The 104,443-nt window shown below is 45.8% G+C and overlaps 5 protein-coding genes across 5 annotated transcripts; 3 read left to right on the forward strand and 2 right to left on the reverse strand.

Moving 5' to 3' along the window:
• The first annotated feature begins 1,659 nt into the window (after nt 1–1,659).
• ESPL1 (extra spindle pole bodies like 1, separase) lies at nt 1,660–23,348 on the forward strand. Its single transcript, XM_081310602.1, has 31 exons — nt 1,660–1,873; nt 2,466–2,557; nt 2,737–3,795; nt 4,066–4,170; nt 4,335–4,455; nt 6,462–6,598; nt 7,976–8,169; nt 9,460–9,699; nt 9,921–10,065; nt 10,164–10,302; nt 10,536–10,675; nt 11,247–11,381; nt 13,452–13,571; nt 14,972–15,143; nt 15,527–15,655; nt 15,781–15,937; nt 16,463–16,572; nt 16,907–17,898; nt 18,238–18,610; nt 18,808–18,969; nt 19,493–19,706; nt 19,805–19,995; nt 20,505–20,632; nt 20,741–20,863; nt 21,310–21,465; nt 21,578–21,748; nt 21,860–21,964; nt 22,109–22,224; nt 22,399–22,482; nt 22,623–22,787; nt 23,063–23,348. The coding sequence occupies exons 2-31, from the start codon at nt 2,477–2,479 to the stop codon at nt 23,262–23,264; spliced, it is 6,366 nt and encodes a 2,121-aa protein (XP_081166728.1). The 5' UTR covers nt 1,660–1,873; nt 2,466–2,476; the 3' UTR covers nt 23,265–23,348.
• Nucleotides 23,349–26,867: 3,519 nt separating this feature from the next.
• On the forward strand, nt 26,868–31,302 carry PFDN5 (prefoldin subunit 5). The gene is made up of 6 exons (XM_081310434.1): nt 26,868–26,991; nt 27,191–27,293; nt 27,554–27,585; nt 29,161–29,235; nt 29,352–29,457; nt 31,100–31,302. Exons 1-6 carry the CDS (start codon nt 26,920–26,922, stop codon nt 31,174–31,176), a joined length of 465 nt encoding a protein of 154 aa, XP_081166560.1. The 5' UTR covers nt 26,868–26,919; the 3' UTR covers nt 31,177–31,302.
• A 122-nt stretch (nt 31,303–31,424) lies between these two features.
• Nucleotides 31,425–37,263, forward strand: MYG1 (MYG1 exonuclease). The gene is made up of 7 exons (XM_081310433.1): nt 31,425–31,764; nt 31,937–32,049; nt 34,079–34,238; nt 36,032–36,184; nt 36,517–36,639; nt 36,716–36,897; nt 37,048–37,263. Exons 1-7 carry the CDS (start codon nt 31,552–31,554, stop codon nt 37,244–37,246), a joined length of 1,143 nt encoding a protein of 380 aa, XP_081166559.1. The 5' UTR covers nt 31,425–31,551; the 3' UTR covers nt 37,247–37,263.
• Nucleotides 37,264–37,457: 194 nt separating this feature from the next.
• On the reverse strand, nt 37,458–53,585 carry AAAS (aladin WD repeat nucleoporin). The gene is made up of 16 exons (XM_081310432.1): nt 53,303–53,585; nt 52,580–52,707; nt 47,221–47,276; nt 46,806–46,897; nt 46,427–46,473; nt 46,085–46,183; nt 45,523–45,666; nt 39,877–39,997; nt 39,322–39,446; nt 39,119–39,179; nt 38,880–38,970; nt 38,592–38,685; nt 38,438–38,505; nt 38,125–38,206; nt 37,925–38,009; nt 37,458–37,791 (listed from the first exon to the last, which is right to left on the reverse strand). The coding sequence occupies exons 1-16, from the start codon at nt 53,423–53,425 to the stop codon at nt 37,570–37,572; spliced, it is 1,638 nt and encodes a 545-aa protein (XP_081166558.1). The 5' UTR covers nt 53,426–53,585; the 3' UTR covers nt 37,458–37,569.
• A 6,565-nt stretch (nt 53,586–60,150) lies between these two features.
• SP7 (Sp7 transcription factor) lies at nt 60,151–69,985 on the reverse strand. The gene is made up of 3 exons (XM_081309583.1): nt 69,877–69,985; nt 69,364–69,391; nt 60,151–62,973 (listed from the first exon to the last, which is right to left on the reverse strand). The coding sequence occupies exons 2-3, from the start codon at nt 69,382–69,384 to the stop codon at nt 61,708–61,710; spliced, it is 1,287 nt and encodes a 428-aa protein (XP_081165709.1). The 5' UTR covers nt 69,385–69,391; nt 69,877–69,985; the 3' UTR covers nt 60,151–61,707.
• Nucleotides 69,986–104,443: the final 34,458 nt, after the last annotated feature.

The raw sequence follows: 104,443 nt of genomic DNA on the forward strand, positions 1-104,443 counted from the left end.
AGTTCAAAGCCAGCCTCAGCAACTTAATAAGGCCCTAGGTAACTTAGCAAGATCTGTCTCAAAAAGAAAAAAAATAATAAAAAACTGCTGAGGATGTGGCTTAGGGATTGAGCACCCCTGGGTTCAATCCCTTGTACCAAAAAACAAAAACCAACACAAAACAGAGCAGCCAAGACTAAAGGTGCACACCATCCTGCCCATAACTTGAATTTAAAATCAAATAGGTATAATAAGCACATCAGAAAAAGAGACCTAGAACACTCAATAAAGAATATGTAAAGCTGGGCATGGTGGCACATGCCTGTAGAACAGTTCAGGAGGCTGAGGCAGGAAGATCTGAGTTCAAAGCCAGTGAGGTGCTTAGCAACTCAGTGAGACCCTGTCTCTAAATAAAATACAAAATAGGGCTGGGGCCTGGCTCAGTGGTTAAAAAATATGTAAATGAGAATGATGTATTGAGAAAAATACTGTATTCATTGGTCAAAAAATTTATAAACAATAAAACAAAATTTATGAACACTTCCTCCCTTCTGGGTCCCTTGCACTACAGGATATATACCTGAAATGTTTGTAATGCACATTTAGCACCTGCATAAATAGTACATTACAATACTGAGTTATTGTTCTTTTAAAAAGTCTTCCTTGCCAGATTCTCAGTTCCATAATGATAGAGAAGGATGATTTATCCAGCAGAGTACATCAAGGAAAAGCTAACTGGAAGGCTTGGAGGAAGTAGGAGAGAGAAGCAGCTCCTGCTCAATCTGTATATTTGGGGAATGGTTAGTACTATTAAAGACTATGAAAGAGCTGAAAGCAGTGGTGCATGCCAGCTTCTCGGAAGGCTGAGGCAGGAGGATGGCAAGTTACAGTCTGCAAAATTTAATGAGACCCTGTCTTGAAATAAAGGGCAGCGCTGGGGGTTGGGGTGTGGGAGGTGTGGGGAGTGGTGACATAGGTTAGTGGTGGAATACCACTGGGTACAATTCCAAATACAAGGAAAAACAAAACAACTGGGATGAAAGATTCCGGTGAATGAACTGTCCTAGTTCTTCACCTCAATCACAACCTCTTCCCAACCCTACTCTTTATCCCATATCAAAGAGCACTAGATCCTATATTCCTCATTCAATCAACAGAAGTAATAAGGCTGGAAGGCAGCGAGAATGGGCACTAGCGCTGGAGGTCGTTATAGTACTCATTTCTTTGACCCCGTAATACCGTATTTATAAAGGATTTCGTAGAAGGTTACACCCCCTTGTTTTCCTAGTAACCAAATAGCGTGAATTTCTAAACAAGTTTTTTGTTGTAATCTAATCTAATTCCCTTCTCTTAACATTCAAACACCTGCCGCAGCTCAGAACTAAAGCGAGAAAGTGGCGAAGATCTGGCCTTCCCTATAGCGACGAAGAGGGCAATAACTGAGGAACTTGGGCTGGGGATGTGGCTCAAGCGGTAGTGCGCTCGCCTGGCATGCGTGCGGCCCGGGTTCGATCCTCAGCACCACATACCAACAAAGATGTTGTGTCCGCCGAGAACTAAAAAATAAATATTAAAAATTCTCTTCTCTCTCTCTCTCCTCTCTCACTCTCTCTTTAAAAAAAAAAAAAAAAAAAACTGAGGAACTCAGCCCTGACTGGGAAAAAAGGGGTGACACGCGCCCCCAAGAGGCCTTCCTTCTCAAAGATGCAGTCCACGACGCCGGCTGGAGTCACGTGACGGGCCGCGGGGCGGGTAAACTACAACTCCCAGAACGCCGCGCGGCCCGTCGGCGTTAGGCGCTCTTGCTGATTGGCCGCTGGAGATATTTGAAAGGAGGGGCTGGCGCGGAAAGCGAAGATTATTTTGGAGATCCTTGTGGAGCACGGATCTGGAGGTGAGTCCTAGAAGGAGAGTTATTTTGGGTGCGGTAAGGCTTGGAGGGGCTCGTGAACGTGTATTCGCGCCAAGTTGTATGGGTTTCCCAGCCCTGACTTTGGGGAGAGGCGCCGGCAGCTCTTCGAAAGTTTGGGACGTCCTGATGGGCGCCATAGAATTTGGTGGAGGCCTAAAGCGTCGAATGGCGGAGTAGTGAAGACGCGGATCGGCCTGAAGAAAGAGAGAGAGGAAGCTTGGCGTCCTGGCATCGTTTTTTCCGGAAAGGATTTTTTTTCTTTTACTACTGGGGATTGAGCCCAGGGCCTCGTGCATACTAGGCAAGCACCCTACCACTGAGCTACACCCCCAGCTCTTTTTATTTTATTTGAGACAGGGTGTCACTAAATTGTGCAGGCTGGCCCTGAACTTGCAAATCTCCTGCCTCAGCTTCCCGAGTAGCTGGGATTACAGGGGTGTGCCACCAAGCCCAGCTTTCCGGCTAGGATTTCGTATGGAACCTTTGCCTAATATCTGCCACTGCCTTCAAGTCCTCTTTGTTAGCTCCATTCCAAATCTTTTCTGCCATTTCTAATCTGTTTTCTTTTCCGTAGCTTTCCGCACCATGAGGAACTTAAAAGGAGTCAACTTTGGGACTCTGCTGAGCAACCAGAAGAAGGCTGAAGAGTTGCTGCCTGACTTGAAGGTGGGGGTGTTGTCTAGCTCAGGACACACCTGGCTTCCCAAGCTCAGCTGTTTTGTGTTTTGCCTTATTTTGAAGAGATGGATAAGTAGAGGACCTTCTCTGGAGCAAACTCATTCTTAGTTCTTTTCCCTACTTATTTCTCATCTTTCCTAGCCTCATGCATCTTTCTTTTCTCCTAGGAGTTCCTGTCCAAGCCACTAGCTGGTCTTCCTAGCAACCGATCTGATGCTGAGAAGAGACAGATTTGTGATGCCATCCTGAGGGCTTGCAACCAGCAGTTGACTGCCAAGCTAGCTTGCTCTGGGCACCTGGAGAGCCTGCTAGAGCTGGCAAAGCTGGCCTGTGATGGCTACTTGATGTCCACCCCCCAGCGTCCTCCCCTCTACCTGGAACGCATTCTCTTCATCTTACTGCGGAATGTTGCTTCTCAGAGAAGCCCAGAGGCTATGCTTTACCTTGCCCAGCCTCTCCATGCTTGCTTGGTGCAGTGCTCTCGACAAGCTGCACCCCAGGATTATGAGGCCGTAACTCGGGGCAGCTTTTCTCTGCTTTGGAAAGGAGCAGAATCACTGTTAGAGCGGCGAGCTGCATTCTCGGCTCGACTGAAGGCCTTGAGCTTCTTAGTACTCTTGGAAGATGAAAGTACTCCCTGTGAGGTTCCTCACTTTGCCTCTCCAACAGCTTGTCGAGTGGTTGCTGCCCATCAGCTATTTGATGCTAGTGGGCATGGTCTAGATGAAGCAGATGCTGATTTTTTAGATGACATGCTCTCCAGACATGTGATTGGAGTCTTGGTCAATCAAGAAAGTGGCTCTCATGGCCCTCTTTCGCCCCAGAGGGCCCTCTGCCTTTTGGAGCTCACCTTGGAACACTGCCGTCGCCTCTGCTGGAGCCACCACCATGGAAAGGCCGCTGGTGCAGTGGAGAAGGCTCATGAATACCTAAGGAATACCAATCTAGCCCCCAGCCTCCAGCTATGCCAGTTGGGTGTTGAACTGCTGCAAATTGGAGAGGAAGAATCTCGGGCAGTGGCCCCGCTTCTGATAAAGGCATCAGCTGTCCTGAACCACGGTATGGGGATGCCATCACCTCCTCTCCGGGCATTGTATGACACCTGCCAGTTCTTCCTTTCAGGCCTGGAGCGAAGCATCAAGAAGCGCTGTGGACTGGATGCTATTCTGAGCCTCTTTGATTTTCTTGGAGGGTATTGCTCTCTTATCCGGCAACTGCGGGATGGGGTGAGTTAAGGACCTGGAGGTAGGGCGGGATGTGGATCTGTGAACTTAATACAAGTCTAGAGTCTGGCAAGATCTGGTTCCTCTTCGTTAAACTGCTCTCTGGATTATGCCTGGCATGCAGCCTAATCTATCCTAAGAGGTTTATGGCCCCTCCCAATGTCCTTCCTCCTCCCTGAGAGCTGTGTCAACTCTCTAGAACTCTGGGGAGTCTTCAGCTTGAAACTTACTTCATCTCTGCTCCTAAAACCCACCTTCCCCTTCTTTCCTTAGGTCCATGGGGACTGTACCAAGCAGCAGCAGTCTTTGCTTCAGATGCACTTTCAGGGTATTCACCTCTTCACTGTGATGGTTTATGACTTTGCTCAAGGCTGTCAGGTACCATCTGGGAATGAAGGAATCTGAACAGGGGCTTATGGTCTTGGGTTGCTCTTCGGGAGAGCTCTGGGGTGGTGTTTTGGCTTTGAGTGTGGAGTGGGGTGAAAGTCACCTTGGACCTGGCATGACTCTTCTCACCCTCAAGCCCCTTCTTGTCACTTTAGGTAGCTGATTTGGCTGATCTGGCCCATCTAGTGGAGAGTTGCAAATCTACTGTTGTCTGGATGCTGGAGGCCTTAGAAGGTCTGTCAGGCCGAGAGCTGACTGACTACCTGGGGATGACTGGTTAGTGCCCTGGGCCCAGATACAGGGTTCTTGGGAGGGTCATCACTCCTTAGGCAGATGAATAGTACTTGATGGATCATTCTGGCCACTGAGGGGGCTCTTTGTGTCTTAAGGAGGCAGTAAAAGAGGTGTTTATAAGGATCAGTTGCTTTTTATACTAGTGAGGAGGCTAAAGAACAGGCATTAATTTTTTTTTCCTCCCCTCATTGACTTCGAAATTTGATTTGGTGTTTATTTTGGGAAAAATATGCTGAGGCTGAGACAGGAGGATTGCAAATTCAAAGCCAGCCTCTGCAACTTAGTAAGACCCAGTCTTAAAATTAAAAATAAAAATGACTGGGAATATTGCTCAGTGGTTAATCACTCCTGGGTTCCATCCCTGGTACCAAAAAAAAGAAAAGTTTGTATGTGCCATGCAACTTTATGACCTTTGTATTTAAATTTTTTTTTTTAAAAGAGAGAGTGAGAGAGGAGAGAGAGTGAGAGAAAGAGAGAGAGAATTTTTAATATTTATTTTTTAGTTCTCGGCGGACACAACATCTTTGTTGGTATGTGGTGCTGAGGATCGAACCCGGGCCGCACGCATGCCAGGCGAGCGCGCTACCGCTTGAGCCACATCCCCAGCCCTGTATTTAAATTTTAAAGAACATTTCTAACTGTTGATAGTGACTCACACCTGGAAACCCAGCAACTCTGGAGGCTAAGGCAGGAGATTGCAAGTTCAAGGCCAGCCTCAGCAATTTGGCAAAACTCCCATTTCAAAATTAAAAATAAAAAGAGCTGGGGGTGTATCTCAGTGGTAGAGTGCCACTGGGTTTAATTCCCCTGTAGCAACAAACAAAAAATAAATAAATAAAAAGAATTGAGGATGTAGTCCAGTAGTAAAGTGCTCCTAGGTTTAATTCCCAGTAACAAAAATAATAATAATTGAATTATCAATATGTTAGAATGTAATAAAAAATATAGGAGGAGGGATAACTGGGTGCAATGGTACATGCCTGTATCCCAGCTACTTGGAAAGCTGAAGCAGGAGGATTGTGAGTTCAAGACCAGCTCAGCAATATAACAAGGCTCTAAGTAACTTAGGGAGATCCTGTCTGAAAATTTAAAATAAATAAATAAATAAAAAGGGCTGGGGATATAGCTCAGTGGTAAAGTACCCCTGAGTTCAATCCATAGTACCTGCTCCCCTCACCCCCAGAAAAATATCCCAGCTACTTGGGACAATGAAATAGAAGGCTCACAAGCTTAAGCCTACCTTGGGCAACTTAATGAGATCCTTTCTCAAAATATTTTTTAAAAGGGGCTAGAGATGTAGCTTAGTGGAAAAACACTTGTCTAGCATGCATGAGAATCTGAACTCAATCCCCAGTACTTCATTAAAAAAAAAAAAAAAGGCGTGGTGTGGGGGAAGTAAAGCAGGATTAGAAAGGGATTTAGGAGTTCATGAGTGAGGGGGCAAGTTACCATCTGAAGTCAGAGATTCTGGGCAGGTCTCATACAAAGAGCCATGTGAGCAAAGACTTGGAAGAAGGAAGGGAGCTAGCCATGTTGATAGCTGGGAAAGAACATCTCTGCCAAAGGAAGCAGAGCCAAGTCCCTGAGGCAGAAGGGGTGTATTTGAAGAATATCAAGGAAGTTTGTGTGGCTTTGGTGGAGTGAGAGAAGGAGAAGGTGAGAGACAGACCAGAATGTTTCCCCTTAAATGCTGATCTTGGAGCATGGAGTGAGACTGGCATGTGAGGAGAGATTGGTCTTCTGTGGAAATGAGGACTCAGCCCTAGTTAAACAAGAATGAAAGGGTGTGGGTTCACTTAATTGGAATGGAGGGCAGAGGGTGACTTGGAGTAGGTTGGGGGCCTGCCCCTCTCTCATTCCCTAGAGATAGGGGTGCCTGTCTGATCTGGAAGCTGCAATGCTGACACCAGGTTGAACTTCTCTTTACCTCTCCAGCAAGACAGGGCAGTGGGAATCATTCCTGTGGTTAACTTTCTTTTCTCCTGCAGCCTCCTACACCAGTAACTTGGCCTATAGCTTCTATAGTCACAAGCTGTATGCTGAGGCCTGTGTTGTCTCTGAACCATTCTGTCAGCAGCTGGGCTTGGCAAAGCCAGGCACGTATCCTGAGGTGCCTCCTGAGAAGGTAAGAGGGAATAAGAAGGGCAGGAAGGGAGGTTATGTAGTAGGGGCTTGAGTAATGTCAAAGGGTGGGATGGGACCCTGCCTTGAAGTAGGGGGTTTAGGAGCTACATGTTTGTAGCATGGGGCAGTACTTCCCAAATCTCACTTGTTCCGTTACTTCATTTTTTTCTTTAGGTTAATTGACTTTTTATATTTAGTCTTGTCTTAAGCTGGTGGTTCATAACCTGGCTGCATTAAATCACCTCAGTGAATTTTTTTTTTTTCTTTTTGGTGATACTGAGGAGTGAACCCAAGAGTGTTCTACTGCTGAGCTACATCCCCAGCCCTTTTTATTTTTTAAGACATGATCTTGCTAAGTTGCCAAGGTTTGTCCTCAAACTTGTGATCTCGTGCCTCAACCTCCCAAGTCACTAGGATTATGGGTGTGCACCAGTGTGCTCAACTCTGAGTGAACTTTAAAAATTTCTCATTCCTGCTGGGCAAGATGGTGTGTGCCTGTAATCCCAGTGACTCAGGAGGCTGAGGAAAGAGGATCATAAGTTTGAGGCCAGCCTTGGCAACTTAGGCCCAGTCTCAAAAAATAGGGGAGGGGCTAAAGATGTAACTCAGTGGTAGAGTACCCCTGGGTTCAATTTTCAATCTTAAAAAGAATAAATAAATCCTGCCCCAAGTTAATTGCATCAAAATTTCTAGCACTGGACCATAGGCATCTACATATTTTAAAAGCTTTCTCCAAGATGGTCCTTTGCACCAATGTCTTAAACAAGAATACCTGTGAAATGGTAGGTGGGTTGGATAGGCAAGTGTGGTAAAGGACTTTGGGTTTCATGTCAAGTGAGGCAATGAGTGTCTAAAGGATTTAAGTGGAGGCCCTACATTAGATTCTCATTTAAGTTGCTCTGGCATCCCTGTGGCAAAACTGGGTAATCAGGCTGCTATTGCAACCTAGGCAGGAAAGGGTGGCTTGAGCTGAACCAGCTGTGCAAGGGATGAAAAGAAGCAGATGGGTATAAAAAGTTAAGGTTTAACCTGATAAGTGACTGGCTGGGAAGGAGAAAAGAGAAGGAAGAGCTAGGACGGCCTTGCATTTCTGACTCAGCACAAGGCAGTTCCAGTTGCTGAGGGAGGATTACAGGAGGAAAAACAGGTCTTCAAGGATGTGGGTGATGACTATAGGGAAGGTTGGGATGGAAACCTATCAGTCTGAGATCACCAAGGTGTTTAATTCTCAGATATCTTCTGATGAGGGTGGGAGTGGAGCAGGAGGACCACCTGCCAATCCCCCATCACGGGGTGCATGTGATTATAAACATATCCTCCCACTGCACACATTCACCTGTTCCTCCCTCCAGCTTGGTCTATCCCTGTCTCCTGTCAGTTGCATAGGTGCTTCCTGCTGCACGTAGAGAGTTTGAAGAAAATGGGCAAACAGGCCCAGGGCTGCAAGATGGTGACCTTATGGCTGGCAGCTTTGCAGTCCTACAGCCTAGAACACATGACTGAGCCAGTCACTTTCTGGGTTCGAGTCAAGATGGATGCTGCCAAGGCTGGAGACAAGGAATTACAACTAAAGTGAGTTGCTCCATGGATCGGGTGGCTTTTTGTACTCATGGTTGTGTCCCTTAATCCTTATATCTGAGAAAGGCAGTGATTCCTTTATTAGTTATGCATTGAGTGCCTACTGTGTGTCAGCCACTATCTTACATACTTGGGGTATAGTGGTATATTTGTGGAGTTTATATTCTCCTTGCAGAAATATAAAAAGCAAGTATATTTCATATGTTTCATGAAGACAAACTGATTTGCTAAAAGAGGAAGCAACTTTTTTTTTGTTTTCTATTGGGGGATTGAACCCAGGTGTGTTTAACCACTGGGCCACATCGCCAGCCCTTTATTCTTTTATTTTGAGGCAGGGTCTTGCTAAGTCACTGAGGTTGGCCTTGAACTTGCAATCTTTCTGCCTCAGCCTCCCAAATCTCTGGGATTAGAGGCATACTCTTCCATGCCTGGCAAGGGAACAACTGTAGATGAGCCTTTTTGAAGAAGTGATAAATGAGACCTGAGGATGTGGAGGAATCTACTATTTAAAGATTTCAGGCTGGGGTTGTGGCTCAGCGGTAGCGCACTCACCTAGAGCGTGAGAGGCCCTGGGTTCAATCTTCAGCACCACATAAAAATAAATAAATAAATAAAAACAGAGGTATTTGTGTACAACTAAAATAAATAAGTATATATATTTAAAAAAAAGATCTCAGGCCGGGTACAGTAGTAGCATAGGTCTGTAATCCTAGTACCTCAGAAGACTGAGGCAGGAAGATCACACGTTTGAGACCAGCCTCAGCAACTTAGCAAGGTCCTTAGCAATTTAGCAAGACCCTTTCTCAAAAATAATAAATAAAAGGAGCTGGGGATGTGGCTCAGTGGTTAAGCACCCCTGGGTTCAATTACTGGTAACAAAAAAAAAAAGAAAAAAGAAATCTCGGAAGAGAATTCCTTTTAGAGAAAGTAGTAAATACAAAGGCTCCAAGGTGAGAACAAGCTTGGGAACAGCTTGAGAAAGCCAGCATGTTGGAAGATTGTGGCATGGGGTATAGGGTAGGAACCATATGGAATGAGGTGGTCAAGGTGGGCAAAGGCAGAAACACATAGGGCTTTATAGGTCATGGGTAAAGATTTGGATGTGATTTTTAGTGGCAGCCCACTGCAGTATATTAAATAAAGGAGAAATGCTATCTGATTTAGAGTTTTAAAGTCACAAATAAGCTTAGAGAAGTCTAAGCCAAAACTGGGACTCCTTGCTATTGGTGCAGAGTTTTCATGCTTTCCAGAATCTTCTCTAGTGCTAAACCTGCCCTTTCTCAGGACTCTGCGAGACAGCCTAAATGGCTGGGACCCAGAGACCCTGGCCCTCCTGCTGAAGGAAGAGCTGCAGGCCTATAAGGCAATACGGGCTGATACTGGACAGGAACGCTTCAATGTCATCTGTGACCTGCTGGAGCTGAGTCCTGAGGAGACACCGGCTGGGGCATGGGCACGAGCCACTCACCTGGTGGAACTGGCTCAGGTGCTATGTTACCATGACTTTGCCCAGCAGACTGACTGGTGAGAAGGAATAACTGGTGAAGCCACTCTTGCTCCTTGTCTTGATCCTCTTATTCTCTTTAGGGTCCGTTTTCCTCTCTGTGTTGCTTAGTGTCCTCTCATTTTGTGGGCATGGAAGCTCATTCAAATGATTCCAGCTATTGCTGTTGTAGAACAGGCCCTTTCCAGGGTGCTGTGGTCAGTACCTATTGTGGGCTCAGCCTAAGTACATCTTCTTACAGCTCTGCCCTAGATGCTATCCAGGAAGCCCTGCAGCTCCTAGAGTCTGTGAAGCCCAAGGTGCATGCCAAAGATCAACTTCTGGATGATAAAGCACAGGCCTTGCTGTGGTTCTACATCTGTACCTTGGAGGCCAAAATGCGGGAAGTGAGTGAAGTTGAACAGAATTGTGTGTGGGAATCATTTGCCCTGGGCTCCCAGTAAGCTGGTACCAGCCCTGTTTTTACCTTGATCTACCCATCCAGGGTATTGAGCGGGATCGAAGAGCCCAGGCTCCCAGTAATCTGGAAGAATTTGAAGTCAATGATCTGAACTATGAAGATAAACTCCAGGAAAATCGTTTCCTGTACAGTAACATTGCCTTCAACCTGGCTGCAGATGCAGGTGAGGGCAGTAAACACAGTGTGGCATGGACATCTTCTTTTTGGTTTCTTTAAAGCAGAATAAGGACTCACTAGTATGGGAGATGCTGGCCTTGTTGTGGGGAGGTGGGTGGTAAGGTAGGGAGGCAGAGGTTTAAGGGTAGAGAGAAATAAGGGCAGAGGATGTTATGAAGAAAGCCATATTCTCTGAGATGGCCCATGCACTGAAGGTGGTCACTTTCTTCTGAATTATAGCTCAGTCCAAATGCCTGGACCAAGCCCTGGCCTTGTGGAAGGAGTTGCTTACACAGGGGCAGGCCCCAGCTGTGCGATGTCTCCAACAGACAGCAGCCTCACTGCAGATCTTAGTGGCCCTCTATCAGCTAGTGGCAAAGGTAATGAATGGGACAGGGCATTAATGGAAGCACTTGAAACAAGGGTAAGTCAGAAACTGAGCTTCTTGGGCCTATGAACCTGCTAAGAATCACTGCACATAAAAGAGCTTTGTTAACTAAGAGCTTTCAGCCATTTTTAGCACAGGGAAGGGTAACTCAGCCCTAAATTTGAATCTGGGCTCTACCACATATCTGTTAGGTGTGTTAACTTAGACAAGCAACTTAATCTATGTGAGTCTTAGTTTCCTGTGCTGTAACATTGGGTTTAGAAGTTGCTATGAAGATTGAATGAGTCAATGCATGTAAACATCTTGGTACGGGTGCCTGGCACATAATAAGCACTCAGTAAGTCCTGGCTATTGCTGGTGATTGGAACGTAGGCTTTAAATCAAAAGAAGTAGGGTGGTTTGCAGGATTCCCAAGGATGACTGATGGTTCTCTATGTGTAGCCACATTCTATCCAGGCCCCAAAGTCAGATTGCTGCCCAAGGTCCCAGTGGGTCAGGGAATGGAGGGTAGAAATGGAAGCTTGCATGGCAGCAGAGTCAACTTGGTATTTCTGGTTGCCCAGCCTCTACAGGCTCTGGAGGCTCTCCTGCTTCTTCGGATTGTTTCTGAGAGACTAGAGGACCATACAAAGGCAGCTGGCTCCTCCTGCCACCTCGCCCAGCTCCTTCTGAGCCTCGGCTGTCCCAGCTATGCCCAGGTGAGTACCAGTCATTCCAAGTCTAGAGGCTATAGGTGACACATGGCTTTGCAAGCCCATCTTTTCCCTGAGAAGATAGGATACTGAAGGAGCAGCTTCTCCCCCTTGTACCCCATTGTTGGACTGCTGTAGACTGTGGAGTGTTGAGAGGTGACTATGGGGAGAAGCAGTTTTTTTACTTCTTAGTAAAAGGACTGATTGATCATAGGTCTTAACTATGGCTCCAGGAAGCTGCCCATCCTGCATTTCCCAAATTGTTTCCTTTGCCCTAGTTGGTGCTTCATCCATCCTGGTTAGCTGTCACAATGTCTCCTAGTTGGTCTTTCTTTCTTTCTTTCTTTCTTTCTTTTTTTTTAGAGAGAGAGAGAGAGAGAGAGAATTTTAATATTTATTTTTTAGTTTTTTCGGTGGACACAACATCTTCGTTTGTATGTGGTGCTGAGGATCGAACCCGGGCCGCACGCATGCCAGGCGAGCGCACTACCACTTGAGCCACATCCCCAGCCCTCCTAGTTGGTCTTTCTTGTCTTCAGTTTCTCTCTTTATTTATTTTTTCTTATTTATTTATTTATTTATGTATTTATGTATTTATTTATTTATGTATTTATTGTGCTAGGGATGGAACCCAGGGCCTTGCACATGGCTAGGCAAGAGCTCTGCCATTGAGCTACATCCCTAGCCATTTCTCCTTTTGCAACTTGATCTTCTACCACTAGTAGGAATTGGTCTTATCTTACGTCTTTCTTGCTGAAAAGATTTTCATGGCTTTTCTGCTACCTAAAGAATACTATCCAGACTCTACTGCAGATCTTTTTTTTGGGAACGGAGTACTGGGGATTGAACTCGGTGCTCTACCACCATGCTACTCCCAGCCCTTATTTTTTTGAGACAGAATCTCACTAAGTTGTTGAGGTTGTTACTAAGTTGGCCTTGAACTTGTTATCCTATCTCAGCCTTCTGAATAACTGATTACAGGTACCACACCCAGCTCTATTGTAGTTTTTTCTGTTCTAGTTCATGCTTTTTCTTCCACCTCCTCCCATGAATCTTTTGCCAATACTTACTGGTTACTTTATGTTTATTGTTTGTCCCTCTGTCTTCAGTTATATTGATTTCTCCACCTGAAATGGACCTCTTTCCTCAACCTTCCTTTTAGGAATTGAACCCAGGGTGCTTTATCACTGAACCATATCTCCCACCTTTCTTGTATTTTATATTGAAACAGGATTTCCCAAAGTTGCTGAGGCTGGTCACAAACTTATAATCCTCTTGCCTCAACCCCCAACTACAGATAAAGCATTTTATACATCTACTTCTTAAAGGACAGAATCAATCATTTTCCTGGGTCTTCCTGCCATTGAATAGCACTCATGGCATTTTTTCAAGATTATATACATATGCCTGTTTCCCCACTCCTTTTGAGCTATTAGATGACGAGAAAAGTTATTAAGAAGGTTCTGTACATTTTTTCCATCTAATAGGAGGAAACATAAACTTGTATTTATTTGCTTCTTTCCTTTATTTATTTTTTTTATTTTTTTATTTAAAAAAAATTTTTGTTTTTATTTTTTAGTATTTGGCGGACACAACATCTTCATTTGTATGTGGTGCTGAGGATCGAACCCGGGCCGCACGCATGCCAGGCGAGCGCGCTACCGCTTGAGCCACATCCCCAGCCCTGCTTCTTTCCTTTAAAAAGAATTTTCTAGCATGGTAATCAACTGTTAGATGAAAATTTCAATGAGCAAACAATTTTTAAGAAGACTGTAACAGGGTTGTGGTTGTGACTCAGAGGCAGAGCACTCACCACGTGCGGGGCCCTGAGTTCAATCCTCAGCACCACATAAAAATGAATAAATAAAATAAAGGTATTGTATCCAACTACAATTAAAAAACAAATTTTAAAAAAAGAAGACTATAACATGTGAAATAATGTAATATTCAATTGGCTTTGTAAACAAACATTTTCTTGTGAATGCTTTACTTCACTTTAGTTTGAAGAACCTAGCTTCTTCAAAGAACCTAGTTTCCTCACTAGCATGTTCACATACCCTCTGACTGCTTCTTTAGGTGTACCTGGAAGAGGTGGAATCAAATCTGAAGCTTCTTGATCAGACCACTGACACATACATGCTCCTTTCCCTCACCTGTGATCTACTTCAAAGTCACCTCTACTGGACTCACCAGAAGGTATATTTTCTTTTTTCTGGTGGTGCGGATTAAAACCAGGGCCTTGCACATGCTAGGCAAGCAGTCTACTCCTAAACAACACCCCCAGCCCCATATCTCACTTTCTTAAAAGCCCCAGAGGTCCTGAGTATTACAAGGATTTTAGGATTTTCAGGATATTTGGGTTCTGAGATTTCCCTGGAGCTAGGCAATATGCTGCTGACCTGGAGAAGCAGTAGAAGTTTCCTAGCCTTGCCCTTGTTTGTCTTTTCTAGTTAAAATATTATCTTTTTCATTGGTTTGCAGTTTTTAGAGTGATGAGGGGGATTAGAAACTGGGAAAAGAGTGGTCCTGGGAAGGTACCAAAGCCCTATACTAGAAAGCCAGTGGAATCCAAAACACCTGAGTTTTCTCCCAAACTAGCTGTGTGTTTGTCAAGTCTTGTACCCTCTCAGGCTTTAGTTTTTGTTGTTGTTGTTGTTGTTTCTGGTGTGTGTGTGTGTCGGGGGGTACCTGGGATTGAACTCAGGGACACTACCACTGATCCACATCCCCAGCCCTGTTTTGTTTTTTTATTTAGAGACAGGGTCTCATTGAATTGCTTAGCACCTTGCTGTTGCTGAGGCCTAGTTTTTCTTTATCTTTTTTTTTTTTTTTTTTTTTTTGTGATGCTTGGGATTGAACCCAGGACCTTGTGCATGCAAGGCAAACACTCTACCAACTGAGCTATATCCCCAGCCTCTATTTTTCTTTTTTTTTTTTTCCATTTTTATTTTATTTATTTATTTTTTTATTTTTAAAGAGAGAGGGGAGAGAGAGAGAGAGAGAGAGAGAGAGAGAGAGAGAATTTTTAATATTTATTTTTTAGTTCTCGGCGGACACAACATCCCTGCTGGTATGTGGTGCTGAGGATCAAACCCGGGCCGCACGCATGCCAGGCGAGCGCACTACCGCTTGAGCCACATCCCCAGCCCCTTTTTTTCCATTTTTAAATTGAGAGGATTGGCTTGGCATGGTGGCACAGTCATATAATCCCAGCAACTTGGGAGGTTAAGACAGAAGGATTGCAAGTTCAAGGCCAGCTTTAGCAACTTCGCAAGACCCTCTCTCATAATAAAAAATGAAAAGGACTATGGGTTGGGGCTGGGGCTCAGTGGTAGCACACTTGCCTGGCAAGTGTGAGGCACTGGGTTAGATTCTCAGCACCACATATAAATAAATAAAATAAAGGTCTGTCAACAACTAAAAAAGAAAGAAAAGGACTAGGGATGTAACTTAGTGGTAGAGTGTCCCAGGTTCAATCTCTAGTACCAAAGGGGGGTGGGAGGGAAGCAGGGAATTGGGCCACATGACCTGCAAAGGGATCCCAAGCTCCAAAATCCATATCTGACTGCTCTCCTTTGGCCCTTTGTCTCACTCAGGTGGATGAGGGCGTCTCTCTATTGCTTTCTGTCCTTCGGAATCCTGCCCTCCAGAAGTCATCCAAGGCTTGGTACTTGCTGCGCGTCCAAGCCCTGCAACTGCTGGCTCTTTACCTTAGCCTCTCATCGAACAGCCTCTCAGATGCCCTGCGGGAGCAGCTCTGGGCACAAGGTGAAATAGTAGAGCAGATGGCCCTTCTTGGATAGGCATAGTTTGTCTATTGTCAGCTTTTTTCAGCCCTTGTTCCCTCTGCTGTCCAACCATATGCAGCAGCCTACCTTGGATCTACACAGAATAGACCTGGAATAGCAAATAAGTTTTGCTTCACCTGGTGCCTCTTATTTATTAAGTAGGGACTATTTGGAATACTAAACTAGAGAGAATTCTGTGATTCCATGGGATCTTAGAGGGACAGAATTCTATGATTAACTAGCTCTGTCTTCCTTGGGTGAAGAAGGAAAAAGAGCAGTAGCATGCTTTGCTATCTTACTGGTTGAATGTGGCAGAGTGCTGGACACAATACTTTCCTCCGTTTTCCACCCTACCCACCACAGGCTGGCAGACACCTGAGACAGCACTCATAGACTCACATAAGCTCCTTCGAAGCATCATCATCCTGCTTCTGGGTAGTGATGTACTCTCTATTCAAAAAACACCCGTGGAGACATCGTTTCTGGACTATGGTGAGTGAGGAAGAGAGCAGGGTCCTGTGGAAATAGATGGGCCAGACAGTGGGGCTGGCAGTTTTGTCTCCTTAGGATCCAGATTGTGGCTGAGTATTAAGGTCTTGACTCTTCCTTTACTACAGGTGAAAATCTGGTACAAAAATGGCAGGTTCTTACAGAGGTGCTGAGCTGCTCGGAGAAACTGGTCTGTCGCCTGGGCCACCTTGAGAGTGTGAGCGAAGCCAAGGCCTTTTGTTTGGAGGCTCTGAAACTTACAACAAAGCTGCAGCTGCCTCGCCAGTGAGTGGGGGGCCTAAGAAGATGCAAATTCTGCCCCTTAGTGCCATGCATTCCTGACCATGAATTCCCAAACTACTCTAAAAATTACATGATACATTTAGAGGGGTTAGTGAAAGAAGGCATTCTATGGCTAAGTGGGAAATGCTGAGTTAATCATAGCTGGATGTTTTATTCCCTACAAGACTCTGCATCTTATTTAGGATGCTAATATGCCTTATAAATCTCCAAAGGAAGTCTGATATGTTGCCTTCCCTAAGTTTAGTTGCCTATGGTATTTTTTTTTTTTTTTTTTTTTTTTTTTTTTTAGGAATACAGTTGAGAAATCCTGTCCTAATGCACAAGGATGAGTTGGGATGAGATAGAAATATAGAGGGGTTTTCCCCAGGGAGTGTAGAAGTCAGCTTTAGGGAGTGTAGAAGGCCTCCTAGAGGCAGGGAAAGACAATGATGGCTCTGCTTTGGAAAAGAGCAAGATTCCAGGAAACTAAGGCTTCCAGTCATGGGTTCTATCTCCTCTCCCAACAAGGTGTGCCCTGTTTCTGGTGCTGAAGGGTGAGCTGGAGCTGGCCCGCAGTGACATCGACCTCTGTCAGTCTGACCTGCAGCAGGTTCTGTTCCTGCTTGAGTCTTGCACAGGTGAGCAGTTGTGTGGTCTGCCTGTAGATGGTGGGTAGCACACAAGCTGTAACATGTCACCATGTAAAAAGGTTTAGTTCCCCCCAACATCTTTTTTTTTTTTTTTTTTGTACTGGGAATTGAACCAGGGGTGCTTTACCACTGAGCTAAGTCCCCAGCCCTTTTTTAAACAGGGTCTTGTTAAATTGTTGAAGGTCTCATTAAAGTGCTGAGGCTGGCTTTGAACCTGAGATCCTCCTGCCACAGCCTCCTGAGTCACTGGGATTACAAGCATGTGCTATTGCACCTGGCTTTTTTCCCTAGTTTTGTAATTCTTCTTCTGTTCTCTCCCTAGAGTTTGGTGGGGTGGCCCAGCATCCAGACTCTGTGAAGAAGGTCCACCTGCAGAAGGGGAAACAACAGGCCCAGGTCCCACATCCCTCACAGCTCCCAGAGGAGGAACCCTTCCTCAAAGGCCCTGCTCTGGAGCTTGTGGCCACTGTGACTAAGGAGCCTGGCCCCAATGTACCTTCTACAAATTCCTCCCCAGTCCTGAAAACCAAGCCCCAGCCCAGCCCTGGCTTCCTGTCCCACTCACCCACCTGTGATTGTTCACTGTGTGCCAGCCCTGTCCTCTCTGTGGTCTGTCTGCGCTGGGTGTTGGTCACAGCGGGGCTGAAGCTGGCCATGGGCCATCAGGCCCAGGGTCTGGATCTGCTGCATTTTGTGCTGAAGGGTTGCCCTGCAGCTGCTAAGCGTCTCAATCAAGCTCTCCAAGCTTTCCTGAGTCACAAAGTTCCCCCTACTTCCATCCCAAGCCTCTTGGATGAGATCTTGGCTCAGACATACACACAGCTGGCACTAGAGGGCTTGAGCCAACCATCAAACAAGAGCCTGAGGAAGGTCGTAGAGTTGGGGCTGAAGTTCATGACAGCGCGAATACATCATTTGGAGCCTTGGAAAGCAAACCTGCTCTTGATTCAGGCCCTTTCGAACCTGGGTAGCCCCAGCTGCTGCACTACTCAACTTTTTGCAAGTTCTTGGGGATGGCAGCCACCATTAATAAAAAGTCCTCCAGGCCCAGAGCCCTCAAAGACTCGGAGCCAAAAGTGTTCAGGACGAGGGCGCCAGAAGATATCCTGTGCTCCCCTTTCCCTCCATAATACCTCTCAGAAAGGTCTGGAAGGTGGAGGACCACCCTGTACACCTAAGCCTGCAGGCCACATCAGGCCAGCTGGCCCTCGTGTTCCTGTTCCCTTCACTGTATTTGAAGAAGTCTGCCCTACAAAGAAGCCTGAGGTTCCCCAGGCACCCAGGGTACATCACAGGGTCCAGACACGCCTCAAGGTGAAGTGGGACTGTGATTAGGTGGTTTTTGGGGGGAGCAGTCCTGGAAGAGAGGGTTTTGCAAAGCAGTGTTCCTATAGAATAGCTCCCCAGGACCTAGCAGGACCCTTCCATTTTTCATTATGCTTCCTTCCCTTTCTCATCCTTCCTCCTCGTCTTCTGTCCGCCCAGTTCCACCTTGGACCTTAGAAGTCATTGCCTGGATTAGGAGAGGCAGGTGTAATATGGGAAGTCTTCCAAAGGCCTGGGTGATGGTGCCTCCTGGCATTCCACAGTGCCACCTGCTGTTAAAAGATGTTATTGAAAGCCCCTTGGCCTTTCTCCCTTTCCCTGATCCAGGTAAACTTCAGTGATGACAGTGACTTGGAAGACCCTGTTTCAACTGAAGCAAGGCTTGTGGAGGAACCTAAAAGACGGGGCACTGCTTCCCGGGGCCGAGGCCGGGCTAGGAAGGGCCCAAGCTTGAAGACAGATGCAGTGGTTGCCTCAAATAGTGTTCCTGGAAACCCTGGTCTGAACAGTAGGAGTCGGAGGGCCAAGAAGATAGCATCAAGACATTGTGAAGAACAGGATCCCCAGATGGCCCTTTATGACCAGGCCAGGCAAGGTCCTGAGGTCATGAGGGCCATCCCTGAGGAGGAGCTGGATGACAATAGGATGGAAATGAGCTTTGAGACTCTTAGAGGCTCAGATGGGGAAGACTCTGCCCCAGGTAAGATGGCAAGGCATGAGAGGTAGAGGGTGTGTGGGATTTTTGTTTTTGTTTTGGGCAGGGGGAGATGTCCCTGGGGCCAAAGCAGTCTAGGAAGAAAAATTATTTTGTTGGCTCTCGGGCAAGACTGTAGCTCCAGGGAACAAAGAGGATGACAGGAGAAGGGACTCCATAAAAAAGGCATCCTCTCTTCCCAGGTGGGAAGGCACCAGCTCCTGGCTCTGATGCAGCCGTAGGAGAATGTGAGGTGTTGAGACGAGATTCTAACAAGGAGGAGTTGCCCATGCCAGGCCCAAAGAAAGGGAACAACAGGGACTTCAGTCCTTGGCCCCAGCTCCCCTCAGAACCTGTAGCCATTGGTGAGTATACCAACCATTGAAGTTTGGTTACTTGGAGAGAGCTGAGCTTCTTGGTCCTTTGTTCCCTATGTCTTTCTATTCTGTCTCGTTTTGGCTTTGGATTCCCCCCTGCACCCAGTTGAATCTCACCATTCTGTGTAGTAACTTAACCTCTCTGAACATCTATTTCCTTCCCTGTCCAATGGGTCATAGGGAGGACTGAATGAGTTGATGCCTGCTAATTGCATAGCACCCCACTTGGAACATCACCCTTCATGAATGATAGCTGCTCTTTTTTTTTTTTTTTTTTTCCAGTTGTAGATGAATGCAACATCTTTATTTTATTTTATTCTTTTGCGGTGCTAAGGATTAAATCCAGTGCCTCACTCATACTAGACAAGCGCTCCACCACTGAGTCCCAGCCCCAGCCGGATAGCTGCTTTTTTCCATGTGGGAGATTATGTAGGAACTCCTCCTTGGAAGTTTTCTTTCTCTTTCTGAAATAGGGAATTCATCTTTAACAAGAGTATCAACCTTCCTCTAGGTCTTTCAACCTTGGATTCCATTTGTGACTCACTGACTGTTGCTTTCCGTGGGGTCAGTCACTGCCCTCCTAGTGGACTCTATGCCCACCTCTGCCGCTTCCTAGCCTTGTGCCTGGGCCACCGGGATCCTTATGCTACCGCTTTCCTTGTTGCGGAGTCTGTCTCCATCACCTGTCGCCACCAGATGCTCACTCACCTTCATAGACAGCTCAGGTGAGTGCTCACCATCACTGAGGCTCATGCTGGGCAAACTGCAGAGAGGGCTGAGACTTTGAAGGAGAGGAGCTCACTCCAACTTGTGTTGTCTGCAGCAAGGCCCAGAAGCACCATGGATCACTCGAACTGGCAGACCAGCTGCAGGGGCTGAGCCTCCAGGAAAAACCTGGAGATGTCCCCCTGGCCAGCATCCAGCGTCTCTTTTCCTTCAGGACTTCAGAATCTCACCAATTCCTCAAGCCTGAGAAGGAGAGTTTCCAGGAGCTCCTGGGTCTGATCCCCAGTGGTACGGTGGTAGGGGAGCTGTTTTGTCCTCTTCCATATCTTCTTACTGAGTTGGGTGGAGGAGTTTAAAGCATTGGTCAGTTTATATAGATTTGCATTCCTTATGTCATACCTTTTATCTGTTAGCCATTTGTTTCTGTCATCAAACAAACATCCCCTGAATCAGGAAGTCTTGTTTTTAACCTCAACTTTGGTTTACCAGAAAATTCAGTGTCATTTTTCAGATCTGAGTTCAGTTGTCTGGGGTCTTCCTATACTTACATAAAACACCCAGACAGGTGATTTGAGTGCTTTACTCTGTGTAGGAACTTTGTTGTGGGGGACACAAAGAAGTACAAGTTCCCTGTCCCTAGGGAAATGTTAGGGCAGGAAAAAGTACCTGAACATCCAGTAATCAGGAAAGACTTCTTGGAATTGTCTTGAGAGATGGATAGGAGTATTGCATACAGAAGATAGGGACAGGAATTCTCATAACCATTGACATGATTTTGAGTGTGTCCTGTGTATCAGGGGTGACTGTCTGTGTGTTGGCTCTGGCTACCCTCCAGCCTGGAACCGTCGGTAACATCCTCCTGTTGACCCGACTGGAAAAGGACAATCCCCCAGTCACTGTGCAGATCCCCACTGCCCAGAGCAAGGTAGGGTTCCCTGTGGCCTCTGATCAAGCCATTCATATCTTGTGGTTGGGGGATAGAGAAATGGTGATCCCTAGGTGAGCCAAGATCTTGCAACCCCATCACCCACAGTTCCCACTGAGTTTGGCCCTGAGAGAGTTTGATGCCATCCAGAAGGACCAGAAAGAGAATAGCAGCTGTACTGACAAGCGAGCATGGTGGACAGGGCGGCTTGCACTGGACCGCAGGATGGAGGTGTGTACTGGGAGGAGGGCACTCAGGCCTGCCTCAGAAATGACCCAAGGGTTGCCAGTACCTTCCCTGGCAGAGGTCCTGGGTCAATGCTGAGCTACTTCAAGTTCTTTCTGAAAGTGTAGGCCTCAATAAAAATTATCACTTGGGGAGGGTTTTAAATAATAAAAATTCCAGACTTGAAGGGGATATGACAATTGTGTGTTTAAAGATACACAGAAGAAAAAAAAAAAGCTTCCTGGCTTTAGCTTTCATTGCCCACCTGTTCATATCTGTCATATTGTTGTAGTGATCTATAAGGATCTAGACTTTTAACCTTTTATGACTGGTAGGAAGGTAAGTAAGACAAATAAACATATTAGAAAACCCCTTTCCTCAAGTCCAGAATGTTGATGCCTATGGGGAAAGAAATCCAACTTCTTTAACTGAAGTCTCTATCGCACTCCTAGGATCTCATCACTTCCCTAGAGAAGCACGTGTTGGGTTGCTGGAGGGGGCTGCTGCTGCCATCCAGTGAGGAGCCTGGCCCTGCCCAGGAGGCCTCCCGCCTACAAGAGTTGCTGCAGGAATGTGGCTGGAAATATCCTGACCCCAATCTGCTGAAAGTGAGTTCAGGAAGCAGAGAGGGAAGCCATTGTACTTGGTTCTTTCACCCCAGCCCCAGTGAGTGAAGACGGATGGCAGCTAAGGCACCCATTAACTGCTGCTCCCCTACAGGTTGTTCTCAGTGGTGCCAGTATCCTCACTGCCCAGGACATTCAGGCTCTTGCCTTCGGGCTGTGCCCCACTCAGCCAGAGCGAGCCCAGAAGCTCCTGAGTGAGGTAGTAGGGCGTTTACAGGGCCAGATGGCACCAAGCAATAGGCACCTCGTCTTGGTGCTAGACAAGGTAAGGAGTAGGACAGAGGGGTGGTGTCTAGTGGGTAATGGTTATCAGCTAACCCCAGGCTCCTGCTTATACCTGGCTCAGGACAGTAACCTCAGAGTGCTTTTTATCCAGGACCTGCAGAAGCTGCCATGGGAAAGCATGCCCAGCCTCCGTGTACTGCCTGTAACCCGGCTGCCCTCCTTCCGCTTCCTGCTCAGCTACTCCATCATCAAAGAGGTGGGGTTTGGAGAATAGGGGTCTGGGGACGATTGGCAGAAAGAGCAAAGAGTCTTAGTAATGGATCAAACAGGAAGAAGGGCTTACAGTTTACTGGAGGTCAGGTCTTCTGCTGGGTCCTAATCACCAGTATCTCTTCCTTAGGGTGGGGCTTCGGCAGTGCTGAGCCAAGGGGTGGATCCGCGAAGTACCTTCTATGTCCTGAACCCTCACAATAACCTGTCAAGCACAGAGGAGCAATTTCGAGCCAATTTTAGCAGGTCAGGGGGGTAAAGGCAAAGGGCGTATGGGGAATGGTAGAGATTAAATACAGGGACAAAGTGCCTTTTCTCCAGAATCGGAGGTTGTGGCCGACCTGCTGTCTACTGTTTCTTTGTTTGCCACGTGACCCCTGCTGTATAGTTCCTATTCTGACTCCTACTTTTTCCTTGCAGGGAAGCTGGCTGGAGAGGGGTGGTCGGGGAAGTGCCAAGCCATGAACAAGTGCAAGCAGCCCTGACAGAGCATGACTTATATATGTGAGTGCTTAGGGCATGGAGGTGGAGAGGGGCAGTCCCAAGGATGGTATCACCATGGGTTGCTTTGTTACTTTAGAGCCTCTGGAACCATAGGCAGAAGCCTGTAGGTCAATACTTACCTCACTTCCTTTCTGCCGTAGCTATGCAGGGCATGGGGCTGGTGCCCGCTTCCTTGATGGGCAGGCCGTCCTGCGGCTGAACTGCCGGGCAGTGGCTCTGCTATTTGGCTGCAGCAGTGCAGCCTTGGCTGTCCATGGAAACCTGGAGGGAGCTGGCATTGTGCTCAAGTACATCATGTCTGGCTGGTGAGGCCTCAGGGGTGAAACCTGTCCCAAGTCATTAAGACTCCTGCCCCCCCACCCAGGTTCTTTCCCACTGAATCCCTCTGCTTTTATGCCCCACCTGCCTACCAAACTATTTCCCTGGCATGCCTTAGCCCTCTTCTATCCTTCTAGAATGATGGGCCAAGGAGCTCTTCATTGGCACAATCTCTTTCTCTGCACCCATCACCATCAATCATACTTCCAAGTATATTCTGTTATAGAACCTTTACTTTGTATTATTTCTTCTCTTTTCCCAGCCCATTATATCTAGGTAATCTCTGGGATGTGACTGACCGAGACATTGACCGCTACACAGAGGCTCTGCTACAGGGCTGGCTTAGAGCAGGCCCAGGAGCCCCTCTTCTCTACTACATCAACCAGGCCCGCCAGGCTCCCCGACTCAAGTATCTTATTGGGGCTGCACCTGTAACCTATGGCTTACCTGTCTTTCTGCGGTAACACCTTGGTAGAAGCCATGTGATTGTTTTACCAATCTTAAATTTAACACTTAGTGATTTTCCCCAGGATTTTATATAAAATATTTCCTTTTAATTTAATAAAGATATATCATTTAAACCCCATTTTGTGTAGTGTGTCTGAGAACCATCTAAAGACAAGACAGCTTCTTCCCTTCCACTGTGTGGTAGGTACCATAACTAGACAAAAATAGCTTGCAGGAGTTCAAGGGTTTTGCTTTTTGTGGTACTGAGCATTAAACCCAGTGCCTTGGGCATGATGGGCAAGCACTCTACCGCTGAGCTACATTCCCTACCCTTTTTTAATTTTTATTTTGGGGCAGGGTTTTGCTAAATTGCCTGAGCTTGGCTTGAATTTGTGATCCTCTGGCTTCACCTTTCTAAGCAGCTGGGATAATGGGTGTGCAATGCAGCACTGACTTTTTTTTTTTTTTTTTTTTTTTTTTTTTTTTTTAAGAGAGAGTGAGAGACAGAAAGAGAATTTTTTTTAATATTTATTTTCGGCGGACACAACATCTTTGTTGGTATGTGGTGCTGAGGATCGAACCCGGGTCGCACGCATGCCAGGCGAGCGCGCTACCGCTTGAGCCACATCCCCAGCCCAGCACTGACTTTTAAGAGTTCAAGTTTGAGAGCTTTGGGGGGAAAAAAAAAGAAAAAACAAAGCCACAGGACAAAGCTGGGCCTGGCTGTGCCTCAGCTGGAGGAGAGAGCAATGAAAATATTGCAAGTGCATTTTGGAAGGACAGTGATGGGCCCATTGAGAGGCTCAATGTTTCAGTTGCTCTGCCTTCCTCCTACATGATGTTAGGGGCGGTTCCTCGCTTTTCCCTATAGCTGCTACACTTATCAGTACCAGTACTTTAGTAACAGATTCTGTGGGGTTCTACTACTAATGTGGCTTTTGTCTTCCATCTAAACTATTAAATTCCTGGAAAATACATTTTACACTCTCATGTGTCCCTCCTAGCAAGCATATAGTAACACATTTTTTAAAACACACATATGTGTCTGTGTGTGTGTGTGTGTGTGTGTGTGTATACACACATAGTTTTCTTTTTAGTTGTCAATGGAGCTATATTTTTTAGTTGTAGATGGACATAACACCATTTATTTTATTATTTTTTATTCTAATTTGTTATATATGACAGCAGAATGCATTATAATTCATATTATACATATAGAGCACAATTTTTGTTACCTCTGGCTGTATACAAATTAGAGTCACACTATTCATGTCTTTATACATGTACTTAGGGTAATGATGTCCATTTCATTCCACCATCTTTCCTACCCCCATGCCCCCTCCCACTCCCTCCCTCCCCTTTGCTCTATCTAGAGTTTGTCTAATTGTCCTGTGCCCCCCCTCCCCCCGCAACCTCATGATGAATCAGCATACTTATATCAGAGAAAACATTCGGCATTTGTTTTTTTGGGATTGTCTAACTTCATTTCGCATTATATTCTCCAACTCCATCCATTTACCTACAAATACCAAGATTTTATTCTCTTTTAATGCTGAATAGTATTCCATTGTGTATATATACTGCATTTTCTTTATCCAGTTATCAACTGAAGGGCATCTAGATTGGTTCCACAGTTTAGCTATTGTGAATTGTGCTGCTATAAACATTGATGTGGCAGTACCTCTGTCGTATGCTGTTTTTAAGTCCTTTGGGTATAGACCAAGGAGTGGTATAGCTGGGTCAAATGGTGGTTCCATTCCCAGCTTTCCAAGGAATCTCCATACTCCTTTCCATATTGGCTGCACCAATTTGCAGTCCCACCAGCAATGTATGAGTGTGCCTTTTTCCCCACATCCTTACCAACACTTATTGTTGTTTATTCTTTTTAAAAAATATTTTTTAGTTGTAGATGTACACAGTAGCTTTATTTATTTGTCTTTATTTTTATGTGGTGCCAGAGATCGAACCCAGTGCTTCACACAAGCACCCCAGCCCCTGTTGGTATTCTTAATAGCTGCCATTCTGACTGAGATGAGAGAGTAGTTGTGATTTGCATTTTAATTACTAAAGATGTTGAACAGGGCTGGGGATGTGGCTCAAGTGGTAGCGCGCTTGCCTGGCATGCGTACGTCCCGGGTTCGATCCTCAGCACCACATACAAACAAAGATGTTGTGCCCGCCGAAAACTAAAAAATAAAGATTAAAAAATTCTCTCTCTCATTCTCTAAAAAAAAAAAAAAAAAGATGTATTTTTTCATGTTTGTTGATTGTATATCCACTTCTGAGAAGTGTCTGTTCAGTTCCTTGACCCATTTATTGATTGGATTATTTGGGGTTTTTTGGTGCTAAGATTTTTTAGTTCTTTAGATACTCTAGAGATTGGTACTCTGTCTGATGTGCTTGTAGTAAAAATTTGCTTCCCCAGATGTAGGCTCTCTGTTCACCTCACAGATTGTTTCTTTTGCTGAGAAGATTTTAGTTTGAATCCATCCCATTTATTAATTATTGATTTTAACTCTTGCACTATAGGAGTCTTATTAAGGAAGCAGGGGCCTATTCTGATATGATGGAGATTGAAGCCTACTTTTTCTTCTATTAGATGCAGGATCTCTGATTTAATTCCTAGGTCGTTGATCCACTTTGAGTTGAGTTTTGTGGGAGTTTTTTTGGGAGAGAGAAGGGTTTAATTTCATTTTGTTGCATGTGGATTTCCAGTTTTCCCAGCATTATTTGTTGAAGAAACTAATCTCTAATGTATACTTTTGGTGCCTTTGTCTAATATAACTGTAGTTATGTGGGTTTGTCTCTGTGTCCTTTATTCTGTACCATTGGTTATTTATTTTTTATGTGGTGCTGAGGATTGAACCCAGTGCCTCATATATGCCAGGCAAGCATCACTGAGCCACAACCCCAGTCCCATATTTTATTTACTTATATGTGGTGCTAGGCAAGTGCTCTACCACTGAGTTATAACCCCAGCCCTAGTAACACATTTTATTAATAAATCTGAAAGAACTTCAAAAGTGAAAGACTTCCTCCCGCCCAGCAGTCACCAGGCTGGATGAATAGCACCCTCATGTGGGAATAGCACACACTACTTTGCAATATTGTGGTTTTAAGCAGTACTAGAATTGAGAGCCCAGCTCTACACAGAGCTAGATCTACAGTTTTTTTTTTTTTTTTTTTTTTTTTTTTTTTGTGCTGGGGATTGTACCCAGGGCCTTGTGCTCGCGAGACAAGCACTCTACCAACTGAGCTATACCCCCAGCCCCACTTTTTAAAAATATTTGAGACAGGATCTTGCTCAATTGCTGAGGCTGGCCTCTAATTTTGATCTTCCTCCTGCCTCACCCTCTGGGGTCACTGGAATTAAAGGCCTACACCACCGCGTTCAGCTGTGCCCTGAGTTCTTTTTAAGATTTTAAGTTCCTTGATGGCAGAAGTACTATCTGCTACAACTTTACTGGGCTAGGCTTAGGATATTTTGTGGAAAGAATAGGCCCACTTCCACCCTAATGAGGTTCGTTCGCTCCCTCCCTCCCTCACCGGACCGAGAGTCATAGAGATGTCTGGCGCAGAGAGGCCTCCTAGCGCAACCATAGAGAGGCTCAGAGGAAGGCTAGAGCGCTGTTCGCCCAGCCGGCTTCCTTGTCCGTAGTCCTCCTTTCCAACATGGCGCAGTCAATTAACATCACGGAGCTGAATCTGCCACAGCTAGAAATGCTCAAGAACCAGCTGGACCAGGTGGGGACGGGCCCCAGACACATCTTTCTCCCGCTTCACATCCCCGCTGCCCGCGTACTCCCTGGCCCCCAACTCCTTCCCAGTTTTAGGAGGCTTCCTTTTCCAGGCGAAAGCCCTATCAGGTCCCAGGACCCGCCCCCTCTCTGGCTGCCCCTCTTCCCCCACCCTCCACACTGACCCTCTTTCCCGTCCTGTATAGGAAGTGGAGTTCTTGTCCACGTCCATTGCCCAGCTCAAGGTGGTACAGACTAAATATGTGGAAGCCAAGGACTGTCTGAACGTGCTGAACAAGAGCAACGAGGGTATGGGGTAGGCGGGAGAGGGCAACTGGGCATGTGGCGAGTCCGCTCCTCTAGACCCACTTCCTAATCCAGTTTTTCTTAGAGAAAAAAAAAAATCCATTACTCCGTCACGAGCCCTTTGCATGTTGTCCGCGGAGAGTTGAAATTACAGGACATTTTTCTCTTGTGGCCTCTTTTTCTGTTCTTTCACACGAACTGTGGGCGCTGTGCCCTGTTGGAGCTGCCAACCTTCCCCCAGGTGTTTGTGTTTGTTTTCACAGGGAAAGAATTACTTGTTCCACTGACGAGTTCTGTATCCTTTCCATAGGAAATGCTACCATATCTTCTTCTTCTTCTTCTTCTTCTCTCTCTCTCTCTCTCTCTCTCTCTCTCTCTCTCTCTCTCTCGGGGTTAGGGGTAGTTTAGATTATAGTTACCCCATGATTTTGAAAATACTCTTACTATACACACTTCATAGCTCTTCTGTCTAACCTTATTTCAATATCCAGGTAATGTCAGTACCAAAGAGTATGAAGAGTTTGAGTGATGGGGCTGGGGTTGTAGTTCAGTGGTAGAGCTCTTGCCTCACATGCATGAGGCACTGGGTTTGATCCTCAGTACCACATAAAAATAAATAAAGATATTGTATCCATCTACAACTAAAAAAAGTATTTAAAAAAGAGTTGAAGTGATAGTTCCCTTTCTTGTATGACAATATTAATTTAATACTTATGCTAATAACTTAGAAGATATAGCAATAGAAGAGTGGGAAGATATAGAAACAGGTTGGCTCTGTTTTTTAATCGTCAATTTCAGCTTAATTGTCGTGCATTCCTAAAATACTTTAAGAAACCTGGATTGTGGGGGCTAGGGATATAGCTCAGCTGATAGCATACTTGCCTTGCATGCACAAGGCCCTGGGTTTGATCCCCAGCACCAAAAGAAAGAAAAAGAAATCTGGTTTGTGGCCATCTGTTTTTTTTTTTGTTTGTTTGTTAAAGAGAGTGAGAGAGGAGAGAGAGAGAGAGAGAGAATTTTTTAATATTTATTTTTTAGTTCTCAGCGGACACAACATCGTTGTTGGTATGTGATGCTGAGGATCGAACCCGGGCCGCACGCATCCCAGGCAAGCGCGCTACCGCTTGAGCCACATCCCCAGCCCTGTGGCCATCTGTTTTAACATGAGTGAGCAAGTTATGGCAATAGGGCACCTACAATCTGTAGTCTGAGAACTGACAGGTTAAAAGAGAAGTACAGGCCCAGCCCAGTATCACATCTGTAATTCCAGTTGCTCTGGAAGCTACAGCGCTAGGATCATAAGTTCATAGGTCATCCTGGGCAACTTAGGGAGACCCTGTATCAAATAAATTTAAAGTGTTGGGGTTGTAGCTCAGTAATAGAGCATTTGCCTCTATTACTGTGAAAGGCCCTGGGTTAGATCTCTAGTACTGAAAAATAAGACAAGAAACCACACAGAAATCACAGTATAGAGGGGAGTGGTTAAATAGTAGAGATTAAATCCATCAGGAGTTAGCTACTTCATGGTTGAGAGTGTTGAGGGGAAATGAAGCTAGCCTTTGACCTGTACTAGAGCTTTAGGAAAACACTGTATTTGGTATTTGTGGAGGGGTTAATGGGAAGAATTACAATAAGTGCCTGCAGAGCAAAAGATGGGATCAGCACAAGAGTGTCCCAGCATATATAATTTTCTGCATACGGAACCAACCTGTCTCTCCCTCTTTGAAGTTACAAGTATAGTTCTAAGGCTTCCAGCAATCTTCATGCTTTATAGCTTTTTAGAAAAGGAAGGTCTTAGATCTGTCAGACTGCTTAACAAGGAATCATGGCTCATGCGGAGCTAGTCTTTCCCTTAATCCTGGCTTATCAGATGTATGTCCCTGGGAAGCTACACGATGTAGAACATGTGCTCATCGATGTGGGAACTGGCTACTATGTGGAGAAGGTGAGTAGGGGGAAGCATGTGGATGTCCCTTTAAATAGAGAAGGGGAGTTTAAGGGAAAATCTACAGTGTAGAATAGGGTCTCCTTTTACCCCTTCATTCACCTCTGATCTTGCAGACAGCTGAGGATGCCAAGGATTTCTTCAAAAGGAAGATAGACTTCCTCACCAAGCAGATGGAGAAAATCCAGCCAGCTCTGCAGGAGAAGCATGCCATGAAACAAGGTGAGTGCTGCCTAGAGCACCTCTTGACCTTTTCTTTCTGCATAGTAAAAGTACATAGAGAGCTGGGCATGGTGGCACATGCCTGTAATCCCAGCTACTCTGGACGTTGAGACAGGAGGATCACAAGTTTGAGGCCAGCCTGGTCAACTTAGTGAGATCCTATCTCAAAAAATAAAAAAGGGCTGGGAATATGACTGAGTGGTTAAACACCCCTGGGTTCAATCCCCAGTACAAAAAAAAAAAAAAAAAAAAAAAAATAGCCTGGGCCCACTCCAGATCAACTATTAAATCAATCTGAAAGTTGGGGGAGGCATAGTTGTCCCTAAAAAGCTACTGGGTGGGGCTGGGGTGGGGCTCAGGTAGAGTGCTGGCCTAGCATGTGTGAGGCACTGGGTTCAATCCTCAGCACCACATAAATATAAAGATATTGTGTCCATCTATAACTAAAAAATAAATATAAAAAAAGTCTCATCTGAAAATATTTTTAAAAGAAAATTAAAAAATAAAAAGCTACTAGGTGACTATGTTAGGGAGGATTGAGGACCACTATTGTAAAGGCAAAAATGTATATATATATTTCTCAGTGGTGGGGTCTAATCTAGGGCCCCACCCATACTAGGCATGTGTTCTACCACTGAGCTATGCTCTCAGTCCTCAAAAGACTTCCATATTACAGTTTTCTGGATGTGTCAGACTAATACAGTACTGTGTTTTGTCTCAATGTTTAGCATATTGACTGACACATGGTAGACTCTAAATTCATGTTAGTGTGTGTCCCCTACAGTAGATTGCTTATTAAAAGTTTTAAACAGGGGCTAGGGTTGTAGCTCAGCGGTAGAGCTCTCACCTAGCACAAGCGAGGCCCTGGGTTCCATCCTCAGCACCACTCTACCACGCGGCCTGCGCAGTGGTTTCATTAATGAGGTTCTAGGCATAAAGTTAGTTAGAAGAGATCGAAATAAAACACACAGACCAGTTACCTTATTTATATTGCTAGGTCCGAGACGGCTCACCTCTCCAGTTCCCACCTCTAGCCGCCCAGCAGGGCAGCGAGGATTACTCAGGGCTAGCAGGAGAGAGAGAGAGCGAACACGCCTGGGAGTAGCCCTTTATTGGGGAACAAGAGATTCAGGGGAGAATTCCATCCAATGAAGGTTGAGGGGGGGCTGCACTCCAAGGTCAGGGTCAGTGATTGGGTCCACGGGGTCAGTGGTCAGGCACACCCCCACACGAATGGGCTCTCTTGTAGGGAAAGCTTTGACAGAGCCAAAGCGCCTCAGGCCCTTAACGGGAGTCACCCAATCACGTGTTAGAATGGCTTCCCACACACCACATATAAATAAATAAATAAAATTATTGTGTCCAACTACAACTAAAACATATTTTTTTTAAAGTTTTATACAAACTGATTTGGGAGGCTGAAGCAGAGGATGGCAAGTTTGAGGGTAGCCTCAGCAATTTAGTAAGGCCCTAAACAAGGTGATGAGACGTTGTCTCAAAATAAAAAGGGCTGGGGATGTAGCTCAGTGATAAAGTGCCTCTGGGTCAGTTTCCAGTACAAAACAACTGTAGTTGGTCGTTCACCTGTTTCTTTTCCTTTAGCTCCTGACAAGGATGTGACTCTTCCTTTTTTCCCCTGTAGCTGTCATGGAAATGATGAGCCAGAAGATTCAGCAGCTCACAGCTCTAGGGGCAGCTCAGGCTACAGCCAAGGCCTGAGAGTATGTTGCAGAAATGGAGCAGAGGGACCCTGCTTCAGGGGATTGGGACTTTGTGGGAGTGACCTCCTGGTGTCCGGGGAGGGGAAGGATCTTGTGTTTAATGCTAATAAATGTGCCAGCTGGGTAGAGTGTTGGTCTGTTCTTGCATTAAGCAAGGGCCTGGTGATTAGATGGGAGAGGGTGATCGAGAGGGTGACCCCCTTCCCTGAGTTTGATAAACAAAGGTAATGAGAGCTGCAGAGAAACTGCTAAATTGAGTGCTCCGTGTGAAGGCCGGTTGCCATAGGAACAGTACGCAAGCGGAAGTGGAGCTGCGTGGGCGCTTCCCCTTCCGGGTCGGACCTTCCGACTCCCGCCGGAGTAGGGGAGCCACATGGGACGCAGGTTCTTGCACTGTTTCTTAACGCTGTTGCTGCCGAGATCAACCCTCCAAACCCGGCGCTGTATGCTAAGCCCAGAGTCCGGCCCGCCCCCAAAAAGGTCCCGTGGCAATATGGTACCACCACGAATCGGGACACACAACGGCACCTTCCACTGCGACGAGGCGCTGGCATGCGCGTTACTTCGCCTGCTGCCGGAATACCGGGTACGGTCTGCGAAAACTGACCCGGGGACTGCTTGCGGACCCGACGGGGTCCCTCTGATGGCTCAAACAGCCCGAGCACTGCCCTAGGCCTGATTCCCTGGAAACCCTTCATTAATCCTATACCCGCACGACCGCGTCCTGATAGCCTCTTCGCCTGCTGTGTCCCCTGTAGGATGCAGAAATTGTGCGGACTCGGGACCCCGAGAAACTGGCTTCGTGTGACATCGTGGTGGATGTGGGTGGAGAGTACGATCCTCAGAGACATCGATATGACCATCATCAGAGGTGAGTCCTCAGATACCACTTGGTTTTTGTTTTTTTGTTGTTTTTGGCGGTGCTGGGAGTAGAACCCTGGACTTGCTCATGCAAATGAGCGCTTTACTACTGAGCTACACCCTCAGTCCTAACTTACTTAACTTTCTCCTGTGCTCCATTTCAACCTTTCACTGCTCAAGTCCATGTTAGGGAATAGTTCGACTGGAATCGAACTTGCAAGGCTTTTTGGAACTATACAGCCTTCCATCCCTCCTGTTCTCTGCCTGCCGTGTACCCATCTCCCTGGCCTTGGACCTCCCTTGGCTCCTAATAACTCCCTCCAGCTCCTCCTAACTCGACTTGTTTGGCTTAGTTAGGCTTTTATTCACCATTGCTGTCATCAGCCCAGCCAATACCCCATCTGGGATTAATGTGGCCTGTGCCCTTGGTGCCCCACCTCTGACTACTGGGCTTACTTGATTTTGGCAGTTAATTACAGTTCAAATATGTGTAGTGTTTATTTCGTTTATACTCTTCCACTGGGAAATCCTCTTGTTCAAGGGTAATCCATTATCCACAGTACCATTCCGGTCCTTTTCCCTCACCTCAAACCCCTGTTCACATCTCTGTGGGCTCTTCCAGCGAGCATTTCCTCAGTTTTCAACCTGGAAACATCCTCAACTCCTTCTATCAGTAGAGGAAATATTGTTTCCTTCTATTGGGAGGTTATTTCTCTGTCCTATTCCAGTCTGTAACTTTCTCTTTTGGGACTTCACATAACAATTCTGCCACCAACCTTTCTATTTTTCCTTCATTAAAGCCAAAACTCTGGGCTGGGGATGTGGCTCAAGCGGTAGCGCGCTCGCCTGGCATGCGTGCAGCCCGGGTTCGATCCTCAGCACCACATACCAACAAAGATGTTGTGTCCGTGGAGAACTAAAAAATAAATATTAAAAATTCTCTCTCTCGCTCTCTCTCACTCTCTCTTAAAAAAAAAAAAAAAAAGATAAAGCCAAAACTCTGCTCAAGCATTTTCCATCTTGAAAACAAAGAAAGGAAGAAAAACAAAACTCTATCAGTGATACTGTAATATAAAAGTAGTTATTGCTGAGGTATTTTAAAGATGTTTGGGGGTTGCTGAGGATGGAACCTAGGACCTTGAGCATGCTAAGGTAGTGTTCTACCTCTAAAATTTTTAAAAGACTTTAAAACCATCTGTATCAAACATGTAAAGAATTTTTTTTCTTTATTCCCTAAACAATACAGTATAACATATTTACATAGCATTTACATTGTATTGGGTATTATAGGTAACATAGAGGTGATTTAAGGTACACAGGACAAAATGTTTATTTAAATAAGGTACTGATGATCTGAGGTTTGGCTCAGGGGTAGAAAGCTCACCTAGCATGCGTGAGGCACTGGGTTCGATCCTCAGCACCACATAAAGTAAAATAAAGACATTGTGTTCACCTATAATTAAAAAAATATATATTAAAAATAAATAAATAAGGGCTGGGATTGTGGCTCAGTGGTAGAGTGCTCGCTTAGCACGGGCGGGACCCGGGTTCGATCCTCAGCACCACATGAAAATAAAGGCATTGTGTTGTGTCCATCTACACCTAAAAAATAAATATATTTTAAATAAATAAATAAGATATTTGAGCATCAGTGGAATTTGTTATCCAGGGGTGTCCTGGAGCCAGTCTTGCACAGATTCTGAAGGACAGTTGTACTTGTTTGGTTGCTTGTATTTGTCTTCCTGCAGCAAATAAATTTGAAAAGCAAAGATATTTTTTCTTGAATGTCTAATAAAACACAAAACCCGAGATATGGTAAACGTTGAGTTTTAGTCATTGTTCAGTGAATGCATGAATGGAGACTCTAAGCTGAGGTCTATGTTAATCTCTGAGGAAAAGCCAAGCCCTTCCCGGCTGGGCTTTCTCCTCCCAACTCCTGCAGTGGCCCCCACCCTCCCATGTCTGCACAGGTGAGCACTCACACAGTATTCACTGGGGCTGGCTTCTTCACCTCGGCCCTACCTCCCTATGCTCCTCAGGTCTTTCACAGATACCATGAGCTCCCTATGCCCTGGGAAGCCATGGAAGACCAAGCTGAGCAGTGCTGGACTCATCTATCTTCACTTCGGGCACAAATTGCTGGCCCAGTTGCTGGGCACTAGTGAAGAAGACAGCATGGTGGACACCCTTTATGACAAGGTGGGGATCTGAGGACAGAAATGTCCCACATATGCGTCTCTACCAGGCCTTCTAGGCATGTTACCATGCAGCACTCCGGGCTGGGCCTCAGGGTTCCTGGACTATTTACCACTACCCCATACCCCACCCCATCCCCATCTGTCTCATTTCACAAAGGGATGATCTCTCTCCATCTGCATCCTGGGGTGTCTGTGAGAAGTGGATGACATACTACATGGAAAGGGCTTTGGTGTTTTTATTCTATGGTGATTTTGTTTTTCAGTCTGATCTCACTATGTTGCCCATCCTGGGCTCAAACCACCTTCCTGAGTAACTAGGACTAAAGGTGTATGCCACCATACCTATTATCGCAGAGCAGCATTTCCCAGTCCTGGTAAAATAATTACTCAGAACTTGAGTACATAGAGGAAGCTGCTTATATTTGGAAGCATCAAGCTCAGAGGTTCTCCCTGCCCTGAAGTTTGAGGAGGACATGTCTCATCACCACTCTAATTCACTTGTAACACGGGAGTTGGGAAGGGACTAATTTTGAAAATATCTTCAAGTTCCACCAGGTTCCCTACAAGCAGCTTTCTGCTCTTGGGGAAGGAATAGGACTCACAGCCCTGGGTTCATCAGATCAAACATATTTTATTTTAGTGTCAGAGATTGAACCCAGGGGTGCTTAATGACTAAATCATATCCCTAGCCTTTTTTATTTTTATTTGGAGACAGGGTTTCACTAAATTGCTAACTAAGGCTGGCTTTAAACTTGGCAATCCTCCTCCCTCTGCCTTCTGAGTTGTGGGATTACAGGCATGTGCTATGCCCAGCAGATAGCAGCTTTTTAGACTGCCAGGGTCCATTTTAATTTCCATTGCTGAGAGGTTACTAAGCAGCTTACTAATTTAAATGTTTGTTTGTTTCTTTTTGTAATGGCATTTGAACCCAGAGGTGTGGCTTTACCACTAAAATACATTCCCACCCAGCCCCTTTTATTTTTTTGACATAGGGTCTTGCTACATTGCTTAAGGCCTAAGTTGTGGAGGCTGGCCTCAAACTTATGATCCTACTGCCTCCCCAAGTTGTTTGGATTACAGTCATGCACTGTGCTAGGCCAAACCTGTGTTGGGGATCCAAGCATCAAATTAGGGTCCGTAACCAAGTGGTGCTGGGTCTAGATGAGTTACTTGTCCAACACTTTTTGTACATGCCACAGATATGATAAAGGAGGCCTATTTTGTATGCAAATCACATTGATTCTGCCCCCAAACTCTTGAGGCATTGTTTTACCATTTCTTCAAGCTCAGGAAATGGGATTCCCTGGCACCCAAACCTCACATCCTAGCTCTTGATGTCTAGTCTAGGTCTCACTCTTCCCTACTCAATTTATGTGCTTACAGACCTTCTTATAACTCATTAACTGCCACTGAATAGACTCTATAGCCCACCTGGAGCTCTACCCTCCACCAGTGATAGGAATCTACTCCCATAGTCCCCTTTAGGAACTGAGATCCTTCTTATTCAAAAGCCAGCAGTGCCCTCCCCACACATGCTGGCCATGGCTTGGGCTTGGTACAGTGAGCAAGCCCTGGGTTAGAGGTCAGGTAATTTGAAACCCCGTCCCAGCATTATTAGCGCTCTGATCTTTGGGCAAACCCGGTTCCCCCCTTCTTCATCCAGTGAGTGGTAAGATCCTTACAGAGTATTGTGATGATTAAGTGAAATAGTATATATGGACATACTTTGAAACCTATGTGACTTTGCACAAATGGTAGGTATCCTCAAGAGCATTTCCCATGCTGCTGCCATAGATGTATGAGAACTTCGTGGAGGAGGTGGACGCAGTGGACAATGGGATCTCCCAGTGGGAGGAGGGGGAGCCTCGATATGCACTGACCACTACTCTGAGTGCCCGGGTTTCTCGACTTAATCCCACCTGGAACCATCCTAACCAAGACACGGAGGTAAGAGACCCTGAGATGTAAAAACCTCAGAGGAAGTTGGAACATTTACTCCTCTTTTTTTCTTTTGCACCAGGGATTGAACTCAGGCACTAAATCACTGAGCCACATCCCAGCCCTATTTTGTATTTTATTTAGAGACAGCGTCTCACTGAGTTGCTTAGTACCTCATTTTTGCTGAAGCTGGCTTTGAATTTGCAATCCTCCTTCCCCAGCCTCCCAAACCTCTGGGATTACAGGCATGCACCACCACACCCAGCTACATTTGCTTCTCTTAAACTCTAGCAAAGTAAAGTTTGGGCCAGCACCACGGTTCCAATTCCTACCATTCCCAGGCAGGGTTCAGGCGTGCAATGGATCTGGTTCGAGAAGAGTTTTTGCAGAGACTTGACTTCTACCAACATAGCTGGCTACCAGCTCGGGTCTTGGTGGAAGAAGCCCTGGCCCGACGATTCCAGGTACAAGCCTAGGAGAAGGCATTGGGGGATCAGTGGTGGCTGGCAGGCTGCTATTCTAGCGTTACTTCTCTTTCAGGTGGACCCAAGTGGGAAGATAGTAGAACTGGCAAAAGGTGGATGCCCCTGGAAGGAACATCTCTATCACCTGGAATCTGGGCTGTCCCCCACTGTGGCCATCATGTTTGTTATCTTCACTGACCAGGCTGGACAGTGGCGAGTTCAGTGTGTGCCCAAGGAGCCCCACTCATTCCAAAACCGGTGAGGCACCAGGGAATGACCCTGCACACCTTCAGGCCTGTTTTAGCCCTATTAGGGAATGCTGCCAACCTTGGCCTCTGATCTTCTCCCCTTTCCCAGTTTCTCAGGTCTGTTTGCTCCCACAAACTCCCTTTTTCTCTTCATTTGTAGGCTTCCTCTGCCAGAGCCGTGGCGGGGTCTTCGGGATGAGGCCCTGGACCAGGTCAGTGGGATTCCTGGCTGCATCTTTGTACATGCCAGTGGTTTCATTGGTGGGCACCACACTCGAGAGGGTGCCTTGAGCATGGCCCGTGCCACTCTGGCCCAGCACTTAACACCTATGCATTCCTCAGATCCCCCAGTCCAATAAAACAACTTACTCTTATGGATCCAGTCCTTTATTCATTATTACCCTACATTATCCTGGGAACTTGCTCAAACCTGGCAAAAGCAAAACATCTAATATGTGCAAGTCCTTATGCTACAAGTTTTCCTCAACACTAACTTCTTGGTTTTGATTTTCCAGTCATTTTTTAAAAGAATCTAGTTCCTAGGGTTAAATAACTGAAGAATTCAAAAGTAGCAGATAAAAAGCAACAAAGCAGGAACTTATTCCCAAATCCTTGCCCCCTGCCCCACTGCAATTCCCCTAGAAAAGATAGTCCAATAACTGAATGGAAAACAAACCTTTAATTAGAGGTGGGGATGAGGAGAGTGGGGCTGAAGAGTTGGTGGCCCTGGGAGAGGGTCCCAAGGGGCAGAGCTTGGGGATGTCTCAGTAAATAGTGGCAGATCATGAACAGAGCCTCCACCAGCTGGGGGCTCTTGGCTCCGGCCAAGCACTGGACTAAAATGTGGAAACTGGGCATTGACAAAGTACAAAGGGATGTGGGCGATCCGGCCTGTGGACCAGCACTGCAGGACAATAAGAGGGAAAAAAATTAAATCCTGGGTCCCAAGGCAGCCTCATGGTAGAGCCACACAGCAGTCAAGGGCCCTCAGCTTCTCTACCCCAGTCCCCAAAATCCCAGCAGCCTGGCCTACTCACCACACTTAGCAGGGCCCCTTTATTGAAGGAAGGATGGAAAGTGATGAGCTGGGCCTGGGCTCCTGGCTCACCCTGGATAATGCCACTAGGGGAAGCATAGGAATAAGTGAGAGGCAACAGGAGGTTGTACCTGTAGTGGCTTGTGGGTTTAGTGTGAGAGTGGCCAGGAACCCAGACCTAAATGCCTGCCCAGCACTTACCAAGGAAGCAGCTCAAACACAGGGCTGTTTCGAGTGCGAAAAAGGAGGATGACTGGTTTCCCATCCTGTACCCGTGGGTTTCCTAGAAGAAATAGGTCCAGTGCTAGGGGTGTTGTTCAGTGGCAGGGCACTTGTCTAGCATGCATGAAGCCCTGGATTTGTTTCCCAGGACCACAAAAAAAGAAATGGGTCCACTGACAGAGGGAACTCGAGTAGCAGTGGAGTTCCAGAGCAGGGGCAGAAAACTAGAGGCGTGGACACACTTGATTAATAGGGAAAACTGACCTAAGCAAAGCCCTACCCTCTGTCTCACCTTTCATAAGCACAGCCAGACGCTCCCCACTGGGGTCCCAGACCATGGAGTGGGCCTCTCCCCCGAGCCTATAGGCCAGGACAAGAAGTGTTCAGTGTGGCCCTTGCCACCTTTCTTTTTCACACTCCCTCCTTTCCTCCCACACTCAGCTCACCTCTCCTCACCATCTGGTGTCTGTATTGTTGTTTCAGACAGATCTGCCACAATCGTCGCTGACTTTGCACCTCCAACGCGCCCTTTCCCCTCACCTGTAGATAATGGGAAAGGTTCTGAGAAGTACAGAAAACACCCTTCCTATTGATCCCCAGTCAGCTCATCAATATTTCTGAAGTCTCCTAAGCTTCTGTACTTCCCTTTACCCATCACGTTACCATCCTACAGGTTGCTGCCTCCCTCCGATTGTCCCAGACATTCTACATTCTGAAGTATTGCCCTAACTCACCACAACGTTCTGGGAATAACAAGGAGTAAATCAGTGGTTCCCCCAATACAGTGAACAGCAGTCGTTTTCCATCTGGGCTCCAGCAGCCAGTCTGGGGTCAGGAGGCAAAAGGCAGGGGAAGGGAAGTCTATAGGGTGATGCAGAAAGGAACTAATATAGGAGGTAGGGAGCTAGGCTTGGGGAATTTAGAGTCTACTGGACATACCACCTCCCCAGCTTCTGTGAATCAGTCTCCTTACCTGACAGCGCCCTGACAGAGTAGGCCATCTCTCACAAGTCCACATCTGGGCCTCCCAGACTCTGAGCCAGAGAGATAAATTATAGCTTAGGGCCTCCAGGCTCCTACACCTGGACCCCCTCCCTCTGGCAGTCCCAGGGTCAGGTTCCAGGTACCAAACCAAGTGCCTTTCTCTAGGTCCTTACCCTTACCCTCCCCTTATACCGAAAGACAGCTGAAGGAGTGGTGGCCAGGACTTTGCTGCCATCTGGGGACCACAACAAGTTAGTAACTCCGCCTCCTCGAAACCATGGAAGCGGGACACAGATCTCTGTTGAGATGTCCCACACCTAGGTGAGGAAGCAGGAGAGTGAGACAAAGGAAACTCAAGCACCCCATCAGCTTACAGTGGGCTACCCTCTTTAATGTACACAAAAGAGACTGTTAAACATGAGGACATGGATTTATGTTTACAATGAAAGCAGACACCTAAAGTCTGTGAGGGTGCCAATGGTAAAACTGCTTCCATGATAAGCTAAAGATTGGACAAGGATCCCACTCCCTCCCACATGATATTTTCCAACACCAGGAAAAAAACTTCTTGCCTCAAGTCAGAGTAGAAGCTGAGATGGCATGAGGGGTACAAGATTGGGGATGTGGCTCAGTGGTATAGCATTTTTCTAGCATATGTAAGACCCTGGGTTCCATCCTCAGCATGGCAAAAAAAAAAAAAAAAAAAAAAAAAAAGCAGGGGTTAGGGAGAGGATAGGACCAACTCACCAGGATTGCAGCATCCACAGGTGAGGCTGAGAGCAGCCGCCCCCCACTGGGGGCCCAGGCCAAGCTGGTGACAGGTGTGTGTCCAGGATGAGACAATACCTGGGCACAGCCAGAAGAAGGTCTGACAAAATAGAAGGTATGGGATCAGTAGATAAAAGAAAGCATTGTGATTTCATTTCTTTGCTTCTCCTAACACCTCCCAATCTCAATAGTACCTCCCAGCTCAAATCTAGGATGGGGAAAAGGGGTAACAATCATGGAAATTAAAGGGGAAAAAAAAGGCAAAGGAAGGAAATCACTGCCATTAATGGGTGATGTGTAATGTCAAGGCCAGAGTGAAAAGAAGTAAGCTTTCGGGGATGGGGATGTGGCTCAAGCTGTAGCGCGCTCGCCTGGCATGCGTGCGGCCCGGGTTCGATCCTCAGCACCACATACCAACAAAGATGTTGTGTCCGCCGAGAACTAAAAAATAAATATTAAAAAAAAATTCTCTCTCACTCTCTCTCACTCTCCTCTCTCACTCTCTCTTAAAAAAAAAAAAAAAAAAAAAAAAGAAGTAAGCTTTCACTCCTCACCCCAGGAGACAACTTCTGACCAGTAAAGGCAGACAGAAGGACACTGAGTGTCATGCTCCCCCTAAAAGACAGCCCTGTCCCCACAGGCCATCCAGCCCAGTGTTAGGATCATTGATGACATAATCTCAAGGTTCCTAACACTTCTCAGAGTTACCTCCCAGTCCCCAAAGCTCCAAAACTGCTTTTCTACCTATCTTTGTTAGGATGTCTCCTATCTCTGTGCCACACAATGATTTTTGCTGGGAAATAAGTGATGGCACCTGCTGTCCCTTTTCTTTCTTTCTTTCTTTTTTTTTTTTTTTTTTTTTTGGTACTAGGAATTAAACTCAAGGGCTCTCTACCAATCACATACCCAGCTCTTTTTATTTTTCATGAGACCGGATCTCACTAAGTTGCTGAGGCTAGCTTCAAACTTGCAATTCTCTTGCCTTAGCCTCCCTAGTTGGTCGGATTACAGGCATGCATCACCATGCCTGATTTTCTGCCCTGTCATTCATCTCTATTTTCAAAGCCATGTAATTGGCCTGACACGGACAGGCTACTACCTAATTAATACCACAATACCAAACTTTCCCCTTTCCACCAAACTACAATCACCTTTAATCCCAATGAGGTCACAGGCCACTGATGTACAACCATTTTCAACTTTAAAATATGTCACAGCTGGATGTGGTGGTGCATACCTATGATCCCAGTAGTTTGGGAGGTGGTTACAGGGGAATCACAAGTTAAAGGCCAGCCTCAGCAATTTAGTCTGGCCCTAAGCCAGTTAGCAAGAACATATCTCAAAATAAAAAATAAAAAGGGCAGGGGTTGTGGTTCAGTAGTAAAGCCCCTGTAGGTTCAATCCCTAGTACCAAAGAAATAAAATAAAGCACAGCAGCTGGGCACAGAGGCACACATGGCTGTAATCCCAGGGACTCAGGAGGCAGAGGCAGGAGGATCACAAGTTCAAGGCCAGCCTCAGCAATTTAGCAAAACCCTGTCTTTTTTTTTTTTTAATATTTATTTTTTAGTTTTCGGCGGACACAACATCTTTGTTTGTATGTGGTGCTGAGGATCGAACCCGGGCCGCACGCATGCCAGGCGAGCGCACTACCGCTTGAGCCACATCCCCAGCCCAAAACCCTGTCTTGAAATTAATTTAAAAAGGGGAGAGGGGGAGCCTAGGGACTTAGCACAGTGAAAAAAGCACTTAAGTTCAATTCCCAGTACAAAGAAAAAAACATTTCAGAGCTATCTTTTCTAATCAGTTTATACAGCTCTATTCTCATTCTTTTTAGGGCTCTGCTTTATACATCAAATATAATTTGTTTAGATGTGCTTCTACAAATGGACATTTCATTGTATAAAATATTTTCTATATTCAGCCTACTGCAGTTGTGCAAGCCTATAACTCCAGCTACTCTCGAGACTGAGACAGGAGGATTCCAAGACAGGAGGATTCAAGGCCAGCCTCAGAAACTTAGTGAGACTCTGCTCAGAATAAAAAATAAAAAAGGAAGGAGTAACTCAGTGATAAGAGCATCCTAGATTCCATCCCCAGTATCACAATTTTTTTCTTTATCCACATCTCTTGTATTGTCATTTGTGTAGCGCAGAGTTTTAACTATAATTCAGGAATAAAAAGCTTACAACTTTAAAAAAAATAATTATCAATATTTTATTTAGAGAACTTAGGTTGCTTAGCACCTCACTTTTGCTGAGGCTGGCTTTGAACTTGCAATCCTCCTGCCTCAACCTCCTGAACCACTGGGATTACAGACATGCGCTACTGCACTCGGCTTCTTTTCTTTCTTGAGACTGAGTCTTGCTAAATTGTTCAGGTTAGGGCTGGGATGTAGCTCAGCGGTAGCACATCTTTACCTAGCAAACATGAAGCCCTGAGTTCAATACCCATTATTACTGGGGAAAAAAATTGCCAAGATTATACCTGAACTCAAAATCCTCCTGCCTCAGTCTTCTGAATGCAATGATTACATATACATGCCATGTAATCATTTGAGACAGGGTTAAACTTCATATTTGTATTTTAATTAACTGATTGACCAACTGGTACTGGGGACTGAAACCATGGGCAATCTACCACTGAGTCACACCCAACCCTTTTTAAAAAATATTACTTTGAGATAGTAAGTAGCCCAGCCTGGGCAACTCCTCCTGCCTCAGCCTACCAAGTTGCTGGGATTACTGGTGTGTGCCACCAGGTCCAGGTCATTTTTTTTTAATGGCTTTTTTTTTTTTTTAATGGACACAGTATCTTTTTATGTCTTTATTTTTATATGGTGCTGAGGATCAAACCCAGTGCCTCACACATGTGAGGCAAGGACTCTACCACTGAGCTACAGCCCCAGCCCCATCATTTTTTGCAATGAAAAACCAACTTTATCATACATTAAATTTCCATATATCCTAAAATCTGTTCCTGAATGTTATTCTGTTACATCAATCTATTTTTCTTTTTTATTTCTGGTAGCACTGGGGATTGAATCCAGGGTTCCATGCATGCTAGGCAAGTGTTCTACCACTTAGCTATACTCCCAGGCCCTGTTTTTCTATTGTTGTGTCAATAACTCAATAACTTTCTTTAATACCTGGTAAGGCAAGTCATCCTTCACTATTCTAACTTTTGAAAGTAATTGATTCACATTTATTCTTTAAGAATTCTAATTATCATTTGCCAATTCCGATTGGAAGTATACTAAATTTGCCAGGCACAGGGGAACACATGTAATCCCAATAACTATGGAGGGAAGTTGAGGCAGGAGGGTCTCAAGTTTGAAGCCACTCTCAAAAAATAAGAACTGTGGATGTAGCTCAATAGTATAACACTGGCTAATAATGTGCAAGGCACTGGACTCAATTCCCATCACTGTAAAAAATAAATAAACAAATAATAAAATTTTAGGGCTGGGGATGTAGTTCAGCAGCAGAGCACTTGCCTCACATGTGTAAGGCACTGGGTTCAATCATCAACACCACATAAAAATAAAACAAAATAAAGGCATGCTGTCCATTAAAAAAAAAAAAAAAGACAAAATTTAAAAAAAAAAAAGACAAAATTTTTAAAAATAAAAAGAACTGGGGATATAGCTCAGTGGTAAAGCATCCCTGGGTTTAATTCCCAGTATGCGCCACCCCCTCCCCCCAAAAAAAAACCCTCTCTTGTATTACCTATTGTCAGGTAGGGGGCTGGGATATAGCTCAGTGGTAGAACACTTGCCTAACATGTATAAGGCCCTAGGTTCAATCCCCAGCATTGAAGGGGGAAAAATCCAATCTATTGTCAGGTAGGTGATAGGGTTATATTAGTTTCAGAAAAATTAGTTAGGGCGGGGCTAGGTTGTGGCTCAGTGGTAGAGCACTTGCCTTGAATATGTAAGACACTGGGTTCGACTCTCAGCACCACATATAAATAAAAAATAAAAGTCCATCAATAACTAAAATGAATAAGATAAATAAAATTTTTAAAAAATATTAGGATGGATCCTGCAACTTTCTTAGAAAGAGGGCATTAAAAAACGGTGAAATCCAAATAATGTCTGGACTTTGGTTAATAACAATGTACATATATCAGTTTCCTGGGGTTTTTTTATTCCCACACTTTTTTACTGGTGCATTATAGATATACACACTAATAGGATTTGTTGTGACAGTCATACACAAGTTTCTTAGTTTTATTTGTCATCAATGAAACTGAGACCAGTGGGTATACTGGTGGTACACCTTTGGTACATGTCCATTATCCCAGCGACTCTAGAGGCTGAGGCAGGAGGATCCCAAGTTCCAGGCCAGCCTCAGCAATTTAGCCAGACTCTTAGCAACTTGATGTTGCCTCAAAATAAAAAAGATTTTTAAAGGGACAAGTGTGTAGCTCAATGGTAAAGTACTGCAGTATCTCTCTCACACACACACGCAATCAAGTTTTCCAAAATTTTCTTTGATGTGGAATAGTCCAAATAACAGAGATTATCTATTCTTGGGATAATTTCATATGACTTTCATAAAACCATCTCAGTATAGCATCTTTTTTAGTGGCACAGTTTATCCTTTTCTTCTACAATCCACTTTCGTAACATTTTACTAGAAACCAAACATTTATACGCTTCCAATTTGTTGGTCTTTTTTTTCAGTTGTAGCTGGACACATACCTTTATTTTATTTATTTTTATGTGGTGCCGAGGATCAAACCCAGGGCCTCGCACATGCTAGGCAAGTGCTCTACTGCTGAGCCACAACCCCAGCCCCCAATTTTCATAAACTTTTTTCTTCCATATCTGTTCTTTCTCCGTTTTTGTCTATTTGTTTATTTGGTACTGGGAATTGAACCCAGGGGTGCTTTATCACTGAACTACATTCCCAGCCCCTTTCTGTTTTGAGACAGGGCCTCACTAAATTGCTAAGGCTGACTTTGAACTTCAATCCTTCTGCCTCAGACTCCCAAATTCTGGGATTACATGTGTGTGCACCATAGTGCTCGGCTCGTTCTTTTTTTTAGACAAGGTCTTGTCTTGCTATGTTGTCCAAGCTAGTTTCAAACTTCTGGACTCCTATCTCAGCCTCTTGAATAGCCGGGACTACAAGCACACACCAGTCCTGAAAATAGTGCACTTAGATTTTTCTCTTGTTATTAATTAACCTAGCCAAAAGATTTTTTTCTTCAATCATAATTTTTAAAATAGTTTTTGGTTTTATTTTTAGTTAGTTCTCATGAGGATTCTAGTTCTACATTGTGATGGTTTCTATACTCATGGGTACTCATTCTCTTCTACTTTCCTTTAAATGTGTATCTGCACAGTACCTTAGAAGAGATGGTCTTTCTGTTCCATGACCCATATATATATTGTCCTCATAATTCCAGAAGCCCCTAGTTCCATCCCTTTCTCTAGATTACAAAATCTAGAGAAAGGGATGGAACTGTAGCACACCACCTTGACCTTAAATGCTTCTTTTATCATACCCCAGAGAAGTACTGTGAGGACAAAGAACTTCTTCCAAAAACTCTCACCACCCACCACCCATGGGATGGCCAAATTAAGACAGGTTGCCAAAGCAGGCTGCCAGGACTCACCGGGTAGACAAGGAAGTAGGGTCTAGAGTCCATATGAGAATACAGCTCTGGCAGGCCACAGCCAAGACAGAGGCACTGAGAGGCTTCCAGGCCAGAGCTGCCACATTTCGCTGTAGCCGATGCTTCAGGGAAGGAATTATAGTGCTGGAATGAAAAAGTAGGGAACTGAATCAAAGCAGGGACATTAACACTCAGGAGACCTGAGTGTAGTTAAGGAGGGAGAATCACAGAGAAGAAAGCTAATCCAGCCAGGGCCCAGGAGAATCAGGGATATTGTGGGTAAGATAAAAGCTAGATCTAGAAAAAGGGCACATCAGGCTAGGGACATAGCTCAGTTGGTAGAGTGCTTGCCTCATTTGCACAAGGCCCTGGGTTCAATCCCTAGCACCAAAAAAAAAAAAAAAAAAAAAAAAAAGGGCACATCTAGTTATGAAACATCCCTGAACCCAGTTCTGGAAGGAACCCTGTGGACCAGGCTCAAGAACTACACACTTCCCTGGGATCAAGGCTGGAAGGAAGGGAGAATGACAAGTCAGAGCTGGCCTCATACACCTACACATACCTGTTGGCATTATACACACGAATGGTGTCATCCTGCAGGGCCACCGCAAACTTGTTGGTGTGAGGATGCCATGCAAAGACCCTCAAGCAGCAGCTGGACCTGGGCAGAAGTGAGTTCGGTTGACATTTGTTCTTCCCACACCCCAATCCAACATTCCCTTCCATGTGAAAAGATGTTTGTTATTTACTTTTTCTTTTACTCCTTTTGTGAGTAGGAAGAATGAAAATGTGGTGAACAGTCAGGAAAGGAATGGAAGAAGTCTCCATCTTGACTTCCCTATCCCCAAAAGAAATTCCAAGGTTCACAACTCCTCCAACAAGGCCCCAGAGCTTGTGTACTCACCAATTTGTGACTTGGGCAAATTCAGCAATCAGATCTTCACTCCTGAGCTATAAGAACAAAGCAGAGGGCTGGGTTGTAGCTCAGTGGTAGAGCACTTGCCTAGCACGTATGAGGCACTGGGTTCAATTCTGAGCACCATATATAAATAAATAAATTGAAAGTCCATTAAAAAAAAAAAAGAGTGTGTGTGTGGGGTGGGGGGGGGGAGAAAGCAGAGAGAGTACACACTGGGACAAAAGGAGTCATCCCCCCCCCAGGGTTACTTAACTGGACCACTTCTGCCCTCTGAAATCACCCCACCCAACTCTGATCTCAAAGAATAGGAAAGGGGTGATGAGGGAATAGTGCCCAGGGAGGGCCAGAAGGAAGTCAAACTTACAGACAGGTGAGGGAACAGGGACCCATGGAGGGAGGAGGCCCAACGACAGAGTGCCAGGGCCCAGCTGGATGCCGTCTTCACCCATTCAAAAACTGTGGGGTTAAGGAAACAACTCTGATACACCATTCAAAATTAGGGCACTTACTAAGCAGTACTCTCTCAGGTGAGAACAAGCAAGAACAAGCACTTCCCAAGTCCCTCTGCCCAGTAAGGACTCTGGACACTTCCCTCTTTACACCTATTCTGGGTTATAAGGGTAGTAGAAGGGGAGAAAGATGACAGGAAAAAAATGGGGCTAACAGGAAAAAGGCCAGGCAAATAGGTACTGCGGTGAATTCAAGAAGAATGTGAGGAGATAGGCTGATAGGAGATACCAACCAGAAAACTAGAGGAAGCTGGAGGGACAAACACTTACCCTCTTCCTCTGAGTTTGCAATTTCATTCAGCACCCCAAAAAGGCCCACATCACGCCTGATAAGGAAATAAAACCATGACTCAGATTATTCTGATCCCAAGTCCCCCTATATACATTTCATTCTTTCACTAAACATGTATTAAAAGTAAGGGCAGGGGCTGGGGATGTGGCTCAAGCGGTAGCTCGCTCGCCTGGCATGCGTGCGGCCCGGGTTCGATCCTCAGCACCACATACAAACAAAGATGTTGTGTCCACCAATAACTAAAAAAAATAATATTAAAAAAATTCTCTCTCTCTCTCTCCCTCCTCTCTTAAAAAAAAACAAAAGTAAGGGCAGGGGCTGGGGTCATGGCTCAGTGGTAAAGCTCTTGCCTCGCACGTGAGAGACCCTGGGTTCGATCCTCAGCACCTCATAAAAATAAATAAACAAAATAAAGATATTGTGTCAATGTATAACTAAAAAAATATTAAAAAAAAAAAAAGTAAGGGCAGGGGTGGAGATATAGCTCAGTTGGTAGAGTGCTTGCCTTGCATGCATAGGACCCTGGGTTCAATCCCCAGCACCACAAAAAAAAAAAAAAAAAAAAAAGTAAGGGCACTCATGCTTAATGAGTGCCAACTAGGTACCAGGCACTTTATGTTTTGTCCTTTCATTTACCTATCACACAAATCTTCTAAATAGTATTTTGCCCATTTACAGATGAGGCAACTAAGGCTCAGAGGTCTTTGGGGCTTTCTGAGCCAGTCAAGAAGTCTGAACTTGCACTAAGACAGTAAAAGGGAAACCCTGGAAGGGTTTGAAGCAAGAGAATAAAGCATTAGCATTTCAGAAGGATCAGTGTGGAAAGACATTAGAAGGAACCAAAATGGAGAAAAAGGAATCAGTTATGAAGTTACTTCAGGACTTCTCCAAAACAAAGATGAAGTGGCCTGAACCAGTAGGGATGCAGAAAAGGAGATAGATCTGACAGATTTAGGGAGTAGAATACACAAAATTTGAGAAATAATTAGACATAATAAGGGCAATACCAAGCAGCAACTACAACAGTTAATATGTTCATAATGTGCTAGGTTCTGGGTTAGGTGCCTTGAGTGATCTCCTTTGGCCATTACCAAAACCCTACACAGGGCTGGGGTTGTAGCTCAGTGGAAGAGCGCTTGCCAAGCATGTGCAAGGCGCTGAGTTCAATCCTTAGCACCACGTGAAAAAAAAATAAATAAAGGGGCTGGGGATGTGGCTCAAGCGGTAGCGCGCTCGCCTGGCATGCGTGCGGCCCGGGTTCGATCCTCAGCACCACATACAAACAAAGATGTTGTGTCCACCAAGAACTAAAAAATAAATATTAAAAATTCTCTCTCTCTCTCTCTCTCTCTCCCCTCTATCACTCTCTCTTTAAAAATAAATAAATAAATAAATAAATAAAATAAAGGTATTGTGTCCACCTACAACTAAAATAAATAAATAATATATATATATATATATATATATATATATATATATATATATATAAACTTACATGGGCTGGGGTTGTAGCTCATAGTTGAGTACTTGCCTGGCATGTATGGGATACTGGATTCGATCCTTGGGACCACATAAAAATAAATAAAGCAAAGGTATTGTGTTCATCTACAACTAAAATATATTTTTAAAAAGCCTACAAAATAGGCATTGTAAACACAGAAATTTTAGACAAGTAATCTGAGTATGAAGAGTCTAATATGAGCAAAGTAGCAGAGACAATAGCACATGCTTGTAATCCCAACCACTTTAGAGACTGAAGCAAGAAGATCACAGTTCAAGGCCAGCCTCAACAACTTAGGAGAACTTCTCTCAAAATAAAACAGGCTGGGGGCTGGGATTGTGGCTCAGTGGTAAAGTACTTGCCTAGCATGTGTGAGACACTGGTTCAATTCTCAGCATCACATAAAAATAAATAAAAATAAAGGTTCATCACATGTACATATGATTGTATATACTAAATTTAAAAAAAAATAAAAAGGACTGGGGATGAAGTTCAGTGGTAGAGAGCCCCTGGGTTCAACACCACTATAAGTGATGGGGAAGACATCTGATCAAGTGCAGGAAGCCATCAGTGAATTACATGAGGGTCTTCTATCAGTATGGTGGCCAGGGAGATTTAGGTTTGGCATCGCAAACTCTTTGTCTGTGGTTCTCCCAGGGCAACAGATTGCCCAATGCACGTGACCTTTATCTCTGCTCTATTAGGAAAATCCCTCATAGTAGCTCCAGAGATGGGGAACTGGACAGCCCAACTGTAGAGAGCCATTTTGCTGTGCTGCCTTGTGTGGGCGTGAGCCTAATTCTTGGGCTGAGACCCAGTTCTTTGTTTTCAGCCACTCCCTAGAATACAATGTATCAATTGTCCAGCTCCTGGAACAAACTGTTTTCAAGAAGTGCTTGTTGCTTTGCACAATCTGGAGCTGGGTGTCTCTTGCATTATGTGCAAGTGCTGGGTCTATCATTCCATTGGCTGCTGCTGTGTTGCTATGCACTCTTTGTCCAATGGTGTACGAGCAGGGCTGCAGCTGAAGTATATAAGGGGTGGTTTTCTCGGGCTCGGGGCCCTTTTTTCTCTCATCTATACCTCATGGAAGCTTCCAATAAAGGGTGTTAAAGAAGAATCCTGCTGTTGTCGTCTTTCCTGCCGGCGGGTAGACGCGACACCCAACTTTAACTTTTTTTGGTGAAGAACATTCTATGGAAGGGCTTTGATATTTCCCAATATAAATAAAGCAGGCGCAGGCTCCATTTTGCCAGAGTATAGAAGCTCAATCCGTCTGATCAGCTTGCCCGACCTGCCCCAACTTTTGAAACAATTTTCTGCGACCTGTGGTTTTTTCATTGGTTCTATTTTTCTTAGCTTTTATTTCTCAGCCAGTCCATTCCACCAAGGGGAACCCCATTTCCACCGCCTGCGCAGGACACGGGCAGGAATCAAGGTGATATAAATGGGGAATAAAAGAATAAGGAAGGGGCTAGGGATGTAGCTCAGTTGGTAGAGTGTTTGCCTGACATGCACAAGGCCCTGGGTTCAATCCCCAGCACCTTAAAATAAATAAATAAATAAAAATAAAAAATAAAAAAACTGTCTATTTGCCTCAGAGCCTATCTTAAAACCTTCTGCTCCTGAATAATACAGCCATTCCTTGAAATGAAAAACCCCAAGGAAGAAGCCTGATTTTTTTTTTTTTAATATTTATTTTTTAGTTTTCGGTGGACACAACATCTTTGTATGTGGTGCTGAGGATCGAACCCGGGCTGCACGCATGCCAGGCGAGCGTGCTACCGCTTGAGCCACATCCCCAGCCCCCGAAGAAGCCTGATTGAAGAGGGAAATGGAGATACTGAATTTAAACAGGCTTAACATGCAACATCTGTGGAGTATCTAAACGGGAATATGTGACAAACAAGTGAACACCCAGCTCTGCTTCATCAACTGGAAGTCCAGCAACAGGAACAACATTTAAGGGACATCAGGAAGGGAAGCCAACAAAAAGAATGAGAGGACTGGGGCTGTAGCTCAGCGGCAGAGCGCTTGCCTAGCATGTGCGAGGTACTGGGTTCCATCCTCAGCACCACATAAAAATAAATAAAGGGCTGGGATTGTGGCTCAACGGTAGAGTGCTCCCCTAGCACGGGTGGGACCCGGGTTCGATCCTCAGCACCACATAAAAATAAACAAATAAAATAAAGATATTCTGCCCATCTACAACTACAAAAAAATTAAAAAAAAAAAAAAGAATGAAAAGCAACAACCAGAGGTAGGAGCCAAAAAAGAGCCGGGGAGCAAATGGCTCAGACAGTGAATTGATGTTCAACTTCACTTACACATGCAAATTAAACTGTACTGCAATATCAAACATCACAGTTTAGTAACACACAGGTAGGGAACTCATGTGCTGTTCATAGAACCATATATGTATACAATTTTAATAAAGGACTATTCGGGAACAGCTCACAAAATAAATGAATGAATATACCCTGGAACCCAGCAACTTAATTTCTAGGAATTTCTTCCTATAGATGACAATGGTAATAATGATGATGACTGAAGGGATTAATGTGTGCTAGGCCTTGTTCTATAAGTAATTTACATGCGTTAACTCATTTAATCACCACTACAACCTTGTAAGACAAGTTCCAGCCCATAAATTAGGAAAATGAAGGACAGAGTAATTAAGAAACTTGCCCAAGTCACAAAGTTAAAAAATAGCACAGTCAGAAACTGAACCCATGGACTGGGGATGTGGCTCAAGCGGTAGCGCGCTCGCCTGGCATGCTTGCGGCCCGGGTTCGATCCTCAGCACCACATACCAACAAAGATGTTATGTCCGCCGAGAACTAAAAAATAAATATTAAAAATCCTCTCTCTCTCTCCTCTCTCACTCTCTCTTTAAAAAAAAAAAAAGAAAAAAGAAACTGAACCCAGGTAGTGTGGCTCCACTCCTAAATATGAATGAAGTATGTATGAGATTAATCCATACAACCTGACACTAACCTTGCTAAGATTCAGATAAAAGCTCAAAAGTGACAATGGCATGAGTTGGAAGAAAAGAGCAGGTTCACAAACCAGAAAGCAAAACAAGTCAACAGAGATTAAATGAAACCACTGTTGCACAATCTTGTGTTCCACAATAAGAACCAGAAATTTGACATGATTTGATATACAAGCCAGGCACAGTGACACATGCCTGTAGTCCCAATGACTCCAGAAGCTGAAGCAGAGGATCACAAGTGTGAGGTCAGCCTCAGCAACTTACCAAGACACTGTCTCAAAATTAAAAATAAAAAAAGGGCTGGGACACTGGGCTGTAGCTCAATGGTAGGAGCACTTGCCTAGCATATGTGAGGCACCAGATTCAATCCTCAGCACCACATAAAAATAAATAAATAATAAAGTGTTCATCTACAACTAAAAATATTTTTAAAAAGGGGGGGGGGGGGGCTGGGGATGTAGCTCAATGATAAAGCACCCCTGGGTTCAATCCCCAGCACCAAAAAAAAAAAAAAAAAAAAAAAAGATTTTATATTATAGACAGCTTTCATGGAGAGAGAGCCTGAATAAAACAGTCTTTTGGGGCTGGGATTGTAGCTCAGTGGCAGAGCACTTGCTTTGAACATGTGAGGCACCTGGTTCGATCCTCAGCACCACATTAAAAAAAAAGTAAATAAATAAACAAAATAAAGATATTGTGTCCATGTATAAATTAAAAAAAACAAAACAAAAACAAAACAAAAAAACAGCCTTTTGAAGAGGAGCTCAAGGCAGAGGAGTGGTGACCTCAGATTCTCCAGGATCTGTAGCCCATGGTCCAGGAAACCTTTGCCATGCCTCACCAAATGTTGATACACCGCTTCCACACTTGTTCCCGGTGATGGATAAAAGCAGTTCTTGTGCTTTGGTCCAGCCTCCCAGGGGTCTTTAGCAGATCCTTGTTCGGTTGTAGAATAGGAAGATCGATCCACTATAGCCCAGAAGTGAGGGGTTTGACAGTGAGTCAGACTCTTCCCCAGATCTTTGCAGAACTCCCTGTCATCTCCAACCCATGGCTGAGCTAAGAAAAACAAGCTCCAGAGGCCTGTTTTCCTATTTGCACAAAATAAATACTTGTGAGAGAGAAACAAATCTTGGCTCTCTTATCTGTAAAACTAGAATACTTTTTCGCAGGGTTCACTTTAGAAAACACCTGACTCAACCTCCTCTTAACAAACACTCGATAAACATCAGTTTCCCTTGCTTTTCCTTCCAAGGAACTCCCCTGGAAAAAAGTTCCGGAGTAAGCTTTCCCAGTTCTCCTAGACACTGTCCCCTATTTTTTTAATAGTTCTCCGGCATCCTCACACGTCCCAGATCCATCCTCATTTTCCGCATCCTTCTAACGCCAACCACAGCTCCTTGGCATCTCTTACAAGCCAAGTTCAGCTCTAAAATATACTGCCACCCTACAACTCTCCCGTGCACCCCGGCTGTTTCCTGACCCCACCGACGCCTCAAGCCCTCGGGTCCCCATTTCTCCCTGCTCCGCCCCGACGCCTCTGGTCCCTCCACGCCTAGACTACCTGGCCCCGGAAGTCGGGAGGCGGGCTCTCGTAATCATTGCCCGTTACCAGCTCGTTATTGTGCTCATACTGGGTGACTTGACCCCTAGGCGGCGGGGGGGGAAACAAGCCCAGGGAGCACATCTTGCTAGTCAGGAGGACGTCAGAAGTCGGCTAGATCCAGGCAAGTAACTGCACAGACCGCGCCCCTCCGACTCAGTTCCCGGGTTAGATTCGTATGCGGACGGGTAGTCGCATAGGACAAACGACGACGCGATGTTCAACGGAAGTGAAGGGAAGAGTAACAAGAAGGCCCCGTTGGCGGTCTTGGGCCAGACTTCCGGAGCTTTCTCGCGCGCCTCCTGGCGGCCGGACGGGTAGCAGCGCGCAAATGTTCGTAGGGCCAACCTTTAAGAGCCCAGGGATTTTGTTTGTTTGTTTGTTTCCTGTGAGACTACTATTTTTTTTTCCAACTCTGAATTCCCCAGCAATCTCCCACCCACTCAGCGCTGAGAAAGCCCAAAATAAGCCATGTACATGGAAGTACCTAATTAAACCCTCCCAGGCCTGTGGATCGCCCAAACACAAATACAGACCATGTCGGAGGCAACTGGCTGGAGAGATCAGGAAAAGCCTCCAGAAAGAAGAAAAGTCAAAGGGAAGACCTCTGGAGGCAGGCAGGCACAGTGCTGTGTTCACCAGAACTCCTGGAAAGAGTGGTGGGGACACCTGGAAAACTAAAATTTCGTGAGCACATTACTGGAAGCACTTTTACAATTCTTACAACCTCAAGAGGTGCGCTTTTATACATCACGAGGAAAGTGAGGTACAGAGAGATTTAACGTAGATTTACCCAAATCAGGTACTAGGATTTAAGAATGAAAGTGAAGCTGGGCACAGTGGTGCACGCCTGTAATCCCAGCGACTCGGGAGGTTGAGGCAGGAGGATTGCAAGTTCAAAACCAGCCTCAGCAATTTAGTGAGGCCCTAAGCAATTTAGTGAAACCCTGTCTCAAAATAAAAATAAATAAATAGACCTGGGGATGTGGCTCAGTGGCTAAGCACCACTGGGTACAACCCCCAGTACCAAAAACAAACAAACATAGTGAACCCCTTGGTTGTGGTGGTGCAGGCCTGTAATCACTGTAACTTCGGAGACAGAGGCAGGAGAGCAAATTCAAGGGCAACCTCTGCAACTTAGGGAGACCTTGTCTCAAAACAGAAAACAAAAAGGCTGAGGATGTAGCTCATTGGTAGAGCACCCCTAGGTTCAATCCCCAGTACAAAAAAAAAAAAAAAAAAAAAAAAAAAGATGAAAAATAAGATGAAATCAAGGGATATGGGTATAGATAAGTAGTACAGGGCTTGCCTAGCATGTGCCAGACCCAGGGTTCCAACCCCAGCACTGAAAAAAAGTAAAATGAGATTAACCTTACTCTAATTCCAAAAGCTAGAAATAGAACTGGACTCTAAAGCAGAATGGGAGCTCTTCATCTTGCTGCCCAGAGACTGGAAAAGTCATTGAATTTTTTGAGCCTCAGTTTCCACATCCCTAATTATCTCACAATGGAAATAAAGCTATTTAAAAAGTGTTAGGCAGATGTCAGGTTATTAGACATAACTCTGCCATCAGTGGCTGGGGTGCTATAGCTCAGTTGGTAGAGTACTTGCCTTGCATGCACAAGGACCTGGATTCAATCCCCAGCACAAAAAAAAAAAAAAAAAAAAAAAAATACTACCAGTAGTGGGAATGGAAACCAGAGCCTAATACTGGCTAAGTGCAAACCCTATCACTTAGCTACACTCCCAACCCCTAATAAGAAATTCAGTGATACAGTGGCATATGCCTATAATGTCAGCTATTCAGGAGGCTGAGGCAGGAGGATTTCAAGTTAGAGGCCAGCTTGGGCAATCTTTTAGTGAGATCCTGTCTCAAAATAGTAAAGTAAAAGGGCTGGGGATGTAGCAAAATCCATAATAATATTTTTTAATATTTATTTTTTAGTTGTAGTTGGACACAACACCTTTGTTTTATTTATTTATTTTTTATGTGGTGCTGAGGATCAAACCCAAGGCCTCGCATTCACTAGGCCAGCGCTCTGCCTCTGAGCCACAACCCCAGCCCCCACAATAATATTTTTTTTCTTTTCTTTTTTTTTGAGAGAGAGAGAGAGAGAGAATCTTAATATTTATTTTTTAGTTATCGGCAGACACAACATCTTTGTTTGTATGTGGTGCTAAGGATCGAACCCGGGCCGCACGCATAGCAGGCAAGCGCGCTACCACTTGAGCCACATCCCCAGCCCCCACAATAATATTTCTTAAAAATAAAATTAAAGTGCCACAGATGTAGTTCACTGGTAGAATACTCATGGGTTTAATCCCCAATATTAGGGGGAAAAAGAAAAGAAATTCAAATTGTTTGAATTGTCCCCACACTCAAAAGCTGACAGTCTCATTAAAGAATCTAAGAGACATTCTAGATCTTGAATTCTTGGATTCTGTGTCTTCTCTCCTTTCTACCTGAAAAATTCTCTCCAAGAGAGTTATTTCCAGGTCAAAAAACAAAGCTTTCCAAGCCGAGCGTGGTGGTGCATACCTGTGATCCCAGCAGCTCTGAAAGCTGAGACAGGAGGAAGATGAGTTCAAAGCCAGCCTCAGCAATGGTGAGATGCTAAGCAACTGGGTGAGTGCTGAGGGCCATTGCCAAGTAGGAATGACGCATCGAAATTTCCTTGCCAGCGTACCCCATGTTAAATGGACTTGCCTTGGAATTTCGCTGTTGACATTGCATGTAAGGTGACCTTGCTCAAGGACCAGGGCGGATCCGGGTTTAGAGCTGATCAGGTTTGAGGAAGTATCCCGGTCCTTGGGTTTAGGGCATTCCGGGTTTAAGACAAGTTTAAGGCGTTCCCGGTTTAAGACAGTATGGATTTTAGGGAAGTTGGAGGTTGAAGATTATTGCTGCTGGAAATAGGGCGTTCCTCCTACCTGAGCTCCGGTTGAGTTCTCGGGAGATTCAGAAAGTATTGGAAAAGAAAGCCTCCTGGAGTAGGTGAATTGGGCAGCAGAACTGGATTTCCCCAGAACGTGTGTGTAGAGGCTGGTGTGAGTTCGGGAATAAAGATTGTTGTTTGAATCTACAAAGCTGTGTGGTGGCTCGTGATTCTGTGCCAAGCCAAGACATTGGCAGGTGAGACCTTGTCTCTAAATAAAATACAAAATAGGGCTGGGGATGTAGCTCAGTGGTCAAATGCCAATCCCTAGTACCCCACCCCCAGAAAAAACAAAAAGGGTTCCAGAAATTTACTGAAAAGGCACCTCACCTGTGATAAGGCAGGTGACCCACCTATACTCTAATACTTCTCAAATTTTTTGTTTTGTTTTGCTTTGCTTTTTTTGTTTTGTTTTATTTTGTTTTTGTTTTTCTGGTACTGGATTAAACCCAGCGGCACTGTACCACTGACCTATATCCTCAGCCCATTTAATTTTTTTTTTTTTTTTTTTTTTTTTTAGGCAGGGTCTTGCTAAATTGCACAGGCTGGCCTTGAATTTTCAATCCTGCTTCAGTTTCCTGGTAACAAAGATTACAGACATGTACCACTAAGAATAGTACATGGCTGGTACTTCTCAAATGTTAAGGGACATAGGAATCACCTGGGGATCCTTTAAAATAGTGGATTCTAGGGTGGGATTCAGAGGCTGTAGTTCACAGAACCCCCAAGTGACACTGTACAGAACTCATTTTAAGTGACCAGGCTCTAAACCTTTCCAGTAGCCAGGTTAATGAACCCACAGGCACTCAACCAGTGAACTACATCCTCAGCCCCTCTTAAAATTTTATTCTGAGATGCTGTAATCCTAGGGATTGGGAGGCCAAAGTAGGAGGATAACAAATTTGAGGCTATTGGGTTAGGGATATAGCTCGGTTGGTAAAGTGCTTGCGTATCATGCACATGGCCCTGGGTTCAATCCTCAGCACCACACATACACACACAAAAAAAATAATAATAAATAAAAATAAAAAAATTGGGACTATTGTGGGCAATTTAGGAAGAACCCTGTTTTAAAATTAAGAAAAAAAAATTGGAGAGGATACTGGGAACTACCACAGAGCCCTGTTTTTTATTTTGATAGAGTCTTGCTAAATTGTCCAGGTTGGCCTTGAATTTGGGATCCTCCTGCCTGAGCCTCCAAATAGTTTGGATAATAGGAATGTACTACCAGACACACCTAGGTTGGTTCACTGTTGCCTGGGAAGTCACATAAATTTTAAAGTGCAACTGGGTAAGTGTAATCCCACAGAGGCCTGTAATCCCTGCAGCTCAGGAAGCAGAGGTAGAAGGATCCCCAGTTCAAAGCCAGCCACAGCAATTTAGCAAGGCCCTAAGCAACTCAGTGAGACCCCGTCTCTAGATAAAACATAAAAATTAGGCTGGGGGTACTGGGGATGTGGCTCAAGCGGTAGCGCGCTAGCCTGGCATGCATGCGGCCGGGGTTCCATCCTCAGCACCACATACAAACAAAGATGTTGTGTCTGCCGAAAACTCAAAAATAAATATTAAAAAAATTCTCTCTCTCTCTCATTTTTTTAAATAAATTATTTATTTTTTTAGTTTTTGGCGGACACAACATCTTTGTTGGTATGTGGTGCTGAGGATCGAACCCGGGCCGCACGCATGCCAGGCGAGCGCGCTACCGCTTGAGCCACATCCCCAGCCCCTCTCTCTCTCTCTTTAAAAAAAAAAAAAAAAAAAATAGGCTGGGGATGTGGCTGGTAGTCAAGTGTCCCAGGGTTCAACCCATGAAATAAACAAACAAAGCCCATTAGCAACAAACTGGGGATATATACCCTTGGAGAACCTGGTTGGAAAATCTCTCCCTGAAACCAAGCAGGTTTGAAGGAAGAGGGAGTCAATGATGCTGACAGATTACTGGAGAGCGCTGAGGACCTGCAGGCAAAATTTTTGTTTGAATCTGGATCATAACGCCATTCATCCCCCAAAACACCCAAGAAATTACTCCCGCCTGCAATTTCCACCACCCTTTGATAAAGACTGGATTTTCACCAACAGGTTATGTCATAATTATCAGTTAGGTTCTACCTTTTTTAAAAAAATATTTTTTAGGTGTCAATGAACATTTATTTTATTTATTTATATGTGGTGCTGTGAATTGAACCCAGGGCCTCACACGTGCTAGGCAAGTGCTCTACCACTGAACCACAAACCCAGCCCAGGTGCTTACCTCTTATCCTGTAATGTGAAGTGGGGGAAAGGAGCAATGATATTCTGTCCCCTGACACTGCCCTGGCCTGAACCAAGTACCGTGCCCTCCCCCATAATGCTTCTTTAACATTTGTTGGACGTTTTTCACAATTTGTGGGTTCTGGGGAGGCCAAAGTTCAGGTCTAATGTCTTCCCTTACTAACTTCACCAGGGGGCGCGACGGCCCGGCGACACAGCGACTGTGATCCGCCGTCCCAGGTCTCTAAGGGCTTAGCGGGCGGTCTCCACGGCCCCTCCCAACGACCTGGGCGGGAAACCGAGGCAGCGCGGAAGCCGCTGCCCGAGACTTCTAAATGGGGGGCCCCACTTTGGGAGGCATCGCCGGAGCTTGGGTCGCCTGGAGCTTGGCTCGCCAAAGCAGGGCGCCCGGAGCCGGGGCCGGTAACCAGGCGCACATGGCCCGCCCGGCCCTGTTTGTCCTGGCAGTGCGCCGCCGCTATTTGAAGCGGTTTTTATCTCCCAGAAACCAGCAAAACCCCAAGCGGAGTGTAGGGAAGATGAAAGGAGCCGAGGGGCCGGGGAGGGGAGGACCGCGAGGCTGCGGCGGGCAGGAGCTGGCACCGGACAGGCGGAGACCGGGAGGCGAGAGGGCCAGACCCTGGGGGGTCCCGAGGAGCCTTCCTTCCCCCGGGTGGGGGTGGGAGCTTGGGTCCGCTCCGGACCTCTCTCTCAGACCAGCTCCGAGGCGCCCCCCCCCCGCCACTCATCTCCAGCCTCCTCTCCCAAACCTCTCTTCCGCCACAGCCCCCAGCCCACTAAAGAAATCCTCGGAACTCGGATTTCTTCAAAGCGACTTTGAAGCTGCGCGCCCCGCCAGAGGGCAGGAGATTTCGCACCTGGGCGGGGGCAGGAGCGGCGGCAGGGTGGGGAGGGGGCTCGTAACCCGAGCCCGCCCTGCTCCCCGCCTAGGACCGCCGACTCCCTCCCACCGGCTCCTGCGCCGCTCGGGACCGGGCAGGGTGGTCAGTCCGTCGGAGGGCGCAGGCGGGAGACAGGCCCAGGCCTCGAGGAGCGCCCAGTGGGGACGCTCTGGGGGGCGGGGGCCGCACAAAGCCCTATTGTGGCTTGGGGATGGCCGCCACAGAGTGGCTTTTGTTCCTCAGCTAACTCCGTGGCGGGCACGACTGATTGCAGGCTCGGGGCCGGGGGCGGGTTACGTGCCAGGCCGGGTCCGCCCGCCGGGAGCCGCAGCTTGGCGAGGCTGGGGCGGCGCGCTAGTCCGCTTTGCGACTGGGGTGCCCAGACGGGTCACTGCTCTGGCCAAAGTCGGAGGTGTAGTGTGAGAATACTACTAGAATAGGGCCCTGTAAGATAACACCTCTACCTTCCCCACTCTGCCCACAGTACTGGACCGTTAAAAACAACCCCGCTTGGAGTGCGTGGCCGACAGAGTGTGTTACCTCGAGCATAAAATGCAAACGAGCATAACTGAATATCGCACATAGAGTCCCTGGCTTTGCTAAGGAAAAGCTGTGGCCCACCCTTCGCCCTTCTCTTCCCTTTTTCTCACCAGGACACGATTTCAAATTGAAATTTTATTAAATTAAAAAAAAAAAAAAAGGACTCCACAAGGGGATGATTCTTTGCCTTCCACAATGTTACCCTCTCCCCAAGTTCCAGCAGCTTTACCCTTTAACCTGGGGACTTGTGGGAGCAGGGCACAGAAAAGGAGGATCCAGAGTCTCAGAAAAGGTATTCAAAGGCACTAAGCGGCTTTAAAAGTCACTGGAGGTGGAGTTGGAAGTCCCAGGTTGGGGGCTTGCAAATGCACCCCCAAATCAGTTTGGGGACCTCTTTCCTCCTAAGCTCTATAAATTCTTTCTCATGGTTTCTAGGCACCAGGCCTAGCACAGTGCCTTGCACAGGATAGGCACTCAATAAATACTTGATTTATTTTAATCTGATCCCAGAGAAAGACTTCCCCCTCCATTGTTCAGGAGGAGCATCTCCAAATCAATGTCCTCCTGTTAGGTGGGCTTCCCCAAAGAGCACGTTTTAGATGGCAGCTGTAAACTCTCCCTAACCATGACAACAGGGAATTAGCCTGATGAGATCATGGTGTCTGAGAGAAGGGGCAGTGGAAGAACCTGCTCTGGGGTCAAGGGAGCTGGGATACATTCCAGTCTTTCTCCCCTCCATAGGACTTGAGGTTTCACAGCTTCTGACTGGGGCTGGGGATACTAGGGATCTCCTAATCGAGAGATACTCACATCAACTCTTTTAACAGAGATCTAGCTAACCAACCCAATTTGTTAAAAACTCCATTGAAAGAGAAACCCCACTGAGACCCTGATGATAGAAATTCTATTAACAAGACCTCCACTACCACTTTGTCTATACAGCAATACATTTGGCTAGAATTTCCTTAGCAGAAATGGATCCCCTTCCCTCCCCAGCTCATTCTACTGGACCCGTCATCATAACTTAGATAAATAGAATTATTATTACTAGTATTCATTACTCGGGGTGCATGGAGTTAAATATATAGGCCTGGGGGCAGCCTCCCTGACCCAGGGGTTACCCCATCTTTGGGATCAGATCCCCACTGGTTTGCCCCACTCTTGGCACCCTGCTCCCAGCCAGGTCAATAACCCCAAGCCTCCTATAACTGGGGTCTATAAGGAAGAAGCCACCAGGGGGCAATAAATTATCATCATCATCAACATCATCATCTTGTTTGTGAAAAGGAAAAAAACTCTGCAGAATGGAAAGCCGTGGAGTAAGTTGGGAAGACAAGCCTGGAAGCTGAGTGATAGCAGTAAATAAGCTTGTGTAGCAGAAAGGAATTAGTAAGAGAGAGAAATAGTGTTGGGAAGCTAAATGGAAAGAAAGTGAGTTGGCATGGCAAAAGCCAAGGAGAGAAAACCTGTGAACAACGGGTGAAGGAAAAACTAGGAACCAAGAGCACAGGAATCGGGCACAAAGTGAGGGCCTGAGATGAGAGTTTGGCCGAAAGCCAGGCTTCTGGCAAAGGGAGGAGGTGAGCTGAGCAGGCGTGCAAGGAGATAACCAGGTCCAGAATGGCCAAGGTAGAGCCTCAAAAGACAACATGCATGGAAAAAAGAGTGAGGGACAACAGTCCATAGAGCCAAGAGAGGCTGGCAAGGCGGCCCTGGCACTGGAGACCCTCCACCCAGCTCAGATCTCCAGCAGGTTGCTCTGCTCCGGGCTGCCTCCAGGGGCTTTCTCTGGGGGTGCTGGTGAGGCTGAAGGTCGGGGTGTCTGATTGGTCTCCTCTTCTCCCACGCCACGGCCCTCCCCTAGCTCCTTGGGGCCACTAGCAGGGGGTCCCGGGCCTGGCTCGCCATGGGTGCGCTGGTGTTTGCTCAGGTGGTCACTTCTGGTAAAGCGCTTAGAGCAGAGCAGGCAGGTGAACTTCTTCTCCCTGGTGTGAGTACGAACGTGGCGCTCCAGCTCATCTGAACGGGTGAACCTCTTGCCACAGAAGAGCCAGTTGCAGACAAAAGGCCTCTCTCCTGTGTGCCAGCGTAAGTGCGCCTTCAGGTGTGAGGCCTTGCCATACACTTTGCCACAGCCAGGGATGTGGCAGCTGTGAATGGGCTTCTTCCGCAGCCCAGCTGCTGCTGCCCCTAGCCGCTCTAGCTCCTGGCAGTTGGGGCAGTCACAGGAGGAGCGCCCTGCCCCACTGCCCCCATATCCACCGCTGGACCCAGTGCCTGCACCCCGAGGTGGTTTGGCTCCACCACTCCCTTCTAGCTGCCCACTATTGCCAACAGCCTTGGGCTTATAGACATCTTGGGGCAGGACGTGCTGGGGCCCTGGTTGCAGGAGGTGGGGTGCTGGGTAGGGGGCTGGATTAAGGGGGTTAAAGTCAGATGGGTAGGTAGGTAGCTGGGGGTTCAGTGGAGGCTGACCAGGGCCTGTGGGCAGCGTCCCTTGCAGCCCATCACCCTGGCCCTGCCCACCACCTAGCCAGTTGCCCCCAGGGTGCATGTCCCACCAAGGAGCAGGAGTGTTGCCTGGGCCTGGAGAGATGCCTGCATGGATGCCCGCCTTGTACCAAGAGCCGTATGGGTGTGCCATGTCCAGAGAGGTGTAGACACTGGGCAGGCAGTCAGAAGAGCTGTGTCCCTTGGGCATTAGTAGCCCAGGGTCCTGGGTGCCTGTGGGCCCAGGGAATGAATGAGAAAAAGGTGGGTAGTCATTAGCATAGCCAGAGGTGGGTGCTGGAGGACTGCCTGCAGGTGAGAGGAGCCCGTTGGTGCTTGAAAAGGGGGCTGGGTAGGCATCCCCCATGGTTTTGGGAGCTGAAAGATCAGAGTATGGCTTCTTTGTGCCTGCTTTGCTCAGTGTTGTTGAGTCCCGCAGAGGGCTGGAGCCACCAAATTTGCTGCATGCAGCTGTCAACATGGCCAAGGGACTGGAGCCATAGTGAGCATCCTCCTGTGGAAAGAAGGAAACACTGCTTAGGGGAAGAGGAGAAGGCAGAAGAAAGGGCAAAACTCTAGGACTGAGACCTAGAGACATGAAGCATGGAGCAGAGGGGTCAGGGAAGAGTTGGAAAGGATAGGGGACTAGAGGGAAGAGAGGTGCGCCAGTGAGGCCTGGCATCCAGGCAGAACTAAATTAGAGTCATGAGGGCTGGGGTTGTGGCTCAGTAGTAGAGCACTTGCCTAGCATGGGTGAGTCACTGGGTTTGATAAAATAAATAAAATAAAGGTATTGTGTCCTCTTGGGGGGGGGGGGCTGGGGATGTGGCTCAAGCGGTAGCATGCTCTCCTGGCATGCGCGGGGCGCTGGGTTCGATCCTCAGCACCAAATAAAAATAAAATAAAGATGTTGTGTCCATCGAAAACTAAAAAATAAATATTAAAAAATTCTCTCTCGGGCTGGGGATGTGGCTCAAGTGGTAGCACGCTCACCTGGCATGCGCGGGGCGCTGGGTTCGATCCTCAGCACCACATACAAATAAAAAATAAGGGGGCTGGGGATGTGGCTCAAGGGTAGCGTGCTCGCATGGCATGCGTGCGGCCCGGGTTCGATCCTCAGTACCACATACAAACGAAGATGTTGTGTCTGCCAATAACTAAAAAATAAATATAAAAAAATGAGGATGTTGTGTCCACTGAAAACTGAAAAATAAACATTTTTTTAAAATTCTTTCTCTCTCTCTCAAAAAAAATGGGGGCTGGGGATGTGGCTCAGTGGTTGAGTGCCCGGGAGATCAGTCCCTGATGCTGCCCCCACCAAAAAAAAAAAAAAAAAAAAAAAAAAAGAAAGGAAAATGGAGGCCCAAGACTTCAGCCTAACACCTCAGCCAAAGAGGCAGGAAGCAGAGACCATGTGGAGTTGTTAGGGATGTGTAAAGGCCTTCGAGGAACAGGAGACTCTAAATTACTGAGAAGAGCTGGGATAGAAGCAGCAGCTAATACCGAGCATGGTGGCACATGCCTGTAATCCCAGCCACTTGTGAGGCTGAGGCAGGAGGATAGTAAGTTCAAGGCCAACCTCAGCAACTTATGAGAATCTGTCTCAAAATAAAAAATAAAAAGAGCTGTGAATGTAGCTCATTGGCAAAGTATCCCTGTATTCAATCACCAATACCAAAAAGAAGAAGAGGAAGAGGAGGAGGAGGAGGAGGAGGCAGCAGCTTAGTGAGGTGAAAATTATGATCTCAATGCTGGGAAGCAGGTTTATAACAGAAAGAAATCACAGTCAGGGACTCAGAAAAAAAGATGCAACTCAAAGAGCAGCATGGAGCCAAGCACATGTGTCCAACACCTGTAGTGCCAGCTACTTGTAAGGCTGAGACAGGAGTATCCCTTGAGCCCATGAGTTCAAGACTTGCTTGATTTAGGACAACATAACAAGACCTTGTCTCAAAAAAAAAAAAAAAAAATTAAAAAGGTAGAAAAAGAAGTATTAGGAAATCATATCTTCCCCCATTCTCGATTTTGCTGGCTTCACCCTTTATTCCACTTCCTGCCTCTGCTTCATCTCCTCACTTAGGCAGTGACCTGGTCTCCCTGAGGTCCCAAGTCCGCATGTCCCTAGTAAGGAATCTCTTGGCAGGCACTCCGGGACTGAGAGACAAGAGGAAGCAACAGCAGAGACACTGGGACATTGAGAGGCAATAGGGCTGCCGCCAAGCCAGGACTGTGGCTGAGGCAAGAATGTCTTTCATGCAAGCAGTGGGCACCTCCTGCTTCATGGTACCAGCTGGTGGGTGGAAGAGCCCAAAGTCTTCAGACCCCTCTAAGGCAGGGAATTGGAGTAGCTAGGATACTGACTCACAGCCATATCCCTCCATGCCTCAGTATTCCCCAACATGTAGCCTATGTCACTAGTTTCTCTTTACCTTTCCAGTGTAGTGAGTGAAGGAAGACATGCATGTGGGACTTGAGAGGGTCTTTTGGAAATGCAGAGGTATCTCCTTAATGTCCATCAAGCCACTGCTATCAAGTCATACCACACTTAAGACCACCTCCCTCAGGAGCTCATGGTAACCCTCCCTAGGTCAGACTTAGGACCTCCCAGGAGGAGATGCCCTCCAGTATCCCTGGCTAACATACACATGTTTCTATTACTAAGAATTTGACCAAAAAAAAAAAAAAAAGCATTCAAAAGCTGATCCTGTAGAGTTCCCTGCTTGAGTTTCTCAAAAGCCAATTGCCTGGTGTCTTTCTAGTAGAGTTAAGAACCCCAAAGGGACTGCATATATATATAGCTCAGTGGTAGAATGCTTGCTTAGCACACACAGGGGTCCTGGGTTCAATCCCAAGTACTGTTAAAAAAAAAAAAGAGAGAGAGAGAGAGAGAGGGCTGGGATTGTGGCTCAGTGGTAGAGTGATCACCTAGCATGTGTGAGGCCCTGAGTTCAATCCTCAGCACCACATAAAAATAAATAAAATAAAGATATTTTAAAAAAAAGAAAGGAAAAAAAAAAAGAATCCAGGGGTTTTAGAGCTGTCTAGCAGCTCCAAGCATGTGGTAAGTGTGTGTGATACGGAAACTAGAGTTAGGTCTGGGATCTCAGGGTTGCAATGAGTGGAGTGGACACTCACTACTGCTGTATTACTCCCCAAGTACAAACCAGCTGTTCCCAATTGGCTCCTTGGGATTCCAAATTTGAGCCACTAGTAGGTTTGTTTTCTAGTCAGAGGCTTCCCTGGAGCCTCTGATACCCCAGAAGGTTAGTTAAGGCAGGATCTGACTCCTGCCCCACTGGCAGGACAGGTGGGAACATGGAGTTAGAAGGACACCTAGACACCAGGGTGCAAAGGACTCCTACAAAGAATAAGGAAGTGCCATAAAAGCCTCAGAGGACAGGGACAAGAGGTGGGGAACTGGAATTAAGAGGCAGAAATGGGCAGGACCTGAAAAAGCAGAAAGGTAAAAAGACAAAAAGGAGGGAGAGAGAGGAAAGCAGAATAAACAAAGAAGGAGAGGTGGTGGAAATGAGCCTTGGCTAGAAAAGCTAAGGAAAACAGAGGCAAAGACAGAGGGGGAGAAGAGAGGCTGGGAGTGGGGGGGCGAGGCAGCGTACTTCCTACCTAAGAGAAAACCACCGTGGTGCTGGGCCCCAGAAAACCCCCAGACCAGGCCACTCCTCCCTCCTTCTCCCCCTTGACCGCCCCCTCCCCCTCAGCCCAGCTCGGCTCCGGCTCCGATGGTTTCCCTGTGGTCGGTTTATTTTTAAAAACGCCGACGCCGTCCCCCGCCCGGCCCTCACACTGTGGCCACAGGGGCCTCAGCCAAGCCCAGGGACCCCACCCAGTTGTGGGGAGGGAAGGAGGGGTGAAAGGAGGCAGCCGGTCCCAAGCCAACAGGAGACCCCAGCCCTGGGTTGCTGAGGCCCTGGGGCCCCTGCAGGCAGGGAAGGAGAGACAGGGCACCAGAGCCACCAAACTCTCCTGGGGGACCAAAAGCTGTGCATGCGGCTGAGTTTCACCATAGTCTCAGTTTCCTTTTCTGGCTGATTGCTCTCTCCTGAAAACTAGAGGAGAAGGTCCCGCTTTAGGGGTCTGAATGTGTGCCCCATACCCCATCAAATGTCTTGCCTTCCAGGACCCAAGATTCCCACCCTACATTTATTTGTCTCCTGCCCACAGCCTTGAACCCAGCATCCAAAAAAAAAAAAAAAAGAAGAAGAAGAAGAAAGAAAGAAAGAGAGAACGAGCGACACGTGCCCCCCCCCAAAAAAAAGAAACAGGTTTAAAGTGCTGAAGGGGAGTCCTTGGAGAAAGAACAAGATAGAAGCTGTCCCAGCTCTCTCACCCAGACATGGAGTGGGGCAAGAGGACCCCCTTCTTCCAAGGAGCTTACAGTGTAATGCCCAGCCCCACCAACCAATGGAAAAGTCTACTATAGGGCTGGGGCTGTAGCTCAATGGCAGATCACTTGCCTTGCATGTGTGAGGCACTGGGTTCCATCCTTAGCACCACATAAAAATGAAACAAATAAAATAAAGGCATTCTGTCCATCTATTACTACAAAAAAAATTAAAAAAAGAAAAGTCTACTATACATCTGACAGCTGGCTGGTCTTAGGTTCTGACCACCCAATGTCCCCATTCCTAGTTTTTAACTTTCTAGCCTTCTTCCAAGTTTCTTAGTTCTCTTGGCTTCCCAATTCTTTTTCTCTTTCTTTCTATCTTTTCCTTTTCCTTTTCCTTTTCTTTTTTTCTTTCTTTTTTTCTTTTTTCTTTTTGGAAGAAGGTGATAGTGTATGGAGGGTGCTGGTGATCAAACTCAGGGCCTCACATGTTAGGCAAGTGCTCTACCACCGAGCTCTATCTTTAGTCCATTGCCCAATTTTCCATTCCTACCTCCCCCTCCCATATTTCTCTCTCTCCCAGATTCCCCTTCTTTTCACTGTATCCAGGTGAGCCTCCCATCACACTGCTTCCCTCTCTGAACCCCAGGTTCTTCCCACTGCCAGGCAGAAAGATTCCCAAAGAGATAGGGAAGAGTTTGAAGACCCAGGTAACCAAAGACCAGGTGAAAGAGATGGAGGCACTGGAGAGCCTTTGTGCTGAGGGCATCTTCAACTCACAGGGAGTGATGGGACTTGAAAACCTAACTTCCACAACGGACTCCTCCTCTTTCCACATGCATCCCCAATCCTATGTCTATCCAGCAAGCCTCTGGGCTTCCCTTCCCCCAGGCACCAGTGCCACGCTGGCAACACTGGCATGATGCCTATGCCCACTGACACTACCCCTGCCCTGACTGGACCCAGGATTTTCATGTACATTCTTCCAGCTTCAAGGCTAATGTTGCAATGATGGCTCAATAAAGAGTCTACTGGGGAGATGGTAAGAGGACATCTGTCCCCACTGCCTGAGGGTAAAGAATAGCACTTGGGGACCCCTCATTGGATACAGAATAATAAGAAGCATGGTGTCTGCCTCATTGGCATGCATGCCACTCCCTCAAACTCAGCCACAAACTCACTATCTCACAGTCTTACACAGATACCATTCCTCACTTGAACTATCACCACCCAGATGCCCAGTATATTCTCTCTCTCTCTCTCTCTCTCTCTCTCTCTCTCACACACACACACACACACACACACACACACACACACCTGTACTCTCACAATTCAGCTGTGTAAAATCACACTTGACTATACTCTAACACTTCCATGCAGCCAATAGACACAAGTGTCAAAGAACTGCTGTTCCATCTCACACACACCTCTTCTTCAGGTTGAATGAGTTGACTTCCTGTTTGGCCCATCACCCTGGGATTTGTTAGGGCACCAGAAACAAAGATTGGAGTTTCTGAATGCCAGAAGAATAGGGGAGATTTAAGGCTACTGAAAAGAATTGACTCTCAAGGAGGGCTCTTTAACCCCAAATTCCTTCAGAGGGACCCAGAAAGCAGGACACATATGGTGACAGAGAAACAGAGTCAGAGAGCCAGAAACCGGGAGAACTCAGGTCCTGAGCAGTTGTGAGTCCTCCAATTCTGTGCTTTAGGTTCCCCAGAAGCCCTGGAAGAGTCAGTGATTTCTCAAGACCCAAACCTCCATGGTACCCTAGTTCCATCCATCCCCAGTGCCAGAGGCAAGGGATACTGGGGTCCCAGCCTAGAGGGGAAGTGGCCCAGTCCGCCCTGGAGCCTCCCACTCCCAAAATAGAGCTGAGTTTGTCTTTGGCTGAAAGCTAAATATTTGTGAGCCGGGCAGGCGGCCTCAGACCCTGTCCCTCCTCCTTGGTTCCCTCTCAGGCCTGGGCTCAGTTCCCCTGGTCAGTCCCCCCCACACACACCCGCCCTTGCAGGGCTGCCCTCCTCCTCTCCTTTCAGCCTACCTCCTCTCCACACACCGGCTCACAGGCCCAGCCCCTCCCCCACACAGACCAAACAAGATCCTACTTAGGCCAGGAATCCTAGGGCACCAGAGCCCCCAAAGAACTATAGCCAATTGCTACTCCATGCCCACTCAGCCAGACCTCTCTGCCTTCCCTCTCTCCCATCTGCTGGTATCTGTTTGTATCTGTTTCCACCCTTCTCTTCTTCCTCCTTTTCTCATTGCTTTTCCACTCCTCAGTTAGTGGCTTAGTTGACCTTAGGGGTCCATGCCTTCCGACCCAATGTTCTCTCACCCTCCTCTGACTGTCCTTTGACTTCTGACTCTATACTTCTCTGCCTTTTCTCCTGCCCCCTGCTGGCCCCTCCATGGAGCCCACTCCTCTCTTCTCAACAGAAGGACCCTGGAAGTGACAAGCACCACAGCTCCTGTCTATGTGAGTTGAGGGGGTGGGGTGGGCAGGGATAGGACTTTAGGGTTGTGGCTGGTTTCCTAGGGGAAGGAGGGGGCAGTTACCTCAAGCAGGGAGGACGCCATCCTGAGGCTGGGGAACGGGTCCCAAGGAGCCAGGCAGATGGAGAGAGCCGAGCCGGAGAGAGGGAGAGGGGAGAGGGAGGGAGAATGGGAGAATGGGAGAGAAGAGATCTAAAGTTAGAAGGGACTGGGGGGTGGGGGGTGGGGGGGCTGCTCTCTGTCTGTAGGGATCCACCCTCTAATTACAGCTTTCCCAGCGGAGAAGGCTCCGGATCCAATGAGGAGGGCGAGAGAGGGAGGCAGAGGGTCCAAATTTCCTGCTCCATTTGCTGAGCTCCCCAAAGAAGGGATCTGGGAGGGAGAAGAGAAAAGGGGCATCCAGGGAAGGGGTGGGAAGGAGGAAGGGGGAACAGGAGCATGGACAAGTTGTCAGGGCTTCTTTGGGGGTGCCCTAGGGAAAGGTTAAAGGGATGGTGGACCCAGGTGTCCTATACACCCCCGACAACCCCATAGGCTTCAGTGGGCAGCCCTCCCAGAGCTCTTAGCATCTTGTACCTGGGGAAACCTGAGGCTGGCTGTCCCAAGTCTCTCCTCGCTGGAGGTCTGGCAGGGAGAGTGCAGGCAACGGGTGGCCTGAGGGTGCTGGGAGGGATCCGCTTCTCTCCCAGGCCAGCTCCACTCCTTTTCCCACTGGGCTCTGATCTTACAATCCTACTCTGACTCCAGAGTCCTTCCTGCTGCTCGGCGGCGACGCGGCTTCTGCTGCTGCTGCTGCTACTGCTGCTGCTGAGGCTGCTGCCGCCCGCCGCTGCTGAGGGAAGGAACAGGAGGGAAAAGGAACAAACCCCAAACCACTAATTAGAGATCCAAGGGGGGGGATGGGGGACTGGGGACGACACTCACAGAGAGACTGGAACACACTGACATACACACTCATGGACAAACACGGGGATGATGCATGCACACCACATGTATACACGCAGCACTACCCACACAAGTACTGCCACTGTCATGAATGAACACAGAAAAACTCACATACAAATGAACATGGGGACACGCTGGGGGCACATACCCCCCACACACTTGAGCTCGCCACAAAGATGCTTACCCCCATTCACCCACATCGAACTCAGAAGAGGTGTGTGTGTGTGTGTGTGTGTGTGTGTGTGTGTGTGGCCAGGAGGGAAGGTGTGCCCAGGGGTGGAGGCTTCTGCTGCCCAAACTTTTAGGGTTACTGAAGTAGGTTGCAGAGCCAGACCTGGAAGAAGGGGTGTAGAGTAGGAAAGGGCTGGGCACAGGCTTAAAGATCCCTTAGTCTTCCTCTTTCCAGTGCCTCAGTTTCACTACTAGGAAGTGATACTTAGGCTCACCTTGCTTTTTATGGCAGAACCTTGGAATCTGGCTCTAAAAAAACTTAAGGCAGGCAGGAATGAGGATTAGGGCAGAGCTCTTTGGGTCAACTCATACATGCCTATGCTTAGCCCCTTTGGGTTACCCCCCTACAAAAAAAAAGTGCCCTAGCCTCTCTTATTCCTTAACAGTTACCCAGTTGCCATTCTTGAGCGGGGGTTTAATTTCCATGCTTTGACAGATAGTTCTTTTCATAAGTGATCATACTTCCCAGGTTCCACTGATCATTGCCTTGCACCATTCCATCAGCAACAAAAGGAACTGAAGTGAAAGCTTAATCAGGGCTTCCTAATTCTGACTTCCCATCAAAATGGGATAGAAGAAAGCTGGCCATAGTGGTGCACACCTATAATTTCAGTGGCTCTGGAAACTGAGGCAGAGGATCACAAGTTCAAGGCCCACCACAGCAATTTGTTGAGACCCTGTCTCAAAATAAAAAATGAAAAGGACTGGGCATATAGCTCAGTGGCAGGGCACTGCTGGGTTTAATCCCTAGTACCAAAACACATACACACACACACACACACACACACACACGCATACACGCACGCATACACACATGAAAAGTAAAGAAGGAAGGTGAACCATATTGGGAAAGGGCAACCCAAAAGGTCTGTTAACTGACAGATGGGTCCTGGGGTAAGTTTATGGGAGAGAGAAGACTGGGCCACCAAGTGGTAGAACCAGCATCTGTCCCACTGTAGTGTGTGTGTGTGGGGACCTGGCAGGGGTTGTTAGGCAGGTTTTTTCTCCAACATAACCCTGGGTCCCCTCCCACCCCTGCCTGTCTTCCCCCACTTTCCTTCCTTTCCTCACTTTCTCTTCCTAAGGGCCCACTTCCGTGCTTCTTTTGTACTCCCAGCTCTCCAAGGAAAAAGCTCAGAGGTGAAAGGAGCAGATAGAGGTCCAGGGAGGGTACACAGCAGCTTAAGCAGCAAGCGGGAACCAAGTTCAGGGTAGGATGTATTTCCCCACAAGGAATCCTGTGAGCCCAACTTTGCAGGAAGGGGTTAGGAACCAGGTGGCCTTCAGACAAAAGCAATGAAGCAAAAGGAGAAACACAGAAGGACCAAGAGACATAAGAGCAAGTGATACAGTCCAAGAGAATCAGAAGAGACATCAAAAGGCTTAAGAAAGAGGGAAAAGGAAAACAGAAGACCAGATATGTGGCTTTGGAAGAACCAGAGAGAGCAGGAAAAAAAAAAAAAAAACTAAAAGAGGAACAAAGATGGAGAGACAATGGCTTAAAAGGACAGGGGAATAGCCAGAGGCTTGGCCAGGTCTGGAGGAGGTGGAGGGTTAAGTAGCCAGCAGGTGGGGGGGCGGGGAGGGAGTATAAATAGCACATAATTGTGTCCGATGATTACATGGGCCACCCCACCCGTCTGCCCTAGAGGAAGTGCCCGTGGTGGGGTGTCCCTGTGACCTTGCTGTCTCCCCCTGGTTGCCTGGTTGGGGGGGTAGTTTAGCCTGAGCCTCGGGTGCTAGTTGGATTTCTAGGGTCCCTAGATCAGAAGTTGGGAGAAGGGCTGGGGATGTGGCTCAAGCAGTAGCGCGTTCACCTGGCATTGTGCGGCCCGGGTTCGATCCTCAGCACCACATACAAACAAAGATGTTGTGTCCGCCGAAAACTGAAAAATAAATATTAAAAAATTCTCTCTCTCTCTCTCTCTCTCTCTCTCTAAAAAAAGAAGAAGAAGTTGGGAGAAGAAAGGCAGGCATTAGAGAAATTGCTGTATTGCCAATAGAAGAGAGGCAAACCAGTTAGATCAGGCAGGAAACTGAGGCAGGGGAGAAATCTGAGACAGCAGGTGTGAGAGGGGGTTGGTGCTCAAACTAGATTGGAGAAGAAAAAAAGACTGAAAGGGAAACAGAAAAAGGGTAGGGCTGGGGTTGTGGCTCAGTGGTACAGTGCTTGTCTAGCATGTGTGGGGCCCTGGGTTCGAGTCTCAGAACCACATAAACAAATAAATAAAGGAGTTGTGTCCATCTACAACTGAAAATCGTTTTTTGTTTTTTGTTTTTTCTTTTTTTAAGGGTAAAAAAATGAAATGAAGGACAGGACTGGGGAAGGAGATTAGGAGAAGGATCAACCTTCTTTACTTCCCTTGTGGGCTTTAGTAACCCTTAATCCTACCGGGGAAGTGGCAAAAGTGTTCAAACCCAAAGAGTGCTAGAAAAGAAAAAGAAGGAGCAGGGTCCTGGGGAATGTGAAGCAGAGCCCTTGATGTGACAACCCCAATAGGTTAGCCCCTGGACTGACCATGACCCCCATCAAAGTTCTGCACCAGACTGGCAGAGTGGCTGCCCAAAACCCTCTGTAGCCCTCAGTCCCGCCTGCCTTAGGTCCTGGCTTCTGACTTCTTCCACACCCATTTTAAACATAGTACTGCAGCCGAGCTGAGGTCCTGGTATTCCTGGGTCTTGTTCCCCACCCTACTTCCCCAGTGCGTAGGGGGTAGGGGCAGCAACTGGAATCCCTTACCAAGGACCCACTTCCACCCTCTCAGGCCTCCCTCAGCCCAGGCTTCCAGGGGGTGGGGCAGCCCAGGCAGAGGCGCCATGTGGCAGGGGCGGGTAGAGGCTGCGGCTCTGGTCCTTCCAGTATAAACCCCCTAGGCATCTGGTTTCTATCCACCACCCCCCACCACCCTAGGGGCCCCTCAGCCTCCACCCATGGCCACCCAGACACTGAGCTCCCAGCGATGGACGCCCCTGAAGGAAGGGGTGGGATAGTACCTTTCTGATCTCCCAAAGCCAGGACTGGGTTGAACCGCAGAGACCACTCCCTTCTCTCCCTCCCCTGGGAGAATCAGGGTGGGCTTTCTAGGCTATAGGAGTTGAATCTGGAACCTACCTCATTCTGTCTAATGATTTTGGATCTTTTTGGAAAGGTCAGTGGGAGTAGAGAGAGAGCAAAACCTTGGGAGAATGAGAGACCTCTAACCGCTACCCTGGAGGAAAGCTCCCTCCTTCCTCACCCACTGATGTCTGAATGTGTCACTCATCAGGTATGTATTACAGTATGTGTCAATCTCTATTTCAGGGGTTCTGCTTGCTGTTCACTGGTGAGTCTGTCTAGGGTAGACAAACTTATAAAGCATCAAGGGAAAGGATGGATCCCCTTGGATTAGGGCCCTCAGAAGGAGCCTAATCAAAAGAGTGGACAGAGGACATGGGTGAGGAAGGAGGGATCTTTCCTCCACAGTAGTGACATGACATGCGTTCAGATGCATACATTTGCACACATGCTAGGTAACTCATTCACATATATGAACTATGCAGACACCCACGTGACATGTACATACCACTCTGATACATACATATGCTATACACATAATATCTACCTCAAGCCTTTTAATCCTTAATTATAAAAAGGCACACACCATTGTATGTACAAGCACATACAAACTAATGGTTACATAATATACTTCATGAATCCACACATACATTTATTACATACAGCTTTATTTTATTTATTTATATGTGGTGCTGAGGATTGAACCCAGGGCCTCACACATGCTAGCCAAGTGCTCTACTGCTGAGCCACAACCCCAGCCCTCCACACACATACTCTTATCAATACATACAGCTCTACCCACAGAAAAATGTCACTTGCATACACACTGGCCTATCACCATAACTTTACTGCTTGAGAAATTCCTAAGGACTATTTTTTGGGATATTTTGTTTTGTTTCATTTGTGATTCTGGGGGATCAGATGTGCTTCACTTCAAGCCCTTTTTATTTTGAGATAGGGTCTTGTTAAATTGCTGAGGTTGGACTCCAACTTGTGATCCTCCTGCCTCAGCCTCCTGAGTAGTTGGGATTACAGGCATGTGTCATCATACCCAGTTCCTGTGAACTCCTAATTTAGGAACCCCTCTCCCTACAAGAACCTGGGGATGAGGGTGATGTGAGAACAATTGCCAGTCCTACAAATTGCTGCCTCCATCTCCTACTATTTTAGGTACCTCCTGTGTTCCTTTGGGTACCTTTGATCCTTTACTCCTCCACATCTACCAGAGTTCAGAGACTCAGATGGCCCCAGCGAACTCCTTGGCCCTGGGGAATCCCAGCATGCCCACCCCCACCCAGGCCAGTTCTGCGGCCCTGCTGACTCATCTCTCCCTCTGTGGAGCTCCCCAACCACAGGGGCCTGGAAGAGAAGCTTGGAAAGTTGCACTCATGTCCCGGGCCCTGAGTCTGGCCACTACCCCCCCATGCACCCAGGCCCAGCCTTCATCTCCAGAGATGACTCCAATAATAGAGAACATACAGGAGATGAGAAAGAAGTCTGAGTGCAGAGAAACAGAAAGACAAGGGGAGAAACAAGGGAAAACAGAGATGGTGGAGATATAGACAAGGGACCTGAGAGTAGTTGCTGATCTGGTAAGGTTCTCCAAAAGCAATGGGCCTAGTGACCAGGGAAACTTGTTTGGTTCAGGCCATCTACTTGTGGTCTCAAGACATGCAGACTGCATGGTGACACAGGCCTATAATCCCAACAGTGTGAAAGACTGAGGCAGGAGAATCACAAATTCAAGGCCAGCACTGGGCGCATGCCTGTAATCCAGTGGCTCCGGAGGCTGAACCTGGAGGATTGCAAATTCAAAGCCAGCCTCAGTAACAGCGAGACACTAAGAGACTCAGTAGGACCTTGTCTCTAAATAAAATACAAAATAGGGATGTGGTTCAGTGGTTCACTCACTGGGATTACATGTATGCACCACTGTCCCCAGCTAACCAGTATTAATTCAATGCTGACATTGTGCATACCTGTAATCCTAAAGTGCACCTGAGTTCAATCCCTGGTACCAAAAAAGAAAGAAATTTAAGGCCACCCTGGGCAACTTAGAACTTCAGCAACCTAGAGAGACCCTGTCTCAAAATAAAAAATAAATGGAACTGGGAGGACAGCTCAGTGGTAAAGCATCCTTGAGTTAAACCCCTACTGGGAAAAAAAAAATGGAGACTACTCAATGCTCTGACCCAGCATTCTCAGCCTAGGGTTCAGGCAACTTGAACTGTAAAAGACAAAACTGAGGACTCAGGGAAGACAAGGCTGATAAGTGCCATATATGACAGTTTGGAAAATGAGCTCCCCACCCCCACAAATATGTATACACATTTGAATGTACAAGCATACTCCATCACTCTCTCTAAATCTTGCCATCCCCTCTTCCAGCACCAAGCTCGCAAGGCAGTCCTGGCTCCGGTCTTCCCTGAACCTCAGTCTTCTTTGTTGACATTTGAGCCCTAAGATGATGATACAGCAGTTTCAGGAGAGGCAGAATCCGAAAGAGAAGTGCTATGAAAGGAGAAGGAAGGAACAAGACAGCTGGGGACAGAAAGGACAGTGGAGGGAAAGGAAAGACTGAGGTCTAATCCTGGAACAAGGGAGCCTACCCTGACTTGGTGGCTCACATGGGTTAGCAATGAATTAAGACTGGTTAGCTGGGGACAGTGGTGCATACCTGTAATCCCAGCTACTCAGGAGGATGAGATAGGAAGAGCATAAAATGAAGGCCAGCCTAGACCACTTAGCAGGACCCTGTATTTAAAAAAAAAAGAGCCAGGCGCAGTGGCACAGGCCTATAATCCCAGAAGCTCAGGAGGCAGAGGCAGGAGGATTGCGAGTTCAAAGCCAGACTCAGCAATTTATTAAGGCACTCAACAACTTAGTGAGAACCTGTCTTTCATAAAATACAAAATAGGGTTAAGGGATGTGGCTCAGTGGTTGAGTGCCCCTGAGGTCAATCCCAGTACAAAAAAAAGAAAGAAACAAAAAAACACTGGAACACTGGGGATGTAGCTCAGTGGTAGAACATTTGCCTAGCATGTGCAAAGCCCTGGGTTCAGTTCTCACCATAAAAAAATAAAATAAGACCCTGGTCATCTCTAGGAAATGTCCCTATATTAAAAAGATATGCTGGAATATGATATTGAAATATATTAGGCTCTTTAAACAAACAGAATATGGGATGTTGGAGTCCCAATAACACCTTCTATCCTTAGGAATGGGACTGAACAAACCAAGGGAATGATCTTTCAAAATCCTAAATATAGCTGGGTGTGTGGTACATGCCTAGAATATTAGTAACTCAAGAGGCTGAGGCAGGAGGATCACAAATTCAAAGCCAGCCTCAGAAACTTAGCAAGGCCGTAAGCAACTCAGGACCCTGTCTCAAAATTAAAAAAAAAAAAAAAATAAGGGGCTGGGGTTGTAGCTTGAAGGTGGAACACTTGCCTAGCATGTGTGAGGCACTGAGTTCGATCCTTGGCACCACATTAAATAAATAAATAAATAAATAAATAAATAAATAAATGTATTGTGTCCATCTGCAACTAAAAAAAAAAGTTGTTTTTTTTTTTTTAATAAAATAAAAAGGGCTGGGGATGTGACTCGATGGTTAAGTGATCTTGAGAGTTCAATCTCTCTCTCAAAAAAAAAAAAAAAAAAAAAATCCTAAATACAGCCAGGCACAGTTGTACATGCCTGTCATCCCAGCGGCTCTGGAGGCAGAGGCAGAGGCAGGAGGGATGCAAGTCTGAGGCCAGCCTGGGCAATTTAGCAAGATAATGTCTCAAAAATAAAAAAAGGGATGGGATGTAGTTCAGTAGTAGAGCACCCCTAAGTTCAGTACCCAGTACCCAGTACCCTGCCCCCACAAAAACCCTAAATACATATCTCTCCCTGCTCTCTCTGACCTGCTCCAATTCTTGGAAGCAATAGGGCTGGGGATGGGGCTCAGTGGCTAAGTGCCCCTGAGTTCAATACCCCATACCTCCCCCCACCAAAAAAAAATTTAAAAAAAAAAGAACATCCTTAATTCACAAATGCTCAGAAAGCTTCCACTCTGTGTCCAGTACACAAGGCTAGACTGCAGCATGCAACCATGACCAAGCTAGATCCAGCCCTTTGCCTCACTAACTAGTAACTAACATAAAAGAGGGAGGAGTATCTGGATAGAGTAAGGTACTCCATGTTAATGAGAGACAAAGTGAATCTAAGATAGTGTGGGGAGATTCAAGGAAGGCCTCCTGGAAGAAGGGATAGTCAACTACAAAAAGAAACTGAAAGATAAATTAAAGTTAGCCAAGCCAGGGGGCGGTGACACACGCCTGTAATCCCAGTGGTTTGGGAGGCAGAGACAGGAAGATCTTGAGTTCAAAGTCAGCCTCAGCCTTTGTGAGGCAAAAAGCAACTCAGTGAGACCCTGTCTCTAAATAAAATAGGGCTAGGGATGTGGCCCAGTGGTCGAGTGCCCCTGAATTCCATCCCTGGTACATAAATAAATAAATAAATAAATAAATAAATAAATAGAGCCAGGTAAAGACTTATAGACTAAGGGAAGAATATATGCAATATCCCAGAGGTATAAGGGATTAACAACACTTTTAAGATGCTGATAAATGAGTGTGACTGCAGCACAGAATGGAGGCTGATGGAGGTCTAATCAGCTATGCAAGTGGTCTGAACTTGATTCTATAGGCAACATATGGGAACATGTGTATATTAGAAAGATGAGCCTGGCACTGGGCATGGTGGTACATGCCTGTAATCCCACTGGCTTGTAAGGCTGAGACAGGAGGATTGTGAGTTCAAAGCCAGTATCAGCAAAAGTGAGGTGCTAAGCAACTCAGTGAGACCCTGTCTCTAAATAAAATACAAAAAAAAAGGTGGGGGGTGCTGGGGATGTGGTTCAGTAGTTAAGTGCCTCTGAGTTCAATCCCCAGTACCAAAAAAAAAAAAAAAGGGTGTGGGGGGGTGGTGGAGATGTGACTCATTGGTTAAGTGCCCTTGGTTTCAGTTTTTACTTTTACCATAGAAAAGAAAAAGAAAGATGACCCTGGCTACAGAGAGGAGAATGATATAGGGGCTTACATTCAGGCAATTCTAGATAAATTGACATTTAGTAAACTTGGGAGGCTATTTAACCTTTGATGCCTAAGATGATTTCTCTACTGTAGTACTGTAGAAATGTAACACAGTAACCTCCCAATATTGTTATAAAGATTAGAAATAACATATAGTTTTTTAAAAGTTTTTTTTTTTTTTTAGTTGTAGACAAACACAATACCTTTATTTATTTATTTTTATGTGGTGCTGAGGATCGAACCCAGTGCCTCACACATGAGAGACAAGCACTCTACCACTGAGCCACAACCCAAGCCCCCACGTGTAGTTTTGTTTGTTCATTTGTTTTTGGTACTGGGGATTGAACCCAGGGGTTTCTACCCCACGTTGGTTGATTGACTGATTGATTGATTGATTGACTTTTTTTTTTTTTAAAGAGAGAGTGAAAGAGGAGAGAGAGAGAGAGAGAGAATTTTTAATATTTATTTTTTAGTTCTCGGCGGACACAACATCTTTGTTGGTATGTGGTGCTGAGGATCGAACCCGGGCCGCACGCATGCCAGGCGAGCGTGCTACCGCTTGAGCCACATCCCCAGCCCAATTGATTGACTTTTGAGACAGGCTCTTACAAAGTTGCCTGGGCTGGACTCAAACTTGCAATCCTCCTGCCTCAGCCTCCCCAGTAGCTGGTATTAAAGATTTGTGTGTGTGACCATGCCCAGCAGATGCATGTGGAACTCTTAACACAAGATCTGCCACTTAGTAATTGTTCCATAAATGGTGGAACATTAGTATTGTCATGGTTTGGAAGAAGACAAAATTGGAGGCAAGTTGACTAATGTTGCAGCAGTCCAAGTAAGAGCTGAGATGTGCCCTGCAACAGCAGAGAATTGAGGAGAAGTAAATTAAGGAGTGATACTTCGGGGGAAATGTAGACAGAATTTGGTGCCTGACTAGATATGAAAGGTGGGCCTACATGTGGATATTTTAGAGGTAACTGCTTCTGAGAATGGTGCTTGATAGCCTCTGGTTCTGGTCAATAGGGTGAAGGGCAAGTGTATTATCTGAGGACCTCGCCCCCAGTCTCCCAGGAAGACCCCACTGTACTCTGCTCTAATCCCTCCCCAAATGCTTGCCTTTCTCTTTGTCACCCATTCTGGCCTTTCCCATTCCCTCCTTTTCTCCTCCCCAATGAGGACTCGCCAGAAAGTTCTAAGGAGCCTTCCTGGGACAGCCATCCCCACCCTTCCTTTTTCCACTGCCTAGGTTAATAAGTACGTCCCTGGGACTTGAACACCACCGCTACCACCTCCTCCCCACACATCCTCAGTTGGACACCCCCCTGGATCTCAAAGCACTATCTGACTTTTTCAACGTGGAGGTTTGCAGCAAGGCACGTGGTTAAAGCAAAAGTCGGATTGGGGGCCTCAGCGCCCAGCAACAACTGTTGCGGAGATAGGTTCCCCGAGATGGACGGGTCCTGAGGTAGAGGGATGCTGGAGGTCTCTTGCTGCTTGGGCTGTGCTCACCCCTGCCAGAGACCCCGCCTCTCTGTCTTGCCTCAATGTCCCCGCCAGGCCAGCAGGCCGAGGGGCGGGCGGGCCGGCCGGGGGCGGGGCGGGGGCGGGGCCGGCCGGGCCAGGCGCCCGGGCAGGAGGCAGCTGCATATCTGCGGTCCTGACCACAATTGCTGGGAGTCGCGTCCCGGAGACTGGCGGCGCTGACTCTGCCCGCTGCGGCCGCCGCGCCGATTAGAGCCCGAGAGGGAGCGCCAACCCGGGGGAGGGGGGAGCGGCGGCGGGGGAGCTCCGGTGCCCCTTTCCCTCCGCCCAGCCAGCGCCCCCAGCTGCCCAGCCCGGTTGTTTCTTAGCAGCCTGAACCCGGGATGGGAGTCCTGCCTCCCCAGTCCTGGTTTTCTAGAGACTGGATCTAAGGCTTCCGCCTTTGGGCCCTGCAGTTCCCGAGGTCCCGACGGTGCTGACATTCTCTTGACCTCAGGCTGCCAGCCTCTCGTGTTCCTTTTCTGTCCCATCGTTCCACACAGAGGAATCTGAATCGCAAGACTCCTCGGTTCTTTTATCCCACGTTCCCCAGAAGCGCTCTCTAGTCAAAAGCAGCTCCAAGAGGAGAAGGGGTCAGAGACGCGTGATGGCATTCCCGGGCCAGAGCACCCCCTGCTGGCTGGCCCCAAGTCCTTGCCCCTCCCCCTCCAGCTGTGACCTCCAGCTGTGGTGGTTGGGAAGAGCTGGCCTCTTTGATCTAGGAGCATGGCCACCCCCTCCAGGCGCCCCATTAACCTCCATTATCCCAATTAGGCAGCCCTCCCAGTCCTGGATCCAAGCTTCAAAGCCCCCTCAGTGGGGAGAAGGGTCTGAATCCAATGACGTTCTCCCCCAAGCCACACCACTTTCAGACAAGACCCAGGTGTCCTGGTCCCTAGCTTGACTATATGATAATAGAGCTAGAAAAGGAACACTCAAGGACCACCCAGATCCCAACCTTTAAACTTCACTAAAAAAACGAACAAGATAGAATGGGGTATAGTGGCCTGCCTGTGATCCCCAGCACTGGGGAGGCTGAGGCCTGAGATTCCCTTGAGCCCACGAAAGGAGTTCAAGACCAGTCTGAGAAAGAGAGAAACAGAGAGAGAGAGGAGAACAGAGGAGGGAACCCTCGTTTTCTGGCTATCAGTTATCCTGCATTAAATTATTTAGTCAGCCGCATCCAGGGTTCTGGCTGACCTGAGCTTCCCATCAATTTTTGCATCTTTATTCTGTGGTGAGGGGAGCCAAGAGCCACCCCCTCCTCCCTTAATCCTATCTCCATACTCCCTTCCCCCCTCCCTCCTGGAACAATTTCCGCTGGGGGAGCCTGAGCAGGGCTCAGCACAGTGGCCGCTTCCTGGAACATTTTCCTGTATCCGAAACCGCGGCTCCCTCCCCAGGGACAGGCTGATCAAGGCCAGATGGGAGCAGGGATGGGATGGGGGAGGAGAAGAGGGAGCCAGGCTCTCATCATCACCCCCTCCCAACACATATGCACACCACAGGGAGCCCCTGCCCTGTCACACAAAGGCTGACACAGGCATACACCACATGCCAGTCAGACAACCATGGGCATTCTTGGGGACACAGGAACCATGAGGGCCAGGTTTTAGGAATCAAAGTCATCATATACATAGATATGATCATACTCTCTCCACCCAACACCTTACCCCTTCAAAGTCTCCTTGGGCCCTGGTCTTCTTTGGAACTGGGGTAGGGCAGAAAGGAGGCCTTAGAGAGGACAGGCATTCCTCTGTTAAGGAGGCCTTAACAGAAGGGACAGAGTACATCTAATGTGCCCTACCACACAACACCAATTGCCCTGTTCCTCTTCTGATTGACAGTCAAGCCTGACTCCCCTCTCCAGGATCCTGGGCAGCAGGGTAGAGGAAAGTATAGGATGCTTCTCCTTGGGTGCTACATTTAGAGCACTTTCTAGTTACTTCCAGATTTTTAGAGAAGTATATGGTATCCAGTGGATTCACTAATGGCAGCCAAAGAGAGGGACAAAGAGGGCAAGAATGTGAGCTGCAGGGAGTTCTGGGCGCCTGGAGGAGGAATAAGAATACCAAGCTAACTTGGGAGAAAACAGAGAGCCAGGGAACATGGAGACTTGTGGTCTCATTGATAACAGCTCACCACTCCCCAATTTTTAAACTTCACTAAAAAAAAAAGAAGAAGAAGAAGAACAAGATAGAATGAGGTATAGTGGCCTTCCTGTGGTCCCCAGCACTGGGGAGGCTGAGGCCTGAGGATCCCTTGAGTCCATGAAAGGAGTTCAAGAACAGTCTGGGAAAGAGAAAAACAGACAGTGTCACATCCATTTTTTTTTTTTTAAGAGAGAGAGAGAGAGAGAGAGAGAGAATTTTTAATATTTATTTTTTAGTTCTCAGCGGACACAACATCTTTGTTGGTATGTGGTGCTGAGGATTGAACCCGGGCCGCACGCATGCAAGGCGAGCACGCTACCGCTTGAGCCACATCCCTAGCCCTGTCACATCCATTCTGAGATCCTTCCTTGGAGTTGTTTCTTAGAGTGAGAATGAGAACTGTTTTGATTTGCAAAGAGGAAAACTAAAGATGCAGAGAGGTTGGGGCATAGACATTAGGCACTCAGCAGAGCTGTGACATGGAAGAGATGGTTTCCCAGCATCCTGACATCAGCCATCCAGCCCTTTGTTTCAGATAAAAACTTAAACACAAACACTGATATTTTTTCCCCCTCCAAGAACTGGGCATTGAACCCAGTGCTTCCACATGGTAGCTCTATCACTGAGCTACATTCCTAGCCTCTGTAATGTTTTTTTTTTTTTTTTTTTTGAGGGGGGTTACTGAGGACTGAACTCAGGGGGCCACTGAGCCACATCCCCAGCACTATTTTATATTTTATTTAGAGACTGGATCTCACTGAGTTGCTTAGTGCCTTGCTTTTGCTAAGGCTGGCCTTGAATTCAAAATCCTCCTCCCTCAGCGCCCATAGCTGCTGGGATTTCAGGCGTGCACCACTGCACCCAGCCTTAGCCCCTTTAATTTTAAGACAGATTCTCCCTAAATTGCTCAGTACAAATTTGAATTTAGGATCCTCCTACTTTAGCCTCCTGAGTGAGTCCCTGGGATTACAGGCATGTACCACCACAACTGGCTCACAGTACTGTTTCTGTCTCAAAGCCATTCTGGTAGAGGTGTGTGCCATAACTTTTCTTTTTTTGTGGTGTTGGGGATTGACCTCCCACGTGCTGGGTGAATGCTTTACCACTGAGCTAGTTGCCCCTACTCATCCCTTCAGTCTTTTTTTTCTTTTATATATATATATATATATATATATATATATATATATATATATCTTTTTTAGTTGTTGATGGATACAATGCCTTTTTTATTTTTATTTATTCTAGAAGCATAAACATTTTATTTTTATGTGGTGCTGAGGATCGAGCCCAGTGAGCTACAATCCCAACTGCCCCTTCAGTCTTTTAAGAGCTTAGAATCTTTGATGGTCTTTGATGGCTCAGCTCAGTGTGTTGGAATAGCAGGAATGTCAGGATCTGCTGAGAATGAGAAGGAATTCCAGAGAAAGAAACCCTTCTGCCTAAGGACAGTATGCAGAGAGCTTCTAGCCTTTTCCAAAAGAGATCTTCACTAGATCCACAGCTTGGAGAAATGAGAATGAACAATACTTCTCAGTACCAGCAGGTGGAAGCAGTGAGCTACTCAAGACTTCACCTATTACCCTGGGGCTCCCAACTTAGTGCCAGAGCAGTACCTTTCTACATCAGGCAGTTCGCAGAACTCTCAGGGCTGATGCAAGGGCTGGGATAAGGAAAAGTCCCAGGGTTATGATACTGATTCTAGCCCTTCCCACAATCTTGGCCTAGAGAAGGCAAAGCACTTATCAAAGGTCCAAAGGTATCCTGCTCTCAGGCCGGAATTCATCAGTGCCTGTGTATTTCCTGCTCCACCTGTCTGCCTGCTTTCCAAAGAATTTCCTGCACCTTTACTGTGAGCCAGGGATGTGCTAGAAGCATACTATACTGAACAGAAGTGTGCAATTTTGTGGAATAGAGCCTGGTAAATGATTATGTTTTTATGACACTTGGAGACACTTAAGCATATCACCTGGGAAGTCATAGAGACTAGGGTGTGAATTCATGCTACATCCCTTGCTAGTTGAGCAATTTTTTTGAGCTTCAGGGGTTTTTGTTTGCTTGGTTTTTTTTTTTTTTAGGTATACATGACAGTAGACTGCATTTTGACATATTATACATACATAGAGTATAACTTAAGATCTATTAGGATCCTATTCTTGTGGTTGTACATGATGTGGAGTTTCACTGATGGTATATTCATATATGAACATAGGAAAGTTATGTCCGATTCATTCTACTGTCTTTCCTATTCCCATCCCCCCTCCCTAAATTCTTTGTCCATAAAAATGACAAAGGTAAATGACCACAGAATAACAGCAAGATGATACATAAAAATTCAATACATAAAAATAAATAAATAAATAAAATTCACCTCTTGCCACATGGCAGTTATAAATGCTGAACACCAGGGAAGCAACACCCAGCTCAATCCTCAGGAGACTTTCCAGAGAAGGTAACCATTGCATCGAAATTTGAAGGATCAAGACAGGCATGGTGGCATACAGCTGTTTTCCTAGCAACTGGGAGGCTCAAGCAGGAGGATCATAAATTCCAGGCCAGCCTCAGCCACTTTGCAAGATCCTGTCTCAAAAAAAAAAAAAAAAAAAGCCAGGCATGGTGGCACACACCTGGAATCCTGGTTCAGGAGGCTTAGGCAGGAAGACCTCAAGTTCAAAGCCAGCCTCAGCAATGGTGAGGCTAAGCAAATCAGTGAGACTTTGTCTCTAAATAAAATACAAAATAGGGCTGGGAATGTACTTCAGTGATTGAGTGCCCCTGAGTACCCCTAAAAAATAAAAATAAAAAAGGGCTAGGGTTATATCTCAGTGGTAAAGAGCCCCAGTGCCAAAAAAGAAAAGAAGGAAGGCAGGAAGAGAAGGAGGGAGGGAAGGAGGAAGGAAGGAAGAAGGAAAAGAAATTTTAAGGAGATAGGAGATATACAGGAAATGAGGTGGGGGAAGGAAAAGGTGGGAGAAGGTTGGGAGGAAAGGAGTAAGGCAGATATACTTTGGAGAACATGGATGCGTAGTACCTCCTTCACCATCAACAAGAATAAGTTTTGCTGGACATGGTGGTGCATGCATACTAGGGAGGCTTAGGTAGGATGATCACAAATTCAAGACCAGCCTCAGCAACATGGGAGACCCGTCTCAAAATAAAAAATAAAAAGGGTTGGGGATGTAGCTCTGTGGTAGAGCAACTCTGAATTCAATCTCTAGTTCCAGAAGACAAAAAAAAAAAAAAAAAAAAGAAAGAAAGAATAAACCTAGCTTCCCAGATGGGAGGCTGCATTGCATGGTCTGGATTCTTTCCATAAATTAACACACATTTAGTGAGCACCTGCTATGAGCTTCTTTTAAGAATTGTGAAAGACAGTGCTAGGAGAATAGCTCAACAGTGGTGTATATGCATGCTTAGCACATGAGAAACCCTGAGTTCAATCCCAGCAAATACATACACAAGGAGTTGTAAGAGATAATAAAGATAAGATCTATGTAGTGACCCATTATGTGCTTCCAGCTTTTTTTTTTCCTTTTTTCTTTTCTTTCTTTTGTTTTTTTTGTTTTGTTTTGTTTTTTGTTTTTTGTTTTTGTTTTGTTTTTTGTAGTCCTAGGGATTAAACTCAGGGTTTCACACATGTGAGGCAAGCACTCTACAACTGAGCTAAATCTCTAGTCTCTCCAGATAATTTTGGAAGCTGAAGCAGGAGAATTGCATGAGCCCAGAAGTTTAAGGTTATCCTGGGCAACACAGTAAGACTCCCATCTCAAGCAATAAAAGAACAGAAACAAAATAAGAGGTAATAAAGATAAGTGAAAAAAAAAACAAAGACCTCACTTTTTGTTTTCTGGAAGCCTACAGAAATTGGGAAGAATAAATGGGGGTGCTGGGGTTGTGGCTCAGTGATAAAGTGCTTGCCTAGCATGTGGGAGGCACTGGGTTCAATCCTAGCACCACATAAAAACAAATAAAGGCATTGAGTCTATATACAACTAAAAAAATAAAAAATAAGTGTCCATCTAAGGGGCTGGGATTATAGCTCAGTTGGTAGAATAATTGCCTTGCATGCACAAGGCCCTAGGTTCTATCCCCAGCTCCATTTAAAAAAAAAAAGAGAGAGAGAGAGAGAGAAAGAAAAAAGAAAAAAAGTGTCCATCTACAACTAAACATATATATGTGTGTGTAATATATATATATATATATATATATATATATATATATATATATATGAAGAATAAGTGGAGAGTCACTGAAGGATGTGAAGCAAGGAGATGAAATGGCCATGTTTTTATTTCAGAAGCATTACCTTTAGCCACAGCTCACACCTGTAATTCCAGCAGTCAGAGGCTGAGGTAGGAGGATCTTGCATTCAAAGCCAGCCTCAGCAACTTATTGAGATCCTATCTCAAAATAAAAAATAAAAATGGGGATATGGCTAGGAGGTTAAATGCACTTGAGTTCAATCCCTGGTCCCCCCTCGGGAAGGGGAAGGGGAAGGGGAAGGGGAAGGGGAAGGGGAAGGGGAAGGGGAAGGGGAAGGGGAAGGGGAAGGGGAAGGGGAAGGGGAAGGGGAAGGGGAAGGGGAGAAGGGGCTCCCTGAGGCCACAGTATAGACCCTAACATAAAGAGGATCAACCCAGGGGCTGGGGATGTGGCTCAAGCGGTAGCGCGCTCGCCTGGCATGCGTGCGGCCCGGGTTCGATCCTCAGCACCACATACCAACAAAGATGTTGTGTCCGCCGAGAACTAAAAAATAAATATTAAAAAATTCTCTCTCACTCTCTCTTTAAAAAAAAAAAAAAAAAGAGGATCAACCTGGAGCTTAGGAATGCATTGTAGCAATGGTGGGGGGGGGGGCAATGATGCTAATGCAGTGACTAGTGACATGGAGAAAGATGAGGGGATGGATCTGAGAGATGTTTATGGAATAAAATTGATGGAACCTGATGACTAATTACATATGCTGTGAGGGGGGTGGAGGCAGTTAGAAGATGGAGCTGAAGTTTGCTGGGGAGAAAACTGGATATAATTTCCCTGAAAATGTGTTCACTGGTATATACATCTCCTTCCCTGCAGGTAAAACAGGATATTAATAATCAGCTATGTATGAATCTTCTCCTCCATTAGGCCATGATCCCCTTAAAGCAGAACCATGTCTCCCTCATTTCATCTTCCTCTATGCCCAGTGCTCTTATATATAGCATGTTCAATGCTGAAAGAAAGAAAGTCAGTGACCAAGCACAGTGGTGCACACCTTTAATTCTAGCACCTCAGGGGGCTGGCACAGTAAGATCACATGTTTAAGATAAGCTTGGACAACTTAGTGAGACCCTGTCTGAAAAGAAAATAAGAAGGACAAGGGATGTAGCTCAGTGGTGAATCACCTTTGGTTTTAATCTCCAGTACTGCAAAAATCAATCAATCAATCAATATATATATATAAAAGAGCTAGAGGCTTAGTTCTCTTATATAGTGCCCCTAGCTTCCAACCCCAGTACCAGAAAAAAAGGAAAAGTAAGATCCTGGCATGGTGGTGCATAATCTGTAATCCCAGCAACTCAGGAGACTGAGGCAGGAGTCTTGCAAGTTCAAAGCCAGCCTTGGCAACTTAGTGAGACCCTATGCAACTTAGCAAGACTCTGTCTCAAAATAAAAATTAAAAGTCTGGAAGGTGACTCAGTGGTTAAGCACCCCTGGTTTCAATCCCTAGTGCAAAGAGAAAAGAAAGAATAAACATCAGTGGAGAGACTGGTTTTGGTCTGGGATGTAGGTAGGAAAAGTAGAGAATGGGGGCTGGGGATGTGGCTCAAGCGGTAGCGCGCTCACCTGGCATGCGTGTGGCCCGGGTTCGATCCTCAGCACCACATACAAACAAAGATGTTGTGTCTGCCAAAAAATAAAATATTAAAAAAAATTCTCTCTCTCTCTTTTTTTTTTTTTTAAAAAGTAGAGAATGCTGGGGGTGGAAACAGTCACATGGGTTGGAAGTTATTAAGTTCTCCATCCTTGGTAGGAAACCTGCTCCAGGGAGGATTACTTGGCTTTTCTTGAGTCCTTTCTTTTTCTGAATTGGCCAAAGTATAAAAATGCTGACTTTCTTTCATTCAGTATTGAACATGCTATTTATAAGACAGGGGAAGGGTCTCATCCAAGTCCTATTACCACTACTTAGAAATATTCTAAGAAGGCACTGTACTTCCAATTATACTACAGAGCTGTAATAACAAAAACTGCATGGTACTGGCATTCAAACAGACAAATAGGTCATTGGTACAGAATAGAAAACACAGAGACAAACCCACATAGATACAGTCATCTGGTCCTTGACAAAGGTGCCAAAAAAAAAAAAAAAAATTGGAGAAAAGACAGCCTTTCTAGCAAATGATGCTAGCACAAGTGGTAATCCATATGTAGAATGAAACTAAACCTTTATTTCTCACCCTGTACAAAAATCAACTCCAAATAGATCAAAGATCTAAGACTTCAACCAGAAAATATGCACCTCCTAGAAGAAAACATAGGGTCGCTGTATTCTTCAGAATACAGTGACAGGCAATAACTTTCTCAATAGGAACCCTAAAGCTCAGGAAATAATGCCAAGGGTTAAGAACTAGGACAGCATCAAATTAAAAAGCTTCTGCACAGCAAAAGAAACAATTAGATTATGAAGAGAGAACCCACAGAATGGGAGAAAATCTTTGCTAGTTACTCTTCTGAGAGAGGATTACTATCTAGAACATATAAAGAGCTCAAGAAATTTTCACCAAAAAAAAAAAAAAGTAACCCAATTAATAAATGGGCAAATGAATTAAATGGACACTTCTCAGAAGAAAGAAATACAAATGGCCAACAAATACATGAAAAATGTTCAACATCACTAGCAATTAGGGAAATGCTAATCAAAACCACACTGACATTTCATCTCACACCAATCAGAATGGCAGTAATGCTGGGCACAATGGGACACTCCTGTAATCCCAGCAGGTGGGGAGGCTGAGACAGGAGGATCACAATTTCAAAGACAGCCTCAGCAATGGCAAGGTGCTAAGCAACTCAGTGAGAGCCTGTCTCTAAATACAAAATAGGGCTGGGGATGTAGCTCAATAGTGAGTACCCCTGAGTTCAATCCCAGGTACAAAAAAAAAAAAAAAAGAATGTCAGTCAGTCATCAAGTATACTAAACTGGGCGACACCAGTGGTGCATGTCTGTAATCCCAGCCGTTTTGGGGAGGCTGAGGCAGGAGGAGCCTTTGAAGCCAGCCTAAGCAATTTAGGGAGGACCTAAGCAATTTAGCAAGATTCTGTCTCAAAATAAAAAATAAAAACGATTGGGAATGTAGCTCAGTTGTTAAATGCCCCTGTGTTCATCCCTAGTACAAAAAACCAAAACAATAAAGCCAGCCATGGCAACTTAGTGAATCCCTAAGCAATTTAGCAAGATTCTCTCAAAAGAAAAAAGGCTGGGAATGTGGCTCAGTGGCTAATCCCCACTGGGTTTTATCCCTGGCACCAAAAAAATTCAAAAAACAAACAAAAAAGAATACAAATAATAATAAGTGCTGGAGAGGATGTGGAGAAAAGGAAACTTTTACACTGGATGGGACTCTAAATTAGTACAACCACTATGGAAATCAATTGGAGGCTCCTTAAAAGATTAGGCATGGGGGCTGGGGTTGTAGCCCAGTGGTAGAGTGCTTGCCTTGCATGCCTGAGGCACTGGGTTCATCCTCAGCACTACAGATATTAAAAAAAAAAAAAAAGAAAAAAAAAAAAAGATTAGGCATGGGCCAGATGGCTCCAGAGGCTAAGGCAGAAGGTTGAGAGTTCAAAGTCAGCCTCAGCAATTTAGCAAGGCCCTAAGCAATTCAGTAAGATCTGTCTCTAAGTAAAATACAAAAAAAGGGCTAGAGATGTGGCTCAATGGTTAAGTGCCCCTGGGCAGGAGGATGAGAGTTCAAAGTCAGCCTCAGCAATTTAGCAGGCCCTAAGCAATTCAGAGACCTGTCTCTAAATAAAATTCAAAAAGGCTAGGGATGTGGCTCAGTGGTTAAGTGCCCCTGGGCTCAATCCCAGTACCACAAAAACAAAAACAACAACAACAACAAAAAAAAAAAAAACACAACTAGGCATGGAAACACCAACACCACATGACCTAGCTATGTTCTTTTTGGTATTTACTTTGAAGAATCTTACTACAGTGATATCTACATACCTATGTTTATAGCATCCCAATTCACAATGGAACCAGCTTAAGTGTCCATCAATGGATGAATGGACACCGAAAATGTGGTATTATACACAATAGAGTTTTATTCAGTGATAAAGAAAAATGAAATTATGGCATTTGCAAGAAAATGCATAGAACTAGAGACTCTCATGTTAAGTGAAATAAAGTCAGACTTAAGGCTTTTTTTAATATTTATTTTTTAGTTGTAGTTGGACACAATACCTTTACTTGATTTATTCACTTTTATGTGTGCTGAGGATTGAACCCAGGGCCTCCCACCTGCAGGAGAGCATCTACCGCTGAGCCACAACCCCAGGCCCTAAACTTTTAAGTTTAAAGGTCTTATGTTTTCTCTCATATGCAGAAGCTAGAGAAGAAAAAGGAAAAGGAAGGTGGGGGTGGATCTAATGGAAATCAAAGGGAGATCAGTAGAGGAAAGGGACCAAGGGGTTGGAGGCAGGTAGGAAGGTGGAAGTGCTGGGGAGTGATATTGGACAAATTATATTGTTATATTGTGTGCATGTACAAATATGTGACAGCAAATCCCATCCATATGTACAACTATTATGCACCAATAAAAAGTGAAAAAAAAATAATGAAGAGCCCGTCCAGGGTGAAACAGGCAAAAATAAAATAAAAGGCACTGTGGGGGCGAAGCCAGCTTCTACTTCCCTCCTCGAACCACCAAACCTTAAAATGTAGGGCAAGAAGTGGCATGTCTTTGGCATTGTGCCAAAGGCTGATGTGGCAAGAGGAAAGAGGAAAGAATCTGAGAAGGAGCTGAATTTCAGCAGAAAGGAAGGAGACCATAGGCCTCACAATGGGGGTGTAGAAGAAGAATGGAGCCAGTGGGAACTTTAATTATTAGTTAAAATTAAAAATTGTTAACTGTAAATTAAAAATTGTTAACTGGGCCTGGGATATAGCTCAGTTTGTAGAGTGATTGCCTCACATGCACAAGGCCCTGAGTTCAATCCCCAGCACCGCCAAAAAAAAAAAAAAAAATGTTAAGTGGAGTCCCTGGTTATCACCTCCCAATATATCCTGATGAGAAAATGAACCTGAAATGCCTATCAACTAGACTTAACAGTTATTATTGTATGCCATGTTTAGGTCAGTTATTCTTTTCTGAAGTATTTAAAAATAATTTACAGACATTATGACATAAAAATTAATTTTTTAAAAAAATTATTTGTTTTTTAGTTATAGGTGGACACAATATATTTATTTTATTTTTATGTAGTGCTGAGGATCCAACCTAAGGCCTCATGCCTTCTAGGCGAGTGCTCTACCTCTGATTCACAATCCCAGCCCTAAATGTTTTAATATGTATTAATAAGAAAAACATTTTCTTATATAGTATCAATACTATTATGCTCCCTGTATTAACAATAATTCCTTTATTTCCTTTTCTTTTTTCCTTCTTTCCTTCTTTCTTTCTTTCTTTCTTTCTTTTTTTTTTTTTTTTTTTGTACCAAGAATTGAACCTATTGGATATGAAAAATAACAAACCCCAAAATAGTGTGGCCCAGGAGAGGGAATGAGGGAGAAGGCAATACATGTATTCTTTCCCAGTACATTCCTTCCCAGTGACAAAACAGGCCCCCAGGGAGGAGATATCCATCAAGTCTAAAATGACAGTTTCTGTGAAGAGACCAAAGCATTGATCCTTCTCTAAACAAATCCATTCCCTAGATACCAACCACTGACCCCAGACCCTCCATCTGGATCTGTAAAAGATAAATCCCAGATACTGACCACTGACCCCCAGGCCCTCCATCTGGCCCAGTAAGATAAATCCCAGATACTGACCACTGACCCCAGACCTCCTCCCATCTTGCCCAATAAAACAGACCCCAAATTCCTGAGTGCCCATACTGACATGCTCATTAATTAAGTCACCTCTCAGTGTAACCTATATAAGCCCATACTTCTCCTTTGGCCAGAGGCTCATTTTCCACCAGGAAAGTGGGTCCATCAGAAGCATCACTTTGTTCTTGAATAAAAAGCTATGCAGAGCTAATCCACGAAGTTTGTTTCTGACACAGTCCTTTGGTGCTATAGAACCCAGGGCTGCTTATCCACTATGCCACATCCCCAGCCCTTTTTATTTTTTATTTAGAGACAGGGTCTCACTAAGTTGCTTAGGTAGGGCCTTGCTAAGTTGTTGAGGCTGGCTTTGAACTTGCAATTCTCCTGCCTCAGCTTCCTAAACTGCTGGGATTACATGTGTGCCACTGCACCCAGCCAACAATAATTTATTAATATCATCTAATACCCATTTTGTGTTCACATTTTCCCACTGTCTCAAAAGTCTTTTTACAATTTGTTCAAAATGGGATTAAAATTCATGTGATTATTTTATCTCTTATGTCTTATTTATTTTTGCAGTGCTACAGATCAAACCTAGGGCCTCACAAATACCTGGCAAGTGTTCTACCACAGAGCTACAGGAAGGTGGTGGTGCACACCTGTAGTCCCATCTATTCTGGAGGCTGAGGCAGGAGATCTCAAATTCATGGGCCAGTCTGGGCAATTTAGGGAGAATTTCTCTCATAATAAAATAAAAAGAACTGAGGTCCTGTGTGGTGGCTCACTCCTGTAATCCCAGCTGAGAGAAGAGTATGGTGAGTTCAAAGCCAGCCTCAGCAAAGGCGAGGTGCTAAGCAACTCAGTGAGACCCTGTCTCTAAAAAGAGTCAAAATAGGGCCCAGGGATATGGCTCAGTGATTTGAGTGCCCCTGATTTCAATCCCTGGTACATCCCCCCCCCAAAAAAAAAACAAAACAAAAAAGAAAAAAAAAAGAAAGAAAGAAAAGAAAAAGGGCTGGGGTCCTAGTTCAATGGAAGAGCACTTGCCTAGCATGTGTGAGATACTGGGTTCAGTTCTCATCACCATATATAAATAAATAAGATAAAGTTCCATCAACAAATCAATAACTAAAGAGAGAGAGAGAGAGAGACAGAGAGCGGGAGCGCGCTGGGGATGTAGCTCTTACCAAATGTGAGATCCTGGGCTCAATCCCCAGTATGGAAATAACAAAAATGTGAGCAGTGGTGTTTGCCTGTAAAATCAGTGACTTGGGAGGCAGAGGCAGAAAGATCCAAGTTTGAGGCCAATTGAGCAAGTTAACATGATCCTGTCTCAAAATAAAAAAATTAAAATCCTGGGGATGGAGCTGGGGATGTGGCTCAAGCGGTAGCACACTCGCCTGGCATGCGTGCGGCCCGGGTTCGAGCCTCAGTACCACATAAAAACAAAGATGTTGTGTCCGCCAATAACTAAAAAATAAATATTAAAAAAAATTTCTCTCTCTCTCTCTCTCTCTCTCTCCTTAAAAAAATATTAAAAAAAAAATCCCGGGGATGTAGTTTACTGTAAAGATCCCTGGGTTCCAACCCCAGTACTGCTCTCCACACCTCCCCCACTACAAATGAGGACAGTTCTTCCTTCCCTTTTTCCATGCTATTGATTTGTTGAAGAAACAGGCAGTTTCCCTGTAGAATCTTCCACCTTTCAGATTTTTCTGATTTGCCTCTGTGTTTTCACTTATCTTGTTCCTCTGGTCCCTGTATTTTCTGAAAACTGGCTATTAGATCTAAAGACTTGCCTAGATTTAGGCTCAATATTTTTGGAAAGAACATTTGTCAGGTGAGGGAGGCAGTGTTCTTCCTAGTGTACTACATCAGGACCACATAATACATATAATGTCAGGTTGTCTGATTCAGTTTCTGAAGCTGTGGAGGAGGTTAAGACTGAGGGGCCTACACAGCAACCACCTATGAGCCTGGAAGTGGAGCTCTGACTTCATCTGACTTCTGATACTGCTGGCTTTTGTAGGAAAGAGTGGGCTGAGGTTAGGGTTGAGGTCAGCATTCAGAGAAGTATTAGTTGAAAGAACTTGATGTCCACAGTGTGGACTGGTTCAGATTCTGGGCAGGATTGAGCAGAGTCCTAGGGATAGAGATACCAATTATCTCTATCCATAGGGTGGTGCAGGGTGGCAAAAGGTGAGTCCTCCTTTAATCCCGCTGGTTGGGTACCTAGATTGGGGTAGGGAGTTGGCGGGCGGGCGGGGGGGGGGGGGGGGGGACCCTTACTAGACCTGTTCACCCTATCCTGAACTTTCCACTGTAGAAAGCAAGATACTTTCCTCTTCACCTCTGGATCTTGTGTATAGTATGGGATGGGGAAAATTCTCTATGAATTGTTTTTCTTGTTCTCTGGCTTCTGGTTCCCACTTTAAAATCTTATTTTTGTTTTTTGCCTTGCTGGGCAAAAAGGGCTGAGCTACACCCCACCAAAATACTTTTTTTTTTTTTTTTTTTTTTTTTTTTTTTTGGTACCAGGGATTGAATTAAGGAACACTCAACCACTGAGTCACATTCCCAGTCCAATTTTGTGTATTATTTAGAAACAGGGTCTCACTGAGTTGCTTAGTGCTGAGGCTGGCTTTGAGCTTGTGATCCTCCTGCCTCAGCCTCCCAAGCCGCTCGGATTACAGGAGTCTATTACTGCACCCAGCTATTTTTTTTTTAAATTTTTTGAACGCAGGGGCTCTTGACCACTGTGCCACATCCCCAGCCCTGTTTTGTATTTTGTTTAGAGACAGGATCTCACTGAGTTGCTTAATACCTTGCTGAAGCTAGCTTTGAACTCATGATCCTCCTGCCTCAGCCTCCCCAGCCGCTGGAATTACTGGTGTTGGCTACTGTAACCGGCTCAAAATACTTTTTTTTTTTAGAGAGAGATTTTTTTTTTAAAGAGAGAGTGAGAGAGGAGAGAGAGTGAGAGAGAGAGAGAGAGAGAGAGAGAGAGAATTTTTAATATTTATTTTTTAGTTCTCCGCGGACACAACATCTTTGTTGGTATGTGGTGCTGAGGATCGAACCCGGGCCGCACGCATGCCAGGCGAGTGCGCTACCGCTTGAGCCACATCCCCAGCCCAAGAGAGAGAATTTTTAATATTTATTTTCTTTTTAGTTCTCGGAGGACACAACATCTTTGTTTGTATGTGGTGCTGAGGATCGAACCCGGGCGGTACGCATGCCAGGCGAGCGCGCTACCGCTTGAGCCACATCTCCAGCCCCTCAAAATACTTTTTTTTTTTAATTGGTTGTTCACAACATTACAAAGCTCTTGACATATCATATTTCATACATTAGATTGAAGTGGGTTATGAACTCCCATTTTTACCCCAAATACAAATTGCAGAATCACATCGGTTACACATCCACATTTTTACATAATGCCCTATTAGTAATTGTTGTATTCTGCTACCTTGCCTATCCCCTACTATCCCCCCTCCCCTTCCCTCACATCTTCTCTCTCTACCCCATCTACTGTAATTCATTTCTCTCCTTGTTTATTTTCCCATTCCCCTCACAACCTCTTATATGTAATTTTGTATAACAATGAGGGTCTCCCTCCATTTCCATGCAATTTCCCTTTTCTCTCCCTCAAAATACTTTCTGATTGCTCTAAAACTTCCAAATGTTAGAGCAGAAAGGAACTTCAAGATTAGGTCCCTCATGAAGGAATTTTCCTTCCCTCTCATCCTTTCTGAGACTTAATGACATATAAGATGGTGTAGTGTGGTAGTTCCTCAAAGTTTAATCATTCACATTCTGTCTTCATAATTTTTTCTTTACCATATCAGCTTCTTCCATAGTATACTATTATTTTTCTTTATCCTAACAATAATCTGTAAAATTACAGGTTGAATATGTAGTTCTATTTTTAAAAGTAATTGAAAGAACACAAACATGCTGGGTACAGTGGCCAGTGCCTGAAGTTCCACCTACTCTGGAGTCTGAGGCATGAAGATTCCTTGAGCACTGGTTGAAGAGAACTTGATGGTCACAGTGTGCCCATGAAGGACTTCAAGGCCAGCCTGGACAACATAACAAGAGCCTGGCTCCTAAAACATTACAAAACAAGGGCTGGGGGTGTAGGTCAGTAACTGAGAGCTTGTCTACTATGTGTGAGGCTTTAGTTTGGAGATCCCCTGGGCCAGGAAAACAAAATCAAACTGTGCGCGCGCGCGCGCACATACACAAACACTACACATCAGAAATATTCCAATTCTAATGATGGTGTGTGCCCCACACTTGGGGAAATACTACAGAGAAGGAATGGAGGCGGGAAGTCTTGAGATCTTGTTCGGGCACACTTCGTAAATTCCGAATTTATTTCCTAATCATAAGAAGAGGATGACATAATGTTTACAGGCATTGGTTATTGGTCTTGTGAGTGAGCCAGTCTTCCTGGAAGAATCCCAGGGACCTTTGTCCAGCACCTCTGGCAGCAGCTGCGGGGAAGGGAGCTGAGCGCCCAGCAAGCCGGCAGGGAGAGTCACCTCTCTCAACAATCTAGGCAGACGCGGCGCCGGGGAAACCCGGTGTCTCTGGGTCGCCTAAGTCTGTGAAGCTCCTGCCCTCTCCCACCTTTCTCTCTCCACCAGCTTCCTAGCCGAAATCGAGGTGGTGTTTCAAGGCCTTTCCCTCAGAGGAACCACCCACCCGCCCAGCCTTTCTCCCCGGGGCAGTGAGAACTTTCTCCCCCGGGCAGTGAGAGGAAGAAGAGATGAAAAGTCAGGTGTCAGGCCTCCACGAAGTTCAGCTGGCTTCACGGGCTCCAGCGAGGGAGGGCAAAGCAGGAAGGAGGGGTTTGCGGTTGGGGACAGCCAGATGGCCCACCCGACCGGAAACTGGGGGTGGAGAGGCCGGGCCCAGCCTATCCCCGTCATCCAGCTCCCGCTGGGCCTCAGAGGCGGGCAAACCCCACCCCATTCCTCTGGGCACCTCATGGCCCGGGCGGGTTTGTTTACGAATCCGGCTCCCTCCTCCCGCAGCCCGGCCCTCCGCCCGCCCCCAGGGTGGCCCGGGAGGAGAGGGAAACCAGGCGGCCCCCGGCGCACTGCGCTTGTCATTCTGCCTGCAACCTGTGCCGTGGGTGTCCAGACCTGTGGGGACCTTTCTCCTTTAGTGGGAAGTGGGAGTTGGGGTGGCGTCGTTCGTTCTGTCAACTCTGGGATCTGGGGAGGACTCAGGGCTACTTGTCTCAGGAGGGGCAGGAGAAACAAACTGCTTCAACTTTGGTTAAAAGAAGATTTTTTTTTTTTTTAACTAGGTTTCCTAGTCAGGAACCCGGTCACCCTTGGGGTGTGGGAGTCCGGGTGCGTGTGCGGTGAGGGTTAAATTGACATTAAGTACCCCTTTCCTCCCAGGTGTGGTGAGCCGGCGACCCCTGAGGAGCCTGCGGGGGTGGGGGGTGGGGGTTGGGTGTTTGGGGAAGAGAAACGTTTTGTTTATGTATTTGTTCCAAACTGGAATCCCTAGGAGTCAGATTTAAATGTTCAGAGAAGTTCTCATTTTGCTCTGTTGGGGGCCTAGGCCAGATTCCTTGAGCTTGTCTTTCCTAGTTCTCAAGAACGCAGACAGTGGAACCCCCAAATTTCTTTCTCACCTGCCTTAGACTACCCTTGCTTTTATTAGGCAAAGGATCTTCAAGCTTGGAAGATTTGGTTGGGTTTATAGTCAGGACAGACTTCTTCTTCTTCTTCTTCTTTTTTTTTTTAAGAGAGAGAGAGAGAGAATTTTAATATTTTTTCAGCGGACACAATATCTTTGTATGTGGTGCTGAGGATCAAACCCAGGCCGCACGCATGCCAGGTGAGACACATCCCCAGCCCCTGGACATCCCTCTTCAGAAGAGAGAATATTCGAGAATTTTGGGTCACAGTTAATCTCCCACAATAACTAAATTGTGTTTTTATTTTTATTTTATTTTATTTTTCTAAATTGTGTTCTAGACCATGCTACCCAGTCTTCACACAAAACCTCTAATTTGGGGTGGGGATATAGCTCAGTTGAGAGAGTGCTTGCCTTGCATAAGGTTCAATCCCTAGCACCATAAAAAAATAAATAAATAAACCCAACTCTTATTCCCCCTCTCCCACCTTTTTTTTTGGGGGGGTGGGGGGTACTAGGGATGGAACTCAGGGACACTTCACCTCTGAGACACATCCCCAGCCCTATTTTGTATTTTTTTCTTTTTAAAGAAAGCTTATTAATTTTTAAAATTTATATGACAGTGGAATGCATTACAATTCATATTACACATATAGAGCACAATTTTTCATATCTCTGGTTGTATTCTATTTTGTATTTTATTTAGAGACAGGGTCTCAGTTGCTTACTGTTTTGCTTTTTGCAGAGGCTGGCTTTGAACTCAAGATCCTTCTCCCTCAGCCTCTGGAGCCACTGGGATTATAGGCCTGCACAACAGTGCCCTACTCTCCCACCTTTTTCTTCCTCTGGGAACTTCAAGTTCACCAGAGCCACAAGCTGGTTACAGAAGAATCGAATGCCTTTCTAGTGCTAGGTAGAGTCTAGGCAGGCATAAATCACAATGCTACTCAGATAAGGAAACAAAAGTACCAACTGAGTCACTTATATAATGATAATAATTATAAAGACTAATCCAGCCACTGTAGCCCAGTGGTGCACACCTGTTATTCCAGTGACTTGGGAGACTGATACCAGAGGGAGCACAAGTTCAAGGCCAGCTTCCGCAGGTTAGCCATATACTGTTTACAAATAAAAAGGAAAAAGGGCTGGGGGCTAGCTCAAATCCCTAGCCACACACACAAAAGTTATAGCCAGGGGGCTGGGGTTGTGGCTCAGTGGTAGAGTGCTTGCCTAGCATGTGTGAGGCACTGAGTTCAATTGTCAACACCACATAAAAATAAATTAATAAAATAAAGGTCCATCAACAACTTAAAATGCTATATATTTATATATTATAGTCAGGTGCTGTGAGGCTCCCCTGTAATCCTAGCAACTCCCAAGGCTGAGGGAGGAGGATTGGAAATTCAAAGCCAGCCTCTGTAATTTATCGAGACCCTGTCTCAAAAAAAAAAAAAAAAAAAAACAGGGCTGAGGATATAGCTCATGATGATAGAGTACTTGCCTTACGTGCATAAGGCAAACACATAATCTCCCAGCAACACGCAAAAAAATAAATTAATCAAATTAAAAAAAAAACAGGCTAGAGATGTGGCTCAGTGGTTAAGTGCCCCTGTATTTAATCCTTGGCACAAAATAAATAAATAAAAGTTATAAAGACTATCCTGGATTTCCTCACAAGTTCTGGGCTTCTCAAATAGAAACTCAGATTGCTTCAGGTTTTTTTTTTTGTTGTTGTTTGTTTTGGTACTGGGGATTGAACTCAGGGGCACTCAACCACTGAGCCACATCCCCAGCCCAGTTTTGTATTGTATTTAGAGACAGGGTCTCACTGAGTTGCTAAGCACTTTGCTATTGCTGATGGCTGGCTTTGAACTTGTGATCCTCCTGTCTCAGCCTCCAGGCCTCTAGAGCTGCTGAGATTACAGGTGTGTGCCCTGGCTTCCCTTCAATTTTTTTTTTTTTTTTTTGCCATACTGGTGGTTAAGCCCATGGGGCACTACCATTGAGCTATATCCCCAGCTTTTTTTTTTTTTTTTTCTTTAGAGAGAGAGAGAGAGAGAGAGAGAGAGAGAGAATTTTTAATATTTAATTTTTAGTTCTCCGCGGACACAACATCTTTGTTGGTATGTGGTGCTGAGGATCGAACCCGGGCCGCACGCATGTGAGGCGAGCGCGCTACCGCTTGAGCCACATCCCCAGCCCTCCCCAGCCTTTTTATTTGGAGACAGAGTCTAAATTACCCAGGCTGGCCTTGAATTCTACCTCAGCCTTTTGATTAGCTGGGATTGCAGGCAGTGCACCACTGCTTCTGCAAGGACTTTCTTTTCTTTTTCTTTTTTTTAAGGATTTTTCTGGGGCTGAAGATGTGGCTCAAGTGGTAGCGCGCTCGCCTGGCATGCGTGTGGCCCGGGTTCGATCCTCAGCACCACAGACAAACAAAGATGTTGTGTCTGCCGAAAACTAAAAAATAAATATTAAAATTCTTTCTCTCCTCCCTCTCTCTCTTTAAAAAAAAAGGATTTTCTTTTCTAACCTCCTTTATCCTATAGTAAGTAGGACAGATAAGAAATTTCAGTCTACTTTGGACTTAATAGCTGTAGTGGAGAGTTTATGAACAAGAAAGATTACAATGATGAGAATGACAGTGTAGAAGGGTTTGGGATGATCATCTGTATATTTTATTATATTTTAATTTTTTACAATTTATTTATTTTTGTGATGCTGGGAATGAAATCCAGGTTCTTCCTATTTTTGGTACCGGAGAATGAATTCAGGGTTGCTTAATCACTGCGCCAAATCCCTAGTCCTTTTTTTATATATTATTTAGAGACAGGGACTCACTGAATTGCGAAGCACCCTGCCATTGCTGAGGCTGGCTTTGAATTTGTGATCCTCCTGCCTCAGCCTCCGGAGAAATTACAGGCATGCGCCAGTGTGCCCAGCTGGAACCCAGATTCTTGTCCATGCTAGATGAACATTACCACTGATCTACATCCCCTGCCCTTATATTTTACTTTTTTTTTTTTTTTTTAAAGAGAGAGTGAGAGAGGGGAGAGAAAGAGAGAGAGAGAGAGAGGATTTTTTTTTTTAAGAGAGTGAGGGACAGAGAGAGAGAGAGAGAATTTTTAATATTTATTTATTTTTTCTTAGTTCTCGGGGGACACAACATCTTTGTTTGTATGTGGTGCTGAGGATCGAACCCGGGCCGCACGCATGTGAGGCGAGCGCGCTACCGCTTGAGCCACATCCCCAGCCCTAGAGAGAATTTTTAATATTTATTTTTTAGTTCTCAGCGGACACAACATCTTTGTTGGTATGTGGTGCTGAGGATCGAACCTGGGCCGCACGCATGCCAGTCGAACGCGCTACCGCTTGAGCCACATCCCCAGCCCCTTTACTTTTTTTTTTTTTTAAGATTTTTTTCCCATGGGGCTGGGATTGTGGCTCAGTGGTAGAGCAGTTGCCTAGCATGTGTAGGGCACTGGGTTTGATTCTCAGCACCTCATATAAATAAATGACTAAAATAAAGGTCCATCAACATCTAAAAAATAATTTTTTTACAATACTTTTATTTTATTAATTTTTATGCAGTGCTGAGGATGGAGCCCAGTGCCTCACAAGTGCTAAGCAAGCACTCTACCCTTGAGCTACAGCCCCAGTCCTATTTTTCACTTTTTTGAGGTGAGGTCAGTCTTGTTATATTATCTAGACTGGTCTTGAACTCCTGGGCTCAAGCAGTGATCCTACCTCAACCTTCTCAGTATATGCTAATTTATCAGATTGCTAACTGGGAAAGTGATGACAGCTGAAGAAAGCCTTCAAAGTTAGGAATTAGGAATATTTAACTTGTATATGCAATCAAATGAATGCTGAGAATCAGTTGTTAGTATTGTAATACCTGCAGACCTATTCGGGAATGTTAAGACTAGGCTTTCCTTTGAATGGTAGCAGTGTTTACTGGGAGTGGAGAGGACTGGGGCTCAGCAGTAGTGTTTGCCTAGCTTGTGTGAAGCCATGGGTTAAATCTCCAGCACCACAAAACAAAAACAAAAAAGCAAGTATTTACTGAGTATCAACTATATGCCAGGCTTTGAGAATACAAAATGAAAATGTTATTGGCGTTTTGTATTTTATTTAGAGATAGGGTCCCACTGAGTTGCTTAGTGCCTGTTGCTGAGGCTGGCTTTGAACTCTTGATCCTCCTGTTTCAGCCTCTCATGCCGCTGGTACAGCTGTGTGCCACTGTGCCCAGCTCTTGTTCAGGTTTTTACAGAAGAACTGAGCAAGAGAGAGCACGTTATTCATATGCTCTCATGGCCTATCAATACGTTAGCCTATGTGTAGGATATCCTTCAGTGGTCAGGGGCTGAATTCTTTTTCTGAAGGAGTGAAGGGAAAGGATTGTAAATAGGACGATGGCTATTGAATTTTTTAGTCTAAATCTAGGCTTTTTTTTCTCAGTACCTGGAATAAAATCAAAACTATAGTTCCCATTCAGTCATAGACTAGCACTGAACCATAGAAAAATTACAAGCTTTGGAAATAAATATAGATCAATCATAGTTTAAAGTGTCTAGCCTATTTTCTCCTCTGTACAAGGGGATGACCCCCCCCCCCCATTTGTTGTTGTTTGCAATGGGGATTGAACAGAAGGCTTTGTACACGCTAGGCAAGTAAGTGCTCTACTACTTAGCTATATTCCCAGTCTCATAAATCTCCTAAATCTGTAGAAAGAATTAAGTTAGACAATATATATGAAATGTTTATTCCAGAGTTGGCTCCTTTCCCCTACACCCCCTAGCAAGTTTAGGTGTGGTCTATTGCTGAATACACCAACAGCTGTTAGTATCTTCAAAGCTTGGTTTACAAAGATGAGTAATACAGTTTCTTCTTTGCAGGAAGTTTCTTTTCTCCAGTTTCTTCCCTAGTGTTTCTTAAACTTGCTTAAGACTAATCACTTGGGCTACTTAAAAATGTATATTCTCAAGCCCCACCCCAGTTTTTGATTGATTTATTAGGTTTGGGGTGGGAGTCTAAGAAATTGAGTTTTCCCCCAGTCCTGGGGATTGAACACTGAGGAGATTTACCACTGAGCTAAATGCTCAGCCTTTTTATTTTGCATAATGTCACAGGGTCTGGCTAAATTGCTGAGGCTGGAATTGAACTTGTGACCTTCCTGCCTCTGTCTTCTGGGAGGGTGGGATTATAGGCTGTGCCTGGCTATTTTTATCTTTTAATTTTGAGTCAGGGTCCTACTAAATTGCTCAGCTAGAGCTGGAATTTGGGATCCTCCTGCCTTGACTTCCCCAGTTGCTGGGATTGCTGGTGTGCACCATTGTGCTGGCTTCACTTAAATTTTTTCTAGGCCCTGCCCAAAGAGGCAGAGGTCTCAGTTCCTACCTTCAAAGGGTTATAAAAAGTTTTAGAAGGAAATCCAGATTTTAAAACATGAGAACATATAATGAAGCGAACTGTAGGTAATGAAAGGACAGCATATAAGGTACAAATGGTAATGGGAGTGACACTGTCATTTGACAAGACTTCAAGGCTGCCTCCACTAAAACAAGCATAAAGGAGGCAAGATGGAAACCAGAGATTCAGGTGCCTCGGGCAAAATCTCCTTTAACCTCTGTGATTGCAAAAAGCAGGAACTCGGGTTCTGTTGCTTCATACTTAGGCGGTATTTGCAACTAGGGGTGGGGGAGGAAGTGGCTCAGGAGATCTTGACTCCAGGAGGTTCTCCAATGCACTGTAGCCTCAAACACAAGCTCTTGAAAAGTTAAGTAGCGAGAAGTTTAGTGTTTAGCGCCTGTAGTCTGGGAGAGCTTAATAAAATGGCGTTAGTTGGAGTCTTACAATAATCTTGCATACTAGGCATTTCAGTATTAACTCAGTTTGTGAGCGCTGTCACCACATCTGATCCCGCCCGCAATCGCAGGGCTTACACCCACATTGAAAGGTATCTGCCAGCCTGTCTGCCTACCCGAGGAGGAGGTTAAGACTCGAGAGGTACTTTTTGAGAGCGGTTAAGTGAATACTTAAACGAGCCCGAGCGGTGAAGCAGGACTGCGCGCGCCGAAGGTCTTGGCTCTGACACTTGTTGAGTTGCAGAACCCTGGTGAAGGGTACCACATAATGACTGTAAAGACTTCCCTTAAGGAGAGTCAATATGGCGACGGGATCCTCTTGGCACAGCCCTGTTCCCTCCCTCATGATGGGCGTCTCTAGTAACGCCTATTAGGCCTTTTGGAGGCGGTACCAGACTTACTTTGCTCCTTCATTGGGCTGAATAACTGAGGGAGAGGCCAATTCTCCTTTGCTCTTTCCAAGTTCCTACCCTCAGAGTTGATTCGGCTTTCAATTGGTTTTTAGTTTATGTCAATATGCGTCGTATTCCTTCTCTTTTCAGTGTTAATCCAATCATAACATTCCTGACTGCCCGCCTGATTTCTGATTGGTT

This window comes from Spermophilus citellus (assembly GCF_964194105.1).
Source record: "Spermophilus citellus genome assembly, chromosome: 10".
Taxonomy (NCBI): domain Eukaryota; kingdom Metazoa; phylum Chordata; class Mammalia; order Rodentia; family Sciuridae; genus Spermophilus; species Spermophilus citellus.

Excerpts from the sequence above, each read along its gene's own strand:
- PFDN5 (XM_081310434.1), top strand. The coding sequence starts at position 26,920 with ATGGCGCAGTCAATTAACATCACGGAGCTGAATCTGCCACAGCTAGAA. Across the intron at positions 27,294-27,553 it reads GCTGAACAAGAGCAACGAGG|GGAAAGAATTACTTGTTCCA; the intron begins GTATGGGGTAGG and ends TTGTTTTCACAG. Across the intron at positions 29,236-29,351 it reads CTGGCTACTATGTGGAGAAG|ACAGCTGAGGATGCCAAGGA; the intron begins GTGAGTAGGGGG and ends CTGATCTTGCAG.
- MYG1 (XM_081310433.1), top strand. The coding sequence starts at position 31,552 with ATGGGACGCAGGTTCTTGCACTGTTTCTTAACGCTGTTGCTGCCGAGA. Across the intron at positions 32,050-34,078 it reads CGATATGACCATCATCAGAG|GTCTTTCACAGATACCATGA; the intron begins GTGAGTCCTCAG and ends TATGCTCCTCAG. Across the intron at positions 34,239-36,031 it reads TGGACACCCTTTATGACAAG|ATGTATGAGAACTTCGTGGA; the intron begins GTGGGGATCTGA and ends CTGCTGCCATAG.
- ESPL1 (XM_081310602.1), top strand. The coding sequence starts at position 2,477 with ATGAGGAACTTAAAAGGAGTCAACTTTGGGACTCTGCTGAGCAACCAG. Across the intron at positions 9,700-9,920 it reads TTTGCCCAGCAGACTGACTG|CTCTGCCCTAGATGCTATCC; the intron begins GTGAGAAGGAAT and ends ATCTTCTTACAG. Across the intron at positions 10,066-10,163 it reads TGGAGGCCAAAATGCGGGAA|GGTATTGAGCGGGATCGAAG; the intron begins GTGAGTGAAGTT and ends CTACCCATCCAG.
- AAAS (XM_081310432.1), bottom strand. The coding sequence starts at position 53,425 with ATGTGCTCCCTGGGCTTGTTTCCCCCCCCGCCGCCTAGGGGTCAAGTC. Across the intron at positions 38,686-38,879 it reads GTTATTCCCAGAACGTTGTG|GTGAGGGGAAAGGGCGCGTT; the intron begins GTGAGTTAGGGC and ends CATTATCTACAG. Across the intron at positions 38,010-38,124 it reads GTGTTTGAGCTGCTTCCTTG|TGGCATTATCCAGGGTGAGC; the intron begins GTAAGTGCTGGG and ends TGCTTCCCCTAG.
- SP7 (XM_081309583.1), bottom strand. The coding sequence starts at position 69,384 with ATGGCGTCCTCCCTGCTTGAG. Across the intron at positions 62,974-69,363 it reads TGGCGTCCTCCCTGCTTGAG|GAGGATGCTCACTATGGCTC; the intron begins GTAACTGCCCCC and ends TTCTTTCCACAG.